Source organism: Varroa jacobsoni, unplaced genomic scaffold, assembly GCF_002532875.2.
Source record: "Varroa jacobsoni isolate VJ856 unplaced genomic scaffold, vjacob_1.0 scaffold_988, whole genome shotgun sequence".
NCBI classification, from domain to species: domain Eukaryota; kingdom Metazoa; phylum Arthropoda; class Arachnida; order Mesostigmata; family Varroidae; genus Varroa; species Varroa jacobsoni.
This window is the reverse complement of record NW_019213890.1, coordinates 45264-153058: the sequence shown is the minus strand read 5'-3', so window position 1 is coordinate 153058 and position 107795 is coordinate 45264. Positions and strand designations below refer to the sequence as shown.

Sequence of the window (107795 nt, the reverse complement as noted above, 5' to 3'; positions counted from 1 at the left end):
AGGTGTGATGAATCACAACTGAAATCCATTCTCCTTCCTGAGTTTGATTTAGCTGGTATTTGGTTTTCATTATCCTAATATTTGTTAGACGATCCCCACATGTCATTTAGAGTTCGAAATTTGGAAAAATTTTACTGCTACTTTTTTGAAACGTTTTTTACTTGTGCTTCCATCCACTCGGTGTTCTTAAAACTGTTTCAAAAGTGTCCACGCTTGCATCTTCCAAGCGTGTTTTTTATTGCCTCTTCGCAGGTGTCCTTGCAGCGGGATGATATATCGCGGACCTACGAGTGGTGCTTTAAAGTGGACCAAGGGCCTGTATTGTATTTCGTTTCTCTTTCTCTGCGTTTGTAAACAAGCAAGCTCTAGCGCGCCGAACACAACGAAATACTATAATCGGTAACTGCATTGAATTGTAAACATATTATCAAGGACGTTGACAAAGGCAGCACTGAGATGATAAATTTTAATCAACTGGGTATAATGAAATCACGAGCTCGACATACATCACTGCAGTACGAAGCAGTGTGTATGCCGATCTGGCGACCAGAACGAGACGCTGTACTCGACAGCTCGGCGTGTCCTCTATCGGAAGCAAGAGTTGTATCCCCATCCCTACAAGGTTCAGTATACTCAAAAATTAGAAATCGAGGATTAACACGCGCGTCGTTTATATGCTGATCTCAGGCTGACTTTATAAAGCTCATTCTAGTTTTGTAGACCAAAAAAAATGTCGCATTTTGGACGAAGAGTTAATGTCGAACAACTGCTTCACTTACAAAAAGTGTATATGTGATGCGGCGAAAATGTCATTGAACGCTTTTTCTTCGAATATAACGATGTAACGACATGAAAGTCAATGACGAGTCCTATCGTGATATATAGCAAACCGTTCTGTGGTCCGACGCAAGGCCGTCGGACACAAACAGCCTTTGATTTCAACAGGAGGGGCAATTGCCGCACATCGAGAAAACGATCAATTTGGTCGAAACTCTATTTTCACGCGGGCTGACCTTGTCGCGGTAACCTCAAGTGCTGCTAACATTTTTGAGGCAGATTTTATAAATCTCATCGGCACTCACGTAAATTATCTCTCGTAAAAGCTCTCGTAAATGCTGATTAACCATAAAATGCTTTCAATCGTCGAATTGCACTATTTGGTATACGTGGTACCCCGCTGTTAGGTTTGTTTTGCCGTACTATTTGGCTTCATCTACTCTGTCAAGTATTTCTCAGGAATGGATAACAAAGACTTGTCGGTCGATTCGCTTTTTAAAATGAATACAGGGTCGTATCTTGCTGTTAACTCTTTCTCACGACATAAAATTATGCACCCATTCGGAGGATACAGTAATTATATAAATTATTTCTCTATTATATTCTTCATTTTTTACGTAAGACATAGAGAAATGTCACCACTGGCTCTTTTTATTTGGTTATCGGCGGTGTTGTATATGCTCCAAAAATCGTTTGAAATTTTGCAGTGAGAGCCGTCAGAGATGGTGGAATAGTCGTATCAAGTCTCATTATCAGCAGTCGACCTTCACCGTGCACACTAACCTGATCTATATAAATCTCCCTCTATGTCCTCAACGTTGTCCGAGATATTACGTGTCACCGAAGTTCACAAACAACCTTAGTATGGTCTGTGCATAAGAAATTGCTAAATTACATTTTTCTTCTTTCTCTTATTATTACAGTGATCTTACGGTGGGTGAAGCAAAGTCTGTGTTCGCTTTGCAACTTTACTGGTAGGCCTAAATTTTTTAAAGCTTTTTTAAAGCATTTCTTATTGAGAAATGTATAAGCTTTTCTTTAATCCGCTTTGTTCTTCTTAGGTTAACCTCTAACTGTAGATTGATGTCATCTGGGTCTTCATGTGGTGGCCTATTCATCTTCGGATTAATGATTGTCGTATGTTTTCCTGGAACGCTTTGATAAGTTTCCAATTAGCTATCCAATGTTGAGCTATATCCACATGAGAAATGCACGAATTCATATATCTTATCATTTAATGCTGCATCTATACTATATACTTATAAAAGTGCCAAGTTGTCAAGCTACTCTGGTTAGATTGCGCTCTTCTATTTTTCTACAGTCAAGGTTCTGTTTTTTTCGCCTTTCTACAAGCACACTGTGTTTTACAAATGTTAAACGCTCTTCTGTCAGCTGTCTTAGGGGCAGTAAGTAAATCAAGTATTAGCACCCAAAAATGCGAGCAGAGTTTTCATATATTATGCTCAAGTTATACAATAGGAATCTGTTGGGCTGTTATCCCAGCTATTTCATGTATAATAACTTTCCCAGTAAACAAAAAGGCTTTGATCGGATATCGTGAATAACCTGATTTTGTGCTTGCATCATTTATATCAAGCTGGATTTTCTAATAGTTCAATTGCAGTAGTCGTAATAATACAATTTTTTATAAACAATAATTGGCCTGATTTCGTTTTGCGTCGCCATTGATATACTATGTTGATATTTAATGGACAACAGTTCATTTCTGTTCCTCTATATGTTAGATTATTGCTACTTTCATAGCTTCGGCAGATAATTATATAATAAACTAGAAAAATATTGTTAACTGTCCTCGAGAACGCTCTGTTCGACCGTATAAGTAATGTTAGTATTATATGTTACCTAATATAAGATTATATACTTGGAATTCTTAATTGTATTACATTCAGCTTAATTTCCTGAACGTAATCATTTGCAGAACTGGGACTATCACAGAACTTGCCATCGTCCAAATTAAACCGTATCTTAATTACACAAGCAAACTTCGTAGCCTTAGAATTCTAAGGGTACAGGCTTTTCTCCTTATCGAAATCTACGGTGTATGTAGGCAGCATCTTCGTGTCCTATTGTTAAGTTTTTTTCTCCGTCTCCTGTTTCGTTTTCGTTGCGCATATTCTTTCACTTTTGTTCGCCTAATCATTTACTCACTGCTGCCATTGCCAGCAGCCGGTTCTTTATCCTGAAGGTCTTCTTGGGCGTGTATCTATTCTTTCTGCCGTGCTTAATCGTATGAGAAATATGAATTTGACTAAGTAGAGATTGTAGGCTCTGATCCTGTCCTTTTGTGCGCAATAAAGCGGACCAGTTAGGCCGTGATACCGAAACAACGACGGAAAGAAAGAATGAGTAAGAATCTACCTTTTCCACTGCTTGAAGCTTCGCTTCAACCTCAAATGAAACGAGCTAAGTAAGCAACGAACTTAGGGTTTCCTGTGAATGTAGATGTTAGATACCCACTTTCAGGTAATCCACTACCGTATACTGCTTACACCTGCATGAAATACGGAGCGAACGGAAAGCCTGTGTTTTGGCTGGAGAGCACTAGGAAAAACCATGCTGCAATGGGGCAGGTTAAGAGTGAACTGGGCAGGTTCTGACTGGGAATGCGTAGGTAATTCGGGACTGCAGCTGTGAAAGAAAGGCGAGTGAACGAGCGAACAGCAAAAGTAGCGGTAGTGTAATAGCGATGTGCAAGAAAGTGAACGAGAACGGAAAACTTTGCTACTCGGAGCTTATATATATGGGTTTCCGAAGAACGATACACTCCACTAATGCGTCGAGACAGGAGGCTATGGAGGATGAAAACATTCTACGAGAACGAAGACAAGAATCCATCTACTGCAATTCTGTTTCAGGTGAGCGTCGGACTGGTACAGGAATTGCCAAGGAGCAAATGAGGCCACGCGTCGGATTTTGGTAAATGGCCGTTTGGCTGCAAAGTGTTTTGTGAATGGCTTAAACGAGTAGATGGAGGAGGGACGGGCAAGGCCAGCGGACAATGAATGGCGGATGGAGCTGTATACACCAAGCTACTTATAGTGAGGACGAAAAACTAAGATACGTCTCATCTAGAGCCTGGAAACAAGGCAGCATGCAGTCCCCCATTAGCTAATAGTTAGTAGTGCAAAGAAATGAGAACGAAGTTCACCATGGAACCTTACGATCTTCTTGTTCAATATCACACAGTAATACTAATTAGAAAAGTTAGACATTCTCTCGGATAATACGCAGTGTTACCATAAATTGGTATGTAAAATCTATAGACATAATAGGTATAGAAACGTCCACTGCAAAACAGTCGAAGCAAATTTCTTAAATTGTCTCTAAATTGATACTGTGCTACGCTTAACCAGTGAAGTTAAATTCTTTGTTGGACTCTAACTTTCTGATTCAGGTGTAGCCGAAGCTTTAGCAATATAGTGGCCATTTGTTGGAGTAATTTTTTATAAATTTTTACTATTGCGTACGTTTACGGAATGCATTCAACTCAGACCCATGACTGAATTGCGTTGAAAATTTGTTGGCATGCTTAATGAGATAAATTAATGTATATTACAATAATCGAAAAGTCTGAGTTATATTTTAGGTAAGATAGAAAATACTTGACAATAAGTAAAGGTTTTTGCAGACGGCGGAAACAGTAAAACAACCGTTTGTCAGTAGCGACAAATTTTCTGTTTCGACCTAAGAAATTTGTTGGCAAAAATTTTAGCATAGACTTTGTTTACTTTTTCAGTCATTTCGAAAACTGCGCCAAAAATTGCGCTTTTATTTATTGTGCTTTATTTTGTGTGGTTTACTCGGATTTGTGGTCTAATCTGCCTCTTGGTGACCAGGGAGGTATCAAATGAGTAGCACAGCTAAGTGAAGAACGCATCCTCACGTAGCGCTGGTGACATTTAATCTCGTTGCTAATTCCTTGTTTTTGATTATGTTACCGATTTTTTTTGTGGGCACAACACCAATTGGAATTCATTCTACGTAAGAGGTGTATCGAAGTATGTGCTTAGAAGGTATTCAATAATTGCTCATGGATTATAAAATAGAATCTTTTGCTTGTAGAATATAAATGTACAATTATAAAGTCATTCGTTGTTTCCATGCGCATCGAGCAGTTGGTTTCCTAAAAAGTAGTCGACATGATTAGCGGAGAAATGGCCCTTAGGGTCTTTGCGAGTAATGGACTTGAGCTGGCTTTTGTACTTGATGCAGCAATGATAGCTTTGATGTGGCCGTGGTCAGCGTCGGCAAGCGCCATCGCTTAAGGCTGGCTCTCCGTAATAGTCATTTTTAGTCCCTCCCCCGTAGTTTTCGGTGCTTCTAGGTGTTCTTTGTGGACATACACAAATGTTTGAGACTTTCCGTCAGGAGCAGGTGCAAAGAGAAACAGTCAGACCATCTTTTACAAGAGCCTGTGTACCACATTTCGGCGGAGCTCATGCACTCAATGATAAGGAGCGTCCTTTGTTACTATTCTAGTTGGTTTGAAAACAGTTCGGTAACCGCAGCTCGTGAAGGATGCTGAGCAGGTTCTAAGAAAGAGCATCTGACAGGATTTTGATTCGTCTCTTCGTGGAGAAAATATCGGGTTGTGTTCGGGGTTGTTGGATGTGAAATTTGGCGCATGGGTCAGGCCTTTCGCTTGATGTAAGTGAATACGTTGCTCCAAGACGTCCATGACAAAAGCTGCCTTGGTAAGTAGTGTTGCAACGGACGTCAACGATATAGCGTGATAGTCCTCAATGACCCCGGTCGCTTTTTGTTGCTCGTTTGCAGTTTCTTTTTTGATGGTTCTACAAGACCGAAATTGAAAATTTTATCCTCGATGAAATGATTGAGGGTAGCAGCTCGAAGTATATTTTGTGAAGTCAACTCATAGGCGACAAGACCAAAGGGCTTGCCCGTAACGAGTTGACTCTCCAGTTCCGTGACAACCGTCATGAACTTTTGCATGCGGAAGCACTAACTAGACTATACGACCAGATACGGCCTTGAGAAACGCAACGTGTACATATATGGAATTTTTGACGAGTTTTCTAAATGATCAGGAAAGTAGACTCTGTTAAATTTTTTTCTAGCAACACAGAAAAATTTTCCAGTGTCATTAAGTTATTATTTACCAAACCTTTAGTCGCAAAGGTTTAAAGGAACCATTATATCGTGATAAATATTGTGGCACATATATAATTGTAACTATTATTATCGTTATGATATTTCGGCCAAGTCGAGTTCCCGAATCCCTTTTGATCAACCATTTCATACCAAGCGCAAAAACTGATGACATCGCCAAGCTTTTAATATTTCAAAATTTATCAGGGGTTCTCCTGATTTGCAGAACAGCTTGACTGATGCGACCTCGAGTTAGGCCTACAGAGTCGTTACTCCTTCTACCAGAGGATCGCGTCATCCCGCATTAAAGTCGCGCTATTTGTGATTTTGGTACCACCAAATTGAGAAGCAGTAGCTTAAAATCGGTTATAATAGAGTTTTACTAACAGTTTCAACTTCTAGTAAACTAACAGTTCATCTGTCAAATCGCAACATATAACGGTTAGTTGTTTCTTAGAAAAAAATAAAAATGCAGAATTTACAATTCAGTGGAAATTTATTGTACGTTTTTGTTTATCTTATGTGCAGTAGCTGTGTGTATAGTATTTGTTTATCGAAAATAGAATTGCGCAAAAAAAATAATTGAAACAGTTTCTTTACGCGGTACTGTCAATACCTTTCAGATAAAACAAAGACTGGTTTTGTGTTTGAAAGCTACTTCAGTGGCTAAATAAGTATGTATCGAAAAACCACACAACTGATTAACTTTTAGTAATAATTATTGTTTAGTTCTTATTATAGAATAGCAGATATAATTGGACGCTTGTTATTTATGTATGTTATCTATATATTAATAAGTGCTAACATTTTGATCTTTGCTTCAGCTGTCAGTCTCCTTTGACAAATCTCCACAGTAAATACACTGGTGCTCAAATCATTAAACTAAACATTCTCACAGTCGTAATGCCAGTTACGAACTCACCTAAAGCAACTCCTACCGTTGAGATATGATGAACCCCGTGTGTGCGTCCGTGCCTTTAAGACATGAGCCTTCATTAAAAGTGCTAGATTAATAGCACTTTAGTCTCCAAAGCCATACACACCATCTTATTGCAAACAGTTATTATCTTAAACTCTAAAAACACATAGGGTGTATCATACATCTCTGTCTAAGACTAAGCTCACAAGCCTTTTAAGACTTGTTTGACACATACCCTCATGTCTCTGTTACGTGTCTTGATGATACACCTTCGCTACAAATAACGACCTCACGTATAGTTAAAGATATTGTCGTGTCCTTGGGCTGGTTCCGTGTTATTCATATCAGGATACTACAGTTGCAGTTCTATACCCGGGTAATGACTCTAAGAACTATTGAGGATTCCTTGTCCTCGTGATATTGCCGTCCCGATTGATACTTCGTGTATCGTCAAATTCGGTTGTTTTTGAGGCGCTGTTACCGAGCACCCAAGATTCCTTATCTTTTGGAGCTATATCCTTGCAGCCATAATCTTTTTAGTCTCCATCTGAGATGTCTTAATTTCACGTTTTACCCTTTTCTAAGTTCAGATGCCACAGAGTCTCCTTGCTGAATTACCCTGTCGGTTGCTCTTGTCATTTTTATTTGCGTAGTCCGTTTGTATAATGATAACTTGCACAACTTGATATTTCAGTGAGACGCTACATTTGAGAATACCCGGTGCGGAGCTTTAGCCAATGAGTACAAGGTGTGGGAAGGAAAAAGAGGATATAAAAGGCAACATATATCTAACATGCAAATCATCGTTCACGCTGAAGGAAAAATACTATTCGATTACAGCCATTCATTAATTTTCAAGAAGACGTTAATTAGAGACATCGACATATTTGACCCATATAGCTCCACAGGATAGGGTCACAGAAGTGGAACTACATGAACCATTAAAGATACTTCAAGAGAAAAGCAGGTATTTCATTTACATAAAAACGCCTGCTACTTGTAAGATGGCTACGATAGTGGCTATACAGGCCTTGATTTTGAAAACTAGCTCAATTTTAAGCATAATCTATCTACGATAAATCTTCAAGGAGTTTCGCTGCACAACGTGAGGCCGACCTCTGAATCCCCGTGAAATACTGGTACCTTTAATCTAAAAAGCAATAAGAAACTGAAACGATGTGTGCATTGCTCTCCAAAATCAGCTTTATTACATTCACACATCGGGGTCATCTAAGAATTACCCATGGTTACCTGTAATTCACGATTGTGATACGTTGGCGATATTGTTTGGCCTCGACGGAACGCTTAACATAACAAGCATACAATTCGATATTTTAACATTATTATTATTGTACGTGGCATTTATATAGGGAGCTGTAGTTAAATTTAGCCCACATTGCTTCATATGTGGCAAAAAATATCGTGTTAGCTAACTTAAAGCTATGACCTTTATAGGACGCAATTTTCTCTTACTGTGTTTTAAAAAAATTAATCTTCGACATGCCGCGATAAAAATGTAGTGCGGCAATGCTTTGTTCATCTATTCTGATTTTGCAAATAATCAAAATGCTAAGAAAGTACTTAGCTCATTCAAATAGCTCCGTTCGTTGAAATTTGGTCAGAAATTCATGCAGGAGCCCGAATAGCGCCATATGTATGTGTCTCAAAGACACTGACAGAGTTTAATAGCTTTCATCTCAAAAGCGACGTTTTCGTATTTGAAAAAAACAGAGTAATTCAGAAAACACAATATTAACATGGACACTTTATTCCCTAATTGATGATTAAGGCTTGTTTTGGTATTAATTGATGGATATCTGCAAAATGTGATCGACTGTTTAGGATGGTAGGCCAATGAGGAGTCTTATCTTTTTTGAAATCAATAAAAAACTGCTTTTCGATAAAAATGAGAGACGTTGCAGTTGAGACATATGCTTCTAGATGTTGTGCCTGGTATAATATTTTCGATGAGTGTAATTAGATTAAATTAGCCACATGTCCATTTCTCGCATATAAAAATTAGTAAAGATTCAATCTTAAAGGCTCCATAGGTTTTAATTATGTTCTTGACGCAGATGAGACTTGATTAGCGAAAGCTTGTACGTACGCTAGCTTTCTGATACTGAAGCGGAGCTACACCTTCAAAATCCTTTATTTACACTTTGTATCAGTTCAGCATGTTTCGCAATGAGACATGTATGTTGGGTCACAGTTGGAAGAATAAGCTCTGTCTTTAGGCTTCAGGCATATTACATGTAATCTCGGTTATATAAGTTTCTTTTCAGTTTGCAATTAAGGCTAATTTTATAGGTTAGATCACTTAATAACTAAAGATCTCTGCTTTAGTCTGTGAGATGGATGGTTACAAGCCTTACCAAATCTAAGTGGTTTACCAAGCGGCCGAAATAGAAAGGTAGAGCTTGCTGGCTTAGTAAAATAAACATATTGCTATTGGATGAGGCGTGCTGCTTAATCGGTTTAGCCTCCTATTATTCCTCGTCTCATAAAACGCCAATCGCATATGTTAGGCTGACGTACTAACGAGGCCGGGAGCTCCATAAATATCCTTTGCTTTGAGTAGCTTTATTTCGATGCTTATCTCACTACCACGAATACTGTCGTTACCGTGCGGGAGGAAGTGGAGCGTGGGATCAAAAGGATGTCATCAGGAAACAACAGGAACCAGTTTGGTAGCCCTTTGTTACCCCGTTGGCGTGCGAGGCACAACTCGGCGAGGTCCAGTATCCATTTTAATGACAGCAATTAACTGGCGAAAAAGTGCCTTTCGGCGTCTCGTATCGAGAAACTTCTTTCGCGAACCGTCACGTTCTAAAGTTATAGAATTCTTAAAGTCTCGTGTACTGATCCTCCTGCTCCAAGAGATATGTACAACATCATACAGTGTCTTATTCCGTCTTTGCTGTTCTAATCTAGCCCTCAGAGGGCTAGTACCATATCTATACCAGCTTGTTTACCTGTATATATAGGTCAACAAACTGGCTACCTCCTGTTGACATACCTACAATAATGTTGTTGTAGTTGAAAATCCTTTGGATATTAATTAGGTATCATAGAATAGACTTTTCGAATAAACATGCAACCCTTATGCTCAATCAGTACCATTTTACAAATCGATTATATTCTTCGCAATTGTACCCATGCTTATAATGTTATTACTATTTTACATGCAAACTTTGTTCCCAAGGCAAGGTTGTAGGCAAAATATGAGAGACCTCAACCTTTACAAAAAAGGTCGTTATCGTCATCGTGTATGACAACTCTTTGACTCCTGTGTTGACCCGGAGCATTCGTATGCCCGGCTTGAAAAAAATCCCTTTCCTTGTCGAGTCAAGGGGGTTTACCTGGATCTCAAGTCAGAATCGCATTCATTAGCTACATAATAGTCATGCGTACTTTAGTGAATGCCGTATCAAGGGCAATTCATAACACGATTCAAACATGTTCTACCTGTAAGGTGTCATAAAATTAACCTCTATGTTCTACAAAAAGTCTTATCTTGAGACCATAGTGTGTAATTTAGAAAATATAGTATATACAAAATTTAGAGATAGAAATAATGCTAGGTTCGGGACTATTTTTTGTTTTACATACGATATAACCAGAACATATAATGTTCCAGTTTGTTTTTTGAGTAAGTATTTTGTTGACATTGTCCAGGTCTTCTAAGAAAACTGGTGCATTTGTCACTGTCTTTCGTCTACGTTTTAAGCAGATGGGTTTCACTCTACTCTTTATCTTTTGCATTGAGATATTTGCAGTTCACTTGTATAACTATGGCTACGATCTTCAAATTGTGAAGCTAAATAAGCACACAAAAAATAACATATGACGGGTAAAAGTTGACTCGAATACCGCCAGAGCCTTTCGAACTCATTTCTGTACAGACTGGCCAAATCCCTTAGTTTTTATCTGCGTGACTTTAGGGTAGGTAAATGATCTATATAAAAATCGCCCGTTCGGATTCGTTCCTTTTCTAATTGCCATTGGTTATATTTTCTTCGAATTTATCTATACGTAGACCTCGCCGATAAAAGCTGTAATTACCTATTGATGTCGGAACCCATTTTTGCGAAAAAAAAACTAAATTATTCGCGAAAATGATCGTTCTACTAAGCGAATCACGTCCGGTTATCCTGATCGGAAAATAGTTGTCAGGAATTGGCAATAGCAACGCGAATAAATTATTATGTTGTTTCCCGTCTCAGGGCACCCGTGTCGGTGTACTGGTGAAGCCCTTGGTTACTGAACTTATGGACACGTAAGGTGATATAGATTTAGGACCAGAAGTAAACACGTGTTGGGAGCCGGCCGTCTGAAGCAATGTATAGAAAGAGTAGCGGATGTAGTATTCGAAGGACGTATCTTATCGTTTTAACTTTCACATGCACACTGCCATCGATTAACACATAGCTCATCCGTAGTATTCCTTTGAGCAATGCAAACATTTTTAATGGCACATTCGCATTGGCAAGTTTATTGCCTTTGGCAGAACGACAAATTCCGATTCTTAGCCTAGAGCTATTTTGAGGTCTACGTGAAGTGCACGAAATGTCCGCGAGGGTCTACTCAATGTTTCCTTTATCTTCTGCAGAAGAAGATAACGAAAGCGGAACGTCCTTTGTCTTTTGGTATTACGATCATGAAGCCCTCTTGCTAAGGCCTGGGGATGTAATCTTGTTCGAGACAAGCAGTTTTAAGTAAGACTTATTGAGTGACAAGCACCGTGGCCTGCTTCAAATCCGGAAATGATGATTGACGGCCAATTGCTCTAGTACAAACGTTTTTCATAATAGTCAGCTCAGTATAATAACATGTTCGGTTAAGTATTTCCCTTTCTATAACGAGCCGAGGTGATCACTTTTACGCTCTATTCAGCTTACCGAGCCATAAGCTATTACAAAGAATATACCTTGGAAGCAATGGCGGAGATTTGAAAAATCCAAATCTAATTTTTAAGTTAGTTTATTACGTACTGGATTGCGTTCTTTCTTAGCTGGTGCTTAGCTAATTGCTTTTCTCTGGTAATCGTTGAAAACTGGATTGACTGTCTTATCCTTATACAGTCGACGTCAAAAGTTTCCGCGTCTACGGTAGCATTACCAACATTTTGTATTATCCGAAATTGACACCGTTGAACTTTGAGGGCCCAAGAGCTCGTTCATGACACAAATACCTAAGGATAGTAATATCCTGAAACAGAATTTATAATTTTTTCTTATGTTTTGGAACCTTGCGTGTTCCTTGAATTCACAGATTGTGTCATCAAAAAGGGACAGATGTTCTCTGAATACACTAAAGCGATCAGACCTCCCTTCTGCTCCGATATCTAAAGCACTTTAATCTGGCTCACCTAATAACTGACCATCCCGAGTTGTCGACGGCAAAATACTTATTGGTTATGCGAATATCGATCGGATAAATCACCAGTGATTTGTCTGTTATCCTGAGAATGCTATGGTTGCAGCTAGAACCAAATTCAATAGAGAATATAAATTAATGAGTAAGACGTCATGGTAGTGAATTATCATAAGGCAACCCTTATAGAATAATCTGCGAAGTGTCAAATACTTTACAAAAAACAGATCGAGATTGTACATGACACATCTCTAGCCAAGGTAGAAAGCTCGCCGACATTACTTATCTAAGCTACAACGATGTTTAATATAATTTGATCCTATTCCAAAGCACTTTCCTTGATGATTCGACAGTATAAAATTAAACCTTCTATGCGGAGTTCATGTGAGCGAAATTCTAGCGGGTTTTCACCTGAAAGCATCGAGCTGCTCGCGACTACTTTTAAACTGCCGCTTGTCCTTTAATATAGAACAAAATAGATGAAAAAAGACTTACACGAGAAGAAAAAGAAATCCTCAAAGCAGGTGAAAGTTATTTTGAATAAAATAAATGTTTCTAAGGGATCTCTCACCGCAATTTTAAAAAAAATGACGCAACATTACTTCTTGCACAACATCATATCTTATTGAAAACTGTAGCAGCTTATTTTAATTGAACCCTAGTATGTGAATTCATATGGGAACGTAGGGGACGATTAAGGCTTTGGGATGGCACGGGAAGTTCTTAGCTCATTTTGATTAGAAATTTGATCACAAGTGAACAAAAACTGTCAAAAATGTTGGATCTGATCCAATTATACTATACAAGAACTATCGTCTATGGCAAATAAAACAAGTGTTTTCACCATCTGTAGAAGAACAGGAGCAACTGGAGATTTGATAGCGAGACCAGGGTCATTACATCTTACGCTGTTTTCGGACTAAGCGGCCATTGCCTTGGACACGCGAAGCGGAGCGACATGCTATAACCTGCCGAGCGAAGAGGTTTTTGATAACCACGGACTATTCGATAGTACTTGGTCACCATATAACGATAACAATATAGAAAATAGTACAACTTACGAGCAACCAGAGTTTCTGCAGCTGCCCGAACAAGACTAACTAATCTACTAAAAGAAGTGGCACTAACTCTGCCTTTGTATTTAATTGATATTTTGACTGTTGCTTTACAAGAAACTTAGTTGGACCTTATGGCCCCTTAGTAACCTTCATGAGATTTACTAAAGTTCAAAGGATTAGCTTCTATTTAGAACTATGAAAAACACTCGTATTTTTAATTAAAGAGAACATTTTCAGCTTTATTTTATAATTCAGAGTTCCAATTAGTTAATCGACTTAGTTGTTGGTCGACAACATGCGCGCAAACGCAAAATAATAAATACATATTTTCTATGTTTTGAATGTTGCTAATACAAAGCGTAACAGGTCAACTTAACCTATCTTATCTCTAACTTAACCTTATCTAAAATTACCTGGCCTTACCCATCTGTAGAAAATGTAATTATTATTAGGAGAAATCTACATATCTTCAGTAAACGATACGTCCCTTCTGACGATATTGTAGGTGTCCTGTCCCGCTTGAGAACAGACGACGCTTCCCCTTATCAGATGTTTAATCATTATAACTGAGAAAAGCACTTTAATATACCTTACCAGTATGTGGGTACTGTTTTTGGAGAACAAATCTCGTACTTATCTTTCATTCTAATCTGTTATGTATGTCCGACAAGATGCCAGCGTTCCAGAGGCAAGCATGTGTTCTCGAATGGACAGGCAGTACATAGCGTTATTAAACTCTTTCATTGCTCTACAGACGTATCGTAATAATTTTGTCCGGGTCACATATTTATGCCTTGAGTTCGAGTTCCGAAATGCTCAGGGTAATCCGAACAAATTCGAATTTTTTTTTGAGAATATATAAAATAAGAAAAAAAAACCAGATAATGTAACCGAGTTTTTTGCATGTGCTAAAAGTATTTAGATCTGACGGTTAGCTTTAGTCATCTCGATCACTGTTTCACTTCGATTTCACTAAATCTATCATTTCAAAGTTTAATTTTTACTTAACATTGTTATTATCGAAGTTTACTAGTAATGACATTCCATGTGTAGTAACTCAACGGGCTCAAATCTGGCCTGTTTGGCGGCATCTGTTTTTATTCCAGATTCTTGTATTCTGAAACAGGCAATTCAACGCCTAGCTTGTACAGGCTTATATGAGCTGGTACAAAATCTCGCTAGAAGACGCAAGGTCTTTCTTCACAAAGAGACTTCTTTGTTGGTGGTTTCGCCTTTCTGTAAGAAGTAAAGTAACATAACGTCTTCTTTATTTAATATTACACACAGAACATCGGTCAAAAATTTGTGTTAATCACAATTTGCACATACTATAGCTCACTGAGCAGCCGATAATCGTTTCTTAGGTTTTTGCATCCATTAGATGTTTTTTAAAAAAGAATCGAAAACAAACTCAGCTTTAATTTAGGCTTTATAGCATATAACATGTACCTGAGGAATTCGTGGACAATCGGCAGCATTAAAACCATACCTGTACGAGATTTTCTTGAGAGAGATAATCTCATCGATGCAGAGGAATCATCAAAGACGTACCTTTCAACGGCATCAATCAACTTTGTGGTCCAGACGGTCTTCTCTCTGATGTGGATCTTTTATTGTGCTTCTGCTTCTTCTGCAACTGAACAATCACGATACCGTGCACTGTCGATTTGGAAGAATTAAAAAAATCTTACTACCATGTTCGCATTCGCCCAACGCTAGGAGGCTTAATAATAACTGATCTTCACTTGTTCCCGTGATAGCTTGGCGGATAGTGTATTTGCCAGCTAGTTTTAGGGATACGTTGTGGTTTCGGCCTCATTCAGTTAAATTTCGAAGACGAAGCTAAGTAAGTTTATATATTTCCTCTGTGAAGCTAACCTTTATTTAGTAATACTATTAGTAATTTTGGATACATACCTATTTGAAGAAAAGTTAATACATATATAAAAAGATACTTGAGCTTCACAAAATAAAAAATCGAAATCGTTCAAAGGATTAATAACATAGAAAAAAAAGCAATCTGAGAAGAAAACGATAGAAATGAATTGAATACGAAAGAATATGACTAAAGACAATAAATATAATCTCTATTACGTATTAAATTAAATTACAAAGTAGTTTTCTGACAGTATAAGATATAAAATATACTAATAAAGCAAAAAAAAAATACAAATCATTAAAAAATAAAAGTTACTTTTTTTTTTATTCGAAATTAAGATAGATAAAGCAAGCTTTAAGAAGCAATTAATCATGTTCAAATTCAGACTTTAGCGAGCTGAAAATATATAATAATAATAGTTTAATATTAGTGAACGAGAAAGACAAAAGCTGAAAGAAACGGTTGTATAACGTCTTGTACACATCAGGTAGATGTGTCAGTGAACGTTTCTGAAAGGCAAGATATTTTGGTTCAAATTTAAGAGGAAGCACAAAAAGTGTTCGAAAAATCCGCTTTCATTGTTTAAAAAGCAAAATAGTATGAACTTCATATATTCACATATTCGTACTTTTTGACATGGGCTAAAGATAGCTAAAGGATTTGGCAGGCATGCGAGCTTCAGATACCTAAATGTGTTATCAACTATACAAGTAAGATTAACTCAAAACAAAAACAGCTTCCTAGATGAATGAACTGCGCTATAGGGCATCGTGAAAAATAACATACCGGTAAAAATGGGTTTTTTAAAGAGATCGTACCTCAACATTTGTCTAACCTTAACAAACATGGGGACAAAACCACCCCAAACCATTAAATGTGCTGTTCAGATTATAAACCTTTTTCTATTATGCCTAGATTATACGGTAAAACGTGTGTATCCGGAAGACATACACAACGAATGGGCAGAAATAAAAAATTATCGAAAATCTGGCTCTGTATTAACTACATATGCCCTAATCCCCTGAATGCCAATTCGCGTCAGATTCAAGGCAGGTTTGTCACCGTTTCTACCGCTGTCAGTAGAGTTTCCGCTTTCAACCATGAGAACAGATTTCATCTCCACTTTTGTTTTTTGTTAAGTGTTCTGCGTAATCTCAAGGTCTTTTCAAATGTTCCTCTGGCTTTAAGTCTACGGAAAACATAGAGAAGGTAGACAGAGTGAGATTTAACGAGTGTAAGAGTTGAGACAAAACAACCATTACATTTTTCGATGTGTGAACTAGTGCATTATCGTGGTGAAAAACCTATGATTTTTTTAACCTAGAATCAAGTACTATTTTAGCCAAGAACATTACACGCTCCACTTAAAGCTTTTTGGTAATACTCTTAGTGATGGTAAAGCTATGAAATCCTAATGCACAACCTTCTCATAGCCGAATGACGAGAAACATTTAATCTGAATTATGTAATCTCTCATGCCACTAAAGCGATAGTCAAACTAGAGATAGTCCGTCCGCTCCTCTTTGAGCGCATTAAAGTTCTCCTGAAATAATTTTTGACACGTCTGCATTTTGTCCCAATTTAGGTCCTCATCATAATCCTTGTTGTGGGTCCTTTCGTCTCCAAATGATTTTTCGAAGTTGTCCGACAAGATTCATGCGAAGCATCCAACCAAAATGAGTCTACAATCCTCCAGTACGAGCCATTGTGCTTTTCCCGCTTTTCCGATGCGATATCCCGTTTGGAAGCCATTGGTGCCGTTCGTGGACTCCTGCTTTTTGTCGTCATTTATTCACCTCTGTGTCAGCTACATATATAAGTTAAATAAAAGAATAATGATAATAATACTCCTGTAAATAATATCCACGGTTTTTGTTAGTCCTAAAGGTGTCTGTCTGATATGGGTCTATTCTAAGCACCGCGCTTTTGTAAGAAGTGCATGGGAAGTTGAAGCTGCATTTTGGTGCAAAACTTTGTCAAGGATCTGTTTTGTTCACCGAATTTTTTCTCAACGGGTCCTATGTAAGGAAGCCTGAATATGCCATTAATTGAAAGCTTGCAACGAGCTGAATCAAACTACGGCATATGGTCATATAGCTAAGCTTTCGCATCACAAAGAATGTCTGAGTGTTCGACTATCGTGATGGCTGTAAGCGCTAGTGCACGGTATTAACAAAGTCATCTTTTTAACTTAACTATTAGTATCGAATCAAATCACGCACGCAGGTGCCGTGCTAGGCTCGCAAGGGCCAAAGTGAGATCTTGGCACCAATCGACAGCAGCCATGTAGTACTATGACAAATGACGGTTAAGTGTCTGTAGGCTCAAGCCAATGACACCCACCCGTTATTACATAACCATATTCCACAGCTACGCAAAAACCAAACAATACAGGTATACAAATCAAACGCATATATTTAGAGCTAATCAATAGGTCCAGTCTTAACAATAATTAGAGAAGAAGGAGTCAAACATCTAGAAAACGCGGGGGATCTATGTTTCTTTGGATTCCACACACGACACCCTTGAATGGCCTGGTATGCTAGTATTCGAAAATTGATACACAATTTTCCAATATATTTTTCAATATTTTTCGATATTTTGGAGTAGAAAATAGTATACGGTCATTGTTTTATCTAAACACTCAGAGTTCTTCAATGTGTGAGCCATTTCTCTTGAAACACCAGTCTATGGTTGAAGATGTGCAACAACCAGCTTTAAAATGAGTTCACAGAGAATACGTGTTTAGGCGCGTCTAAATTTGCCTGTCTGTCATATCATCATTCGTGAAGAAGTGAAATGTTTGCGTTCTTCGCCAGTTTTACGAGGAATATTTTGCGCTTAGAACCAAGAATTTCTGTAACGAATATCCAGTAGTTGTTAAAACCGCTTTGCCCAATGGAAACGCACGCGTGAAACATGTGCAATCTAGTAAAAATGTATTTTATTGATGTATACAATATATGCTACGCAATGCTTTTTTTATATGCTATGCTCTTTATTTACGCGAATAAAGGTCCTATTCAATTCACTTCTCTCTCGGCTTGAGGTGGATCCAATATATTCTAGAAATTTGGAGCAGGAAAAAGGCATTGAGCGCTGAATCCGAAGTCCGTGCTGTTCTTCCGGAATAACTTCATGGTTCTTCAAGAATTCTGAAAGCCAAAAACTCCTTGTAGTAACTTTTTTTTTAGCTATACCGCTAAAAAGTTGGAAGGTTCTTTAAGATCGCCTCTCTTTTTATTAGGAATCGCAATGAGCAATACCCTGCGCCGACGATTTGGTGTGTGACTTTTCCATAAGATGAAGGTATTAAAAAGGGAGTTTTAGTGAGGTCCCAGAGATAAGACTAGATGTGTTTATTTCGGACGAAGCTTGGATCAGCGGTATCAAAGCACGACTTCATTCCAGCTACAGTACATCTGAAACCCGGTAGAAATTGAGAAGAAGTATATCGCAACGTATGTAGGTTTCTTGATATCACACAGCAGTGTATTCAATAGGTCGACGAAGAACGGAGCCGGCTTATGATAACATGGTGCGGAAATGCCGGATGTGAGTGGTTATGGTCGACAGGGTTGGTGCCTGCAGCCCGCGGTTGTTGCTATTTGTATGGTTTCCGATAGGCCTTTTTTTATAATATGCCGTTTTTAGGTTTCCAAATATTTGGTATATTTTGCGGTGAGAGTGTACCGCGTTTCGAGTCTCAGAAATGTTTAAATCGGTCAGAGTACAGTTAATAGGAAGCCAGCGTTCTAGTGCCCAGGTATTTTTGTCCCACCATTGTGGGTCTGTAAAAGACCCATGATCTGTGATGTTGAAGCCGAAGTGGGAAATGGATGTTGCCCATATTTTTTAGAGCTGCACGCTACAGATAGATGAGGCTTGAACTGGCCGCCTGCTAAGCGGACTTTCATGTACAAAAAATTCGATTTAAGGGATGAAGGCCGGTAGAAAAGACATTAGGAGCTAACTTGCCGGAAAGCTCTCTAGTGTTAGGTTTGGTGCGTCGTTTACCACCGAACACCCTAAATCGTCAAGCACCTCAGCAAGGGGTTTCATTCTTGTGTTGTCTGGCTCATCTTTTCGTGAGTCATTTCTATTATATAGCACAAAAACACGTTTGTGATGGTGGTGAGGCATAAAGCTTTATATGTTAAGTTGTCATCTGCTTGACACAGAATGATTATACCCTTTTTTATTTCGTTTTGTTTCTATCTATGTAATTACAGCGATAATATGTAAATATAATTGGAGACTTAATATAGAGTAGACTTAACTCCCAGAGGGAAATATTGTAGTGCGGCTTTATCTAAGTAGTGTGTAGAGATTTCCAGCAAGCATAACTATTTTTGGTTATTAAATGTAACCAGACGGAAGAATAAACAAAGTAAACATAGTATTTACAAGCACAGATAGACAAGACCTGACAAGGACGTCAGAGCGTATTATGAATTTGCTAGCGATAGCCGTATACTCACATACCTCAGAAAGCGCAGCTCTTACGGATCTCATTTTTAATATGGGCTTTAGTTACTATATAGTGGGATGAAGTAATGCTATATATATATTAATGGTTGACAAAATTACGGTATAGGCCAAGTAGTAGCAAGGAACCTTATCTAATTTAAACGCTCTTTAAGAAGCCTTTCGAAGGTGGGTGGTAAACAATGTGTTTCTCAAAGTATGTACGCATACGCTATTATTGTTATTCCCTGTTTACCTGTTCATGTGTGACTATCGATTAGCGTATTTATTTTATCTCCACCTTAACCGTAAGCTTACCTTTGACGTCCCTTCCCCGCCGTCAGTATATCTCCAGAGACTGACAACATCCATATTGGCCAAACGTAACTGCTCAATGCGCTAACATTAGAAATTCAAATCATTTCAAATGGTAAATCAGATGACCAGTTGTTGATCATAACTTCGATTCGAGAGGCGAGTGGTAGGTTATAGACTCTCAACTGACAATTCAGTCTCCTGATAATGCACCTGGGTCCTTGCACGTGCAGCTATTGCCAAAAGTTAAAAAAAACACTTCTTTATGGAAGGAAATTATTGAGCGATGATAATTGTATACTAAAACCTGACACGGTAACTCGTTTTCGAAGGAAGAATGAACTATGGAAAAGTGAAAAGCAAACCAATAGAGAAATTATGTGTAGAACAAAATAACATGATTATCACTACGAAATATGCGCTCGAAGGTCTCATTTGAACCCTACGAAAAATGTATCTATAGATTGTGTACAGGGAAAAACAATCGTATGTACCCTATCCTATCATGTATTTCTCTACAAGATTAGGATCTTCGACAAATGTTCAAAATTGCTAATAATATGTAATCTGCAATTGATGCGAATGAGCTCCTGCCTCTGTTAGTAAAATTTTTCATGATAAAGTTAGCTGTTGGCCGAGGGAGCACTCACTTTTAAGGACCTTACTACGCTGACATCGAAATTCGGCGGCTAATACATCATTATTTAGAGTTAGCATAAACTTAAGACCTGAAGAGATAACTATAGACTCTGTGAACATTTCGCAGACGTACTGCAAAAGCATTGGCGATATCGCTGTACTTTGCGAAGTATAAAAGTTAGCCTTCTCAGATACGCTTTGAAGATGAGGACTTACCTCCTGAACTAGTAGTCATTGTGACTGACCTGTTGAAAATCCATTGAAAACGTTCAGGTGTTATGGAAGTTTTATCGCTAGGCAGTCGGCTGATACAATAGTTCTTTCATTTTACACAGTTTTAGCAACAAGACTAACAAATGCAGGTCATAACAGGTGTGAAAGAAACTGATATAATTCAGATCAGTTCAAGCTTTCCGCAGTTGAAGCTTTCCTCAAAGGTCCGATGTACTCCGTTGTTGGCAAGAGCACAAACACTTCATGCAACAAAATAAGCAGCGAATTCGAGTTAATGATTGTATTGAAAAAAGGAGAAAAATACAGAAGGTATTAGGCTTGTGTGCAAATGTGGTTGTTTATTTTTTTCCATTAATTACGTAACATTTTATAACAGTGCAAGTAAATGATGGAGGACAACGTGCTTATCAAAGACAATCAAAACAATTCTGTGTCCTGCTAGAAACAATTACGCATATATTCCTATATACTGTGGCAGTCGACTGACTCTGACTCACGTCTGAACCTGACGTCTGAAAGCATTGTTTCAGACGGCAGGTTCCCAGTCTGAAGTGAAAATGTCTACGCCTGGTTCCGAACCGTGACCTTGAACTAAGTACGCAAATATGTTACCAGCACATGGAACTCATAGATACAGACTAGCAGTGTTACGCAGACACGAATAGATGGCGCATACATCGTCCAAACGCCTTTGGTAGCTACTACTGCTGTCGCCACTGGCTTCGTCATTATAGGAAAACCATATATTTCTTCCTCGATTATTATTATTGTTATTTTTTATATCGGACTGTCAACAGATACGCGATAGCATGGTTCATCGAGTAAGCTGAGCCATTCTCTAAAAGAGCCGCCGTTTGCCTTCTGGCTCCCTGTCTTGCTCAGCTTACCCCGTACCCTTAGCATCCTTAGCCCCTTTTCGCAGACTAATGCTATTACTACAGTGTGTTCTTGCGAACGCCGAGGCGAACAGAAGACCGACAGAGCTCTGTAGCAATATCGTAACACAAATGGGAAACTCTCTTATACACACAGCCCACACCATACACATTCGGCCTAATAACCCACGAACGAAGCGCCATCAATCGTTGGGATACGCCAAGGTAGAGCCGTCACCAACCAGGACCTCGATAGCCTAGTTGACCGGCTAGACGAGCATGCGAACATGCTCGCGCCTCGCTTCCTAACACCTTTTCTGCCTTGTCCAATTTTTATGAACGATCGAGGGAAATGAAAAAGAAGAAGAGATTAACTTTGCAATTTTGTTCAACTGGGTCTATCAAATACTGCGGTTCACTCGTCTATCGGTTCGCTGCAAGCTGCAGTTTATGCGTCAAACAATTGATTCTCCTCGCTGATATGGCCAAATTGAGTTTTGTGTGCCTTAAGTTGGGCTGATCTTAGAAGACTCTGACCTGTTAGAACCTCGATTTCACTACATCGAGATCACCCACTACGAAAAATTATGTTTCCGAGAGAAAATATATCCGTGACAAACGAATATTGGAGAAAAACAACAAAAAGATAAACTAAATTTCGTTTTTTAAGTATGTGTTAAAGTGCGGTCAAACAGTAGCCTATACTTTTCGACCAATTTGATCAGAGCTTTTATAAGGGTTCGTACGACCCTTGAAAGTAACTACGGCGGCCTAAGATGGCCGCCAATGGTGTTAAAAATTTATTGAAGAGACGATCTAAAAGAATTTTAATTACCAGGCAGTAACATTTGACTGTGTACAAGCCAAACACAAACCGCATAGTTCACTGCCTTGTTCTAACCAAATAGCTGATCTAAGTGTTGAGTTTAGATCAAACTGGTAACTTATTAACACTTACGTAGTTATATGTGAGCATGTAAATACGTCTGGTAATTCGTTGTAAAACGATAACGTAGACATGCCAATAGTAGACTATAACATGTGGTGCCATCAAAAACAACAGAAAACTGTGTAAAATGTAAACTTACGATTATTTGTGCAGTAGCCGCGGGTCGTAGTGAATCTTTGGGACAGTTTTGCTACCATATATTGAGAGATCGTCGACGGTGAAAGGAAACTCGGGACGTATATACAAATCAAAAGCGAAATTCATTTCATCTGATCTTGGAAGACAATTTCAGACCACTACATTCTGTAAAGATGTCCTTTTTATGTGCTCTAATATGGCTCATTACAATTCAGTAAGTTACCACATAATAACACAATGGTTAAATGGGACACAAATAAGTTCGTAAGAAGAACTCAAATTTAGCGTTGTAAACAAGATAAACTCAGAGTTTACAACGTTTATGTAAATATCAGCTAAATACTTAATTATAGTTTAAAAGAAGTCCGTTGCATTTTCGAAGGGCAGTGGATCATGCAGCGTTGGCGATTTAAACGGCAGCGATTTCCAAACACATGTAGGTTTCAAAAATGCACAGTGTTCACCGAATGACTCGCAAAACCCGAACTTCATTATGAAAATAAATGGTTTGCTACGTATGACTTTCGTCTACATCTCCCTTCAGGTACGTAACGACGACAGCCCATAAAAACAAAAAAACTATAGTATGTGCGGGATCATTTACATCCAAGTACAGATACATAGATTCATCTATGTTCCTGTTATATATATATACTATATTCCTGTTAAGAACGGTTTCTGATACCTACGACTAAATAAGGATGTGATATTTTCGCTCTTACTGTGTTCAGATAAGAATAGATTATAATTTTTAACGATTCTAGTATACATTTGAGATACGGCAACGTTGCTTTGACACACTGCAATGCGACAGCAGCAAAATGACACGATCTACATAATGGGAGAAAAAATGGGGATGAATTTGCCTTACAATTGCAACTTCCTCACTGGGAGAACGGCGAAGCACCTAGGAGTAAGTTTCGAAAACATTAAACGTTATCCGACGTTAAAATCTGGTTTATATGTCTGTTTGGGAAGCTAACTTGCCACATGACTCAGGTGCTCGAGGGATATAGTCGAAACTATGGTGAAAATTTGTAAACTACAGATAGTAGACATACTCAATCCTCTGCGATTAACGAGAGATCGATGGCGCCGAGCATTCGATGTTAAAATGTGATACCTTCCAAGATGTGCGACAATATATAGCAGAAAGGAACTGTACAAGATCGGCATCGATCAAAAAGAGCGTTCACCATTAGACCAAATCACAAGAACTGGGTGATCTTCTAAAATGGGTGAGAAAGAAAATAGAAGGTTTAAGAAAGTGCGGACTTGATATGTCTTAGGACGAACCTCCAGAGGATGTAAAGGTTTTACATCTCGGAAACTCAATCGCCCACCTACCAGAAATTCAAAGTGAGGCGAGATGTTTACCGAGATGTTGGCAATGCAGTCGTAAAATAGCGCGGTAAGCGCGTACGACTCTTTTTATCCTGACTTGATTTTGGGTCTAATATATAAATCACTTCGGGGAAATGACTTCGTATAACTCAAACTATAAAAAATGCAGGAAAAAGAAATGTGTATATTAACGCAAAATAATTCTTTGTCTGGTTTTTCTCATGTGAACTTATCAGTGTTTTTATTGTACGCTTAATGATTAGTAAATACAAGAGATTCTGATTAATATTAGACCTATAAGAGCCAGATTGAGCACATCCAAGTCAAAATGTTCTACCAGCTCACGGGACCTACTTTCATTCGTGTGCCCTAATCTTATCTGCAACAACGAACTTAAAAAAGTACGAGTCAGAATTAGCTATATTTTCCATGTAACAGTGCAGGTGTTTGCACTAGTGCTTAACGCCAGTACGAGATCTAAACCTCAACACATTTAGCTGCCTTTGCTATATAATTGCAATGCGTGCATGTATTTAAAGGGGCAGAGTAGGACTAGAGGCGGACGGGAGGGCTTATTTTACTTTACGATTTTCTTGTCTGAAAGTTGCGCGCCCAACGCATCCAGAACAAGCATTCTCTTGAAACTGGCTTTCGTGGCGCCTACCAAATTAGGTTACAATGACTAGTTTTGAGTGACTTGCTAATTTCGATCCCTCATTTTCTGACCGCCTTTTCGCAGTTCCATTATTAAATTTATGAATTACTAATTATATGAATTTACGAATATTAAATTTGTTCATAGTCTGACTCTTGTAGTTTGAACGCTGTCACCCTTATCTAAGTTTAGGTAATGTTAGAAGTGTCACATTAAACAAACCTATTGTGCTCTCTCCTTTTATCCGCAGTATTTAGCTGTATTGAACGAACGGAAGATACAAACGTTTTGCAGGCTAAGATAAGCCGCCTAAAGAAAGGCCTATAAGCACCATTTTGCTTGATCAAGTTAAACTGGGGCTTGTGGGGCTAAACCCTGGCTCGTGTTAGAATTTCTGTGTAGTCAGTTACACTTAATACTGCTTTCATAATTTGAAACATGGGGACTGTAAGTCGAAACTGGTTTACTAAAGACAATTTTCTTTTTGGAGCTGGGTTTCAAAGCCTTATTCATGGAGAATACAGGTAGAGCAAGTAAAACTAAACCTGAACATGAGAGTAGATTTCATAATTATTTTATCTAATCTAAAATAGCCTCTTATTAGAATTATCTATACGACTTGAGTTCGTTGAGCTCATATTTTTCAGTGTCTTCAAAAGATAGAAATAAATTATTCGACCCCTTAATACGAGTCACATTTAACGTCGTTATTATTCTTTCTGGTTATAAAGAAATTCTGCTATGTAATGTATTACGTTGCATGATCTAGGTAGCGTAAGGTGCATGTTGCCTATGTCCTAAAGAGCAACGTAAGTTTGTATGTCCAACTGTATCTATCAGTGTCGCACCTATACGCAAGTCTACGAATGCATGGCTTTTAGACACGTTCGATAGCTTCCACGTGTCTCCCTAACCCGGGTCAGAGGACTGGAAGACATCTAAAAGCTTAACCTATTTATTATTACTAATAATTTATCAATTAATTTGACGGCGTTAGATTGAATACTAAGGTTATATTATTATACCGCACTTCCATGTTCAGTGATGATCGAGAAAGTTCCTTTGTGACACTTCGAGCGCCTATTTCCGCAATTGATACATTTTATCCTGTCGAAATATTGAACTCTAAACTTTATTACAATATAATCGCAAGTATTAGATAGATAATTGAGCCAGTTACTATCTTATTTAGGGTAATTCGGGGCTGTAGGCATTCATGCAAATCTAATATACCCAAATAGTCATGGAACGATTAACTGTATTCGTTCATATTGAGAAAGATTATTGCCAAGTAGATAAGTAGATAGTTTTACGACAGAGAAACTGTAAGATACAGATCCAATCAGAACAATTCCTGCGATTAGAAATTCTTTCTGCAATTCTGGATTTGAGATAAAAACTATATCAGCTATTTTTTCGAGCGAATAACGCACACATAACTTATAGATATTATTATATGCTCCTTATATAGGATATATATACCCTTATAGGGTACATAAAATATATATAAGCCAATATCTCATACACAGTTGTTATCTACAGAAATGACTTATCAAAACGTAAAGTGTAGCTGACTAAATAATAAAAAACTCAAAATTCTATAAACTGATGGGCAGATAAGAATTATTAGAGAAAAAAAAAACATCTGTTTTGTTTCAGCGCGCCGTGCTCTAATTATCAATCCTGAGATTTATCTATTTATGACAATATGGTCTTGAATTGCCACAAGTGACCGCGTAATTTGGCAATTGCACTTTCGCTTATCTTTATACGCGCAAGACTGGCTCTGTTGCGCCTTACGTTGCGCCCTATATACCACGAACGGGATACCGCCAATCTGGATCAGAGATTTGGGTTCATCAGACATTGCTATAACGAGCAAGTTTCTTTACGAATGCACTTGAGGAGCCTGTACTTTTTAACGGATCACCCGGTGTATTGCCGTTCTGGAAAGCTTCGAGGCCTTCGGAAAGAAATCTCTGCGTGGATAGGTCCCTACCACAATTTATGAATTCAAACTCTATGCAATGTCAAATTTCGGCAGTTACGAAAAAGACACTGTCGAACATTGTGTTCTTGGAGTGGTCAGCCGGAAAATACATAGTTACACTACAAAGGTTGTAGCTGGCAATAAGTTGAGTTCATCTCCATTTTGAAATCCTATAGTGGGTTAGATAGGTAGCCATATAACCGTATATCGAGCACGCGCTTCTACACGTACTTCGCAGTTACTAGTGTCTTTCTGAAATCTGGGATGTCATAGGTGAAGTGAAAACATGACCAGGTTAGACGTTATGAAGACGTTATGTTTTAGCATCGTAGTAAATTTTGAACCTGCATAGCGGCTACGGTATGGGGTTTACAAGCACGGAATTGAAATTTAATAGACAAATCAAATCATCGTTATTTGTCATGCAATCACGTTACGCATGAAAAACCATTGGAATTTTTCCGCGTTTACAAGTCGATAGAAACCGAGTAATTGTTTCGCACATAACGCGCTGTCTTTCACTATCATACGACAATAGTTAGGTGTTTGTGATGTGTTTATTTGTAAACGTATTGTCTATTTCAAGGTGAGACAAAATGGAAATGCGCAATAACTAAGAGATCCAGTAAATAGTAAAACGTACGCAATATCATAAACAGAATCAAATAAAGGAGAAAAGGAATAGATATACGTACAAGAAAGCTTTTCATCTGAGTTTTGTAAAATCGAAAATTGTGTAATAGTAGTTTTTTTTCTGACCTAATTTCTCCGTATCGCTGACAGAGTGCCTATAAAGATGGGCAGGTAACAATTCAGTCGCCGCGGGTGAGGTGACCGGCGACCCGAATAAAATGTTAAGGGTGCTACTTGATCCCTTGCATTACACGACGCGGACGTCTAAAGTCGTATTTGGCGGCTTCATGTCCGAAAGATAGGTTTTGAAGTTTCAGTGTTTGATAAGCTGTAGATAGTTGTTGGATCAAGTAGTATTTCAGAACGCAGAGGCACGTGTGAAGAACGTCCCAAGCGTGGATCGACTCGCATGTAGATTAACTACGAATTTTTTATTCTTATACTATATTTTGGGGTTATAAAAGGAGCAGGGGGTGGTTTAGTAACTCATGAACGCCAAACAGTCGCTATTAGTTCGCACTTAGGACACTCTAAGTATTTCGAAATTACTTTACTTAAAAAAGGCGAAGGTTATGGAGGTTAAAGTGGAACTAAAGACTATCGGTTTTGGCTATGATCCTTTGCTGTTGTGACCGATTAGCTGTCTGGCCGCAAGTATGAGCGACGGTCTGAGACCTATAAGAAAGAATTGATTCTCCAGTTAACAATGCAAACCCCATCAAAACCGATTTTATGACAAAAATTTATCGTTCGGTTCAGTAGTTAAAAACACTATGTCGCGATTTCAATATAGCGCGATTTTTATGCGTTGTACCAGTATTCGTGAAGCAATCCGTACCAAGTATGTCCTTGTAAGCAGTTTCTGCACTGGTCCAAAGCAAATCATAACTCGAAACTCGCGATTGGTTCTGCATTTGCGTTCCTGTTCATACCAGAAAGGTGCCTATGGGAAGCTATGACCATTCTAAATGCAACCCAAAAGCGGCTTGTCAAGAACCTATTGGCAAATATGTTCATGTTTCAACCAAATCATTCTTTTATTAACACCACTGGAAGGGCAGGATTTCCTGCGTCCCACGCTCGTGTTGACCGTGTTCCAGCTGTTGGATTCGGTTCTGCCAAAGCAGTTAGCTACAAACACCGCACCGCTACGCCCTTAAGCTTAATCCTCTATTGAACACCGAATCTACATTAAAGACTCTGTGAACTGACAGAAGCACCGAATTCCACAGTTCACCTGGCACCGTACTCCCCAACATGCGGGACTCGATCCTGTAGTAGCAATATCTGTACTAGCTACTAGTTAGTCGACTCTTCCCTAGGTATTTTCCGAATAATATTTCCTTCCCAAGTTGCCTCCTCGGTATGAATCTTCTTTTAAATCGCATATGCATATAGCCAGCAAAACCTTTTACGTCCTCGATGTTTCGAATTTATGGTCAGCCCACATATGCTTGGCCTGTTTGGACGGTCTGCATGCCCAGAAGCCTAAAAGGAAAATGCGCGCTCTTCTAAGCCTTCCCCACAAAGTATACTTGTCTCCAGTTGGGTTTTGCTTAATCGGTGGAAGCACCCCTGTCTCGCAAGTAAATCTGCTTTACAAATGACAAACAAAGTTTTGTTACTCAAAATTTTGAGAGATTTAAAAAAATAATGATATAATTGTTATGAAAACAGATTTCGACGCAAAGAGGCTCAACTCTAGATTTTAACTTGATCGTATTTTTGAAGTCTATCTAGTGCCCCTTGAAAACGAGTCCATTATATTGGTGAAATTTGGCTAAAATATGATTTCCTTGTAAAGGGGCCGACTTCTGTATGAATTAAGCCCCTTATCGCGAAACCTGGTATTGACCTTTAGTCTTTTCGCGTACCTTGTTCTTAGCTAGCTCTGCACTGCATTCCTTAGCGTGCCCCCAAAAGCGCTCATGTGGTCAATCAATATTATGGCATATCGTTAAAGACACCGATTACATCCGAAAACATCGGTCACAGTAAAAACTTTGAACAGCTTTGTAGGGAAACGTTTCATGGGTATGTCATATACGCTCTCATTGAACTTACACAACATGTTAGAACTTATAAGTTTGATCTTCTTGGGAAAATCAGCTATTGCATCCAGTGATTATCTAAAACTTATATTAGTATATTGAAAATTGAAAAGATTGAAAAAATTGATAATTTTTTTCTATATTAGTGTTACTACTGGGTTGCAAACGCTTGCTCTTTACCTGAGTACTTTTTTGAGAGCTTTACATTTTTTAGACTCTCAAAAGGTTTACCATGATTTTTATTTTCCGCAAACAGACTAGAAAAAAAACATGATGAAATACTAAACTTATGGATATAAGTCATAAAAATTGATATAAATATAAATTTTGTATGGGCTGGGCTGGACGAAACAACATTGTAGTGAATATAATATTTAAGTAAAAGATTAGGTTAATGTTAATAAAAAACCGGGGATTTTACGACGCCTTTCGTCATCACAAAGATGAATTTGCTACAGCTACTCGGTCGAGGTTTTCTCTTAAATTGGATTGTGATATTACTTTTTTAGCGCAGTTTTGTATGATAGACATGGGCTACTTTACGCCGCACATCTATTCATAGATATTATTAGAGCCTGATGTATAACCCAACCTACTCTAATTGGTGCTGTTTTTCTGAGTTGCCAGCTGAGTAACGAGAATTACAATATTGTTATCGCATAAATTAGAAAACAATCTGACCGTCAAGTCCCGAGGATCCAGTTCGTGATGTTCATCCGAGTCTAAAATGGGCGCCAGGTGAAGGCAAGGAGTTGCACTGTAAACTATAAATGAATTTTCTATATTGCTAAACCTAAGTCCGTCTACCCATTCGACCTCAATTGACCCCGTAAAGTGAGATGAAGTCAGTTGGATAAGTACAATTTTTGTCGAGTTTTTTTCATATGGAACGTGCATATTAGTTATTTTATAAAACAAGCAAATAATTTATTTTAATGCAATTGGACGATAGCCGTTTAGAATTCGTGAAAGGTTCATAAAAGTTCGTTCTTTTTGAATTTTATAATATAGGCATACCTTTTAATTTATATAGAAATTTTCTGCTTTTTTTTTTCTTGTTACAATATAGCCATCAAATAATTGTTTTCCCCAAGATGACTACGAATTTCTGAGCTGTAAATAGTTTCAGTTCATATTCTTTAGATACTTACTTCTAAGGGTAGTTTTGTCGTCTAGTTAGAGGCTTAATGCTGAGCTATCAAATTTGCGGGACGGTTAATGCAATATATCTTAAGGGCCCCAGAGTATTCAGTACCTTCTGCTACTGCTGCCTTAACTTAATGAGGCTTAATGAGGCGCTTTTTCTCAAAAAGTCTAAGCTTTGTTGTCATGGTTGTTAATTGTTCATACATAGATGTGGGTAACCAAACTCCGACTAGTTGAGGAATTAAAAAATGTTTTTAGATATTTTATACTTTTGCCATAGCATAATTTGGTAGATACTCTTTCCTAAGGTACAACTAAATTATTTACCGTCTAGACGTTTAACTTAGCCACTTCTCGATTTCTAGCTATCGTTCAACTGTTCTTTAGTTCGCATATTATTGTGAAACTATTGGATATAATGCATGCAATTAAAAAATAAACCTTGTCCCACTTGTCTAATTTAGTTGCTGGCTTGAATTGACAGCTGTACTGGCAACAATAAACAACACAGAATGTTTAGTATTTAAAGAATTTCTATGATCTACCAAAAAGCTTTATTAAAATGATCCATACTAAAGGATCGATCCAAGTTAGGCGTCTCAAAGGTACCATTTCCAGAAGCGATTTAACGGCAAATAAACCGATGTGTGCTTCTTTCTTAGTGTTGGGATTAACAAGCGACTCTGTGTTTTCTCAATGCCTGTTTGTCAAAGACGACATGCGTATGTTCTTCTTGACACCTGAGGGCAAGCGACTAATTTGAGTTCTAAGCTTTTACACCGGGCAGTACTGGAGTAATAATCGGAAAATAACTGGCACGCTACTGTAGACTCTGCGGATACATTGACATGGTTATCAATCTACTATCAGCTAACGTTGCGTACCCGCAAACCTCTCGGTATTGTCTTTCAATAAGTCGTTTTGCCGTCAAGTTCTTGTCATTGCAAGCATTTATGTATCTAGTTCAATTTCCTAAGTGAAACAGAACGTTGGCTACGATATTTCTATATAGCTGTGATATAGATACATTATGCTTCATAGCCCATGCAGATAGTTAACTGCTACTTTGAGCGGGATAGAAATTGTGGGGTTAACATTTCATGAAGTTGCGAAATTTCAAGAACACGGTGCAAGATAAGTTGGGATATTAGAGATGGATGCTTATTCTAGTACCCTGTGGCATGCTTTTTCTTAGGGAAACGTTTATGGAGTAAATTGATTTTTTGTAACTATAAATTTAACTGGAAAAAAGAGAGAGACATCAGCTATAGCCAGAATACCGTCAAAGCTTGACTAAAGCGAGGCATTCCGTTGAGCTCAGCTTACCTTGAGTCTACTGAAGATGGGCCTCTTTGGCCATACGGGCCCGCTGCCAAGAATTTTCCCTAAGAGCCAGCCAGGAGGCTACTCAGATTTGGCGAAAAATTGAAGAATTTTTTGAGACTGCAGATCAAAGTGATCGTGGACTTCGAAAACGAGAAAAAAAGCTTTCAGCGATGCCTTGCGCGGCATTCGCTGGAAAGGCACAAACTTAGTAGCTGATTATGAACTAAACAAAGCAAAAATGTAGATTACAGAGGAAAGCGAAGAAAAACGTGACCATGCAACGAGTCCACTATGACTAAGACACCGCAAACGGCGTTTTCTGAAATAACCAAAACTATTCATAAACTGCCCGTGTACTTGTTGTGCTAAAGGAGAACGGGACAAAGCAAAAAAAAAAACAAGAAAGTAGATAATATAGACGGATCTACTAGTTGATCACCAGCCAACTACGAAGACCTTTTGAAGGTGCTAAAGACGTCGATATAGATACTGGAAGATCTCGGAGAAGAATACAACAAGACATAAGTACAGGATAAAACTGAGATAATAAAGCTGAAAGTAATAGTAATAGGGACCCACAAAGCAGAAATGACGGTCGGTTGTGAAAAACCTCAGTACTAGTTGCGCAACTAAAAGAGCTTCCTAATTACGTGGAATCATTATTAGAGGATAATTCCGAGCTCAAGAAAAGCCTGGAGGACGTTTCTTCAGCGCAGCTTTCTGTGCTGAAATACACCGTGTACATTAGGTGGGACAATTATTTGGAACAAGAACGCTTTATGGAGTTCAAAGCTAAGAAAGAAACAGAGGCAATTGAAAATAACCTCAGTAAAGCCAAGGCGCTTGAAGAATAGACGGCAGTAGTTGTAACAGAATCGCCCGAAGACAATTTTAAGCAGGAACTTTAGGGAGAGGAACTTCCTGGCAACGTAAAAAACAAGAGTCATACGGTTCTAAAACTAACAAAGCTCTATCGGAGCAGCTTACTGTACAATACAGCTCTGCACTAACTGTAGCTAGGCTAGGACAATCGTCATATCTTGCAGTAACGATGCTATTGAGGTGATCGATGAAAATGACGATCATTCTACCGCTAAACGCCGGCCGACCGCCAGGTATCTAACGGTTTGCATGGTAATCGTGGGAAATTCTTCGGCACCCTCGGATAGTTGAGGCATACTATTGGTTGAGTAACTCTAATATGAAGATTGTAATTGGAAAAGGACTGTGATCTCCTAGGGCACGGAACGCACCTCGCGTCAATGGATAAGTGAGACAGCAATTGCAAAAAGTACAATTAGAGTTAAAGTCAAAAAAAGACTGTTTTTAGAGATATTTTCAATACCGTTAAGTGTCACGTCAAACAGCATGAGGCTGGCATTACAGTGGTCATTTGCGAACGCCAAATAGATAGAAATATAATTTCAAGAAGCACTGGGATTTCTGGACAATTAGCATGTAGGCAAAAACGGTGGCTCGCATCGACTTGGCACTATGCCGCGAAGTGCTGCCCGAAAGTTGATGGCACATAGTGAACTCTATATCGGCGGCTTCAGTCATCGGTTGGAAAAGTGGGCCGCACTGCAGGAGGATGCAAACATGATAAAGTAGGAGAAAAACGATGCTACAGATACGGAGAGGTCGGTCGTTTTGTGAAGGCATACAACCGATCCGCATACTCCCTTGCGGAAAAATATACATTTACTTCCATGAACTACCTTAAGCATAGGGAAGCCATTAAGGCGCGAACAGAAACTTGTTTGCCGGTCAATAACCTCATTGTGCATTCCAAGCAAACGAAACAAGTAAATTAAAAAATTAGAGTTCCAGCATAGCGGGAAAGCGAAAAAGATTTGCTTGTAGACTCATTGAACCATCCAAAAAAGCACAGGTGACACGCAAGCAATCTCTAATCTGATAGCTGGGTATTTCGTTGCAAATAGCAAGTGTAAGTGCTGGGGGAACTTCTTGAAAAACTCAACTGAGATTTATGGGTTGCTTATGTAAAGTTGTACGGGGCAAAGTGAGAAACATTCACAAGGTAAACATTCCCGAGTTTATTCTTCCGGAAAGTCAGCTTAAAGACATTTGAACGACATATCACCAGTTACAACTGTCGAAGTCCTAAAAGCCACTAACCAGATAAGGTGGGAAAGGAAATGCTTTTAATCTAAACGTTAATATTCCAGAGGCAGTGAAAATCCTCTGCAAGGAGTTTCCGAAGATAGAAAGAATTCTCAGAGGAGACAAGCCGCCGAACAACTGAAAAAAGTCAGCGGTGGTGCGAATATTAGAGAATAGCGGTAAATACAGACCTATTTATCTTACCAACACTATTGCCATTAGCTTCAGAACTAGAACAGGAAAAGCACACCGGAGATTCGCGGAAGAGTTTGGTCTGCCCTTACAAGGAGGCTACATCCATATCTGGTCCGACTAATCGTCAGTTGCCTACAGGTAAGAAAGAGGGGATTACACGCACGGGAATTATCTTGAACATGAAAACGAACATCCCCTAAAGATCTACTTCAGGGCCGCTATTTTGTAACACAGCGTACAATGACATTTTCCACCTTCAAAAATTCTCTAGTAGAATGAAAACGGTGACGCCTGGAGATAACGTAGCCTTTACTGTTCAAACCGAAAAATCGATAAAAACAAAACTGTTCGCCAACAAGACCCCAAGCGTCGTCTCGAACTGGATAGCGAAATCCGGCTTCAAACTGGCTATCGAAAAATAAAAAAGGGTTCTGCTTATTGGAAAGCAAAAAACACTTTATAAACCTATACCTAAATAGTAAACAAATTAAAATAATACATGAGGCAACATACCTGGGTGTGCACCTAAGTAAATCATTCAGCTGCAGGCCACACGTAAACGGGGCCATAATGAAAACAAACAAAAATTTAGTTTGATGACCAGAATACAGTCAAATACTCAGAGACCAAAAAAAAACAGGCTGCCGTGAACTATTGATGCCCGTCACAGTATCGATAGCCTTCTTAGGAAATTTGGTATGGATTAACAAGATGATAACATGACGCCGTACCGGACATTCCTTATAAAACATACTGGAGAAAAAGTAAGCGAAAAGAAGGCCAAGAAAATGAGTGGACGGCAATCTCAGTGGGCAGCCAGGTTTCACTTCACGGTGGTTTTCTACTGAACATTTAGAATTGGTTAAATTCCCCGGGGAGCGGGGGGTGGAAGGTGTCATTGGTAATTCCTTCATTTAGGCTATAACCTTGCCAAACCTGCTTTTTTACAGTTCGTGCAGCTCTATCGGAAATACGTGTTTATTGCAATCTAAATGCGGAGGGTAACGCAACACTCACCCTATAGGTACGCCCGGTCTTCGAAGACGCCGGAACAACAGCAAGAAGGGAAGTGGATAAACAGCGAAAGTGATTTGTGACAAGGAGATGAGACTCTTCCGGAGGTACCGTAGGATGGCGCGACACAATTTGTAGATTTCATTCATGGTACTATGAGTATCTGGAAGATCAGTTCGACAATGACAACAGAAGTTCCAAAAGAAAAAAGACCGCTTGAAATATAGAGTTAGAACTGTGGGTGCAGATGATGCTATTAAAAATCCGGGTTTACAAGCAAAGGGGCGTAGCGCGTATGTTGTGGTAGAGAAACCTAAAGGCGATGCAGCCTTTCGCATTCGAAAGGCACCAGCAATTCCTATCATCGGTCCACAGTATTATTTAAACGAAAATCGGAGCTTAGGTAAAAGGATGAAGCTTAAAATGAAAAGCAGCCTAAGTGCACAATACCAGTTCTGTCTGGAATAGATGAGCCATTAAAGCTGTCGACCTTTAAAAAAGCGTACCATTCTACAGAATTACTTTCATATTAGGAGTGTTCTTTAAATGTGGGTGCTTCAGATATGAGTATTAAAACTCAAATCTTTAGCCGAACGGTGCTTTCGGATTTTATGAAGCTGAGTAACAAGGATGGATGTATTGTACAACCGGTGTATTGAACCTATTGCAAAACTCATCAAAATGTACTAACTGTTTTATGTTATTACACACGTTCATTATTACACAAGTGTACTCCAAGAGAGTAATATAATTCTAGTCAACAAGAAGAACATCACTCTGTTGCTGAGAGCTATCTTCTTATTTTTCATAAGTTATTTTAATCAAAGATATCATCGTAGATTACACATACACTTGCCTGTGCTCGTTTAAACTCCTAAATTAAAATGAACAGGAACTTCCCGGAAGCAAATCAACCTAAATTCACCCACTAAAAGTTGTTCATAATTGGGTAATTGATAAAAATCATCATATGCACTATATAACATTTGTTTTGACTTTTCTCGCGTATTTGAAAATGCCCGCTTTTAATATGGGTCCCAGGCTGATGTCACGCCGACCTTATAGATCGCTCATTCCACAAGGAAAGTCAGTTCTTCTTAGGGCCTGTAAAAGCTTTGTCCGGGATGCTGTAAGGCTCTTGTTTAGACCCTTCTCTATACATGCTATTTTGTCAAGGTCTCAAGCTTCTACTCGAAGATATTCCTCTCAAATATAAAGTATGCGCCAAAAACTTAAAATTCTGTGCCGAGAAGATGCACCTGTAGATTTCTGAGAACTGACGCAGCTGCAACTTGTTTGTACAGTAACAAAATACAATCTATCATTAAAGTACACTGCTATTAAAACTGCTCCTGATGACATTGTACGTCTTCTAAATCGAGGTCAGATGCTGTGTCCGGCGTATAAAGATATAGGCGTAATCTTTTCCGCTGATCTCAAGTTGAAAACTTATATTGTTTAATGTTCAAAGACGGCATCACACTTATGCAATCCTATATTGCAAATTTTAATTGTACCCAAGTTTTAGTTAAACTTTGATAATATCCTAATTGTTCTTGAATTGTTGTATTGCTTATATATATGGCCCTCTCTTTACTATAAGGTATACGTGCCTTATTGGGTATTCAGGACTGCTTTCTGAAACGCGAAACATCGAAATATGGTGTTCCCCGTGAGTCTATTAAGCTGCGAAGCATTGCATCCCTTTACAAGAAAAATTATATACGGACGCTCTGCAATTTAATATTTTTAACGACATTTTTTAGTTTAGAAGAAACAATCTGCGTAGTAGGATATCCACCAGTACTCCAGAAATAGACGCTCTTTACACTTTATCAGTTTGTTTTCATGGCCGGTGCTAAAATTAGCTTTCGAGGGGCGAGGTGGAACTTATGCGTTTATATTATGAGTATTTGCTAAACTCTTTAAATAAGTGCGTATTCGCCATATCTCGCTTAGTTGGAGGGCAGATACAAATAATAACTACAATTTATTTTCACTTAAATCTACGTATGAATTGGACCATTGGTCCATAAACGTATCCTTATGCGTCTCTTTGATATAGTCGTCGGTTAAAAGGTAGTTATGCTTATCGGTTGAAGTTCAACATTGACAACTTTTAGTAGAGACAAACCTTTGGTAATAAAATGATTCATTTGGTTTTTGGTGGCCTTATTTTACAGTTCAAACAATAAAAAGATTTGTCGGATAACGAAATAGGAATTTATGGAGGCAAATCGTTTATAGAACCATTTTTTAAATGTGTCTGTTGTTTCGAGCCTGAAAGGGCGCAGTCCGATGAACTTATGCCTAGGCTGTAAACTGAGCGCAAAAGACATTGCCATTCGTGTTTTTCAATGATCCACCGAGACGTACACAATTAAGTGTAGCCATGCAGCTGGATGACTTTGCGTCCCTTTTCAAAGTCCGCCTGTGAGATCTTTCCCATCGGATGCAAGCAATTCGAAATTATGCTCAGCTATATTTTAGCTATGCGAGGGCACGTTATTGGGCTGTCGAAAAGAATTGCTGGTTTATTTAGTAGGATGTAAGATCCAAATTTAAGATCATTTGAAAGTAGTAGATGTGCTAAATTTATTGGAGTGCCTTGACGCAGAACGTTATTTTTGCAACAACTCTCTATATTCCACAATTTCATAATAACAAAGGCACAAATACTACCAAAACCTACAAAGAAATTGTGCTATTTGTAGTCAAAATGCGTGATCGGAGGAAACTTGGTTCTGGAAATATCAACGTAAAAGATTCTCCTTGTAGTGATCAACCAATATTGGAAAAAAATTATTGCGAAAGTTGAGCAAGACACATATGTAACTAGTTACGAGATTGTCAAGGAACTAAAACATTCATTACCAAACAGTTTTAAACCATTTTCAAAAGCGTGGCTACAAAAAGAGGTGCCGCGTTTCGGTGCCTTACCGCGATTGACGGAAAAGAATTCATTGGACCGTTTTTCCATCTGCGAAACTGCAGAAATGCAATGAAATCGAGCTCTGATTGGTCAGAAGTGGTGAAAATCGGGCAGAACAGAGTGGGCTCCGCCTCTTACCATGACAATGCCAGACTATAAACATTTGCAGCTACTCGTCAAAAACTGAAAAGACTTGGATAAAAAATATTAATGCATTTTGCAGTGAGAAAATCATGGTGTTACCAGGAAAATGGCAAACGGTTATTAGTTAAAATTACGCGTATCTAGTACAGTAGTGTAATTTTATAATATAACATATTTTCTCCAATTTTGGTTTAAAAACCGTGAATACTTTTTCGACCATCCAATATTATATCACGTTCGAAGTAGGGAAAGTATTAATAAGCACACACGCGGTCTGACAACGCGGCTAAATTACGCGGTCTGACAAATCCATATCTGCTTGGATCCTCATCAGGTCACACTCACTCTGAGATAGTCTAACTTAATAAATTGTTTAACTCGTCTTTATTTATTATAACCACTTGGCTGTATAAACTCTTGGTTCAGTAACGCCTGTTTGTTCACTGACAATTGAAATCGAGATCCTGAACGTAACCAGTTCCAGTACACAATCAGGTACTTCTTTACATTCAATCGTAAATACAGTCGTGAGTATGGCGGCTCTGTAACAGAAAGTTAGTGAAATGTGAATCCTATAGTGCACTGCCAACTGTTAGCTTTTTCTACGAATGAAAGTTTCCGAGTGGCTGGAATACGCGACAGAGACAGTGTCAATGCTCTACGATAGACACTTCCACTACGTACCACAACGATGATACGTGCGGTGTTTACCAGTAGGGCGTTCCACCTATCATTTTTCTCCACGTGTCATTTTCTGAGCCCATATATTCCCTTTCTGCACTATATGGTCGTTTATTTTAGACACCGCCAAAATGCAAGCTCTAAAAATGAGCAAATTATTTTCTTTGGATATTTGCACACGCATTCATATGTGTAGACGAGGCGACACAAACGTTGTTGAAAGAAATTTATATATATAACCTTTTAGTTTTATGACTATCTAATTTCTATTATTCATTAGTAATAATACGTAGACGGCCCGCGAAGTCCAAGGTTGTACAATCGGATCCAGCAAAACCGCTGCGCTATGTACAGTAGATAACGGACAGATGAATTAATTTTTAGATACTCAGTAACAACGTTATCTAGAAATGAAATTTTCACATAACATGTTGTCTATATGAAGATCACTTTATTACGTCACTCTTCTCGCTGTGAGCTACTTAATTACGTCTTGGATGTTACGCCAAATCCAACCCTACGTGTTTCTATGTTTCAAGTTTTTCGTTTCGTATTGCATTCCATCAGACGGCTAGCTCCCAGCATGAAACGAGGTCTGTCTACGTCCGGGTTTGAACCTAGACCACAACGTGTTTCTATGATTTGCAGGCATATACGTTATCCATTTAACTACCACGAGGACACCTCAGCGATGCGTAATCAAACCTTGTTATTCTATCGCATGTAAGCGGCTGTTTTTTTCGAAAAATTTCATATTGAAGACTAAAAAAAATAACTCTGAATTTTGGAAGGTACAAGAATTGACAGTATTTTGAGTCAAACATTGGACATTATCGTCACCCGAAAATGAATCCATTGTTTTTTTTATTTGTAGATACAAGGCGGAAATATTACATAAGCGTTCACCTTCATTAGCCTGCCCTCAAAAAAATTTGCGGTGTGCTTCTTTTGTAGAAACGTATTATAGCGGTATCCCCCTAACTCCATTTAATCAAAGCCGGGACCGACTATGGCATTATACCCTAATCAAGATTATGAAGCGAGGGATCAGGCAAAACTGTAATGGGAGACTACGCAGAGTATTAATGATAGGGTCGCAGCCAGAGGAGTCATTCTTTTCTAATCGCATCGTATATGGTGCCGAACTCCTTTTTAGTACGTTCCGATCGATAGTGTCCTTTTCTACCCGCCTGCGATAGATAGCGACATACTGGGACCGACGGGGAACGTGTATAGCATCGACAGAGGGGTGTTGCCTTCAAATGGATCATCTGAAGCTTCTTGCTAACTACAAAAGTACCAACGGTAGCTGCACAGTGAATCCTCTAGTGGGCTTAGCAACAAAATGTACACATATATTAAAATATCGTATCACGAAGGTGAGAAAACAAAAGAACAAGGAGAAGGATGTCAAACGAGACAAAGGCAGACTAAATTGGAGAGAATCTTAGGCAGAAGGGGCTAAATAATGTTCTTTGTTCACGGATGAAGGAAAAGAGCTACGCTTTCTCTTTTGTTCTCAGCGACACTGCAGTGAAAGCGAAGGGAAGACCGCAAGAGATAAGAATACATTGCCCCAGTTCCGCCATCATAACTTAACGCGGTCTCATAGCACAGCATATTGTGCCATCCTGATTTGCTCATGAGCCGAGTACGTTTGTCTGTGCGGCCGAATTGCTCCGGGCGTATCGGGATATGTCTTTAGGAAAGCCATAATGATGATACGGGAATAATCTCTGCAATTATTAAAGTCTGATTTTCGTTTAGTAGTAGAGCATACACAGACATAAATTCATGTTTTATTATCTCAGTCTTAATTTCACTAAAAAAGCCCTAATTTCAATATTATTTTAAAGCTTACGAGTAAATAAAAAAAAGTTAGCTTAGTATATTTTATCTTAAAGGATCGTACTATTCACTAAGATGTGAACTTCGTATCTAATGTTCGTATATAATTCGTATATAATGTTTTTTTAAATAAATTTAGTTTATAGAGCAAATGTCCCCCAAAATTTCAGATAATTCCTTTTGTTTAGTTAAAATTTAACCACATGCGTTTAGAAAGATGAAATTTGCTTAAGTTTTGTGATCTAAGCATTAAAAGGTCAAATTGAGCGAGGTGTTTGAGGCATAAGGAGCAAGTTTTTTTAGTACTACTCTAAGACGAATAAACAAATTTGAAATTTGCTTATTTGTTTTAGAGTCGTCTTTGTTTGATCATGAAACGTCTGCAAAGGTTAGAGGATTGGTTTGAGGTTAACCGAGCGAATGATTCAAAACTTTATAAAAATTTAATAATATTATAGTTGAGCATCCTCAGGCCCTTTCATGTTAATAAATAGTGTTTATCAAAAATCACTTTTTAAAATAAAGCGTACATATAAGTTATGATGTATTATAAGTTATTATTAATTACCGTACTTTTTTTACAAGTGTACGTTGAACGCAAACAGCTATATAAACCGTAGACAACGATTTGGTCACCAAAGCGAATTATTGCTATGGAAAAAGTAGTTGAAAATTGGGTATCGAGCATTAAATCCCACGACGTAAAGCACGGGCGAGATGTGGTAATATGGTAGGAAAAATATTAGCAGTAAATGCTATTTTTTACGTGTAGATGCTCTCATTGCTCTCGTTAAAGTAAAAAGAGATTGAATAATAATTTTCTCATCACATACTTAAATTTTATTAATATTAATTATTTATAATTATTAAAGCGAGCAGGCCAATCGGCTGAATCGGTTGACTTAATAATAATCTATGTAACTAAACTTTTACAGTGTTTATCTTTTTTTCTTAAGTTTTTTATAACCACATCAGTGATGCTTAACTGTGAAGGTATATGGTTTACACGATTGCACTTCCGCGCTGAACCACGAAGACAGTTTTAGTGTTCTTATGTAGAGTAAAGTTGGGTATACATTTTACATAGTACCAAACTAGTTTTAGAAAAATGGTGAAATTTACAGAGAACACAAGCAGGCACTACGTAAGTTTTTCGCCCAGGTAGCTCCGCACGCGTAACTATAAATACCATACGTTACTTTAAATTTATAGCTTAGCATATCGCCGATTGCCAGGCCGTTTCCAAGGGAGTCAAAAAACGCTTTTATGAGCTGGTAAGAGGGATCCCCAGTGACAATCTATTTTAGAGAATCAACAATACATCAAAAATGCATATTTGATAATACTGGTGTCAAAACTTAGAGCCTAAATATTTTCTTTTGAACGAGCATGTCACATACGAAGATTTAAAATATACTTCCCATATCACAAAAGTCAGCAGATGCTTTCTACAAATTGGAAGCCTGAGAGCTACATTAACGCGACTCCAAACCTAAATCACCCGGTCGCCTCTAACTCTTTTCCAACGACACCACCTTTACCGCTAATGCAAGAGTCAATCGAAAGAACGGCTCCACCACCCGGATAAGACTTGTATTGTGCATAAAACATAATGTACAATTCGTGGTCTAAATCAGGCTGGAAGCTGATATACTAGAAACTGTGGGAACTTTTTAAACAGTAACAAAAATACGTATAGCCTTTATAATGGACCATAGATAGAAGCAAGGATTATAACTTTATATTACTTAGCAGTCTTCAATGGAATTTGAAAACCTAACATGAGCCTTCACATGGTATTATTGGGTCAATTTTCGTTACAACCTCTATTAAAAGATAATTCTCAAGTCGATGGTCAATAATACTTCCATTGAAATAGCAAAAAAATGAAATAATTTTACATTCGTCTAACATTATTTAAGCTTGTCAGACAATTACCCTTCACACTGACCTAGACCGAGGGAATAAGTGAGTTTATGCACGTTGGATATTCCTCTGATCAATTCAGGAAGTAAATAAGACATGGCGATCAGACTTGCCATTGTCATCAAGTAACCAAACTGCGTACTTTCGATTGCGTGCCAACCGTCCATGAGTCTCTTGAGGAACTCGACATGGCAGATTGCATTTATTGCTTCATTTTCGGTGAGTAGCTAGTAGTAGCAGATGTTCTTCATATCTAATACAAGTATTACCAAGCCTCACGTCCATACCTACTCGACACTGCCACCCAACTCAGTTCCTCTCCACGACGACTCGTTTCTCTAACTTCATCCCTTTTCCGGCTTGTGGTTGAGATTGAACCATGCCTTATCTATAGTGAGCGTCTGCCTCAAGCAGAATTTTTATTAATAAGGGTTTCGCAAATTGCACAAAATTAATTCAGGGAGACCCATTTTTGACTAATTTTCGCATTTTCAATATTTAAATCATAATTCTGGCAATTTTGGCTGTGAAAAGTACCTAGAGTTCAAACTCCCTTTCGTGAAAGACCTCGTAGGCTGCGGTGATGTGTTATTGTTCTCAGGATCCTGACATCTGGTCACCTTCTTGCTGGTCTTCATAGCTCCGCTCTCCGATGTTAAAACATTTATACCGTCCACGTAGCCTGTTTTCACTTAAAACGTCTTAGTCTAATGTCTTGATTAGTTTTCGATAGATTCCCGCAGAGCTAGAGCCTCGAAGGACAAACTTGACCATTGAAAATTGATTTTCAAGACTAAGTGTTTTTCTGTTAGAATTCATTTTTCTGGGAGTAAGTTCAACTAGTTTACACACAAGTTTCTAGAAGACTGGCGTATTTACCGGCCCGATATCGTAGCGGTGCGTACTTCAATAATTATGCAAGTTCGAATTTGGCAATAGAACAAAAAAGTATTTTAGAAAGTCTTACCTGCATATATTTTTGTAGACAAAATATATATATATATATATATATATATATATATATATATATAGAAAGTTTTACTCTCTACAATGAGTTTGCTTAAAGCCTAAACCTTTTACGGTGGACGGAAGGAATCGTTATCTTAGTCATAATCGAATATATGAAGACCCTAGTCTGTGTCTACAGTCATCGATTTCAATTCATTGCACCAGAGCAATACATTTACGCGATAAAAGTAAAGCCCATTTCCATTTACATGGTTGTATTAACAGCCAGAATTGTCGCATACCGTGCTCAGATAGCTTGAGGGTAATAGAGAGAACTTATTCCATAGAGCAAGTACGACATTAGTGTTCTGCGTTTTCCTCACTAGATATTTGCATTAATAGTCTAACTGATCCTCATCGACTTTCCTCACAAGCTCAGAAGCCATTTAACTAATATTGTGTTCTGTCCATCAATCTCATAGCCTTTTTTCAAGTGCAAACACATCCGCTGGGGACGCTGAGATATCTTGAGTGTCAAATGTCTGGATAGATATGCTAGAAGTCACACGTAGCGAACGTAGATAGGCATTATAGCTCTAGGGGGCATGGACCATAGGCCAGCACGAGCCAATGCCCCGGTAAATCACAGCGAGAAAGCTCAGATCAGCCCTCTAGGCATTTCGAAAAAGGGAACTATTGCCCCGCCTATTTATTATGAATTGTATATATAAATAAAGCTGTGCGACTATTAGTTTCCGAGTATCTTATTGTTTACCTTAAATAGCTTGTCTAGTTGCGTGGTAATGTTCGACCCCAGGGAAGCATTTATAAGATCTCACAAAAATATTTCATTTTCACCCATTGGAAACATACCTCTATTGGTAAAAGAATCATCCGCTGTTTCCGTAAGTGATTACGTATAATGTGGCTGACGCTGTGTGTGCTCTATGGTTGTAGTATGTCAAGTTTTTAAATAAGGGAAGTTTATTGTTACTTTTACATCTAGTATCTCATCTTCCGCCCAGGAAATCTTTATCAATCCGGTTAAGCGTAGGATGCAACGCGGAAATAGTACGACGGTTCAAAAACTTTTTAGAACTACTCTCCAAACCAGAGCTTCTCTGCTTGGATCTTAGTCTAATCGGACTTAGTATTCGTAATTAAGGGCCCCTCCTGTTCAAGTGCCCAGCTTTACCTTCAGCTTGATGTTCTTAAGAAATGTATTTGCCACAAACGTTTCGTCGAATAAAGTGTTCGGTGAAACCCGTTTCAAACTACTTCGGAGCCGTCTTGTTAAGAGAACGGTTAGAATAGCATCTCAAAGACGTAGGGCTATTCTGACCAGCAAGAGAAGAAAGCAGACTAGCAATAAACAACATAATTCGCTAAAATACGCGTCTCTGTGAAGATTCACATAAAATAAGACGTTGAATTGTTCTAATACACATCTTGGTACGCAAGCGATATCGCAAAACCCGACAATTTTTCATTCTATAATCGGCACTCATGTCGAATTTTATCTATTGTTGCCTGTGCAATGCAGCACTTAATACTGAAACAGTCCCGGCAAACGGAAGGTGTTGGACAAATTTAACAACACTGGCCCGAGACGCCTTGACCAGTATTGCAAACAAGTTTCATAATATACGGAAAATCCGAAATTTTTAGTACTTCCAAAAATGCAAAGCACAACTGACGCAAGTTTTACGCTCGCTAGTGTCTAAGTTAAGCACCACTGCTTCAGTGTATTTATGCCCACTTCCAAATCTAGACCATTACTTAATGTGTAACGAAGTTTACTAGGCCATTAAGGAGAGGAAAGGAGCATGTCTGCTACAAGGGCAATCTAAATTTGCGTGTATATTGAAACGTGTTCGCACATACAATGTGAACGTGAATCTTTTAGATTACACTTGTTTTATCTCTTAGCTAGTAATTCTCGTTTCAAGTGAAAGAGATATTTTTTAAAGTAATTTTTATTAAAGCTTTTATGACTTAGAATCTTTTCTCCTATATCGGCCATGGATAGATCCTAGCAGTGCGATTCAATAAGTATTTCTAGCAATTAAGATGTCATATAATAAAGAAAGTTATATCAAGTAGCAAAGTTTAACCCGTCTGTCTTTTTCCGCAGCAGACAGTAGCTGAAATGTAAGTAATATTTATCCATCTATACGTATACAACAATAAAAAATGGTCTTATATACCTGAAATGGGCTATGTTTGGAAAAATACCTGATTTTTATTTTTTATGTCGAAGTACGAACACTTTAAAGTGTGCGGCAATATTGAAATTTGTGCTCTGTTCAATAATTCTTATTAAAAAAGCTGACGGGCATTCTGATAAAAAATGAGTCTAAAAATCTTATATGCGTAACAAAATCAACTAATTTAAAAGAGGTCGTTTAAGCACCGACGGTAAACACATTCAGAGCAAATAATCAATGGCTATCTTCGCAGAAGACGCATCATAGATCTACGAAATAATTTTTTAAGCAACGTAAACGAAATTTCACAGAGGATCTTCGCAATTATCAGTGGCCAAATTCTATTACTACCCGAAGTTACCAGAATTACAAAATTTGATTCGTACTTTTATTCTGGGATGAAATTTATACAAACGTTGACAAAATAATCGGCGCCTCTGAGCTCCCAGGGAGAGGGAAGGATGGTCGTCACTTAAATAGGCGACTGGTCGGATATCTAGACCGGTAGCGGCTTTTTGCTTATAGCAATTACGTAACCTACTCTACATAACCGTAGTCGTTACTTTGTATTTAAAACTAAGCATAATTAAGGTTAACCAATGTATTAGATACAGAGGCAAATAAAATGCTGCTCCATGTCAAAACTTGCCTCTGCCAAGCAGCTTGGTACACCTTAGACAAATATCCCGTTGCACAATAACAACGAATCTATGCTTAATAACAACGAATCTATGCTTAACTTCTTTGTGGCAAAGATCAGATTTAATGAATATAGCTAGTAAATATACCCCTTATGTATATACGTATACTCGCTTATTTATAGGTTATACACTCTGTTGAAGACCCCATTTGGATAAATAATAATAATAAAATCAAGTGACTTTTAGCGGCTACTTTCTAGTTAAACATCCCAGCGTCTCTTGTTGAATACGATCTCAAAGTACTGTGGGAGGAAAATGCGCTGTAAAGGTTTATTCTACGTCCCAAAGCACAATTCCTCATTCTCGTAACATGATTTTGCTAGAAATTAATTTTTACGTTAATGTGCGTTATGTGGAAGGGCAAGCTTACTACCTCAATACCCATAAAACATTGCATCCCAACCTGATAAAACCTTTTTAATTCTTGAACGTACTTAAAACCGCGGTAGCACTAGCTGAGTATCGCTTCTTTAATGAAAACTCCTTTGTTCAGATGTTACATAACCTATGAGATCCTTTTCAGACATTATTAAAAGCAGCCGTTGACCCGATCGCCCGGTTTATTCCGCTGTTCCTTTTTTGCCTTATAAGGTTCATATTTAGACGTATGGTACCTTTTATCCCTAGAGACCAACTGCTCCACAGTTCCTCAGACTTTATCGTTCATCTAACGATGTTTTTGGTACCCAATTGTAATTCCACGTATACAGCATTTCTTTGTTCAGCTTCCAATGCTTGGCACTTCTTGATCGTGTCTACCATATCAGCGCCTTCTCTGAGCGGTGTAGAACACATGCTTTTGTAATTCGCACTATGTATATTTAAAACTGCGCTTGTCCCGAGAAGACCTGGGTGAGGTGGTCTGATATTTTACCAAAAGATCTGTCTTACCACTTTGCTACGCCTGAGATGAGCGTTTTAGTCCATTAACCTTATATATGGCCCTTGTGGTCGAAAATCCGGCTAAACCGACCTCTGCTCCATTTGTTTAAAACTGATCTAATTCTTCGTCCAATACTCTTTTCGCTCATTCGTCTTCTATCGTTCAATATGTCCCCAACCACCTGGATGGGGACTGTTTTTCAGGCCAATAACAGGCTCTTTGTGTTGCTTTTTGCCGCCAAGGCTTTGTCCGTTCATAGAGGGCAAGCATAAAGCACCGTAGGTCCGTCGCTGTAGCCCGCGGTCTTCTGATGCACTTTTTAACCCTTCCCAACACTCTGTAGATTTTTTGTGAGCTTTAGCGGTGTAGATGCCTCTTAAGGCAAAAGTGAGTTCATCCCTGATTTCTTGCCCTTTAGGAAAAGCGGTTCGTTTTTCTATGGGGAACGTGCCAATGGTGCTACATCATCAATTGCCCTACCTGGATAAGGGTTTCACTGGAAGCTTCTTATTACGTGCTATGAAAATCAACACTAGATCGCTAGCATGCGCCATCGTCTCGATACCGAAGAAGAAGAAGAGCACTTGTAGCGTTCCGTCATAGTCTAGGGTTTACAACGTCGGTTTTTAAAACTAAGTCTTATGGGATTCCAGTGGTACCTACCAGTGTCGTTTTCCCATTCATTGTGGCCCATCTTCCAGTTATGGCGATAGTATTCGTTGTAAGCAGGATAAAACACTCTCACGCTCCAGCGCCTTCGAAAGTACTTTTCACTTCATTGGGTTGAAAGCGTTTTTGATGTTTAGCAGTATAAAAAAAATTCGATTTGAGTGTTTGCCCATGTACCGTATTGACCATCCTTCTTATAGCTCTGACAGTGGATCTTTTTTCTAAAATATAGTGGAAGTTTGACGGTGCCTGTTTTTACTGAATTTCTTTCTGCAAATTTTCTACCCGAATTATTTAAGCTTTGTTATTTAGGCTGTAGTCTTGAAAGGAATATTGATGCGTAAGATAAACCCTCCGGCTTAGGGATCAAAACCAGTTCCGCCTTTTTCCAGATGTTAAAAAATCTCTTTCTTTCAGATGCCTCTGTACGGGTCCTTTAGAAGCACCCAGTTACCTATTGGTTAAAAACTTGACAGGTCTCTGGAGACTCCGTCAAGTCCTGGTATCTTTCTTAATGCTAGTCTTTCCTCTATCGTTACCTGCATTATATCTTCACCGTTGACTTATATGCGGTTCTCTCCTTCGATCACTTGCTTCGAGAATGGGGACTCGATCGCCTTTTTTATAGTTCTGAAAGGGTTGAAAAATTAGCTAGTTTGATTTATATGTTCAATTTCGGCTATACTCCATAATTATATACCGATCGTCTTAATAAGCGTTTACTTTCTGTCTCATTCTGTACTAAACGTATACACCATCTGAATGTTGTGTTATATAAAGATTTTTCGACCTCAAAGTTGCTGTCAGACACAGCCCAGCGACAACTATTGGCTAAAACAAACAACTTTTAATAACCAAACATAAAGGATACCTAGTGAACAAACCTGCTCAAATTCTGTTGTTTTCTTATCCTGCCCCCCTATTAAAATATTCCGCTAATGTGCTATATCCCAATGTTGTATTTTTCTGGTTGTTTCGTTCTCTACTGCGTATGTTGCAACCAAAAACCATAAGTTTTGTACAAACGTTGCAAATTGTAGTAGTAGTCTCCCTGTTATCATTCCATACTACTCTTGCTACTTTGTTGAAGTAATTCCCTTTGTCCCTTAGAAGCCCCCGGTGATCCCATTAAGGTGGTTCGGCTAGCCCGCTCTGATTATGAATTTTTTCATCTACTGATATTATTTTCAGGCGGGCCTAAGCGTAACTCGAGAATTAACCTATTCGGTTGCCTTATCGTCTTTCGACCATGTATTATGTAACTCATACCTTTCTATTATTAAGGCCATTTGAGTTATCGTATTACATAGCTCTATGTACCTTATTTGCTTTTACCATGTATGCTGCCTTCCTACAGCATATGTGATATATCCTTATAATTTCTTTAGAACAATACAAATTAGGTTGAGTTTGGATGGTTTACGAACGTCGCAAAATAAAGCCTTTAGGAATTCTTAATGACTGTCGAAAAAATAATAAAAATAAACAATCCTTTCTGTAAAAAGAAAATTCTAGCGCATTTTATACTAATAATAAATAAATTTTTGGAATATCTTTTACGAACTGGCTGGTGCACCCGGACACGTTTTCTAAACTAGTCCATAGTGGGATTCTAGTGTAGAACCACCATCTAACTTAAGAGACACTAGTTTTTCAATGCTTTTTAAGGTCCCCATAAAACAAAGTGCGACTAGCCACTAATCGTAATATTTTGGAAGAATCTTTAAAAAGCCCGAAAATCTTATCGTATCGCTTAAAAACCCAAAGAAGTTAAACTTGGTTAGGATACACCTTAAACTTTTTAAGTCGTTGTCGTCTTTCGCATTTTAGCTCCTCCTTTTTCTCATGATTTCGCCGAGTAAAGCTTAACCAGCATTCATAATTCTTTTAACTTTACCATGCTTTCCACGTCTTTCTTGGTCGCTGTCCAGTACGAGTTTAAGTGATGCACCGGATCGCGCCGCATCGCAGCTAATGACGCGCAATAGAAATCCCATACTCAACCTTGTCCAGGCACACAGAGCACGTGCACAAGTATCTTTTTCGTATATGTTTGAAGTAGGCCATATCCGATCACGACCGGGGTCACATCTTATACGAGCTCTCCGAAAAGGCGCCCATTCCACGTGGGGATGGTGAAACGAGGTTGCGTATCCATGTTTCCTGGCCGCTCTCGGGGTATATCTCACACCCATTGTTTTTGTCATTTCAACAAAGTAGTTTTCCAGACTGCCACTCATTGGCTCAGTCAGCTCACAGAAACGCGTATCAGCACAAAGCAAAGCTAGACAGATCCCTTGGACCGAGATAGATACGAATTAACTTGACAGTTTGAGAGTTCTCTTTTTTTATTGCAGTTTCCTTTCTTTCTTTTGCTGTAGATATAAAATGAAGACTCTTAAACTATCGAGTAAATTTTTCAAACCGTGAAGAGTTTCTTCTTCGCTCAGTAAATAGTTATCGACTAGACAGTAGGTTCCTGATCGCTCGATAGATTACTAGCACGTAAGGCTATACCGAGGAATCGTTTTATTACATGCAGAGATTGCAGTGTCTTTCGTATAATTTTAATCAAAATCTATATGGTTATGGATTGTGGAAAAGTTGATTACTTACTAGGAGAAACTGCTAACCTAAAAATTCTAATTTGCCCGATTATTGTTTTATGGACATGTGGCATCTCCGATGTGACCAAAGTATAGATATTCCTGTTGCAAATGCGTACTTGTGCAGCATACGATTTTTTAAAGTTTTGTAAAAATAGATACAAAAATTAGAAACAATGAATAAAGCTTCATATGAAAGCTGCGTTTCCTTCAAAGACCCTTGAGTGGAACCAAATTAATACGAATTTATACTGCAAAAGGAGGTTATACGTAGATTTAGTATTTAAGTATAAATAATTAATACCTTACTTTAGATATGACTATTTCCCAGCTCAAATCGTTTTTTCGCTTATTTAAGACATACGAGACCCTAGGCATAAAAGTATTGACCCATTAATATTTCATTATTGATGCCATGTACCTCCGTTATTCCCGTAAAGAAAATAGTAACGTTAAGATAAGCAGGCTCCCCTTATTAATTTTTTATTAAATTTATTTCAAAACATCTTTCATTAAAAGACGCTTGTGCAACAAGTAAGCAAAGCTGCCACATATGGTTCACTAGATATAATAAAAGTACAAAGGCTCAAAAAGGTGCCTGCAACATTTAGTTTAATCAGGTTAAAGGGCCGCTATTGTCTAAAAGGAGACAGGAACGCCCGGTGTAGAAATGAACTCCAAGCTGTTATGAAAGGAACATTTACAACTGAGATCGTGATTATTTAAAATGATAAGATTGCTGTGGAGCCACGGAGAGAAGTCCTGGGCCGGGTATTGGTAATGAGATGACGAGGATAAACAATGTCCAAAAACGTAAAGGTTAGACCGAAGAGGGCACCTCAAGAGTTAGAGCATTTGTAGGGTAACGAATAGAGCGGACAGAGAGAGAAGACAGAGAAGAGCCCTGAATAATTCCGAAAGTGACATCATTTTTTACGACTCGGAGTTTCTTCACTTTGCAGATGTAGCCAGCCTATCAAAACACTATACAATACGAATTACTAGGGAGGAACAGGAATACAAAAAGAGATATTTTAAGCAAAACTAAGGGATTTGCTGTAAAACAGAATAGAGATTACACGGACATGGATGGCAAAGACAAAAAATGACAGTGTAAACAACGGAGGTTTCACAGTTCAACAAATTAGAACCTAAGACCCCAACATAGACCATGCTTTTTAAGAGTTGCAGATAGAACATTCAACTTCGATAGGCCTCACAGTTAAATATCTCATGTACCAGCAACAAGTATTGTTAGATAACAGCATAATAAGGCCTGTTATATTCATTATGAAGATGCTTTGTTTAAAGAGAGAATCAGCTTTTCAGACGAAGATAGGGTTCAATTTATTGAACAGGATGGAACAGCAACATAATGATATTGCTACGGTCTACTGTTCTTGCCAGTAAGCATGTGGTACAAACTATACGGTGACCATCTCAAGCTCTAGGAACTTGTACGTTCAATAGAGCAAAGTAATGCCCTTAAAATTAGAACAGAATCTTTCAATTACCAATACTGAAAGTCGCTTAAGAATGATGTATCGGTATGCTCCATCTAATATTTTGGTGCTAAAATAGACAATAGATGTAAACTTCAATCTACATACAAGACAAAAGAAGGTGATTGCAAAGATTCAACCTCAAGACATGCCCTTTTCCAAAGGTTCTGATTAAGATACCTTTCACGTAGATAAATTAGATCCAATTTGCTAGTTCGAAGTTAACCAACTTCAAAGTTATCCATAAAGTGAATACAGCTAGTATCGAGCTCTCGACTGCAAAATTGAAAGCTTTTACTGAATTGTTGTACATTAATATTGCTTGCGACTGCCCCGGCCAAGCCTCTAAAAATTAAATTTTGTCGCTATGAAAGCGGTGTAATTGCTCCCGTCATGCCCTTACGAGACCAAAACACAAGAAAAACTGTTATGTTGGATAGCCATAAACCCGCGACCAAAAACCAGTAGCATGCACTACTTCTGAAAAAATGTGATCGATTATATAGTCAACAATCTGGCTCAAAATACATTATTAGACGAGGATCGGCGTAGTTTCGCTGAACACAGATCTACGTTCTACACATTTACACGACTCATGTAAAAATAGATATGATAATCTACGCAGCTCGTAGAAATAATATAGGAGGGGATATTCGCAGATCTACCAGTAAAGTAAGCATCCATGATCCGGACGTTATCATTAGCCTTCATTTAAACTTCAAGAAACGTAAACTGATTCAACCCACAACTGCCTCCCAAAAACATTTGCAGCAAAATTTAATTTTTTTTTTGTGACCAATGATGTCGAACCTCAAACCAGACTCAAATATAGTATCTCCAATTGAGGAGAGATTCATTTAAAAATGATAACTTCATTTATTCTAAAATCTTACTATACTGTTCCGTACTCGTGACAAAATTTTAAATAAGTCAAGATGGTGAGTTATTTGAAGAAAGACATCAATGCCATTAACAGGATCGAGAAAAAATCAGACATAGAATCAGTGTTAGATATGGAATTTTATACGAGTCAGTTGTTGTCATAAAAAGCCATTGAACTAAGCAATAAGTGCCGTCGAAGCTACACATACATAATGGATAAACAACTTTTGCTTGACAAGTAGCGTGAATGATTTATCGCGCTCATAATGGCCACGTTTATAATATTAACAGTACTCGTAATAAAAAGTCCCAATTATAATATCATTAATGTTCCGTAAAATTATCACTACCTGACAATAGACCCCTAATTGTATTGTTTTATATTATATCTGCACTGTACCATTTACAGAACAAAAAAAACTCGCAGGTAGAATAGTACCGCTATTACACAAAACTTTGTTGGCATTGGTGCCAGCATAAGCTAAATTCTTCCGCGAATGTCGGCAACGTGGATACATATTTTCTGTTTGATTCTCACGGTGGATGCCAATACATCACAGAGAGACCTTCGCCATTATCTAAAGTGCTAAAACAGCTAACGTATTATTATTAGAACAATCCTAACCGATAAAAACCGACGTTTGCACGTCCTTTTCCTATTCAGAAATCTGCTGTAGGACCTTTAGAAGCTGATTTGTCTTAATGTTACGCCTAAAATGTGATGCTTTGCAGATTCTTGTGGCAGAATATAGTTCTGCACTAAAGAAAATTGAAGGCCAGTCCATACAAGAGTGCGTGGCGAATATCCTAGGATCAACCTGATGTTTAGAAGTTTCTATTTACGAAATTTTTTTTTAATTGTACTTTAATTGTAATGTAAATGTACAGTTACATTAGTTTTTCAAGAAGCGTTTACTATTAAAGTTAAATAAAATCCAAGCTGCAAAATCAGGACTTGAGGCCGGAAAAATTGAGTTTAGGAATGACATCCGACATTAGGTCCCCGACACACCTCATTTTGGCGTTTGTATCAAGACTTACAGAGACATCCAGCGGAGACTGACTTGTCGGATTTAGCGAAACTAGTTTTCCCAAAAAGAGAAAAAAAGCAGACGGCGAAAACTACAGATAGCTTTTTTCAGATCGAAATGGGATGACGTCTGTTCTCGACTTGACAACATCGCTTGTCGTCTGCGTACATGTGGCGTCCGCGTTTCTAACAGACGTTGACTGGGTCTACTTGCTAGTACGCGACGGCCGCCAAGAGAATATAAAATGAAACCAGTGCGCGCAGTTTCCTAGCTTCTCATGACTACAACGCATCGATTTGTATAGACAGTCACAGATATACGGAGATACGCAGTGCTACCAGCCACGAATTGAGGGGCACTGGTGCGTGAAGCGAGGCGTGAGTTCGGGGAATGAACAGGAGGAAAACGATAGATTTATCCTAGAAGCGAATACAGAAGGAAACGTATTTCGGAAAATCAAATCGGTTATCCGTTTTTTAGGCGGTCGACAGTTGCTTTTGGCCTTCCCCTTGCTGAACCTTTAACTTATTCTGCTCCCAAGTGGTCTAGTATGGGAATACTTCAGGTTCCGACCAAAAGCTTACAGATTCGTACACGCGGCTGGCCCATTGCTCCGAGAATCCTCAGCGGCTAACGCAACCTCTTTCTGTATTACTTACACCCACCCGCTATGTGACACCGCATTTCTTTTGTAGTGGTTTCGAATTTTGAGCCTTCATTGTAGTGTTGGTAGTTCCCGTTTGTTCTGCACAGATCTTTTTTTTAATCAAAAATGCACGTAAAGTTAGGCTTTCTAGCTGGTTGCAATAGCGAACAAAGAAAAGTAAATTGTCTACGAGCTTGAATACTGCTTAGGGCTTTCATATACAAACATACATATATTTTACATATAATTAGATCAGGGTACATTCCGCGTACTGTAAGCACGGTGCCATATATAGTGTAACGTATTTTTGTGCCGATGCTTTACGCAAGTTTTTTCCAGACAATGAAATCTTCCAACTAATCATAATGGTTTACACTTCAGTTTGGTTACTTTTGTGTGACCTGTGCACGAAAACCAAATAAGAATTGCCGGATCATCCGGTATCAAAAATAACTTTCGGCAATTTTTTGCAAAATGTAAACATATTCTTTGACGGTGATACTTTGAATGCTTGTGGACTAATAAGATTTGAACAAGCGTAACCCTTTTTTTTATCTTGAAAGGTTGTTAACTAATTAGGTTCTTTATTGACCATTGCTCCAATATTGCGGGTACAAGATGTTTAAAGACGTCTCTACTAGGTCATATAACACAGAGGGGGAATTATAACTTCTCTCTGTCCATTCATTCCAGAACAAATTATATTAGTTTGTATCAACGTTCCGCACTAGCTATTGTGGTTTCTCGGTAAAGCGCATATTTGTAGATATCCTGAATTGTTCATGTTCCATCTTTTACAATATGATTTTGAAAAAGTTTGATAGACGAAAAACACACAAAGATTCTTAGTATATCACCGCCAAAGGCGGGCTAGTTGCATAGAAAAGTGGGCCTATTTTACTCGGCGCTTACAAACATGATTTCAAGCCGGCCCTTTCAGATTCAAAGCGACTAAAAGAGTTAAATCATGCTTGGCAGAACAGCCGGAGCTGAGAGAAAAGGCTGCACCTTATACCGTTATGTGCAATGATGTTTTCTTCATCTATAAAGAAATGGTGTCGCATTGTCCTACATTTCAAATTTATGATCGAGTGGAACTATACATTTTCATCATTAATTCATCATATATGTCGTGGTAACTAATTGAATCCCCAATTCGGCTTTGTTAGTAGTGTATGTCAGGTTGAAAAATCACTACATTTTTCTGTGTAGAGTTATCATCCCAATTCTATGAATAAACTTACGTTGCATCTATTCAAAGAGTTGAAGAGAACGAACAATGATGTAACTCATGCAATAATGTCAGGTGCCAGATAGAGGCGCTGCTTGTGCAGTATATCAAAAATGCATGTTAGTCAGCATAACGTTTCATGAGGCGCCCATGTACACATTAAGTTGGTCATTGAATAAAAAAAAAACTATTTATCGTTCCTGTTCCACTCTATGATGGATTTGGAAAAGGAAGTGGATTACTTGAAATAGAAGCAAGCGGAGTCGATCTTGATGGCAGATAACGAGATGGAAGATTTCTTCGGCTTTACAGCTGATGGACTCACCTTAACCGCTGATGGACCGATTAACATAGTCGTACATTTGATTGGCGCTGATACTATTGAACCCGACACGAAAAAACTTTCCGCTTACAACAATGTCTGTGGCTGTTCGTGCAGCTTCAGGGAAGACTGTTTGTTCCGAGCGTTACGTTCTGTATCGTCAACATGTGTCTATGTCTAGGTCACAACGTGTCAGGGGACTCTATCAACGGTGTGATGACGGAGGTCAAGCAATGTAGGTATACAACGATAGCCCGATAGCCGTATCCGTAAACCTGCGCTATCATGTATGGAATTTAGAAAACGCTTGGATAAAACTGTAAGTGAAATGTATTATTCATAAGTATTTTGCGATAAAGGAATGACAAGCAGAGAAAATGGCGCACTCAAGATCAAGGCCCGAAGTTCACGTATTGTAGACCCCTTCTTCGGTCAGGTCCAAAAAGCGGCAAACGTTATTTTCGTAAATAAGGCGGCCAGAAAGGATGTCACTTTTCCGTTCTGGCTCCTCCCATGGCTCAACGCCGCCTTTTTGTTAGCCGGTAACGCAAGGCTAGGTAACAAGAAAGATAGCCTATGACATCGCAAGAAAGACCGATCCGCCTTCGGAATTGAAACTCATGAATATCACAGGAATAAAAATCCAGAAGAATAGCAGAGTTGAATCAGCGAGAGCTCGAGACACTCTGACCTCCCGTAGCACAAACGCCAATCAATGTAGAGGCCGCTGAAAAGCCAGATCATCAGTAATCTTGGGCGGTGTTAAAGAATCATCGTCTGCATTTAGAACCCTCTAACGTGTCGTCGGGCGGAAACGACAACCGCCGTCTTTCATTCGCACTGACGATCGAGGATTTCGTAGGCTAGGTCCTATTTAGCGTAGTGCAGACGGCGACTCGCTAACGACACCCAAAAATCATCCAGGACCGTTATGTGAAGTACGCAACACAGCGTTATTCTAAGAACTGCTCAGAGGTATTGCAAAAGCGCTACAACCCTGGTGCTCCTTGCACCGTCAGTTTAGAAGGACATTGACGTCCTAATAGAACAACAGAAACTTAAGCTACTAGCTTACTCGGCCCCCGCCAGCTTGTATGCTCTAAGTTGCTTGCGTTGTAATGGCCCTAGACTGTCCACCAGAGGTATGTCGGTACTTTATAAATGTTATTGCGCCACTTGGCCCACACGTCTCCTTTATAACGGCCTACGGTCTCCCTTTCCAGTAAGAGTCAGTGCAAGTATTTGTAGAGAAGCTCTGACAGCCTGCAGGCACTATATTTTCATTCAATCTCGACCTCCCCGTTTAATCGTAGCTAGTGGTATCGAAGGTTGCCTAGGTTGACCCAACTGGAATTACGCATTTACGTTTCAAGATAAGCTTGCAAACTTCAGCTGATGGGTCGTCAATCCAAACTCAGTATTAACGTTTAAGAGGCATGCGCGAAGCTCGGTTATTAACGTCTTTGCGATGAACATGGCACAAGATTGCATTCGCATTCTTCGAAAAAAAAAAAAAAAAAAAAAGGCATACGAACGCCCAGCGTCACTGCAATGGATCTCGCCGTCTGAATGGAACCTTTCTGGAAAGCCAGAAGCCAAGCTCTGCCGCCACATCTGGATGAGCGGAACCTTTTGGAACGTACCCTCGAGGTCCTTCCTGTATCTCATGCAATCAATACAGAAGATTACGCACAACAACCCAATGAAATTCATCAGTCGTCCATATTACCAACCGTTCTTCATAGAGCACATGCTATGTTTAATTAGCTTGGCCGCCTCTCACGAAGAGCCCAGAACACCCTTATGCTGCTAGAAAAAAATGCACTGTATAGCACACCCTCTGGCCGTGACGTTTAAGTTAGTTTGCCAAGAATGTAAACCAGTCAACGGACAAGGTAAATGCAGGAGCCGCCATTGTTACTTCGATGGAGAGTTACTTCTCTAATGGTAGTTAAAAAAGAAAGGAGGCCAAGTTACTTCTGTCATAGGCGCGGAATTGCTAAGAAGAACGTTTTCGGGGCCTGCCTTTTCAGAGACTAGGAAAGCTTAAAGAAACACGGACATCGAAAAGGCATTCGACAGAAAGTAAACGCAGGGTCTTAATGTCTTATATTTGACTAGGCTCTGACACCTTCTTTTCGTAGTCTTTTTCCGGTTTTAGAGCACCATTCGACTCCGCGCCCAGATTTAAGGTTCTGCATATCTGGCGGATGTTTTCGTCTTATAGGCTACGATTTTACAAGAAAGCAGGGTAAACAGAGACGTCGGGGCAATGGAGTTTCCCCTTTTTCCAAACACCGAAGACGGCCCAAGGTGACAATCGGAGCCCCCTTTTGTTCTCAGTTTTAGTTAAAGTTTTTTTAGTGACAGAACAAAGGACCCAAGGAATCTAGTTGAACTGGTTCTCTATAAGGACTTGATCACCTATGATCACGGATGTTACGCGCAATAGATTCTGGATGGGCTTCATATGGTAGTAATTAAATGAAAACTAGCGGTCGCCACATCTATTTCACAGATTTTAGATTTTGCGTAAAGAAGCGAAACCGCGGCTGGTAATACACTGTTCTTTGTAATCACTTTGTTCTCTCTGGCTATTCGTATTCTTTCATGATAAGCCCCATACATACAATTGAAAAGCCCTGAGCGTATCATAAATGATGAAAACCCAAAGCTGGCTTTCGCTCGCGATCTCGCTCCGCCTATTCGACCTAAAAACAGCGCTGATTATGGCCTGCAAGATAAATATGTTTTAAAAGGACTCTATTGCTGAAAATCCTGAATAACTAAAGCAAGGGAAGGCCTCCTTTTGAAGCGTATACCGAGCTTTCATCGCACAACTAAATATCGGCTAATGTTCCACAATGTTAACTCTCCGCTTTTTATGCACGATCTGAAATTCTGCTTTGAATTTACAGCAGCATTGGATACCTTTTCGGAGTCTTAAGAGATGGAAGCAAATGTTTGCCGAAATGGATAGGGAAAAGTTTTAACACGGAGCCGATGAGGAATAGATGCCTTAGGGAGCCGAACCGGATCAATCGCCAGGTCGTCGCTCCACAGATTTGACCATAAATTATTTACAAATAGGCGTTTCCTCTGAGCCTAATGAGACGTATTTGCAGTGGATAAGGTGGAAGGAAATGAAATTGTAATAAATACAAGGCACCAACCAGCTGTCTTCTGGTACCTTCCCTAAGGGGCACGGCTCACTGATAGCCTCACAGGCTCATCATTTAAAACCTCTTATAGAACTATTTATTTTTACGAGCGTTGAATTTTTAAGTGACGTGCTAAGAAATCACCAACAATTCTGTAATGTATTATACTACATCATTATACTTATTGTTATTTCAGGCTATGCTATGTATACCGTCATAGACGCAATATACACCTAAAATACATATTAGTTTTAAATAATGGTACTGATCCGAGAATGAATTACCGCAATATCTAACGGCATACTGCTAACCGTTTACGAAGAACACATTTAACCCATAAAATCAACATGGCCAACACCGGTGAATGAACTTTTTTGAAGTTTTTAACGGCTTCCAGTTTGCAAACATATCGTTTACCAGACAATGATTCCATCTCTGGTTTCGACTACTAAAGTAAATTACGCCCAATTAACGAACCAAAAGCCTTGTAGTTGATTACTAAAACTTAATCCTAACTCAAGAGTGTACCGTAGAATTTTACCTCCTTAAAAAGTATGCGACATTTTTTTTTACAGTAAGTGAAATATAAAAAGAAATGCCGCGTCTTTAAAGACACTTCCTCAAATACGTCCAATAAACGGAAAACCGACTTTGGAGAACGAATCGTCGATCATTGTCACAAATCTTCTCTTATGTATAAAATAGGAAATTTCTTTGATGAAACAGTCACCGCTTATATAGGGTAACTCGAGCTAAATCCTTTTAACGATGTATGCAGCGTAAAAAATATTTAGATTAGCTAGACTGGTTGTTCTCGTATCAATAGCTTTTCAAAAATATATATTTTGCCTGTCTTATTAACGCTCTTGTGCTGATTGATCGTCTTGTTAGGATAGTCCCTACAAGGTGTTCTATCCTTCAAGGGGCCGATCCGCTCACTGCAGAGTGAAACGAAACAACAAGGAAGGAACAGGTGATCCTGGAACAGGAAATCTCAGTACGCAAGATAGTACAAGCGCTACAAAGTTTGTGGTCCAGCAAGATAACTGGATTGGACAGCACAGAAATAATTTTATGGGCATACTGGTTCTAATGTCTTGGTAAACAGGGCTGTTCAAGTAATATGTCCATAATATATAATATGTTGCCACGATAATGGAGGGAACCCACCTTATACGAGATCACTAAAGATAAAAGAGACCCACCGTAGCCCGTGTCGTGGCATGGCATAACGAAGAAAAGCGTGTCTTACAATGTCCTCTGCTACTACCTGGCGCAATACCTGCTAGCACGTGCATACCATTATCGCGGTGTAAACGCAAATCTTAATAAGAGATTTTCAAACAAATCTTACGCCCATTCCTCAAACCTAACAACAGTGGATTATTTTTGTACGCATACCTTAAAAGCATAGCGGAAAACCGATAACGGTGGAAGATTTAAAAGCCACCATTGAGCAAAAATGCGCTACAAGTCCTCAGTATTTGTCAATCACTGGTCTATCGTTATCAGTATCAGACCAGTAATAGCGTTGAGTGTAAAAATGATACATAGCGTGTAGACTCTTTAAGTACTAATGACATTCAGGTAAAAACTGCAGTTATAGTAATACAAACTGCGTATACTGTTTAGATATTTTGTAATAATTTTTTCATTGTACAAGAATCTTTTACATTAGATCATTATTACCGTGAAATGGTAATCGTGATAAATGCTTTTCCTTAGATGTAAGTATCCACTACCGACTCGTATTGCGTACACTGCCTGTACGTACCGCGCGATTGACTTCTTAGAAAACAAATAATTTATTTACACAACGTTTTTTGACAACTGACCAAGGTAAAGTGCTTGGATACGGTACAAAGGATGTTGTTATGCCCTTTGTTAGATTTAACTCTTTTCAATATAAGCCTATGGAATTTAGATTCACCAATAATGAGGGTGGACTTAAGTACTATCTATAACACACACATTCAAAAGTGGCTCGCTTTACCTATGTATAGTCCACTATTTCAAATCTCGCTATTTTTTCAAGCTACTCTACTGCCTGTGCTGCATATGCATTTAAATGTTCAACTCTTCTTAACAACAAATCTTAACCAATGAACCAAATCAAAAGTATCAGAGATTCATAACATCCAATTCTATTACTTCTATCACATGTTCTATGCATTCGAAGATTACGGTCGCTTCGAAATCATGATTAGTATCTGTAGGCTGAGGCCTACGGATTCGGAAGTGTAGAACGGTACATTTTACTATAGGAAATTTGCTATAGACCAAGAACTCATGCAGGGTACCCTGTAGCAGCAGGCAGTCCTGTATTTACTTACCCATATGCTATAGTGCATAGGTTATTAAATCATTTATTAAATGAGATTGCAATTTATTAAAAGCCACCAGCAAAGACTTGCGATAATGGCCAACTTTTGATGCTTGTTTGGTGCCTATTTAACTGAACTAATCATGGTTTACACAGACAGCCTCTATCAACAAGGAAAATCATTATTAAGAATACTACGATGGTTTTATTTTCTTATTAGTAAACTTATTTACCCCTTTACTCCCCCTTCGAAATGAATGTCGTTGGAATAGAGCAAATTTTCCAATAGGCAATATTCGTATGTCGATACTTCTACGCGTATATGTTATAGTTCATGATCTTCATAAATGGAAGGTTCGTTTCTCATTTATGAAGCAAGGGCCTGCTCTTTTCCTGCATTCGTTAATATCTGGCAATAAGAACTCGCCGTCTAGTAGAGGCAAGCGTACCGGGTTCCCTGATAAAATGTGCATACTTACACACAAGGAGCCTATGCGCAGATCGTGTCCTTGAGAGCTCTGCTATCAGACAGATGGGTGGATATAGGGTTGAAGTCTCTTTGCTTCGAGAACCCCATCAAGAGTCCATGAATTCTCAGCGGAGACAAACAACGTCTCCGAATCCGACTGTCCTGTTCAGGAAATATGGAATGGATAGGAAAGATCTGGCCACAAAGAGGTCTGTGCATGAGTTGCAATCAATATCAAGAAAATCCCTCGCGGCGATTTGGCAATCATCAGACCTTTCGATTCTTCTTGTCATGCACTGGAAGCGCACAAGTGCAGCTACTCCTGAAAAAGACACTGACTAAGCTTACATATCTTGACCATCCCCGAGTTTCTCCACACTTCCCTTTTGTACACAAAGATCCAGAGTTCTGTCAAGTGTTTGATTTACCTAGAAGGATGGTGTTTACGCTATTACGTTATCGCAACGGACGCTGCTACATTTTTCTGACATAATTTTACTATTTTATTTCTTACGAATTATGCTTTCCTTAAAAAATTCGATAACCCGAGCTCTAATTTATTTGCAACTTCTTCAACGCTGCGTGCTCTGAATATCGCGCTAGAAATTGCCTCCGAAGAGAACGAACTAGCGAATGAATTCTATGCAAGCACTCATCACTAGTACAAGCACGCTTTTTATGTATTTGATGTGTGAAATTTATTTTTTACGTGTATATGCATTTTACAGAATATCATGTGAGAATGAAATTTATTACTAATTATTTGCTCATCCAGGAACTGATGTTTAAAATCGGTTCTTGTATATACGATAAAATCTCTTTGCATAATATTTAAGACTTCTTTTCAATTAAATCACTCCAGTAGTTCCTTAAAAAACGTTGTAAAAAAGGCAGACAACGTTCGTGCGCTAACTTCTGCTATGTTGTTCCCTTGTAGGGTTGTTCAATCGGTTACTCCGCCGCATCGCTCGGCTTAATCCTACGACAGTCGAACCCACGGCTTGAGAATCACGGCTGTGAGAGTGATGAAGTTGAAAATTGTTATTATTTTCCTATATATGTAGCAGCCCAAATTGAGAGTTGTATGTTTAAAGCAAAGTTTGTAGTCAATTCAAAACTAATTTATAAAAAAAGTATTTTATTCATCAAGCTATATCATCGATTCATTTTTTGGTAATTAGTAAAGTTGCAGAAGTTTAACGGAAGACGATAGGAAAAAGTAGAGTAATAGTAATAGTGATAACAATAGTAACGCCTATAGGGAAAGAGCAAGACGAACTACCTAAAACTTGGTATGCTATTTAAGGTGGGTAGGGGCAATTACAACAAAGAAGGAAGGGAAAGACCTAGAGGATTCATGAGGGAGATAGTTAACAACATAGCTCTTGATTAAGCGTTACGACGAGATTCTTTAGGAGAATCAGGAAGAAAGTTCTGCGTTGTAGGAAATTACTCATTTGGATTTTGTCGTAGCAGTTACTAACATAGGCTTGGGGTGAGGAGAGTGAGCGATGTATGAAAATGTAGAGGGTAGACAGAGTAACCATATTGTAAGCGCTGATGTTGTAGGGGCCTTGGGTAGATTGAGATAGAAGCATAGCCTAGAGAACTGCGAGATATCGGTACACGTATGTAATGAACGATTAAAAAAAGGATAGTAAAAACACACGCAAATATGGAGATTGCAGTTAGGGTATCATTTTGCAAAACCTAAAATTGATGTATCTCACATTTTCCGCTATTGCTGCCATGCCAAACAGTAGTGCGTAAGAAAAATAAATAAGGATTTATAGATTAAAATTAGTATTTTCCAGTTCAACCCAAAAGACTCGAAGTAAAAGATTGGAGATAACAAGCGGGTGTTTGGCGGGAATGTGATTAGTACAGGCTTGACAAGACAAATCATCATGTAAGAGGGTACCAAGGAGAAAGGCGGTGTATTTAAACTAAAATGGCTGTGAGGAACAGATATAGAACTAGAGTGATTAAAAAATTGACTGTTCTTTTAAATACGTTAAGCGAAAGTTTTAGAAAGCGCTAGATATAAAGTATAATGAAGAGATATGAGTTGGGCAGACTTAAGTTATCGATAACAGCGCGCTTTCTAATTGTAATCATTGTGTTGTGGTCGCCAAAAGCGTTAGTAAAAATCTCGGGTGTCAATTTTAACAGATAGGAAAGGTTTACTATGGAAGAGAAATAGAATGCGTTTTAGGACAGAATCGATGCCTTTGACAAGCTACACTGGCGTAGCTAAAATTCTTGAGATGTTAACTTGGATGAATTTGTGGGTTATATAATTTGATATCCATGAACAAATATCGCTAGATAATTCGAGATAAAATAATGGTTTTATGAGAACGACCTAGTCTAGAAAGTCGAAAATTTTGCTCACGTCGAGGAACACTTTAATCACTCCATTGCCATCGACACTATCGAGAACAGCCCAAAGGGACGCTTCAGCGGAAAAGCACTTTCAAGCCGAATTGGCAGGGAGAGAGGAGGCTGTTAGATCTGAGATAGGGTTGAAGGTTAATGAGTATGCATTTTCGCCTCTATGAATAGAAGTAGCAATAGTCGTTTTAAATGCAGGCAATAACGAACAGATGGACTGGAAAAAGTTGTATATGAGCGCTACGGGAATTATGAAAATAGATGCTACTTAGGTCAATATTGTTGCCTTTTTGCAGCTGGTGTTATTAGTGAAAGGGAAACGATAAAAAGGGAAGGACGGCCAGGTGCGGATGTTAGGGATTGAGTCGGGATGTCCTGCCTTAATATAAGAGAAGCTGTGGAGTCGAAAAGGAGAAAATACTACTTATACTAAATGGGCTAGAGTGGAACAGTGAGCTCATTGTGGGGAGGACCTGGGCGGCTTAATAGTAACAAGTGGAATTGAGTGGAGTAATCAACATTGAATTGTTAAGGAGACAAGTTCAAATAGTGACTAATGATTCCGATCTGGGAACACAGGCATGGTCGAGAGAACGATCAGTGTAAAGTGTTATGATTAAGGAACGAAGGGTCAGACAAGCAAAACTGCTTTTTACTAGCTCTATCTAACAAGGAAAGTGAAGTAGTCAGTAGAAAAATAGTTATATAGTCTCAACAGGATATACAAGTGCTTGCGAGTTCTCACAGTGGTTAGAGTAAGCGAACATTATTGTGACACGAGTATCCTGTAGCTTGCATGTAATGGGAAGACCTTATATAACCTGGGTTGTCAAGGTTTGTATTTAATATCTATAATGTGGATAGACGGTATTTCCACTGCCTTATCGTTAGTTGCAAGAAGTTGTAATTATTAACGGTAGAGTGTGATCAGACAACTACACCTCAATTACATAGCATACGTTGAGTTCAGGAGAGCGAATTAGCTCTTTGATGGTCTCGAACTTACTGTCGGCCTCTGGTCATATAGCGTAAATATGAAACAAAGAAATATTTAAAACTCAATATTTTCCACCAATGCCAATCCACGAACTTACCTATTTATGTCTCCACAGGCACTGAGTCACCTTTCGGGGTCGGTGTGGGGGGGTGACGCGTTTTCGTTACCAGCCATAATGAAGTAAGATAAATAGTGTACTCAACTCCGTAGAATAGAATAGTATTCAATTCAATGGCTACTAATAGTAAGGAAACAAATAAACAGACAACTGTAGCTCTGTTCAGACTTGGAACACAAACACTGGGTGAGTGAATATAGCAAAGACTACAATGGCAGAAGAAGGATCAGTGTGACTATCTACTATAGACAGAGTCTAGTAGTACCTCATATATTCGCACACGCAACCATGCATATAGATATGTGTGTGCGCAGAGCCATAAATATAGTATCGCCGTATTTCCTTGTTGAAAAATTAATTTTCAGTCGCTCGAAATCAATTTCCATTTTCATTAGGCGTATCTAGTCTGTGAAACTTTTCCAGGCGGGCGTCGGTGATGATATAGTACCCTTTAGACTTTTTTAATGCATGACATGTAAGATGCCCGCTATTTTACTCTTTTGCAGGCTTCATCATTCGTCTAAGAATGCTTTTGGTGTCACCTTATCATAATTCCAGGTATACGGCATCTCCTCGGACCGGTTCCAATGTTTGGTGTTTCTCGACGGTATACGTTACACCGTACGTATCCCCTGAGTTGCATACAACACAGATGTCTGCAAACGTTTCATTACTTTCACCATGTATTCTTGAAATTGCCGTAAATTGCATAAGCAGAAAAATCTGGATGAGGTAGTACATCTCCCCGGAATGGGTTTGTCATACTACGTTTCCGTCTTAAAAAGTCAAAAAATCTTACAATGTCTAGTAACATTGGTAATAGAAGCAAGCAGCTTCGAAGCAGTCTCTCGTGCAAATAAGGGAGGACACCCCTCTAAGAACTAACATGTTTGTGAGAGACTTGGCTTTCGTCGTAGCTCTGGCTAGTAAATATAATATTGGCAATAGGTAATAGTCTATTTAATAAGTATCAAATATATGCCATTACAGAGCTTGTTTCACTTATGCCACGATAGATGGATTGCGTTCTTTCCAGCATCTAGAACATTGGAAGACTACCGTCGAACTAAGCTCACTCAATACGCTAAATGTAAGATTTTTGTGGCTCACCAAACAACAGTATTCTGACATGATTGCATTGTACAAATGATAGCGGCTCCGTATCAGCTCCCTATGGAAAAGTTGATCTAAAGATTCTACTCCCTAAAAAAAAGATTGCTGATTTTGAACTACCAATGAACAAGTGCATATTTCGTTAGAGACAATACTTAAGCTTGATTCTGCATTCATTGAATAAGATCCTTCTCATGGCTCGTAGAACGGTCCATTTAATTCGAGTTTACAGTAAAGAGACCAACGAGAACCTCATCGCGACTATAACCACTCTTTAGAGAGATTGAGTTAGTTATAATAATGTATTATATTAGTGGGTAACATACTTGTCTGCTAATTTAGGGACACGTGGTAATCTAGTTTCAAGCGCGGCCCCAGATATGCTTCGCTTCGTGCCAGCCGTTTGATGGAACGCCCAGCGGCGATGCCGTATGGAAAACACGAAACATTTAAGTAAATTAGCAATCGAAATCGATATTCCTGCAAACGAAGCGTCAGTGATGAAAAAGTGGGCTCGCCAAAAAGTCGATGAAGATGTTCCATCCAGCTTCATGCGTGGCGCATGCGGTGCGTCTTACAGTGCTGTACGCTATGAGCAAGAAGCTCTGGCGCGAATCCTCCGAAGCAGAACAAAAAGCTGATCAAGTAGCTACTACTGCTGAGAACAACTATGACGGACAGGAAGATGTAGATTTGATTCAAAGGGTGTCTCTCTTTAACAGTTTTAAGCCAGATGGCGCGCCCAGCTGCAGTACATGATAAGATCTTGCGAGTTCAGCAACAACTCAACAAAAAGCTCTTAGTGTTACTATATTTCACCATTCCAGTGAAATAGACACGAATGAATTATAGAAAGATTTGATGAACTCGGTTAATTTCTGCAAGGACTCCTAAGTAGACATAAATGAAAATTTGCTTTCTTCGAAATTGACAGTGACCAGATGAAAGAATCCGTGTAAACTATGGACCTAGTACATAATTGCAACAGACTTCTTCAACATGAGGACCACTCTGTAGAAAAGGCGACAAAACCTTACACTAGCTTTGGCTTTAGCTGAAAACGCGTGTCGCCGTGTCACCTTCTATTGACGACATATGGCCCCGGTTGGCTCAAGAATGGACATTCATTTAAAACGTTATTCAATTGACTAATGAATTCATATTTACCACACCGTCTATGAGCATACTAGTTCAGTGACTCCACTACTAGTCTACCCTGTACTAATTACACATGTTTCAATCGTCGGAAAACTCCCTTTTCGGATTTACGTTTTTAAAAAGTTTTTGGAACGAATTGTAAAAATATACCCTGGCCGTGATCTCGTTTTCCTTGATTACCTCAATTGTATCAATTTATTCATTTTTTAATTGCTCCTTAAACTGTAAAATAAGAAAGCAGGAACAATAGAGTAGAAATAGCAAATGCACACTTTTTGTTAATTGTTTCAATATTACTCTGACACGATGGTTGAAAAGCCTAGACTCGCTTAAAATTCAAGTGTTTCGTCGCAAGGCTTGGTGTAAACTTCACGCCTTTTAAAATAATCCGGCAAAGCCAATGTAAAATGTTTAATTCCTATGCGAGCTTTCTGAATATGATGTGGCTGTCCTTCTACGCGAAGTAATTTGCTTTTTTTTATATTTCTATCCGTACTGGCTGTGTAAAGTCGCTTTAAACAAGGCTCGTTATCATAGTTTTCTTGTCTAGCACGAAACTGTTAGTACCATTTGTACACTCGGCATTCACATTAGTTTCTATTTCCAAAAATCTTTCGCGAAATCGACACTAACAATATGCTTTCCTTTTTGACAGGCACGTTTTTTAGTATACGATTTTCATTTTTTAAAAAAAACGAAAAAGCTCGTCAGAGGGTCATCGTTTGTCATCATACTTTCAAATGTTTGACATTTTATGTGAACAGGCGGATTTCTTAAACATAGTCCATGACCTCATCGCTCATTAAATGGAATCCATATCCGTGTATAGTGTTAAAGTAGACAGCTCTTGAACTGGCAACTAGGGTGAGACATTTTCTACCCTATGTTTGTTTAAAATTTGTTTGCAGTGATGAATATTTGTGTTCCGCATTAACACAAGTCTTCAAAGATCAGCTGTGAATAATACCCCAGCTAAGTCCACCGCCGGCCAAGGAATCAACCCTGAGGACGCTTGAACAAGATAGAAGCAATGAGGAAACTGGCGTCAGCGGCAGAAGTTAGGTATCACGTAATTGCACTATAGTCGATCTTCGATAGGTGATGCATATTAAAGCTTGGGGAAGTACTTAACAGTTAAACTTATTGGATCTAGCTGATGGCAATTCCAAAGTGCCATCAGAGCAGTATTATCATACAAGCCGGTATGGAATTGAAAACATTCACTCACAGCTTTTATTACGGTAAAATAAAGTAAAGCAATTTGGTTTTTTATTTTGCTTTAATTATACTATATGTACTGTATGTATAAATATGTACTGAGTACGTCCCTAGTTGTGCTTATGGCTATGCGTAACAATACATAATATTATTAAAACCATCGATCTGTATCGCAAATGTCTAATCATTATTTCATTCAAAATTTGCGGAAACTCTTTAATTATACGAACATTACCCACATAATCCCGCAATCAATTGATACCACGGCCACACCGCTCGGCTATCTATCTCAAAACAGTTATGATTCTACTATATACTTGAACTGCTTTTTATATACTTATATAGTTATGCATACCGTTTATGTCGGTTTCAGCTGCATATTTAGCTCAGGTTAACTAAAAATGCAGCTAAAAATGCCTGTATAGGTTGCCGATTCAAAGCCCTACAATGACATACTTTGTGACAGGTGTGGTTTAACGGAAAAACATTAGGTTTAACATAAATGTATGTTACATAGAAACCTAACATTGCGTTATAAGTTATACGGCCCATCTACACTTTTATCACTGTAGTGCAACAACTCAGCAATAAGATTTTATATATTATTACTTACCTGCGTTTAGGTTTTCAAATGATCAAGCAGTGGAAGCTCATACTGACGTCATCAAACGCTATAGGCGCATAGTGCGGTCCTGTTTTCACCCGTCGATCTTTTTTGTGGAGGCACATCTATTGCTCAAATGCCTATCTCATCTAATGCAATACTTAACGTGGATTGACCTCTGTATGCAGACTCGGTACTTTTTCATTAACTTGTATTAAGAAAAGGAATATTCGCATATTGCATTCACAGCCACACATATTGGAAAAATCCCTGTTTAGAGCTCCTAACTTCCTGCTTCCATGGTATAAGCACAGGCGTCATACTTGTATAGTTTCCTGTGATATAAGTGATACGGAGTTTATTATCATAACTGCACTCATTATTGGCCCCGCTATCCACCATAGCAACAACAACGACGTCAGCAGCAGCAAGAACAACAAAGTGACTCACACGAGTTGAAAATGTTCTACCCGCGAGATGGTCAAGGAAATAGTTTGGTTGAAACCAATCGAACTATAACGAAATACTCAAGTACCTTTTTTTTATTACTTAGATAGGATCCGCATAATATGCCCTATTTAGCCTGGTAGGCATACAGATATTTCAAAATTTTTAGTCAACCAAGAACTACAGCAAATGAACAAATCTATTATAACTTTTCTGTGATTCTCTCCTTGATAAAGTTGCGGCACCCTATTTGAGGACAGGGACTATATAGAGTTTGCTATACTAACGCGGGCTATGTCTGACCGCAGTACATGCAAACGTGGACGAAGTAACAGCAAGCCTGTATATGAAAATTATATTTAAAAGTGAAATCTACAGGTTCGTTTTATTGCCATATTACTGCGTTTATTATTCCGCCGGAGACGTCTAAGTTTATGTCAACATCGAAGGAATGGCGCGGATGTTTGAACCGAGAAGTTTGAAAACAGAACGATATAAAAGACACTTACGACGAATGTACCACAGAATACCGAAGACTTTACGCAAACACACTACTGGCCAGCACAATCGCTTATCGAGACAAGAGACAGCTATAATTAATCGTCATCCTTCGTGGCTCTAAAATAACCTAAAAATAAAACATGAAACAGTCATTCAGAGTGTGCGCATAATATGAAACTGCGCCTGCGAATAGCACACAGAGAGATGAGTGTGGTACTAAACGTTCGGCCACGGGTCGGCCCTTAACCTTCTTAACACAACACTATCTTCGGGCTATCTCAAAAGCAGCTCCAATGTTTTTTACGATTTTTTTTTTATAGACTTAAGATGATGAGAAAACACTACGATGTAAATGACATCGGTTTGCGCTGAAAAAAAATTTTAAAAATCCTCATTTAAGGTAACGCAAATCAGAGGAAATAATTAGGATGCTGTTTGGAAATAATTGGGAACTCCTAGGACACCTCAATGTACAAGTATCGAGCTCTATATAACAGGTGTAAACATGGATTAAAAAAAGGTTTCTTCATCTTCGGCACGAAGTTTAATAATGTCTGTCGTTAAAAAACTTCTTGAACTTCGATGCTTTTGCATTGTTGTTACCTGCTAGCTTTCTCGAGCAGGCCAATATCGCTAGGAACTTCGAAAACTAAGCTCATTTGTGTCTTAAGATAAGAGAATGATGACGAGAAGATGCTTGTTTAACCCAAATAAAGTAATGAATCAATAGTAGCATAGTTATAATAGTAGAAGCGGAATAATTTGTACAGGGGAATGGGATAAGTGCCACAAGATAACGAACTAACAAGGGTCATGGAGTTATTTTAGTAAGGTCTGGTAATCGATTAAGCAAATAATATTAAGAGCAGGCAATCGCTTAGACGCATCAATGGAGTAACTTCAAAAAAGCAATTGAATCACTAAAAAAAATGCCGTGGGTTATACGAAATAGGGAAATGATGACACTGCAATAGGCTAGAACGGGTAACTCCAATCCGCTGAAGAGAATTGTACAATAGGCTAACAGGTTCAGGTTTGTACTCGGTTTAGATTCGACTGGAAAAAATATCAGGATTATAGTGTTAGTTCAAACTCGCCGCTCGTGATGAACAAGTGTTAGAGTCTCATAGTCGCTTATGGCAAAGCTAATACACTTCCCTACCACACAGATAGTTACTGCATAGTAGAATGTTCAATTTGAGTGGTACATACTATTTTATACGAGATGACCTTGACTCTCTCTTTGGTTCTGATGAAAAATGCGATACGTAAAAGAAAAGCAGCAATGACTTAAATTGCTGACAGGGGTACGGTGCATCTATTACTGATACTAGATTTGTTCTGTCTGTCACCGTTGTTCCATTTCCACTGTTGTTGGAGATTTCGACTCTCCCTAAAACAAGGGAATCTGGGATCGATTTCATTCGAAAGATTGCAGTAAATACAAAAATGTCCCCACACTTTTTTAAAGTAAGGTTTAGAATGTTCGTGATATTTGAGATTTTCACGTTTTAACATTATCATGCCCAATTTCATTCACAGTATAGATCACAAATTCGAAGGCTGTCTCAATAACTAACAAATGAACTACGGCAATGCGTACCAAATTGAATTTGGCTTCCTGACTGCTGTAAACAATCGGAAGCATAAATAACTTTTTTTATACACACAGAGCATGTAATAGCGAGAAATATATACGTAAGTGCCCAAATTGTATCTATCACAGGATGTTAATCATTAATATAATAATAAAGTGGTCTTCTATTAGGAGACTCGCCGGGAGATTCAGCAAGACAATGGGAGGTCTCATGTTGAACCAACTTTCTTTGGTCTTACCATTACAGATGAAATTACAGTCCGGCAGTCTTTGAAACACTCAGTACATACATTATTTTTAAAAAATGGATAGACTCAGAATTGCTGAATCGGCGGCACAACGGCCATATACAATGGAAGGTACTTGATTACAGTTTAGAGCAGGGGAAACGCTTGTGAGCAGAAAAAAATGTTCTGCTAGACATACAGTGTTCAAGTGAGTAACAGATATTGGTAGTCTAGGGAAGCTGCTGCGGATCTTAAGTGTGTTCCTCCATTCCGATTAGTATTTACGCAAATGTCACAACGCAAACTCAAGACTCGATATGTAAACATAGGCTCCTTCATGAGAGAATTATGAAATTTAATGGCCGGATACGGAATAGAACCGTTCCACCTGAAAATGGTGGTGATCCCTAAAGAGACTCAATGTTGATTCAACTGCATAAAACTACAGAATTTAAGTTAGTATGCTGAATACGTGTCTTCAATGCCTTGACCCTACTCGATAAAAAAAATGTACAAAACATATTTAAAATTCTGCTTAATGCTTGAAAAGGCGGTATCAATGGATCACTGACAGCCCTGATCAATACATACGGGTTCAAGCTGCCTTGATTTAAAAAAAAAGCGACACGCTAATTTACATAGTTTTGTGGATATGTCGATAGTAGTTGTAAGGATAAGAAAAAATTAATATGAAATGTATTTTAATTGATTGGACATTTGCTTAACAAATTTCGGCGCAGTAATTTTTACAGTTAAATCCTTGGTTAAAAAAGTTAGAGGTCGCCGGTTTAAGACCTGTCATTGATATATGCATGCGACAGCTGTCATTAAGTGAAGAAAGCTGGATCACCTACTACTGAGCAAAATTTAAAAATCTTCTGAGATTACGCGCCGTTGTTGACTTACACTTATATGACACTTTGAGAAATGATCCAGGTAGAGAACAGCTGTTACTGAATTATGTTCCCGCACGTTAGCTAGTAATATACGATATGCGACTGATTCAACGAAGCCCGATTTCTTGCTTGCTGAAAACCTGCACTTCGAGCAATGCAGACCTGTCTTAGCTGAACCTCAACGCCCCAAATCGCATTGTTCCAACGCGTTGTTACCGATGCCTGTGTCGGCACAACGCTGGGATGAAAACACAGTCATCTGAGTATCACTTGAGAAACGAGCGAAGAAAACTACAAGATTCAGATCAAAACGAAAGCAGAGCAATCGAATTTTAAAGCTTTTATAAGGACGGGGAAAAACGGCGGCAAACGTGTCTTAAACCTAAACGAAATTACATCGAACGGAACAATTAAGGTTGAGACGATTGAAACGAGCCCAAACCGGAGCTTTTTGATCCTATGTGTGGCTTAGTTTTTAATTGTTATATACCCACAGTTTTAAGCGAGAACAGTCCACACGATTCATCCACATAACCGATCTCAGATCATGCTCATTCGAGTACTTACCACACTAGGGTACATGAATAACGCCTGTATGTTACTGCCCATCGAAAAAAATGTAATAACAATCAGTTTCCCGAGTCTCGTTTACTCTACGTTCCAATAAGGGATGGAGCATTTATTGCATGCTCGACTATCCACTCGCAATGAAGCTAGAGTAATGCTCAAGTATGAAATATTAGCATTGCTGCGTCGCATTTTCAATTGTATTACTCTAAATTATTTGAAATAAGTGACTGTCAGCGGCTATTTTCCTCGTATAGCTCCAACTTAGTATACTATGTATAGAGTACGTAAAGTAAAACCTAAGGCGTCGCTAGTGGGAAGTGTTTGATAGCATTAGGTACAGGCAAGTTGCATCCATCAAAATAAGCTTACTCCTGCAAAAAAAACGCGCTGTCTAATCCATTCACTTGCCTTCGTGATTGATCATGGTCTTTTCGGATTTTCTAGGCGCCCTTTATCGTCTACGAGGAAACTGGCAGTGATACTACGTAAGGTCTTTTAAACTAACACGTACTTCGCGATCAAATTTAATAGTGCTCGTGATAAAACATAGAAGAGATCTAAACTGATCAGCATTTTAGGCGTAATAAACGTTGTTTTTCCTTACTGTATAGCGCGTAAGGCAAGCTACCGTTCATCTCTACACAGGTCTTGGCTCAAGCGACACACCAGCATAGAACTGCGCTGCCTGCTCGAAGCCATCAATAAAACTCTTGTCCGGAAGACCAAGCCGTTTCTTACCAGACGACGGCTTCCGGCTTCCAGAAGAGCTCAGAGGTTAGCTGTAACATGAGGCATGGTAGAGGCCAGAAGATAGTAGCATTTACGCTAACAGAGGCGTCAACTGTCTGGGAAACCTTTTGCCAAGTTATCTAACAGAGTTTATGTACAATACATGCACAAAAATGGCTGTAGAAACAATCGAAACGATTAGGTTACGGAATACGCAAATGTTAAGAGTTGTTCTAAACACATAGTCAACGAAAACAATATGTGATCCGTTTTAGAGAAATGCTAAAGTCATACCTCCAAAATTCTCTGAAAGTTCAACGTCCTGATTCTCGTGCCATGCCCTTACCCACCTGCACCCAAAAATTTAACTTTGATTTTAAAGAACCTTATACATGACCAGACCTCCTTACCAGCGTGTTTGACAGGTGATAGTTTTAGTGAGAAATTCGCTTTTTCTCCGTAGAAATGAGCCTATTTCCTAATTATGTCAATCGGACGAAAATCCTGGAAACGTTCTAGCTTCATAGGATGCTAGAAGCTGGCGCTGTGTTTTTGTAATACACTGGCATTAAGTTTGTAACAAATTATAGCACATGTAAGAATGAGTTGTATACGACGATTTCTTTTTGGGTCTGGCTACAGGGGAACTGGCTAGAGCAACGTGCGGAAGTTTGGGTGGAAAACACGTCTAGTGCAAGCACGTTGATACTCAATTTGTGTATGTACACTAATTGTTTTATATATAAAACACTTCGAATGCACGAAACCAAGAAGACTTTATGGTAAAAAAAAATAGGGCAGGGATATAACCGGAATAAACGATCACTGTAAATTAATCATAAAGTAATTACATATCTAGTTATCAAGACACACCCACAACGAACATACTTTAGAGTAACTGTTAAGTTGCTGAAGAATACAATAATAATATTAGGCTGGATAACTTTTGAACTATGCGTCTGGTGAACGAAAATAAGCTGTTAAATATTCCGGTTCTTTGGAGACTTATGAATGAAAACTGGTGGAGTTTACCTTACGAGTTAAGAAGGCGGAACATTTCTACCCTCGAAAATCGACGCTCATTGCTCAAATTTTTTTCTCGAAAATTACGCCGCTGCGGAAACACATCGAAGATTGATGGAGACATTAAACAACGTCTACGCGAGACTACAGTATGTGAAACGTGAAAGCGTGTCACGTATGGAGCTTGGAGTGTCGAAAACCAGCGAGGAGATGATTAGATATTGAGAGCCGAGGGATAGAAACGTATTACCACAATCGAGGAAGCTTTTCACATAAACAGACCTTAAAGTTTAAGGGCTATATCACCCAGAGCTCATATCTCACACGTAATGTGTTACAGAAATATAACTCGGATACTGAAAACGCAGAAATTGAGTAACAATGGGTCCCCCGTGGGTTCACTCTAAGTCAGTGCGAAATGCGTGTGGTGCATTCTATTTGCAATTTACGAAACTTTGGTCAACAGAAAACTTTCTTTGAGGATATGGTCGTCGTAGACGAGGCGTAATTCAACCAGCCCGAGAGAGAACAGGCAAGAAAATAGCGTCGTTCTAGAGTGAAATCGAGTTCGGTGGCGGTGTTGAGTGGGTTCGGACGTGAGGTGATGGAAATTCTTGCAATGAACATCAGGTGCGTTTGCGGCTATAAGATACTGGCCAAAAACGAAACAAGGAATGCAGCCAGCTATCTCGAGTTCCTCAAGGGACTCATGGACCGTTGGCGCCGCAATCGAAAGCACGCAGGCTGGTTACTTGATGACAACGCCAGACCTCAATTACGTCCTGGATTGAGCAAAGGAATATCCAATGGTGGTTTCAACCCGCCCATTCTCCGAATCTAAGTCCGTGTGATTACGGAGCCTTCCATGTCCTAAACAGGGCAATTTTCGGGCAAGCATATTCCACTATCGATTTATTTCGAGAAACCATATATTGAGAAATTACATATGAAAATGCGAATGGGCATATGGCTGTTTAAACGCTGCCAGAGCACTGGGATCAGTGTGAAAAAATAAAGGAGAGCGTCGGAGATAAATATCAGTACCGAATTAATCCATTATATACTCGTTGTCGATTTCCACGATCTCATCTCTTAACCTAATTGTAAAAAATTGTGGAAAATTTTCAGGTTTCGTGTTGAGAAATTGGTCCAGGTAGTTTTCGGCACCCTTGATGGCGTCAAATCTGCTATTACCAATTCAAGCTAGTGATCTCAGAAAAGGTAGTAGGCCATTTGCGCAATGTCTAGAAAATATCGTGAATATATTCAAGCTTTTTCAAGGCAGCGCTAATGATCCCTGCTTGTGGTGTCTGGTATTGTCGCAAAGATCAGTCTTCTTTGTCTGTAGGGTTTTTTCGGCTGTATAACATGGTTTACTAGTGTTATTGAGCCATACTGTTTTCCTGAAGTGTTTCCAAGTGTATAAAATCGATTCAATTCCATCAGATGTACCAGCGCTTCATATCAACATAGAGACATCGCTTTGTCAACGGGAATAATTCTGCGTAGGAATCTGTCGTTATGACGTCGTGTTCTTCAATACTGGGCGAGATGTTAAAAGACACGATACGGTGCGTGCTGTTGTTTCGGTTTGTGGGCATCTTATACCTCTTATTTTTACTAAGCGATAAAATATTAAAATCTCAGAGATTTAAGCCTGACGAGTCAGGTACTCGCAGCGCATCTCTCGAGCAATTAATGATGAGTCGTATACCATCATCAACCTCAAATTACCAACCGGAATAGGATGCATCCTCAAGGGATAAGGCGCTGTTCTGAGTAACCTTCCTCTGGGGGATCCGTACGAATAAATAGATACAGCAGCAAAAGATTACACACATAGTGCTCCGTCTGAATTCTGATTTTTGTACCTAAAGTGTCACCCCTTACGGTCATGTGCATTCAATGTAAGCAAAATTCATTGCGATCACAGTATTAGTTCGGGACCTAAACCGTTCGCAGGCTTGTTTTGGGTGTTACCTTTGCAGTCCTGCGAACGCTTTCTCTATAGCACGAGTAGGTAAAACGGCGTTGCTATAACGAGACTGGCTAGTCTCTCGCTCGATGACGCTCTATAATTTCCATTCGGCTGATTTAAATCTGAGCTGTTTGACGTTCATATGTTCTCATTCCGGAACATGTTCATACTTTCAAGCATAGTAACCGGTTAGCATGGATCTTGAACGATGTAAGATTATCCTCCAGATACTTTATTTAGCTATCCACGGGTGCATAAAAGTTAATGGAGCCCGCAAACAAACTTTTTCATTTATCGATTGATCAGTAAGTATAATGGATGAATTTTATATGAAAAATAATTATTTTCTCGCCAGAGACGACCTGCTGTTTCACCCTTGAGAGAAGTGAGGAGCAACCGATATCGAGGTCAGCATCAGAGAGCATTTGTCTGAGATCTATGACCTATGGCGTGTACTTGAGGCGTAAATAATCCGTGACACGGTAATGCTACTCACAGCAAGTTTCTTCGTGAATTATTTAATAAAAACGGTACAATTGTTAGAAATGCACTTCTGGATGGCATGAAGTCTGCACGTAAATTACGTTGTACTATGCTCAAACCTGCTTACATACATTTGCTACGCTGTAGACCGGCGATCTTGTCACTTGTGAAACACACAAGAAACTTATTATCTCAATGGGGTTGGCTCTGCACAAAGAAATCGAGTGGTATGTGCTTTCACTCAGATTGCCCAAACGACGCATTGTCCTCCGCCATGATGAGTATGGAGCTTTATTTCAAAAACAACTGGCTCTCTTTTTGTGCCAATAATAACAAACGCAGGTTCGCTACGACAAGCGGCACGCCAATGTTTGTCAATTAGCTGGGCCATCCTGCATACATAACATGCACGCCGCTATTTCGTTCACGGCTTGCTATGCTAATAGCGGCTAGCAATTATTATATTGTACGTATGCAAGTATAAACGTGTTTGCACTAGCTGTGCTATCTTTCCCCTCAACAGCACCGTGCCAACGAGGCGTTACGTTGTCCGAAACATTTTACATGCACGCCGTAACTTCAATTGAGTCACCTTATAGAACTCACTTTTACACCCGCTGTATTTTATTAAGAAAATTGTGTATTGCAAAATTTAGTGTCCATTCATGCGCTTATAGCATAACATAAAATTTTAATTTTCTTCACAGTTTAGTTATTTTTTCATTTACACAAGTTTCGGGCACTATCTACTTTAAGTTGTATAGCATCAGGAAATTTTTCTACAAAGAGTCTGACTGAAGTTGGCCTCGCTAAACTCTAACAGCCCTATGAAATGGTATGGTAACCATCTATTGTAGCAAATTGGAACTAGCGAGGATCACATGTTGAGATACGCATACGCCATTCAGGCCTCGTTGTCTCTAGGGAAATTTTGACTTTACATATTTTTTTCTATAAATTCTTACATTCTAGGTTATTAATCATATTTGTCAACATTGAAACTTGAACCAGCACCGCATTATGACAAAGTGCTTAAAGAGATGTGTGTTTACAAAGGTTTACTTTGCCCTTGGCTAAAAAAATTATTCTTAAAAAAAGTTACAGCTTATTACAGTATGATCAACGTCATTATGCATATACGATGTGTTTGTCCTTGTAGCTCTGTATAGAATGTTTCCTGCGATAAGCAAGTTAACGTTTCTCCAACAGTATCGACACTTCCATTTGCAGATCAACGTACATTCTTCAAAAAAGCTATATATATATATATATATATACGAACTTCCATTAAAAAAAGTATTCTGCTATTTTAATATTTATATATATGTTTTAGTGTTGATACAATACTACGTCCACAAACAAAATGCTACATTTGAAAATACGATGATCCTGGTTTATTAATACATGTTGTGTATTTATGAGGTCGATAGGCTGAAACCATATTTTCCCTAGATTTCGTATTCAGGTACTTTCTATCATTTCAATATAAGGTCCATAATGTATTGTTATAAATAAGGCTATTTAAATATTCGTTCCAGCATCAGTAATTTCAATAGTAACACTAGCAGTAAGATTCGAGCGCAAAACCCTGATGAAGTTAGAAAGTCTTCTTATTGATCGCAGTTCTTCACTTCTTACGACCCTTTCAGCCTCTGCATTCCTTGTATCCTTGTATTTAGACGGCTGCCTGCAAGTAAGACAGCTTATCTTAGTGTAACCCTTTCATATTCATATTAATACATTGGATAAGCACGATCATGTTAGAGATTAGAAAAAAATAAGTTTGAAACAACGAACACATTATTGGATGGCAATCACCATGCTAGATATGAGGCGCTTTCTGTGCAAGGAAGTCCCGCACTTTTTTCCAACACTAGTAGAGTAATAAACGTGTAAAGTTTGGATAAGTTTAGATAGAAAAAATAAGCTTAGATAGACATTCCATAAGTACTGCTGAGGGGTATCGTATTATTCTTTTTATTTCGAACTATGCATATATATATATATATATATATATATATAAAGTGTAATGCATTGAAGCTTATTTCTACCGCCGCCCTCTAAACAAAGGACAAGTTCTTCGTAAAGCAAACTTTAAGCTGCCTTAAGCCTTTCAAGGTAAATAGCAATTTCGTGATGTGCATTATGATAACGCAGTGTTTGATTTAACTTCGTTAAGTAAACTTTTTTGCATCAATTTTTGGACAAAAATGCGTCGTAGGTACTGTATTGAAAGGGACTATTTATCGGATCTATATATTTCTATATATTATCTATAAAAAGCTATAATCTAGAAGCAAAACTGACACGATTTTATATTGAAAAAAAAAAAAAAGAATTTTTAGCATTATAACAAAATTTCTACTTGCAGTTGTATAAGAAGGACCCAAAACTTGCTTTCTGCCACTTATGACCTAATTTTCTTCGTAATAAGAGCTCTTTGTAGTAGCTAGTTATGTAGGTATTTATCTAAAGGAGAACGACTATGTAAACGTATGTACCTAACACAGAGAGTACCATCAAACACCAGGTGAGTCCGAGCGTTGATCACTTTTGTACTTGTAATACTCTCGTAAGCTTTTATTAAATATCTAATGAAAATTCCGATAGATACGTAACCCTCATAGTGGATCCGATTCTATGCGGCCTATGTCGGTGTCTTCGAACTAATTGTAATACATTTAGGGTACTTTTACGCTTTTTTTTTACCTTCTCATTTTTCTCCGAAAAGGTTTACTACGTAACTCGCCCACTCTACACGGGCTCGCCTACTCTTTCGGTCCTCATGTATTGTATTCTAAATGTTCTAAGCTAAATATGGGCTAGAACTTCGTAGTTTGCTGTCCATCATCCCGTAAAATAACTAGCATATAAAGTCTTACCTATTACCAAAAACAACATTACCTAGCCGTATTCACTTTTGATTCAACCTTTAAGTTGAAGGAAAATTAACACTTATTGAACAAGGTTACGCATATACTACGCTTTGTCTTTGTTAGATAAAGTAACTAGAAGTTGTGAAACTATGGTCAATAACATCGAAGTGAATGACCAAGAGGTCATATTTGCAAACTAAAAAAAATATTGTATTATTTAGGCCTTATAGCCTGATTGTGCCCTATTGCCAACTAGTAAATGAATCGTGGTGTACAGGCATGTACTGAGTAATGTTTATTATTATGTCAATATTTTCAGAATTGATAAGCTGCCCGTAATAACTGTATCATTTGGCTCACAGATAGCAAAAGTAGTATCAGTAATTGATGCGGTTGAATATCTGTTGTTTCAGTGCAATTTACTTCATCTTCTCTTACGATTTGAATTGTTTAACTGATTGCTAATTTATAAATAAATGGTTATTTTTTTTATCACAGAAATATCCAGCTTATAGCTTAAAATTAGGGAATTCGCTTAGCCACGGCTTCTGTGCATGGTGCTTCACGTGAATTTCATGTCTTTAGGTATTTCTGTGCACTTACTATACTTTTTACCGCTTGGATTCGATATTGTACCCTAACAATTATAATTAGAACAAGTTAAAAAAAAAAAAAAAAAAAAAAGAGCAAATGCAGATTAACCCGTTGGTCTGACTGCCGTTTCTACATTGTAGCTATGGGTCTGCATAGTGCCGATACCCGAAACATTTAAAATTCAATTGTTTAAAAGACACTTTCTCCTGCTTCGACGAGAACATAGAAATTCTCTATGTTACACATTAGAAAACGATTTAGATTTTATATTTTGTTACATTTGCTTTTGTTTCTAGGTATCCAATGTTTTCGTGACACATGTGTACAGCCTCCGTTCTGTTTATTGTACGTTCAATGTTTTTTTGATACCACCTTTCATAATTAGCTTAGCATAGTGTAGATACAGATCCAGTATTCGTAAGGCTATCGCCAATCTAGACAATGAACTAAGTGTTTATAACTGGTAGAAAACATCCTCCTGTCACAAACATGAACCCAGATGGTAGCTTTAGCAGCGTTTTCTATAAAAACGGTTGTTATTTTTCCAAGCATGTGTCGAGTATTCCGTGGAATACTTTAACGCTGTCTGACAAGAAAGTTCAAAGCGCGCAAAACTTTAAGAACGCTCAAGTTATTTATTAGCAGCCGTTGTATGGAACGACAACAAGCGCCTGTTGCGGAATGCTCGTCAGTATTTGTTTCGGGTCTTCCGCTTCGGAGAGATATTAAATGGATAGAGTTGATTGTTTAAATTATACCTAAGGAACAGGTCCCCTTATCTGCCTCTCTGTGTCCCTCTCGTGCTTTTATTAAGCATTTGTTATGTTACTGTATTTTGGTCTAAATTTTCATATTTTGAATAGCTTTGGCTATTATTACTGCAACAACGAAATCACTTATCTGGCATAATTTCAACGACCTACTCTCACTGGAAAAAATCTAGCTGGTACGAGCTTTGCTGAACTTAAATTAGGTTTTTCCTATAGCTTTATAAGATAGCATGGTAATTACATGCCATAGTGAACATTTGCCGGTGTTGAAGTCTGAACTAACGATGGCCGCATATTTACGATTTCCACAGCAATGCAATAGAGAGACACTAAAATATCCTCGACTTTACACCTAGTAAAAATTTTAAATGAAACAGTATTCGAAGCTTTGTCACCCCAAAAGAGGGAACCGGATTTGTCGGACATCATCTAAAAGAAGCTGCGATAGAGCGAAATAACTTTTAATTACTAGCTAGGAGTTGTATCTATCTCGCGAAATTCAAAACTAAACATTCATAGCCACTATCTAAATCTGTGAATTTTCAGCTGAGCACGTAGACCAAAGATCAGATGGTATATAAAGGGCATTTTCCCAATAACAAATAAAGTGTAAAAAAATACAAACATTTTTGACAAAAAGAAATTACTCAGCAAATTTCTCGCTCAGTTTAAATTAGCCTGTCTTCGTGTGTTGTTAGTACTTGCCATTGGTACAAAATAGTGCATCTAAACCGAAACTTAACTGTGATCTTAGATCTATTCAGTATTCATTAAGCCCCATAATATACAGATAACAAAAATGACGATAAATTCAATTTCGAACCACACAATAAAAATAAGCTTTATATCTATACAAGCTTTGTATTTGTACTATCTGATGGTGATGCTTAATTACCTGATCTGCCATTTACAGCTAGAGGCTCACGTACGAACTAGAACTACTGCTCACCTGTGCGGCGCTACGTTCGATCAACACTGGAAAGGTTACTACGACTAGATATGGATGCAGGCAAGATAAAAAGGCACGTTAAAGCAAAGGTCGATGGTTTTTTTTCTCGATGGAACGCTTTTCCTCGACACCATTACATACATGCTAATTAGGTTAAAAACTGGATTGTATGGAAATCGGTGCAGTGTCGTACTCGTGACTTGGTGCATCATCGCGAATCATAAGAAGTGCTGTTTTGCTGTTTACTGCTTTTATCATATCATTCGTTGGATTGGTACTCGAGACCCCAGCAGTTAAAAGCTCAGATCAAAATGTCCGACGTAGCTTCAAGTGACAGGCTTACGCTGCTCGCGCGTCGATTTTTGCCTCACATTGTTTTCATCACGAGTACTATAAAAGTCAAGTGCTTTACGTGGTATATTAATACGCATAGAACCTAATGTACATATCGGCACCTCAGTTTTTTTCCGCAAGTTGATTGTATCACATCTAAAGTCCTTGTGGTTCCAACTTACACGATTTGTGATCACTACGAATTATGTATTGTCGTCGCTGGAGCTAATGCTCTGCGATCCGTTCTAAATAATAAGACCATTTAGGGTACCGTAGACATCGTTACTATCTTTAGAAGATAAAGGGAAAAGCTCTTTATTAAGCGTTGAAGTCTGTGTTCACCATTCCGGATGCATAGCCATTAATAACAAATTGTTTGCTTGTTTCATATAGAAACTTAGCTTATCAGAGTCGTTCCCCTTTTCAACTCATGGCCCTTGCGTGAAGCGAATAGGGTTTCGAAGAATAATTTTCGGTTTCTCAGATGTACTACTTCTGCAATAGGTAAGGAGACCTAACTAGGGAAGAAAAGTGCTTGCGTTCGCCAGAAATATTTATCAGATTGTACTATATAACTGAGAAGCGAAGTCTTCGATTTGGTCAAAAATATTTTTTTCAAAATAACTGAAAAGTGCTAAGGGTGGAGTAAGAATTACTTGTTGAATGGATAAATTCAGTTCAAGGATTGTTGGATTTTTACAAAACGCGACGTACAGAAATATAGTGCAAAATGTTTTCACTAGAACCAGCTGTCACAATTAGCGGGCTCCACGAGCGGTACGTAAAGTCTAAGCTGGGCTTTATATACATTTGTAAAAGATCGGAAGATGAGGCAGGACTTTTCAACTCCATGCAAAAACAGGTATCACCAGTCTTATCCATAGCTATATGATCGTCTTTAAAAAATCTTGAAGCTGGCTTTTGTACGATATTGCCGACCCTATAATCTTCTTGATTTTGATTAATCCACACGATGATGATTTGATCCACATTTACGTAAATTTTCATACAAGTCAGCGGCAGTAATAGCTCATTCTGATGATGACGTTACTGATGACAGACGTAATAAAGTTACTATTAGTGCAATTTAGAATTTAACACCAATGCAAATCAAACAGGTATACTTCAGGATTTACAACAGAGAAGTAAACTGCTGTAATACGGAAGCTATTGAACAAACCAGAGGTTAAATATGGAATTCCCCGAAGCATGTATTATAAAACTGTGAAGAAGAAAAAGAAATTAGTTCTAACCTAGGACATATGAAGACACATGTAGTGTACCCAGAAGATAATTTGCGCAGTTGTTACCGAAAGAAAACCTACCCTTACTTTGCCGTCGTTATCGATGAGGTTTATAAGATGTAATCGCGTTCAATGGGGTCTTGAACATTCCAATTTTCGGCTCCAGAATGGTTGCACTAGTAACGAATTTTTGTTTCGCTAAAGGTAACCAATGGTCTCCACCACTTTCGACAAATAGAAACTTCATCACTGCGCTTTGATTGCTAGTACCAAAATTTCGTAGTTAAAAAATTTCGTAATTAAAAAAGTATGTACATTCTTCGATTAGTGATTAACGAACACACAATCTTTCTCAAAAAAAATAAATATACCCGATTATTGAATTGTTAATGCTTAGCGGACCCTTATTTCAATCAAATATATTCTGCTTCAGGCAAATGTATAAAGTGCATACAAATGTATACCAGAGTGATTGAATATATTTGAGAATTACCGCATATATAGATGTTATGTATATTTTTATTTAATCAGTGGTATATATTGTTTTTACGTAAATATATATATATATTACTTCTCCAGAGCTATGTAAATCGAACAATTTAAATAATTTTCCGCATCGTATAAAGTAGAACTCCGATATTTGCGATTTGCGTTACCATAACTAATCTCGTTTTTGATGTTTATCAAATCGTAGGTTAAGTCTGCATCCGATACAGTCGAGGGTGACGTGGAAAATGATTCATCCACGAGCCTGATGCTAGAAGTATGTCAATGATAGCCCCTGGTTGGCACAAGTTGTTTTATTAATTTGGTTAGAGGCCTCATGTTCTTGCTGTAGGTATATCTGACGCTGCACGAATCCGAATCCACGTTTGCGTATTGCACAGGTGCTATTCATAGTACCCTGAATTTTTCATAGACCTTCACTTCTACAACATTATCCTAATAAGTTTTCATCTGGAATATAAATTATTGCTGCATTGGTCAGTTGATCCCTCATGTACAGTTCGCTTGTGAAGATTAAGTCAGTGAACGCAACTGTCAGCACTTGCGATATCGATCGGGATTCTTCATTTGTTATACATTCACACAATGTCCATCCTCACTTTCGGATAAACACGGTTTTATCTATTTCAGCAAGTATGGGAGCGCGAAACTAGCTTATCTCGCCTAGTAATGATCTGAAGTTTCCAGTTAGGCTCTTGATAATATGTCTTAAGTATTTGTATCTATTATAGGGTTATTCTGTTATTTGCGGCTATGTATTCGGCGAGGTATTGCGCTCATCATCGTCGGCAACACTGCGATGATGAGCTTAATTTAATCCTCGAAAGCTTTACTACCTAATGAGTTAATTGTCATATATTTTTCCTCGTTCCTTTTGTTTTGTCTCATTTTTCCATTGTAACGTTTTCTGCAGTAGTCTATGGAAATGTTCACGAGGATCATTCCCGAAAGGAACGATTAAATGGTCACACAATATTGTGATTCGAGCACATACTTCGCTTTTTCTTTATTGATATTATTATAGTTACTCTTTATGGGCTGAACCAAGATTTTGAACAGAAAAATGACATTGAATTTAACTTAGACAACCACATAATAAAAAACAATAGCAGCAATAACGCTACTAAACAACAAACATACTGAATAAATTTTCAAGTTTAAAAAATTCAATTTGGTTAATATTAACCTGCACAGATTGCTAAAAACCATGATACACTAGAAGCCAAAACCTAGAAAGCAGTGTTAGGGATGCTACCTATATAGCGAACCGACCATGAAGTGGCTCATTCTCAAGCGAGAGAAAGGTTGCTTCAGTGAGGTGCTCTGCATGGCTCTGGATTTGACTCGATCTTCCACAAACGCACGAAGCGTGAAGAAGAAATGAGTCCGAGTAGAAACCTAATATATATGTTTAGATTGTACATTTTGCCCCAGATAGGAATACAAGATTTTGAACATTCTCTTAAAAATTAAAGGAAGACATAAAAAGACGAAGACTCTACTGAATGGGAATTTTAAAGTTAGGATAAAAAGCAGGAGCATTGTAAAAGCTTAGGCGGCGAAAAAGAAATTTCAGAAGGAGTTGAAGAAGAGTAAACGTGTGACGTGGGAGGAACTGTGTAACAAAATAGAGAATGGCACATGAGAAAGACTCTACGAGATAGTTATATTTAGGCTAACCAAACTGTGGTCAACGCTGCTGAAAGATTCGATAGAGCAAACTGTCAACACCTTTGTTTCCAGCAGATTAACGATATGGACAACAAAAAGATTTCTCTCACCTCTAAAAAAGTTCGAGGGGGTGATTGAGAGGCTTCTACGAAGGCAAAGCATCGGATCGAATGGAATACCACCCGAGGCGGTAAGGATTTTTCTCTAAGATTAGCAGTAGAAATGGGAGAGGGGGATCCCTTATAAATCCGTAATACGGATTCGGTAGATGCTGGTCCAAGGAAGTAGTTATGAAAAGGGTTTCACAAAAAGCAGAAGAGAAGAAACCAGTGGACAAGAGAATTGTGCATAGTTATCCTACTGAGAGTACAAAACGCGATCAATTTTCCTAAGTGGCAAATGGCAATAGGCGCCATGACAGAACAAAGAGTCACCTTCATACCCTCAAAAACGGATAAATCTCGGATAAATTCCTATGATTTTAGGAGTCGATATTTAGCCCCTTTGTATGGAATATGGCCTATAATGGCGACCTCGAGGTTTTCAAGCCATAAGAAATGCACATGATAGCATATTAACGTGGGTGACGAAATTCATATTGAAAGTAAACTAATAAATGAATGCACGGGCTTCAGCTGACTCAAAAAGAGCAAAGGGGCTTTATTAATGGGGACGAAAGCTCTTATTAAATTGAGTAGAGGTGAAAATAAAAAACGTAGTTCGATACCCAAGGGGTATGGTAGATCAAATCCTTAGAGGAGGCTCCCCCATAATGACAAAGTGATTGACAATGTGGCGAAAATAGACACCAGAATTTAAAGGAAGAACCGGAAGAGAGGAAAAGACTTTTAGCGACCATAACCGGAGACTATTAGTGTTATACGCGGGGGCGCTCATGCAGTAAAACATGCATATCATTCACACTGAACATACACGCCGGGCACTAATACGTGTTTAATAATAATTAATACGTGTTGGTTTTTTCATTGAATCTCAAGCAAATTAAGACCTTCGTCCAGACCTTCATTCTCCCATCAGCCTATTTCACTGCAAATCCACAACAGTATGCTACATCGTCGATTCATTACGCATGGAATCATCACACGGTTTTATGTCAGCCTTAGTTTTGAAAATGCTACGTAAATATTACATTGCTTATGAGAACAATATACAAAAAAAAAACAAAATCAGGTGCGTTATTCGTTGCTGAAAACTCACGGAAATTGAAATTTTACCGTGTTTAAGATGAAAAATCGTTTTCTACCACCTTCGACTTTATTTCATAGGAAAGCTTTTAGATATTGAATATAAAAAAGACTTTGCCCAAACATGTAAGCAATTTACCGGAATGTTTTATTGTCAAGTCTAGCAGTGTTCATATAGCTGCCATCTGTATACATATGTATACACACCGTGCGGCGCGTTCAGATTGAGAACAATTTTCGGGGACTGTGCGTTGTAACCTCTACGGTTCATCCGCTACTTCTTGTACCAAATAAACGAACGAAATGGCTAACAACAGCCCATCGTTATTGGAATATAGCTGAAGATCAGCTATCAGTTAATCTTTGCACTCTGGATGAACCTTTTTTCCCCGAAATGAACAATCTGCAACACTGCTAGCTCTCATACGGTTTTTGAACTCTCCAAAAAAGGGTTTCCTGAGGCAAGCCGGAAAATCTTGAATGAAATTCAGAAGAGAAAGGTTCACAAGTATATTAAGGAAGCCACTTTTATTTTAGAATGTAGTGAAGAATTCCCGATTTGCCTCATGGAAGTCTTTCTCGGACTTTTCAAGAGCCGCATAAGAACCAGCAACATTTTAAGCCTTTATTTCGGAAAAAAGGAAGTTTCTGATGTTCGTAAGGGTTCGTTCGTCGCGCAAAGACTGGCTAATAACTGATCTTCGCTCAAGTTTTGATAACGACGCACTGTTGTTCGCAATGACAAGCTCGCTATTCTATTCTAGAAAAAAAATGCCTTTTATCAGCCATCGGATGAACACATGCTCGTTACAATAAATCGACCGCTAACGTTGATGAACGTATACATATGTAAATGTATGACAGCTATGTTGAAAGAAGCTAGACTTGGCAATAAACCTCTAATAATGATAGAAGACCTCTAATAAAATTTAAATTAAAAGCGGTCGAAAATGTATCAAAATAGATCAAGAAGCAATTTTAATAGGTTTTTGGAGGAGACGTTAACGGCCTGCCTGTTCAGGGAACAAAATATAATTTGCTGCTTGGGTCGTCCAGATAAGCTCTGACGGTCGTCTTTCTTTAAGATATTTTAAATATGACTCAATTTAGACGTGTATATATATATATATATATATATATAATAGTAATACTCCGTTAAACTTTTTAAAAATGTATACAATTATATTATCAGGAAACTAAAACTACTCAGATAATTTTCGTTGGCACTCGCTGCAGTATGTCTATCACCGATTACTGGGTATTGCAATATTATGTTGGATTTATTTTCTGTGTAAGCTTGTGTTAATCGAATCAATCGTATTCTATTGTAGTTCTTCCGAGCGCGACTACAGAACTCGAACAAAGAAGGGATAGCTACTCTTGTTCGTTCAAACAAACCAAAGTAGCAATCAGCGGAATAAAATGTCCAGGTAGTCCTACGATGTACATGACGCCAAGCAAAGTATTGGGCTAAAAGGTGTAGTTTTTTTAAAATTGAACTTTTATCTCTACTCCTAGATTCCATTCGATAACATATTTTCTCTTATAGATTATTTTTACTTTGTAAAAAAAAGCAGGGGTGGGGGGGGGGGTCCATTATAGAAAGCTCAAGGAAGCCGTATCGAAACTAGAGCCGTTGGTGAAGTGTTTTTTTTTGCAATACTGAAGTGTGGCGCTCGAGTCGTGATGTGCTCTTCCACGCCACTAGTAAATATGCGTAGCGATGCCTCCCAACCGATACAATTAGCGCCAATAATGGAAGCAAGCCTCTTGAAGTTATAACGCGATTTACCAAAGAAAGAGAGAAAGAAATAATCTTGCGAGAAAAAACGTAACTCCAGTTTCGATTTAGTGAACTATCGCTTCAAATCTCAGACTGGACATTGGCATAGAACACCTAAACTATAATGGCCGAACACAAAATATTTCTAGATTTCAAAGGAAGAATCAGGCTTTCACAGAATCAGACTATAGCTGTTGTACTAGAAAACCCAATAAAAAAGGTTCGCGCAAATACAGCTCATGTGTTCTGGGGCCTCGCATTTGAAAGGCTCTGAAAGTGACAGGTTAAAATTTTCTAGCGAATCTCTGCAGAATAAATGTATTTTGTTCACACACCGACGTGGGAATTTTTTGAATGAACAATGCAATTTTTATGCAACCGCAATAATTTTATGCGAAACCGTTGTCGTAGGTTTGCCCATCTGACGATAAATACGGCAGCTAGTTTTCAAAGTAAATAAACGATTTTTATTCTAAGATGGTATCAAGTGGCTTAGTTACATTTCCAGAGGGACGTTCTGCGTATATGACCCAGGCCTGGGTCAAACGTTAGCAAGAATCAAACTAACCAAATTCCTTAATACTGAATTCACATGGTTATGCCCTTAACCTTAAGCACTTAACATTCATATATAACTAACAAATGCGATTTGTGTATTGCTATATTTTAGCCAATGCACTAACCTAAATTGTGTCATTTTAACGGCTCTCCCGCCGGTGTCATGCAGATACTTTATCTTTGGCAAGCGGTTTTCGGGGTAAATAAGTACCAAATATTAGTCGAACATATATCCGATATACAGAAGTTTAAGACGCAAGTGTGAGGACACTGAACTGGGTGAACGGTTTCATATCAAGAAACCCGACAGGCCAGTAGATAAGGCTCGTCCTATGAGCCTAGCACTGCCTAGTACAACCGAAAAGTGCAACAAAGCTTTTGAGATAACTTGAAATTAATCGCAGCAACAAAATCGGCAGCAGTAGGAGCGGTAGTCATTTAACACAATCGATACGCATTGCGTTAGATGTATATATGTATTCCGCCACTGGCACGGACTTTCCCGGATGTGCATGCAGCTGTTGCTAAAAGACTTTTTAATGTCAATTTTTAATGGCAATGGAATGCGATTCGGAAAAAGGTCGAAGTGTCCAAAACCTTACATAAAAAGAATAGATGTGCCGCCTCCCACAACGCAGCAACCTCCGCTCGTTTCAGCGACAGCAAAAGGAGCGCTGCACCCGCAATAGAGGACCGGCAATATGAAATGAATGAGAGAAGAAGTAGAAACCAGGTATACAGAGGCAAATAGAAACATTAAAAGATGTCGATTTTCAAATCAGCCCAGTGAACCAAAACGAAGCAAACAAGGGCCTTGTTTAAGAATCGTTTACAGAAAGCAAACACATGGGAAAGGAATGTGGGAAAATCTAAAACCAAAAGTATCCCAAATAAAAAAGAAGGTGACGTAAGAAATAAGTCAAAGACATAAGCGTAAAATTGGCGAAAAAACGTGCATGCAACAAAGGGAAAGACGGAATTGATAGAATATAGCAAGCAAAAGGTAATTAATAAAATCGAGCGAGAACACGACTGTATAAAATAGGTAGGACGCAGATAAAGAAGCGAACGAACTATAGATGTTCGACAACGGATGAAGAATAAAAAAGGGTGCTGGATTAAATCAGTGGAAAAGGGAGAAATGAAAGACGCTTTTAATAAGACAAGACAGTGAGAGGTTCATTCTTCGACAGTGGTAAAACATGACCGCAGCAGACATGAAGCAAATCATGTAATGTAACAAGTATTAATTCGAACAGGCTGACTAATAATTAGCTAGGGAGTTCGCTGACTGCTCAGATGAGGCCAGTGGAAGCAGCGCCTACAGAAAAGGCAGTAGCAGCCATAATGACGACGATAATGAAAACGCAAAACCGGGTCTATTTTTTGCGCGTACTTTAGTTAGTTGAATTGTAGGGCGCACGCACTGAGCCCCAAGAGACATCTGAACCCTGGGGCTATATAAAGATTATTTATCGATTTCAAATGACTTGCTATCATTATTATATTACAGCTATGAGTACTACTACTTTCGTTACTATTGTCATCGCCAAAACCGCTACAGACCTGAACTGGAGTACAGGCTCGTATAAATGGGGTAAAAGGCTCGTTAAACATTTCCCTCGTAAGAAGGCAGAATGAACCGCCCTCATGTTACCACGTTACTTGCTCAGTTGGGACGTTGGTAAGTTCATTCAGTGGACAGAACGGCAGCTTGAGAAAACAAATGTGGGAGGTTTAAGGAGCCCGAGGGAAGCATGAGAGCAAGAAAATAAGCTTGTTGGTGGAACACTTTCTTCGAAAATGTCGAAACACTTACACGCTATTGTAATTTGTCGGGCGACGGTGCTCTCCGCCGAAGGCCCTCAACAGATCTAGCTGTAGCAGCACTTCAATGAAAATATTACATGTTTGCGACTTGCCATCCCTCCAATTGCAAACTAATCTTCGACTCTTTCCTAACTGGAAAAACCCACAGCCATTTAGGCAATCGGTTGATTACATGCGTCGCATGAGCATTGTCAAGCTATGAAAAAGTTTCGGCGTCTTCGATGAGGAATATCTATCGTCATCTAATAGAATAGGAAGAACACTGTTACGTTTTTTGTTTACATGTACCTCCCTCATCCAATCAGAGATTCCGAAACAAGCTTATCCGTTAATTTCTTAATATTAGCATATTTAATTGAAGCGATCAACATTTTTCCATGATGGGTCTCTGCTGAGTCATGTAAGGTCTCTCGCAATAAATGCGTTTGCTGACATCTCTCGTTGCTATAATGGCAAACGTCGTTGTTGAGTGCTATTGGTGCATAGTTGCCCTTTAAAAACAGTTCAAATGTACGTAGTCTGCAAAGTCTTGGTACAGGTATTTGTTTATAAATTATTATTATTATTGATCATGATTTGCTCAAGAACCTGATTGGCATGGTAAGCCGAATTACAGAAACATATTTCGCGGCCCAGGTAAATAACGAAACAAAAAAAAACGATGGTCCAGTGTTTTTTTTTGGAACAATTCACACATTTTCGAGATTCTGATATTCTTATTAGCGCGCAAACATAACACTGGTGTCTAAATAAAATTTTTGAGCGGTCATCGAAATTTTTTTCGCGACCGGTATGCATTCTAATTTTTATTGCAATATAATATTTGCTTTTCCATCACTTTATTTCCACTCTAAGTTGAAGGGAAGGATATTGCCAATGCATTAAGAACATCGTTATGAGCTTGTCAGTTCTGACAATTCACAAAATTTGCAAACGAAGACGGTACTCGGTTTATAAATTTGGAGAAGAACCGCGTGGGCTGCATATGTACTGGCTATGTGATGACTGGATTTTGGCACATTCTTTGGCAGCGATTCCTAAACGTTTTTAATAAATTATGGGTCACTATCGACCGTTTTCTTTTGTAAAGTCTATATAACTGCTAATATTTGGGCCTCTCGCATAACGTCAATTGTTGCTAAAATTCTTAGATAAAAAACGATATATCTGTAAGCACCTAAAGGAACTCTTCTTTCGTACACAAATAGAACTCTTTTCAAACGAGATTTTTGCTTCGTCTAGAAAAACAATATTTGCAGCTATGAAGTTATAGGCCGTAACAAGCTTTCGATATTACTTTTATTTGGGAAGCGCTTCACGTTGTCTGTAAGAGAGACACTGCGAGTTCCCAATAGACTAAGATTTTTCTTACCCTTCTGTCCTCCATGTTAGGTCTCAGGCACTTACTATTTATAGGTCATTGCGTGCCGGGCACGTGTTATTGTTCAACTTATGAAAAGGCTTGTCCATTCAATTCAAGGGACTCAGACTGATCTACCAGCGAGCACATTTTTGAGATCTAATGATAACGCCTATTCTAATCTTCCTATGCCTTTCTTTATCTGAAAATAAACCAGTTGTATTAGTTTTTCTTTACGCAAGCGAAAAGAAACATTTAATTCATTGCCTGTGATGTACGTCTTGCCGTTTTTATTTTTCCAAGCGCTAGAGAAATCGAATATTTTTTGTAGTTTCTGGAATTTCCTGCACCGGCAAATTTATCGAAGCTACGGTTGACCATAGACTACTCTGCAACACCGATCTTCCGAAAGTGAACACCATGGACTGCGACGTATGCCGTCGCCCAGCCAATACTCGTCACGTCTTTAAATGTCTGACGGTCACTGTTCGGCGTCAACATTCGAGAGTGCCCCAAAGAGTCCAATAGTTTATAGTCATATCATCTGGCATCAGCTGGAATATCAAGTTTATGGGTTAAACATTGTGTTAGCCGTAAAATTTAGTTGAATCCAACCCTTCAAACCGCCAGACGCCCTTTGTTCATCAACCATTGTCATTGGGTCTTCTCCATCCAGGAAGGACTATTCTAGTAGTCTACCGCGCCTGTAAAATTCCAACAGCAACAATGGCACAAGCGTCTATAATAACAAAAACTTAGAAATTTGAGAAAATTAGTGTGAACATTCTGTTGTGTACGTTACGCCCGTGCCAGTCCTCGTTCGTCCACTTACACACATTTCTTTAGATATACGTATAATAGCAAAATTTCGTTCCTCATACCTTTTGAATTATACTACTTTGAAGCTATAAAAGATAATTTATTCAGGTATTAACGATCAGCAATTGCGTGTTCATCACGTACGTCGATAAAGGGAGATAGTTTTTTGCAAAAAAATAATTTAGATTGACTTATTAGTTCAAATCTAGTGTCAATATAGTCGACTGAGTCTGAAGAATTTCCCGAGATTGAGAACTTGAAATATACAAATCCCGTATCAGTTCGAACGTCCCTGTTGTACTTGTAGAACCGGTACATATAATTTAACTTAACTATCAACTTAAGGTAAGTGGTGCTTGCGGCAAAAAAACAGGTTCAATGTTTGTGGGCGATAAAAGGAAGGGTATATTGTTTCCACCAAAATTATAAAGTAATGGTTCATCGTGTCAAAACGAAGAGGCTGTATTTATATCATACACGAATTTAAATGATGAACCTAAACAGTTTGTAAGTACTACGAGGAAGTCTAATATGTTATTTTCATAAATTGAAACCTCATCGTGGAAACAAATTGTTTAAAGGTTTCCTTCTGGTGAAGTAATAAGAGCGGATCTGATTATTTTACGGGTCCTAAAATATTCTACACTATAGAGTACTTTCCGCGACGAGTTATTTGGCCAAATTCGCTTTCCGTTATATTAATATACGTGAAATCAATACGCTATCATAGTTCCCTTGGATAACATGGAAGTAATATGCCCATCGCACAAGAATCCAGTAGACAACGATAAAATGGTACCGTTCGTGTGTGGCAGAGGTGACTTCCATTACCTCAAATCCCCAACATTAGCTTCCGTTGGATATAAGAGTCTGCGGCCATACAATCAACCAACGAAGTTGGCGGTGGAACGTGCGTAGACGTTAACCTTAGTAGATAACCTGACATGCTAAATACTGTTCCCTCTAACTTAAAGAAAATACGGACTATAATAAGGACTTTGTAGCCGCCTAAGCATCTACTCTTTCACTTATGGCAACTGTCAACGACATTCGAATTTTTGCTTTCATTTATTTCACATACTGGAAGAAGCATAAATATTGTAACCAATGGAACAAGAAATTACTTATTACGAACACCATGGTGTCATAGTTGCAATTAGACAGTGGGAATACTATTAGTGCGTGTACTAATAAAGGCAAGCAAGACAGTAATGCTGAGATCTTCATTCAAAATCCAGATCGTTTTCTTCTTTAACAGAAATACTTCGGTTGTTGCCCGGGTACCCTTACGATGAAAAGAACACGAAGAAAGAGTAAAATTATATAACTTTATTAAAAATAATAATAGACTAATTTTGACAGCTAGCTTGAAATTATATTTTTTAATCACTTGCTAAATCAAAGGGCGGGTCAGCAGATTTTTTGCATATTCATTCCTTTTTGTGAGAATTTCACCCTTTCTGGTAATTGAATTGAGCTGAACTGAGACGCCTGTCCTCGTGATAGTGCATTAATAGTGTCTTTTTATTAAATTTAGGGACACATGGTGGTCTAGGTATGAGACCGGGTGTAAACATATTTTGTGCCGGGATCTAGTCGTTCAATGACTACCGTACTACTACCGGACGTAGATACTACGTAGTTATAATTCTACTGCAAATTAAACCACGCTATATATATATGTATATATATAGTTTTCGAAGTACAAACCTCTAAATTTTTATAACGTTTGAACAAAATTAGCGAAATCAAACGCTTTGAATAAGCATGGACTTTTTTAATTTTTTTTATATCGAGCTATTACTTATAGTCCGATGGCGGAAAAGATAGGGCAGTAGTCCAAATGAGTTGAGTAAAAGCAGCACAGCCATCCATAGAATCGAATGGCTCCCGCAGGGATTTTTCATTTTTCGACGAATATCGCACCGATTGCAACGCCGGTGATTTGCAACGGGGGTTCTGCCTCAAACCTCAGAGGTAACGTGTCTGCCTTCAGCCTTAGGCGAACACGTAAAGTGTATTCAAAAAATAAATTACCTCCAGCAAACTACACAAGTCGCTCCAGGTTGAGGGAGCTGGCTCAATATCTAGTAATTGAAAAAAATAGAGCCTCAGTTGGTGATTTTGATGTCTTTATTCTCCGATTTGAAGGATATGTTCATCGAGAGCAATAAGTTTCGTTTCCCCCAAGGGACCACTACTTATAGTAAATTTGTTACTGCAGTTATTATATGATCTTTGGAAAATTCAGTTTTTCCTAAATCGAACGAATTATTGGAATATTTCTGTATATATATATATATATATATATATATATAACTGATAATGTGCACTTTCCATTTTAAATCAGTTTTAAGCGTTACTTTGAGATACTTAGAAATATCGCTATTCGTGGCACGAAGGTAACTACATTTGTTTTGATGACTAGGTTAGGTTGTCTATTAGATCCACAAGAATGAGACAGAGCAATCCCTTCGATGTCTGTAAGACCATCGAGATAGAAGAGCCCAGCACAACCTTCGCATAAAGTAGGCAGACGGCTGAGGTCAAAATTAAACATGGCATAAACATCGAAGAGTGATTCCTAAATAATAATTTAATCGATTAGTTAATCATTTTAGTAAACCTATGACATTAGTAGGCGTCAGGTAGGAGAGCATATCTTGCCAAGATCCCAAGGTCTAGAAACATTAAGGAATTTTTTGTTTGTTTTCTTTATACCATCAATATATGGCACAATACCTTATGTCGATTCCTGTTATTAAAAACCGTATTGATTTCTCTAAATCAAATACTGTGGTTTAATGTACTTTTTGACTCGAAGAAGTGCGACGAACTTCGAAAACATCACTAAGTTACGCGAAGATCGAAGTAATTTCAAGATTATTCGTGCATAAGTCATACCCTTGGTAAAGAGAGATAACAAATTGGATATAATTTAACATTATGGAGTAGGTAGAAATATATTCTGTTATTACGACCAGCTACTTTGGAAAATATGCAGTCTGTATTAGGGGAAATAGAATTATTAAGACTAAATACAGATTTTAGTTCACTGGAGCATTGGATAAAATTGGATAAGAATATTAGTGAGAAATTTGCCGTACTTAAAACAACATTGCACAGGAAGTTGTATCGACTAGCCAGACATGGCCCAAGAAGGAGAGATGAGATTCATTTACTCGTATCCGAACGTTCTCATAACCTAGGGTCGACGTAATTCACTTCACTGATTTCCTCTATATGAATTGGCTGCATCGTGTTTGTAGTTACGATTCTGGATCGGAATGGCGATAGCAGTGCAAAACAGGTTGAGACCTGCGCCGTCTTTACGCAAGAATCGAAAGGTCCTAGGCAGGGGTTTACAGTTAGTGCTTCTGTATTTCGTAAAGACTAACACAGAAATTTCCCCTATTCCTATCGGTATGCTTTTTTTTTTTTTTTAGGTAGCACTCGACATTAACGGGCGAGGTCTCAACATACTTACCCATGTGCATTTGGAACATTTTCGAACAGCAAGGAGCGATTTCTTTGGTAATTATTTAGGAAATGGACACATGGCACCAAAAACATTATAAGGGACGCGTGCTTTTTTACTATAATGGGTCGCTGTTGTTTCATCGGGATTTCTGTATAGTAGGATTAAAATTATTTCTAGCCTTGAGGCATCTCTGTACGCATTTATCCGCATATTTCCTAAAAGTAAATATTTAAAATTATTTTTAATTCTATAAAAATAGAGATTTTACGGATGCACAATGAATTGTAGCTTTGAACAACGTAGCTTTTGCCTGGCCGCTATCTTCTGCAGCTTAGCCTGAAGAGTAACTTTTGCTTCGTCATACCATTTTGTTCTAAGCTGACGAATAGTGTAAGCGTCTATCTCTTATATGTTTTTGTTAGACGAAAAAGTATTTGTAGAAATATCAACGAAGTATCATGCCAGTGTAATAACCTCCCTTGAGATTCTGTGATAGTGAATATAAGTGTTGATGTTTGAAACCTTATCGGATCGTGAGTGTGACTGCTGCATGATTAAGAACTTTGTTTATGCATAGATCGCTCTGATCGATTTATAGTTAGCTAGGGGAAGATTCTAGCAGCTCGGTGTCTTCGAGTCGACTTGAGAATCCCTTCACGGCATTCCGAATTTCATCATCATATATTCCATCCATGTCGCTCTCAAGTAGTCAGATATAGAAAGAGCTACAGTGTGTGTTAACTTTTTTTTGCCGTAGCATCACGTATATGGAAGGAATCCATTTTTTCAGCGCACAGATAAAGTGACACTAAGTAGTACGGCAAGTTTTTGGTTTTGACAGGATGACATAATCATAAATACCTCAATTCCTAAATTTCTGTTATCTTTATGGTTATCGCGTTTCACAGCACTCACTTTTCCATTTCTTTTTAATCTTAATTGGCTATGGGTTCTGACTCTTAAAGCCGTGAAACTCTACCCTCATTGTTGAACTCGATCACGCGGAAGGCTACATCATTTTCGATTATCATAACACAGTTACTTTGCAATAGTTTATTTTTCTCCAGCTGGTTATTGCGTACGATGACGAGTTCGTGTTTTGTGGTCGGATCGTTCGCCGTTGATTGTTCATTTTATTACCAGGGCACCGAGTGCTTTGTACATTCTCTCGACAGCCTCGTCGTAGGGGATGGTACACTCGGACCTCACAAGTATTTTGTAACTTCATCTTTGGTTGTTTGCGACTATGTGCATTTCGTACATTTTGCGAAATACATCCACAGGCTACAGTGAATACAAGAAATATTTTTAATTATTTAGATCAATCATTTTAAAGTTTCAGCACCTTCTTAGACCAATTGGAATAATTCCTAATACTTCGACTCCTATATCGACTTTATCGTTGCTGACAACCAGATTTACGGCTACATCCGGAGCGCGTTCGCTTGTGACCACGCAGAAAAGATATTTTCTGCTAAACTGTTAGGTTTTCTCATTGGACACTACACGGTATAAGTGGTACACTCAGATAACGCTTCTTAGAAACAAAATTCGGTACACAGGATGTTTTTCAGCAGATTATTGTGTGGGAATGACACGAATCTATTCATATCCAGAATACTAACTAAATAGGACTACAATACCAAGATGATATTTTCTAACTGAATTGGAAAATTTGATGAAACGTATAATGCGTGTACTATCAACGATAATCTTCTCACTGATCCCTGGATATGCTCTACGTATTAGTGGCAGGCCAGATTTCATACATCTATCTATAGACAAAAGAACAGGCAATAATCTTTCTTTCTTTGAACGGCAAAAATATTCAACATAACCGTTTATGTTAAATGTTCCTTAGATTAGATTTCAGTCATACACACAACTACATAGAGTGACTCATTTTTAGTTATAGTACAAACTTTTTTGAAAGTTTGGTCTTTAATCTCCTGGATTTACCGATCCAAATCATTACCCATGTTCACCCTGGGCGACATCTGTGTTAAACTGGTAAACCACCAACAAAAAGCAGAGCAATCAAGTACTAATAGTTTATACAAAATATTCTTCATAAAATTATAGATGTAATACGAAAAACGTTAGATGTATATGACAGGCCGAAAGCAGACTGAAAGCTAATATGCTTTCCGCCGGCGGTTCTACATGTACAACTCGATGAATATATTCATCGAAATGAAGTTGCTGCTAAGACAGACTGTCACGTAATCTGAACAAAGTTTAACCCTTGAGATACACACTAACGTGCTAATCTTCTTATCAATAAAATTGTATCGGAAGTATCTCGGCAAGAGACGCCAATAAATGCTACGCTTCAATATGCAGTACACTTTATACGAAATATCTTGTATGCAGAAGCTTCCGAGCGTTTGAGCATCACCTCTGAAAACCGGCCCGATGATGGCTGAGACTGTAGCAAGCCAAGCATCATAAGGATGTTTTGTATAAGTCGCCTATCCACATCTAGACACTCGTATAAAGCAATGGATTTTTATTATAAGAATAAAGAAACTTTGCCGTGAACGATTCGTATGCAAGTCACAAATATGTTGAAACCAGCTTGAAATTAGCTTGAAGCATAGGCGTGAATGATAACGAAATAAATACCTGGAGTCTTCGTGAGGCTTACCGGCACAAAGCTCCACAGTGAACGAAAACCAGAATAAAGAATCGATTGAGAATAGCAGTACATAAGAAAAAAAAAGGCGAACATGACCAGTGCTAAAAAAATCCTACAACGGAAGCAGAACTTATGCTTAGGAACTCATCAGTGCCCCAATGGGTCCAACATATCTGCGTCACAACTGAACATATCATCTAAATATAAGAAAAGGAAAAATTTTGCTGGTCGGTCCAGCGATAGGTTTGTGGGCCCAATAGCTTTAATGAATATAAAGACCACCATTTCCAATCTAAGCAGAATTGCTGTTCTATTTCTGGAAAAAAAAACTGCAAAACCCACTTTGGCAAAGCCTTCTAAAAAATGCAAGTGTTTGGCTTTACCGATAAAAGGAATTCAACAACCTGCTCACCTAGCAAACATTCCCGCGAACGGTAAAAAACAGGAGTGCAGCTGTAGATACGTAGCCCTTAAAATAGAGCTAGTTAGAAACTACAAAAAGGTTTTCATTTATCTTGTTGTACAGATCAGCACTGTGGTGGAAGGGAGGGGGAATGAAGTCGAGCTTGCTCTTAGCAAGATCTCATAATTTATTTGAGACGAGGCTGGTGGTAGAAATGCCGTTTTTTTGTGTTCTTCCTAATACTCTATAATGCCTAATATGTTTAATTCAATACGGTATTGTCGTGAATATTCAAACTGATGTGGGAGCAGAGAACAGCACCTTCAACTGTTCGTCGTCCGTTGTGGCATGGAAATTTTAAATCTGAGCGGGCTTTACATGATATGATGAGGACGCATGAAAATAGGACTGCCTCAAGGTTTAATACTAGCAGCACTTCTGTTTTATTTTGTCTTATATAAACGCGTTATCAATTTGGCTAATACGCAGGAACACTAGATGCCTACTGGCCTCAGTAGCGGGATCGGTCACTGTCTACATCTCCTCGATCTAGGCAGACATGGCTTTAGAAGAAATGAAAGCAATGCGCTTCTATCCGTTTAATGGACAGTGGCAAGATGGGTGGCTAGGGCCTCTGGAACGGTATCTACGAATACTGTTACAGGCTAGGATGATTTCCTGGGATTCTTGGGAAAGAGTTGTGCGATATTTAGACGAAAATACAGATCTGTCGACTGCACGAAGAGCCGCGGTAAGAAAATGGCAACAACGATGGGAGTGGATTGGACGACGGAATGCGAGCTACAGGATTTCTTGTTTTATACCTGATATGAACAAGTGGTTTGACAGGCGATATTGTGAGTTTTCATATGAACTAAACAAGGTGCTTATTAGCCATGGTCGTTTTCGAACGCTCATAAAGAGAACCGCGAAAGTCTATGCTACTACCCGCGTCCTGTACAATTAGGGTTTGTCGAGTGATACAGAACATACGATTTTTGGATACACTCTCCAATACATGGGGCGCAAAATGATGCATGGTTGCATATCCAGGATAGTTGAAGAAATTATCAAGTACATGATCATACCGCAGCGTTCATGGGTCGCTGAGATGGGTTTTCTCGAAGGTATAATGCCTTGATGAACGAGAGAGAAAGAAAACAGAAAAGGACCCGAAGACGAAGATTCGACGATGAAGAGTGTCAAAGGGCGCAAAGAGAGAGGGGATAACACATAAGCATGAGAAAAAGAGAGCAACTTCTCCATATATCTGAAGTAACATACTGGAAGTGTGGGGTTTCATTCATAAACTCCGGGTTTAGTCATGGTGGTTGCGATTGTGGATGCATTCAGCCATTTGGTAGGGGCACAGTTGCACTCGCCTTAGGTCCACACAGGAAGTGGAAGATTTGAAACGGAACTGCAAGCAGTCTTTCTTCCATATATGTTTGCGTATAAAACACATACCTTCAACTAAGACAAAAAAAGGCATTGCTTCAAACGGCTATCTTCTAAAGAGTGTGTGTGTCCACGTCTGATTTCAAACCTAAACCATTTCATTAGTCCCTGACTTGATTAAACAAACACGTTAGCAACCCACCATCCCTTGAAAAGAAAACTCATAGAGATAACTAGGTTTGCTATAGTAAACGAGTTCTTCAAAAACACATCACATCGCAAAATGTAGCGGATCCGATTCAGCAGCTAAGAGACGTAGAGACATTGCATGCTCCCCTCGTTTGCGTCGTGATCGCTCACATATATATATATATATATATATATATATATATATAAACGATGTAATGTCTTTACAAAGTATTCTTCAAGCCTCTGTATAGGCACTTGGAAGAGGAGGAGTATCTAAAAGGCAGTCATGTAAAGATCTCACCTTATTATCTAAAACAGTTTGCTGAGAGGCATACGGTGGTCGGGATCCATAGAACATAGTCGTGATGCACGTGAAATTCGTAAGATAGAACAGGAACGCATTTATCAATTCAATGAGCCCTCAGCCCTTTGCAATGTGAAGCACTTGCGTGACATATTGTTGTAACAGCATCCGAAAGCCTGGTTGCAACAGCCTGGGAAGAATTTTTTTTAGGACGTAGAAGGCCACGATCCTTAAATGAGGTTAAGAAGTATAGTGAAGTGTATGTAGCCATACAAACACATAGCTAAATAAAGATGATGCCAATCGAGACACCGTTCATATAATTCGACAGTTTTTACCAAATAAATTACGTATTCAAGTCGAATCAAAAAGATCAGATTAGTTTTTTGTTTATTTTGCTTAGGTCTATTTTTGCTTGATAATTGCTTTGGTATCTAGCACATAAGGTCGAAAGTACAATCGTACCTAATGGGCTAAAAACACGTGATAAGTGTTACAAAACAAGTGTACTTAATGAGCAATTCAGAACTTCTTTTATAAGAATCGTTGCATAATATTTTCGAGGGCCCATATTGAAACTCTAATTCAGGCCCTTCCATATTCTCCGCTGCAGTGTTGCCCTTTTTGTTTAACCTTCCATTTCGCTTTAAGACAAGCAAATACGATGTTTTCTATATGGACTAATACGGAGATGCCCTCTCAATAGGCAACAATGAATATGGCATGGAGAAAAGCTATTTTTTTATATACTAGGTATATATATAATGTATATCACTAATGATAGGAAAGTGCGCGGAGCACTAAGAACATGAACCCAAAAAAAGTACTATTTTTACTCCCGGCCGCGACAGACGTATCCAAACTCGTTCTGTTAAGTTGCTTAGGTAGTTTAGTTACAGGCCACACGGTTCTGATCTCATAGAACGACTCGCTTTTTGTTTTAATTCACATCGGGCAAGAGATCTTGTAGAGATATAGGAACTGAATGCTCCGCAGCTCTGCTATTATAAATTAAAGGTTTGAAGATTCGTACGTAAAGCAGCCTGCGATCCCTTATTCTATCACTTTGCCTGCGCTGCCAGGACAGGTGCAACAATCTATGTTGATGACAGTAGAATAAAGATGCATGAGAGAGCATTTCGCAGTTGCAAAGGGCACTATTAATGATAGATCCACTGCTAATTACTGATATCTAACCATTGATGAACTTCTGGTAATTGCCATACGTTGACCATAATTCAGAACCTGTACCATACTGTTCAATGCTGAGCTTAAATATTTTACTACGATACAAAGCTGTGTGGACGATGATCCTCTGACCCCCCGGATGTGATAATTTTATCCATTCATATACATTTCCTGCCGAAAATGAATTTTATCAAACAAGATGATTATAAGTGTAGCCTATAAAGCAGAAATGACTTCAAGTTCTTTCTTTTTTTCCAAAACGGCGATTACATTAGTATTTGGCAGCGATCTCTTTGCGAACATGTTAGAGTCACGAGTATATTGGGAATGTTTTCCTTTGCGTCGTCGTACTGCCGCAGCTTTTTTTTTACTGGAAGATGAAACAAGTCCTCTTTGGCACAGTATCTAAGACTTAGCGCAGTACTATATTTCCGTAGAAGTGCGTTACTAAATAAATTAATGAGAGGCCGAGTGACTACCTCCAGGTAAAGGGTTCATGATAGTCTAAAATACAAAGGTTCAGACTTTTCTTCACAGAGTTTTAACAAAGGTCGCGTCCATTCTAAAAGACAGAACGACCAAACATTACATACTTTTGTGTACCATATATCGATAAATGATAATAAGTTTTGCTGGACTCATAACTTGGAGAATTCACACGTAGCTTTTTTGTTTAGGCTGTAGAGCTAACAACAATGGCCTATTATAAGAGGATATGTAAAAGGCTGGCGGCGGTGGAGATCAAATGTGGTAGAATTCATGACGGATTTGTAGGTCAGCCGACAGCCTGAGTCCCAAGGAACAGCATTTTTACTCACCAAGTGCTATAAGTATTGTAATTTTTGAAAGTAAAAGTATCTTAACTGAAACAACCGTCTCTCCTGTGACTTTAGGTTGCCGTTTAAATGACGTATGAATCCATGGGTGAACAAAATCTTTACTATTGAAAGAGACCCAATAGTCGACGCATTCTACTTCCGTTTTAAATTCTCTGCCGTATCGATCTGACCAATCAGCGATCTAAGGCTGCAACGCTTGATCTATGGACTGGATGTTCTTTTCAAGGTTTTATGCGGTGGTTCATTACATGGGGCGTGCTTACAATAGAACAACATAACTAAACTCAAATCAATTCACAGCGCTAACTTTCATAATGTTTTTCCCTCGTGTCGGGCTTAATGCATGTTTATGTATTAGGCGCTTTTTGCGTTTGGTATTATCCTGGGATATCTATTTTTCGTCCTTAGGGATGATATTGCACATCATTTTTGCATTTCTCGCACAATCGACAACGACAAATCAACGATGAGGCTGTTGTTAGTGGCACTTCTACTAAGCAGATGGAGGATCCACCATAAAAACTAAGCTGCACTTTCATTCAGGAAAACCAGTAATTCGCCGTCATCTTCCTTTTATGAGTGCTAAGGGCGTTCTATGACATTCAAATGTAAATAAATCCTGCAGTTGCCCCAGGAAGTTCAGCAAAAGCGCCCGCCAAATTTGAAACCCATCGCATGTTTCGATAATAATAAAATAGCTTCCGCATTAACTGAACGTGAGAAGTATAATGGCCGCCACAAAATGAGCAATAGAAAATACAGATTATTATTCGCTGAGTTTTTTCTTTACTAGATCAAATTTACGTACATAAATCATCGGCCTACATTTGATAGATAAACGTTTAGTTGCCTATGCGCGTATTTAGTCTTGTGCACAAATTGCAAACGAAGACGGCTTAGTCAAGGAACCCGATAAGCTTCATATGGATTAATGACTTGCATAGACAAAGGGTCATCGGCCCTCACCATTGAGGTTCAACCTGTGAAGTATGAAGCAACTTCCCTAAAACAAATTCAAAAAAATGATAGATTCTGAAGACGAATATGGTGGTAAACTCTCTAAACAAATGCGAAAATTCGAAATTACACTACGTGCAGAGCCGCAGTGCAATTGTATGCGAGGCTTGATCACAGCGTACTTCCAGAAGGTACGTGATAATAGCCCACTTGTTTTGAAAGCCATAGTGTTAAGCATCAGGCTGCTTCTTTGTTGGTCAATTCTAAACTATTACCTTTCCATTGTAAGTTGTGAAGGGCTACTCTGAAGAACATACCTGTACCCTTCGAGGGATAAATGCGACCCCTTCTTACACCTCATAATTATAAGCAACATAATAGACAGTGGTGCCATAGCAAATAGGATATCTTTTTTAACAAGATTAGCTGTACTTCATTTGAAGCAAGGCTGCAGTGTCGCTCAATCTAACAAAATTTTGCAATGACGACCTTCCGAGTAAACTATGCATGCACTAGTCTGTATAAGGATGCTTTAATTGCACCTGGTTGAATGCGGACGTCTTCAAAATACGCTGATAGTTTAGGTATACATTAGTGTTCTATGATGACGAATCATAAATACCGTTTATCCGCAAACGGACAGGAGCTTCGGACAACGATTCTTCAAGCCTACGTTATATAGTATGTGCACCATGGTCATTCGTGCGGTAGTCGGTGATGAATGATTAACTTGATTCAAGAAGAATGTAGAAAGAGTAGTAAGGTAATAGAGGAAAGCGTTTGATTAGGTGATAAAATCCCAATATACGTTATGTTTCTCTTCAACAGGGTCGCAGTGATAAAATTGTTACCAATTCAACGTTTCAAATTGACAGTAATCCCTCATGAATTGTCTTCTATAAAATTGAAGCATTATGCACTGCTTGCGAATCGCTAACTGAAAACGCTCTGTTAGACTTTAATGCTTATAATCGAATGCCTTGTAAATATATCTTTTTTACTGCCGTAGAGATATCCAATCTAGGATAGGGTGATTGAAGATAGGATGATTGAAACCACCTACAGGATAGTTGATCCATACTACATACTCGAGATCAACATAGAACACTTGTATTCTATTCTAACATAGCGACTACTTCACTTTAGGGGTGCAAGAAAAGGAAGTTTTTTTAGATAGTACAAGAAAATATATACTATACGAATTTGACCACATGAAGTTCTAGTGCGGTTTATTCAAGAATTGGGCCATCGAAGACGGCGACGGCCCGTCGATGACAACCATGTTATGCCCTATATCTTGGCTGAACTAACACTTTCAACAAGCTAACCAACAATATATATCTGTTCCGGCTTGGCATAGTCCTTACAATGTTAAAAAAAACTATCAGAGCTAGACATTTGCAAGCGATGCTCTGCTCGCTGAATGGAGATCCCCTTTACTTTCTAAAGCCATACGAAGGCAAGGTTGTATTCGAAAGGGGTCTGAAACCTAGACGTACT

The 107795-nt window shown here is 38.5% G+C and overlaps 2 long non-coding RNA genes across 3 annotated transcripts in view; both read right to left on the bottom strand.

The window, feature by feature from the left end:
* Window positions 1–17555: 17555 nt before the first annotated feature.
* LOC111265575 (uncharacterized) lies at window positions 17556–70364 on the bottom strand. 2 transcript variants are annotated; one of them, XR_015313105.1, is made up of 6 exons: window positions 69958–70364; window positions 48713–48803; window positions 35238–35397; window positions 34230–34352; window positions 19925–20154; window positions 17556–18294 (listed from the first exon to the last, which is right to left on the bottom strand). It is a non-coding gene; the product is annotated as an uncharacterized LOC111265575 (long non-coding RNA). The 2 variants fall into 2 exon arrangements; XR_002683527.2 differs by lacking the exon at window positions 34230–34352.
* Window positions 70365–94454: 24090 nt separating this feature from the next.
* LOC147752788 (uncharacterized) overlaps window positions 94455–107795 on the bottom strand; it is a 53859-nt gene continuing 40518 nt past the window's right edge. The window contains exon 3 of the long non-coding RNA XR_015313104.1: window positions 94455–94783. This is a non-coding gene — a long non-coding RNA (uncharacterized LOC147752788). The remainder of the gene's footprint in view (window positions 94784–107795) is intronic.